We start from the raw sequence: 121,896 nt of genomic DNA, 5'->3' as shown, positions 1-121,896 counted from the left end.
ACAAGAATCCTGAGATATCAGAAGTCCAGTGAGTCATGAGCAAGAAGTCTATATGTAAAATGAGTCTACATATAGACATAGCCATACTTAGACAGAAAAGCAGATTCCCTATAAAGGGATTTCCCTTGAGAAATTGAAGGGGGGAAAAAAAAGGTTATGGACCAGTAACATCAAAATACTGAGAAAAAAAATAGCAAAAGTGAATTTATAACCTTATACACATGCGTATAGATAAATACACATAGTGTAATAGATAAAAATTACCTAAAAATTCATGACGTAACTTGCTCAATTTAGCAAATTAAAAAATAATAGTAAACTAATAAAAATCTAAAGAGATTTCACATCATCTTTGGCACTTCCCAGTGGACTTGTCTGGAACAGGAAAGCAGAACACCAGTTCACAGTCTGCTAATTTCATCTTGAGAAACAGCAAAAAATGCCCTCTATCAAGTGGACTGTTAGCCTTAAAGAAATACCAGAGCGACATTTGCACAGAACTGAGGAGTAGGGCAGTTAGGTTTAAGATGACGCTGGAGGAGAATATGCAAAGATCTCTCTAAGATTTGCTCTCCAAAATGTGGTCCCCAAACCAGCAACACCTACATTACCCGAAAGTAGGCTCTGTCCCAGACCTCCTGGATCAAAGTCTGCATTTTAATAAGATCCATAAGTGATCCATACATTACAGTTTGGATTAATATATATGTATATGTACTATGTAATATATGTCTGTAATATATGTTACATACCCACACATACACACATATACATATATATATATACACACACATAGATTACATGTATTTTATATGTGTACATAATAGTATATCTAATATATATTAAATATTCTCATATTCACATACATACAATTCACATACACACATACATATGCAGACATATGTAACTATACCCACATCCACATATTTCTGGAAAATAAAAAGATTGGAGGTTTGGTTTTAATGAAAGCTGCCTCCTTCAACATTTAGCTCTTTGGCATATTAGCTTCTATTTAAGACCCATAGTACATTCCAAATACCTACAATGAACTATAAAATCCTCAAGCTGAGTACCTTCAAACTGTAAAGGAGTCAATGGAGGTTGGAGTTCAGTGAAGTTGGTGCATAGTTTCCTGGAGGGACAGTAGCCTACAGCTCAAAGCCATGAGTTGTTTCTTGCAGGCCAAGAGACAAAAGAGCCCAACCTCTGTAAGTAATCCTCAGTTTCTCGACTGGCATGCTTAGGGAGACATGGAAAGTGAGGAGGAGGAGGGGGGACAGTAAGAAGAAGGAGGCTTCCAGGGATGGGAGGGAGAGGGAGAAAAGGCCCCTAATGCTAATTAGGTTTGAAAGAATACAGGATGAGTCTAGCCACTGCGTGCTGAGAAGAAAGCTACCTGAGCAGCTGATGGTAAGTTCAGACTAAACTAACTACAAGTCCCCTGGGGACGTCACAAGGTAAACCTGATCGTCTCTGTCATTTACAATCATTATCAGGCAGGCTGCTTCTGTAATTTTACTGGGGAGCCAATTAACAGATCCCTGCAGCTAGGGGGAAATGTCCCAGCCCTCCTCTTGTTTTTGAAAAGGAAAAAAAGCAGCTTTTGTGTGGCTGTCTCCTGACTGTTTCTTGTAAAGGCAGGAGAGAGGGTAACTTCAAAGCAGTGACTCCTCAGGTCAGGTGAATGGTTGAAGTCAGCCTGTTCTCTGCCTTAATTTACTCTTTTCTGTAGCAACCTAAATCAGCCTCCAGATAGCCCAGCGAGCCTTGTTTCTTTCTTTCCGAGGTATGGAAATGCTGTCCATCTTTCACTCTTTCTTGCCTTCAAGAAAATATCTTAGCAGCATTTCATCTTTCAGGAAAGCAGGGAAAGGCTGGCTAATGGTACTGAGAAGAAGGCAGTAAAGAAAGGCCATTCTTATCTTCAATTTATTATTCAGCCCCATCTTTCCCCTGATACATCCTTTTTCTTGTCCTCTTGTCACAGGCAGTCTTTTTTAACTAGCTGTCTACATTCGCTACTTTATTTCCACATCTCTGTTTCCCTACTTAAGCCACCCCAACCTAGCTGTCATCTCCATTATTTACTAAAAATACTCTTTCAAGATCACTAATTACACGTAAGTCACTCAATATAGAGAATTAGAACAGTTAATCACACTTTTCTCCCTCCGTCCTGAAACTGTCTTCCCTTGACTTTCGTGATAAGACAATCTTCTAATTTTCCTTTTGCTTTTTTGAATATGCATTCTCACGGTACCTCCAGCTTGCCTTTTATACAACACAATTAGGTATTAGCATTACTCAAAGCTTGATTATGGACCTCCTTCTTTTTTTACTCGGCGGGAATCACTAAGCAATCCAGATAATTAAAGAAAATTGGAGAGCATATACTGATCAGTATACTGATCTACTGAAAAAAAAAATTTCCAGATTATTTTTTCAGAGAAATTGAGAATTCTGCTGGGGAGGGGAAAATTGGCATTCAAGGCCTGGCAAGAGGATGGGCTAGAAAAACAACCTTTGCTTTCAGCTGACGTTCTTGAAAGGTCCTACTTTAGGATTACTTCAAACTAGAAATAGAATAGTTCTCATAAAGCCTGAAGTCAGCTTCAGTGCCTCTCCTTCCCTGATTACATCAAGGTGATCAATCCCTATTGTAACTACCTGTAAGTAAAAAATAAATAAACCCTCTCTGCTGGAAGTTAGTATTATTCAGAGTTTCTACACAGTATCTAGCACTCTATAAAAATGATTAGAGTCAGTCTTATCTCTGCCTTAATTTATGCTTTTTTTCTAGCAACCCAAATTAGCCTCCAGATAGGCTCCCGAGCCTTGCTTCCTTCTAGTGGCTGAGATATGGCAACACTGATAATCTCTTTTATTCCTTTTCTACCTTCAAGAAATAAATAATAATCTAAATTATTACCATGAATGACAATACAGAGATTCAAATGACCAAAAACCCAAAGAAAAGAAACAGGTAATGGAGACAAAATACAGATGATCTAGATAGAATAGAGAAGACATACTTTAAAGTAACTGTGATTAATATGTCCAAGAAATTGGGTGACACTTACACGGGGTCCAAGAAAATGGGTGATGCTTCTTCCTCGCTGGGGGCAGTGAGGATGGGTAACTCTAGTGTGACAGGTACAGGGATTTCACTTGGTTTATAACCACCAATGAGACAGATCAGGAAGCTATTGAAGCAGTCCAAAGGGATGCTGGGATGCTTCAGTGCCCAGAACCAGCTGGACAAAGTGGAGCACGATAGCAGAAAAGAGGCCCAGAAAAAGGCCTCCACAGAGGCCAGATGGAAGGACACTATCTATTTGTGGTTGGATGGGGTGCTGTACAGGCCTGAACCAGCTCCACAAGACATGGAACAATGTCAAACACATCCAGAAGTCCTTGCCAATGTCAGCAAAGACTGGAGACAGAGCCTCAGTGCCACTCAAGGACATGAAGTATTCAGAGACTCTCAAGAACATCTCAGGCCCCCAGATTGTGAGGGAGACCCATGATCTCATTGAACAAGGGGCTTTTCTTCAAGCCTCCCAGAAGCTGATCGACCTGGAGTGTTCACTCTCAAGAAGGGTTGACATTCAAGCAGTCCCACATGAACAGCGGGAACATGCACAACATGACCTTCACCCATGGCTACTTTGGGAGTATGCAGGGGCTCTCAGATGAGCTGGTCAGGCAGATGTTGATGGTGCCGCAGAATTTGCTGGTCATCATCTCCTGTGACCCCACTTGCTGGTCTCAGTCGTCAGGATTATCAAAAGGAAGAAAAATTGACCAATGTGTATCTGACCAAAAAAGGCAAACTAGCTTTATATCTCCCTAGAGGCCCAAGAATTGCAAGGAGAAATTGGAAACTTGGATGGAAACTTGACTGCTAGAATTGAGGACACACAGGAAGACCCGAGGGAGTCCAAAAAGACGTGGTTCATCTGCCATCTGGAAATCATAAGTATGTCCTGGATGACCCATCATTGCCACAAACCTAATGGTTGAGTGTTTCCCTCCCCAGTGTGAGATTTTCGGAAGCCATCTGAACATGTACAACCAGACCCTGAGAACATGGATGCAGGAGCTCAAGTCAGAAGACCTAGAAGCAAATGAGAGCAAGAGCCTTGTTGACATGGGTCTCAAATACCTACACAAGCACAGAGGTGATGGAGAATATGGAGCTGGCCCCGAAGTAGATGTCAATGCCCTGGAACCTTTACTTTCTCCAAACGTGGTCTCTGAGCTGCTCCACAGGTACATGTCAACTCTCACTTCAGACATTATTACCTGGCTGCAAAAAGCACTAGAAACAGACAAGAAGACTACATAAAAGGGACTGATCCTGAAGCTGACCAAAGTGGGTACCACCAGGTGCTTCCAGATGTTTGAACAGATTCTTGAAGTTGCCACTCAGATAAGTGAAGACTTGAAAATAAAAGTTTGTTACACAAACTAGTCTGTGCCTTTAGCAAATGGATTCATTTTTAAGTAAATCCAAAGATGAAGTTCAGTTGTATCGAGAACGGCTGAGAAGCCAGCAGTGCCTACACTATGTTCAGTTTATGAGAGCCATGAACGACTACTGTCAGAGCTTTAAAGAATTTATAGTTGGTTTTAAAAGGAAGTATTTCAAAGAATGAAGTGCAAGAGGGCAGATCTCTGAGCCAACCAAACATGGGTGGAATTCAGACACCATTGCAAAGGAGGGCTGCAGGAGCCTGCTTCGGGAGGTCTTCCTGGATTTAGAACAACATCTCAGTGAACTGATGGTAAAGAAGTGTCTGTTAGGTTCAAACACTGTGAATATCATCTGTCTCACTATGGAAGAATATCTCAATGATTTTTCCAAAAATTAAAAGCTATGTAAAAAGAGGAGGATGACAAGTGGGATCCCCGTGGGCCATCATGCCGGGGCATCTTGGAGGGTGCCAAGAGGGTGGTCAGGGAGGCTGGGCAGTTCCACTTCCTGTTTGGGAACGTGGCTTCTGGATTTGGTAAAGATACAGGTGAGTACGGTGACACCATCATAGCCACTGCAGAAGTTATTAAGCTCACTGACCCTTCTCTGCTTCATCTGGATGTCTCAACTGGTTAGCAACACCCAGATTTCACAGATGACCAGGTCAGCATGCTGCTGGTAGAGTGAGGGGACACTGGCCTGGAAGGACATGAAGCAGGCCATCTCAAGACCCTGGAACAGAATCCGATGCAGGTGAATCCAAACCACATGCCCATCTTCAAGGAAATAACAGTTGCTGGTAGAACATGGCAAAGCTTTTCAAGTAACCTTTGGTTTTTAGCTTTATGTACATTGTTTGCACTCATCATCCCCACCCTCAGAAATATATTAAAGCAAAAGTGACTCTCCAGGGGTCACATTAGATGTTTTAGTCCCTTGTACCTGTCTCTGGTAAGCATATTTGTGAAGTGCCCAGGGACATGGTTTCTTGGAGAACAAGTACTCTTCTGTTCTTCAAGCATTCTCATTTTTGTTGTAAACATCTTTATGAGGCAAGATTCTGATGTGAAATGCCTTGTGGTTGATTGTTTATCACAGTGGTGAAAATATATGTGGAGGGGAAAGAGGCGCTGCCTGCATTCACCTCTTGGCCTTTGCTCATTTTTTCATGTAAGACTTCTAAAAACTCTTCTGCTTAATAAAAGAGTCTGAAGTCATTCAGAGAAATGAAAAAGACAAGGAAAGAAAAGCCAGCCATGTATATGTGCTGATAAGAAACAATCCCCAAATAATGTCAAAATTGGTATTAAACTGTATCTATAATCTTTTATATTAACTTCTACCATTTACTATTATTATATTATGATATTTTTATGTCAATGAATATTATTGGAAAACAAAGAATATTTGAATTTCTATAAAAATGTTTACACACACAAACACACAAGAAAAATTGGGTGACAAGATGGAGAAAGTTACCAGAAAATGATGATCTGTCAAAAATTATTTAAGAAGTATACGAAGTAAAATTTTATGTAAAAGATGGGTTTAACAGATGTTTGGGTAAAAAAGAAGGTAAAATTAGTGACCTGGAAAATCAGTTAGTAGAGAGTTAGGAGGTACTGATGAAATTGGCTACAAAGTCCCCCATTGGGTTAAGTGGGAATATAACATATATCACCACCCCTACCTTGTTCCAGTCTTTTATTGTGGGATTAGTTTCTACAGTTCACTAAGGGATGAGGTATTATTCTTAGTTTACTATCTTGGTAATGAGGGGAATTTCCAGAGGTTTCCACTTAGTGCTTTCTGCCTTAATGACACTCACCTCCATGGGTCTAGAGTGCCAATGTGTGGATCTTGCCTATTCTCAGTTTGTCTGTTCCAACCATGTATAAAGGAACTGTGGGGAGAGAAAAGCACAGGTTGAATCAAGTTACTAACTAGGCCTGTTGAGAGTTGGGCTCAAGTTAAGAATCCATTACCTGATCATAGTAAGCCTCCACTATGGGCCACAATGGCATTTTTGGTAGGCCTGAGTATTTCCTTTTTCCCAGAATATAGTCACCCTAGTAAATAGCCTCTTCATGTCCAGAATTAAAGTTTAACTAAAAAAATAGTGAAATAAGCTTCCATATAAATGGAGATATTTAGAGATTTTAAGAATAACTTCTTTCCCAACTTTATTGAGATATATTTGATATATAAAATTGTATGAGTTTAAAGTATATGTGTGCATATATATACGTATATATATATATATATATATATACGTATATATATATATTGATGTACGTATGTATTGCAACATGATTACCATAATAAGGTTAATTAACACATGCATCACCTTACAGAGTTACCTTCTTTTTTGTGCGTGGGAATATTTAAGACTTACTCTCTCATGCTCTCTCAGCAACTTTCACCTGTATGTTACGCTATGTTTAACTAGAGTCACCATAGTGTACATTAGATCCCCAGAACTTACTTATTCTGGAAGTTTGTACCCTGTGACCACAATCACCCGTTTCCCCCATCCCACAGCCCCTGGCAGCCACCAATTCACTCCTTGTTTTTATGATTTTTTTAAGTTTCTGCATAATATGAGGTCGTCCAGTATTTGTCTTTGCTGAATTTTTTTCACTTAGCATAATGCCCTCATATATGTTGTTACAAATGGCAGGATTTCCTTCTTTCTTATGACCAAATAAGATTCCATTGTATATGTGTACCACATTTTACTTATCCACTCATCTGTCGATGGGCATTTAGGTTGTTTCCATGTCTTGGCTCTCATAAAATGATGCAACAAACAAGGGGAAGTGCAAATATCTCTCCACTAATCCCTAATCACTAATAAGGTAGTGATTTCATTTCCTTTGGCTATATATCCAGAATTGGGATTGCTGACTCATATGGTATTCTATGTTTAAATAGAATTTATCTATTTTGGGGAACCTCCAAACTGTTTTCCATAGTGGCTGCACTAATCTACATCCTTTTATGGTTCCATACAAATGTTAGGATTGTTTCTTCTACTTCTGTAAAAAATGCCACTGGAATTCTGATAAGGACCTTTAGATGGCATGGAAATTTTAACAGTATTAATTATTTCTGTTCATGAATATGGAATATCTTCTCATTTATTCATGTCTTCTGCAATTTCTTTCATCAATGTCTTATAGTTTTCAGTCCATTTTTTGAGGCTATTGTAAGTGGGATTGTTTTCTTCATTTCTCTTTCAGATGTTAAATGGTTGGTGTAAAGAAATGCAGCTGATTTTTTCCATGTTGATTTTATAACCTGCGATTTTACTGCATTTATTAGCTCTAATAGTTTTTTAGCAGAGTCTTTAGGGATTTTTATATATCAGGTCATGTTGTCTACATACAGGGTCAGTTTTATTTCTTCTTTTTCTTATTTGGATGCCTTTTATTTCTTTGGTTTGCCCATTTGATATAGCTAGGACTTCCAGTACTATGTTGAATAGGAGTGGTGAGAATAGGCTCTCTTGTCTTTTCCTGATCTCAAGAAAAGATTTCAACCTTTCACACTGTTTTGTAGCCTTCAGCCTACAGATCTTTCATCTCTTAGGTTAGACTTATTCCAAGGTATTTTACTGTTTCTGATGCTATCATTAATTAGTTTGTTTTCTTAACTTCCTGTTCAGGCTGTTCATTGTTAGTGTATAGAAATGCAACTGACTTTCACATGTTGATTTTGTATCCCACAACTTTACTGATTTTATTATTAGTTCCAACAGGCTTTTCTACATGTCAGATCATTTCATCTGCAAACAAAGGTAACTTTATTTCTAATTTGGATGTCTTTTCTTTCTTTTACCTGTCTAGTTGTTCTGGCTAGCACTTCCAGTACTATGTTGAATAGAAAGTGAGAATGAGCATCTTTGCCTTTTCCTGAGCTTTCCTGAAAACTCTCAGTTTTTCACCATAGAGTATGATGTATGCTATGGACCTTGCATATATAGCTTTCATTACAGTTAGGTAATTTTCTTCTATTCCTTGTTCGTTTTGACAGTTTTTATCATGAAAGGATGTTGAATTTTGTCAAATGCTTTTTCTGCATCTAATGAAAGGATCATGTGGTTTTAATCTTTTATTCTGTTAATGTGGTATATCACATTAATCGATTTGTGTATGCTAAACCATCCTTGCAGCCCAAGATAAATCCACTTAGTCATGCTGTATGATGCTTTTAATGTGCTGCTGAATTTTGTTCGCTAGTATTTCATTGAGGATTTTTTCATCCATGTTCACTGGAGATGTTGGTCTAAAGTTTTCTTTTCTTGCAGTGTCTTTAAGTCTGCCTTTGGTATCAAGGTAATACTGGCCCCAAAAAACAAGTTTGGAAGTGTTCTGTCCTCTTCAGTTCTTTGGAAGAGATTGAGAAGTATTGACACTAATTCTTTTTTCTTTCTTTTGCCTTTCATTTTTTTTGTTTGTTTTTGTTGTTGTTGTTGTTATTGTTTTGGAGTTGTTTTGTTTGTTTTGTTTTGTTTTTGTCATTTTGGTTTTTAGGGTTTTCTGGGCAGTTTTTGTAGTTGTTGTTGTTCGTTTTTTGTTTCTTCATTGTTGCTGGTAGAATTTATCAGTGAAGCCATCTGGCCCTGCACTTTTCTTTGTTGGAATTTTTTTGACTACTAATTAAATCTCCCCACCAGTTTTAGGTCTGTTCACATTTTCTATTTCTTTGACTTAGTCTTAGTTGTATGTTTCTAGGAATTTATCTATTTTATCTAGGTTATCCGTACCACATCATCTTACATTTCAAAATGTTCTTCCATAATCATTTTTCTTGTTCTAGATGTATACCTTAAGAAATTCTTTTAGCAAGTGTATGGTGATAAGCTCTCAAAGTTTTTATGTCTCTTTAAATATCTATATCTCATCTTCATTATGGAAAAAACTTTCTTAGGTATAAAATTCTTTGTTGAAAGTTATTTTCTCTAAATACTTTGAAGTTGTTATTCCACTGTCTTCTGGCTTACACTGTTATTATTAAGGAGTGTGATGTAATTCCAAATATCTGCTCTTGATGTCTTTCTTAAGACCTTTTATTTGTCTTTGTTTATCCTATTATAGCCCCAGATATGAATTGCTTTTTATTTATTTTGCCTAGAATGCATTGTTCTAGTGAGATTTTTGTTTATAATAGGAAATTTATAGCCATTGTTTCTTTAGATATTACCCTTCTTCCCTGTTATTATCTATTTCTGGCCCTTACACTAAGACATGACTTCTATATATTATAATGTGTCTTTCATTTTGTTCATTCTATGCAGTACCCTGAGTAGTTCTTTGACTGTATTTTTCACTTTACTAATTGTCTCTTCACCTATTAATAACCTCTATTTAATTCTTCTACTCAGACTTTTAAAAATCCAGCTATTAATGTTTGATTTCTACACATTATAGTTGTATTCTTTTTCAATTCTGTGCATTTAATTTTCATAGTATCCTTTTTAATGTGCATATTTGTGGTTGTATCCTTTAATTTTAGGTTAGCATTTTATACATACAATGCCTGACAATGTTTTGTCAATGTTTTAGTCCTTAGAAATCTAATTTTTGTTTTTTGTTTCTGCTGACTTTCATCATCACCTGAATTCTCTGGTCTTGCTGATATTTCATTCAAGCTTATTATTGATCTTAGTCTGTGGAATCATTTGGATCTAATTGTGAAACTTTATTTGAGAAAGAATTTGTTTCTAACGTTTCCAGTATTTAGAAAGCACCACTGACTGGAATCACTTCAATCCTACCAACCGCTCTTCTCTCCCAACACACACACACGTACACACACACACACACACACACCACAATTAGTGCATAATTCCAAGATCAGCTTTCTACCTCCTGATAGCACCTTTGTAACAGTCATATTTAGGTCAATTGCATCCATGCAGGATGTCCAGTATTTGGTCTCAACAACCTGCTGCATTCCTGAATGTAACATATAGATTTTCATTTGTATGTTTGTGTCTCTGTTTTAAGGTGTGGTCTGTGGAGAACTCCTCTATCTCTTATGCAGCCAGCAATGCCTCAATGCATAGTTCCTATGCAAGGTATATTGGTTTTTGCAGTGAAAGGGCCCTTCAGGAACACCTATCAACTGTAATGACAGAAGCAAGAGTTCTAGTTTATTTTGGCTAAAAAGCAAATGAGCTGTTTTCATGAGTAGCTCTGATAGACTCTGGCCAAAAGCAGTGCTATGGAGGGGTCAGGTGAAAGTATGACACAGGGATGGTGTAGGTGGAGGCCAGTGAATTCAGTTATCTGTGAATTTCAAAACTATCTGGCATTATGAGGAGTGACAGTTTGAGAGACTAGGAAAGAAAAAAACACTCTTGGCATCTACATGGACCTTCTTATAGAAGGCTTTTGTAGCACAGATAGTGGCTTAGTGACTTCGCAAGTCAGACTGAATACTGACTATGTAAAGGGAGCACATACAGCTTATGCCATAAAGTTGTTTATTTGCATCTATAGCTCTGTACATATATAATTCTCACATTGCTGTGTGTTCCATGTTATTGGTCTCTCCACCATGACTTGAGTGGAATTGATATTGGAGGAGCAAACTAGTGCCTTTGCAGCTAGGAAGAGGCTAAGTTCATGGCACCCTATATCTGGCTGTCTTCCACCACAGCAAGAACTGTTCTATTATTTTGACTTTTTGTTGTCCTGGCTTCTTGGCCTTGCCATAAGTTTCACTTCAATTGTAAAGCTAGAAAACACATGCCCAATAAGCCCTGGAGTTTCCTAAAGGGACCAGAGGCTTGATACGGGGCAGAAGAAGAAACTCTGACTCCTAACGGGGCCTGTGTAGTTAGAGATTTGATGTAAAAGTCTCCACTGAGAGACATTCAGAAAGTAACATACACTGAAACAGACTTTTCTCTACAAAGTTATCAATACTTAGTATTGCTACTGGCATTTGAAATCATGGATCTAAGCAGTAATGTTATCTAAAAAATGTAGATTACAGACACCAAAAATCATATAGGATGTTGTCTACATAGAGGGAGCAGGGCCCTTGATCACAGACATTGCCAGTGGTTACATCATTATTATATTTTGAATAGGTCTAGAAGGCTGGGTCACTTGGTATGGTGGAAGGGGAACGGGGTTACTTAAGGTAATGACTGTTTACCAACCACCATGGAAGTATTGTACCAAACAGTATCGCCAGACAAGTACATACTAGCGACATATCAGCTCTGGTTCTAAGAAATCTAAGGTACTTGCCATTCATTTAGAACAAAACTTTCCAGTCTGTTAAACACTAGACCAGTTTTTTGTTTGTTTGTTTGTTTTTTTTTTTTTTTTTTTTGAGAGGCTTCTCTAGAAGTCTCTATCACTTTCCAGATGACATATGGGATATTTATTTCATCATGTGGCTGAGATTTTTTTGAGAGTCCTCATAATTTTTTTCCGTCAAGGTAATTGGTAGTTGTTTGACTTATTTCCTTACTCCCAGTCATTTCTTCAACTCATCCCAGTTGGCCTTCCTGCCAGATGACACCCTAGAAACGATTCTTCTCAAGGTTCCAAGTGACCCACATGTTATTTGGTAGAGGGGCTAACTTCCTGTTTCATTTCATAAGATCTCTCAGCATCATTTTACATAGATTATCATTGTCTTCTGAAAACCCCTTCTTCACTTTTATGACACCTCATTCCCTGGGCTTTCTGCCTTTTCCACTGGTCACTCCTTCCAGGCATATTGAATAGGTCCCATTATCTACTCCTTCGTGTAGGAAAGTTCCAGCACTCAAACCTAAGCTGCTTCATCTTCCCTATGTTTATTACCTTCCTTAGTAACCTCATTCAAGTCTCTAACTTTAAAGATCTTGATAACTTTAAAATTTGTATCTTCAACCCGTCTGTATGTCTTGAGTCCCATGCATCTATTAATTTCAACACCAGGATGTCTGATAGTATGTGAACTTTAATATGGCCAAGAGAAAACTACTGATTCTACCATTCCCTTGGCCCCAGTCCTTTCTTCTTGCATGGGACTGCAACTCAGTTCACTCCACCCACATGTACCCAGTTGCTCAGGCCAAATGAGGAAGGCCTTATCCTCACCTCTCCTTTCCTCCAATCTATATTCAATCCATCAGCAAGTTCTGTCACTTCTACCTCTAAAACATGTCTTGGTTTCATCTACTCATTGCCCCCCTGTTGCCACCACCTAGGTCCTCACTTCACAATGTTTCCTGGCCTCCTAAGAGATCTTATTTTAAGTAAATTTGTTTTAAGTGAGATCTTTTTAAAAGACTCATTGCCCCATTCACTGCTTTGTTTTCAACACTTAGACTAGCGGTTCATACACATTAGGTGCTGAATGGATATTAGATGGAGAAACTAATAATAAACATGAGATTTCATACCAAAGGAATAGCTTTCCCTAGCTTTACAAAAATCTCACTTCATTCACAAATGAATTTATAATTTGTTGTCGGAACATATGTCCTGAAGTTTGATACCACTAAAGGCATGAGCAAAAGCAGTTCAGAAGAATAGAAACTCATTGTTTTGTTGCTGCCAAAGATGTTCTGGGTCTGGGTATCTGTACACATGGGCTTCTAACCTGAGGCTCAGAGGAAGTCTTCGTAACTCGCTGCTTGAAGTTCATACCCCAGGAAGTCTGGAAAGAATTGTTTTTTTAAAAATGTTCTTCTGGGGGCACCTGGGTGGCTCAGTCAGTTAAACGTCCCACTTCAGCTCAGGCCATGATCACACGGCTGGTGAGTTGGTGCCCCACGTCGGGCTCTGCGCTGACAGCTCACACCTGGAACCTGTGTCAGTTTCTGTGTCCCCCTCTCTCTCTGCCCCTCCCCCGCTCATGCTCTGTCTCTCTGTCTCTCTGTCTCTCTCTCTCTCTCTCTCTCTCTCAAAAATAAACATTATAAATAAATAAATAAATAAATAAATAAATAAATAATAAATGTCTTCAAGAAGTGTGTCCTTTTGTAATCCATGCATTTAGAGTAGATTACTAAAAGCTCCACAGTTAAGAGAACCTACCACTTTCTTAAGTCACTCCAGCATTTCCCAGATGCCCTTCTCACTGCATTCTCATCTTATTCTTGCCTCTTAATAACCCACCAAACAAAACAACCTCATAAACCCTCATTAGGCAAACGTTGTCTTCCTCCTGGGGTGAAAGAAAGTCTGAGCACCAGTTATGTGTGAAATGCAGGATGAAGAAAAGAATCTGAAGAAAAGGTAGAGAGGCCAGTCTCCAGGTCTGGCTCTGCTGATTTGTCTGGCATGAATTTGGAGAAGTGGCCTAACTTCTCAGAACATTTTTTGACCCAAGAGAGGTTGCTAATAATGACTCCCTGACAAGGTGCTTGTGAGGTATAGGCATATTCTCTCTGGGACGGTGTCCATAGGTAAAGTGCAGGCCCCGTGCCTGGAGCTGGTTGGTGTTTGGAGGCTGCTTTGTTCTGGATCTTCCCTCTAAGGGCTCTATTTTGTTGTCTATCAATCAACTGTTACTCGCGCCCAGTGGCAAAACATGCCCCTTCCCAGGATTCAGACAACGTGAGGACAGTAAGAACTGGAGGAATCCTGAGAAAGTTGTAAAAAGGCTCACTCGTTAAATGAAACGTGGCTGAGCGGAGTAAGTCACACCGGAGAAAATTAACATTTCAGAATGAATTAATAGACGGAGGTGGATGGTTTTTCTTCATCATTTACCTACTAGATAAATCTGGCCACGTCTTTCATTAGTTTGCTGTACTTTGCCAGGGAGACACTCTTGGATTTGCAAGATAGTGCACAGACGTGTGCTGCACAGACACGTGCTGCAATGCCAAAGGAGTAGAAAGCAAGCAAGGATGGGGGTCAAGGGGAGGAGTCGTGAGTTTGGGGAAAGCAGAGATTTGATTCTGAAGAGCAAACCGTTACTGGGTCAGGGCGGCTTTTGCATAATTCTATTATCGCCAGGAAGAGGAGAAATAATCATATTAGGTGTGTGCGATACTGTTCAGCGTGGCTTGTCTTACCTTACTTTTGAAGTCAGACAAGTTTAAATGCTTTTTGTGAGTTGTTCAGAAGGCACCCAATCTAAAAGGCAGGTGCTGCCAGAGCAGAGCAGGGAAGTTTTTGATGTTGACAACGACATACATTCTTGCGCAGAAAGGAGTAATCCATTCGGTCACAGTTACAAAAAAGTTCCATGTGTGCTGCTTTGGGGAACAGAGGCAGTGCCATCTGGGAGGGTGGCTTTCAGGCAGGCCAGCTGCAGGGCGTCAGCATGTGGTGAGCCAGTTCATGAGCAAGGGCATCCCTTTATCCAGTCCCCCCGTCCTCCATGTTGAGAAGTGGGCATTCCCATGAGCAGCTGCATGGCATTGCTGTGGGCATCAGCTCCACCTCACCTTCTGTTTACGGAGTCTGGGCATCTCGTCAGTTTGCATTTGGTTGCTGCATGCCATTGCTCCTCTCTGAGGTCCAACACAGTCTGTAGCAAGGCCCGGGCCCATCTGGGGCTCAGCTGATTCCAGGTGAGGCTTGTCAGAGGCCTCCCCCACAATGGGCCAGACATGGGCAGGGAAGCATTTTCACTTGGTCCCCACCATAGAGTGTGGGAAGGAAACAAGAGCTGTGGTCTTGTGAAATGTAGTGGTGAACATTTCTTCCCAGCTCCAGGGATGTTCATAGCTTGAAACCGGCCATAGTGGGAGTACTTGCACCACGGAAATCATCAAACTCTGCAAATAGGGGTTTTTGTTTTTACCGTTTGAGGGCTGGTTGTTAAACACTTGCCAGCACAATGCTGGATGAGGTGCAAGGAGCAGAACGTGGGAGCCTGGATTTCAAAGTCCTTAATTACCCCTCTATCCCCTATCATAGAGCCTTGCTCAAATGTCTCAGCCGAACCTCTCCTGTATAGTTTGACAACTGCTTCCGGCAGTGGCCAGCCACAGAAGGTTTTGTGTGTGTTTTTATTTTCAATCATATTTGTATCTTAGAAAGGTAACCCTGACCACAGTGTGTTGGGTAGACTGAAAGGGTATAAAATCAGAGATAACATCAGAGGCAAAAGAATCCGATGGTAATCTAATTGCCTTTGTCCATATAAAAGATGATGAGACCTGAACTAAGGCAGGAGCAGTGAATAGGAGAAGCGAGGACAGATATAATGAATAAATCGTAGAGAAACGGAGTCGGCAGGACTTATCAATCGATTGGGTGTCGGGATGAGAAAAAGAAGAGTAGACGACAACATCCAGGTTGCACACGATCTCACCATTCACTAAGACAGACTTTGGTGGAAAACCAATGACTTATGTTTAGAACCAGCAGAGATGCCTGGGAGGCAGGTAGAGGGGGCCGAAGCTCAGAGGAGCAGAGTTGACCAGAATGCATTTTGACAGTCAGCAGATGGTGTCAGGTGACAGGGGTGATCAGGGGCCATTTAGGGACAGTATCAAGTGAGAAGAGGCCCAAGGAATAAACACAAATGGAAAACACAACATTTAAGGTACACACAGTGAAGTAAGAGTCAACAGAGGACAGGAGTGATATTGGTCAGTGGAGTAGTGGAGAGAAGACAGAAGCAAAGAAGGAAGAGAGAACTGGATGGTCATTAATGTGAAATTTGGGATCAAGATAAAGAAATATGACATCAAATGAAGAATGCATCAGGTGTAGCTGGGAAGATTGTTAGAGCCTTTTGCCACAACAGCGTCTGGGCATGCAGGGGCAGAGGAAGCCAGACCACAGGTGTTTGAAGAACAAGGGAGAAGAGGATGGAAATAATAGAAAACAAGCGAAGAAGCAAGCATTCTGAGCTTGGGAGGTAAGAAAGGGCAAGGAGATGCAGGATCAAGGGAGGATTTTATTTTTAAGATAGACAACAGACTTGATCATAATTTTACACTATACAGAAGGGACCAATTGAGATGAAGTCACCGATCTGGGAAGGAGGAAGGGAGTCCCAGATGCAGGAAGGTCCCAGCTGAGACAGGAGGGTCGGGCAAGAGCACAGGTGGAGGGAAGGACCTTAATGAGAGAAATAACATCTCTTCCTGCAAGACCAGAAGGATGGGTTCAAGAATAAATGCAAACATAGCTTTCCGATTGCTGGAACTTGAGGGAGCTTGTACCTAATATTCTGTTTTCTCTTGTTGGGAATAAGCACTGTGGGGAATGGGGGATTTTAAGCATACATTACACTTTAATGCTTTAATACAGAGGTATAATTACATTCCAGAGTTTTTGTTTGTTTTTGGTGCAGTTTGTGCCTCCAGAGCATCTGTACTCTGGCAGACATAATAGCACATCTCACACCACGTCACTGTTGCTCATTTGATCACCTGCCTTTCCATGTTGCAATAAACCTAGATGGAGGAGGAACAGTACTTGTAGCCTAGCAGAGTGCCTGAAGTATAATGGGTGATTAACAAATATTTGTTCACAGGTGAATGAGTAAATGAGTACTTATCGGCATTAGCCCAATATTCCCAACTGAACTGTAAACTCCGCTGGGTCATAAATTTGGGCGGGCCTCAGCATTTTCAGTATACAGGAGCTGCACAATCAGGATGAATTGAAATGAACTGGGCTGCTTCAAGACCAAAGTGTCGATGTGAAAGTGAGTGAAGAAGGTCATTCCAAGGGAGAAGCTCGCAATGAAATGACGGAGGAGGAATGGAATGCAAACCTAACTAAACCTATAGAAGAAAGTATCACTTCCTCCTCCTAACAGCTTCCAGTTATTCGTTTTTTTCCAGTTCTAGGGGAAGTATCCTTTGAGCATCCCAGTGTGTAATGTCTTCTATTTCTTGAGGGGATCAGTGGGTCATACAGGATTACCATGATCTCTCACCCATCCTGTTCTCTGGCTTCTTGGACCTAAATCCCCATAGTCTAGAAACTGACGCCCAGAGAAGGTAACCAATTAGTGTCAGATATGTCCCTGAGTTGTGGTTTTTCTGGTTCTAAAGCTGTGCTCCCCTGCACTGATGGAGAGAAACCCTTCAGACAGGCAGTAAGAGGCAACTCCTCTCCGCGCTGCTCGGAGGTGTCCCGTAGCAAATGATAGTGGCAGGGAAATGTCTTAATATAGCGTGGTGTTTAGCATAATTGATGTTCAGATGCACTGTTGGTAGAAACAAGCCCAGTTAATTGGTCTCTCAACCTACATTAGCTCTTGCATTGCAGCCAATTAGGCGGGGGCCAGAGGGCCCTTTGCTCGGCCATTAGAGCCCTCCATGCCGAGGCTGGGAAGGTGCTGGCAGTTGGGCGGCAGAGACGGTATAAATGACCGTGATGAACTGCGTGTACATCTGCACCACAGCCGGAGCCATCTGTCCGCTTAGGAATGCAAGACCTTAATGACCAATCTTAAAGGTGAAAAAGAAGGAAGATAGCATTCAGGAGAGGAAAACCGGGGCTCTCCCAAGAGGTGCGTGCCAGAAGTCTCTCTGAAGTGCATAGACTGAAGGGTATAAACCTAATACTACTCCTACAGCAATATTCCTAATGAACTAAATGCCCGTCTCCGTTCTCAGAGCGTGTGTTGTTGGAAATAGCCTGGATGCATTTCAAGGAGACACTGGAGGACTGCCGCTCAAAGTGAGGTCTGCAGACCAGCGGCATCACTGCCATTTGGTCAGGTGTTAGGGACGCAGATCGCGGGCCCGCTCCCGACCGGCTGGACTGAAATCTGTATTGTAACAAGATGCCCAGGTGTTCTGTAGGCCCATTAAAGTCTGAGAAGCTGTAGGCCAGGGGTCAGCCAACACGTTTTATTGGAACACAGGGCATCCATTCATTTGCCCCTTGATTATTCTGCTTTCACCCGACGACAGGGTTGAGCGGTTGCAACAGAGACCTAATGTCCCGCAAGCCTAAAGCATTTACCCTCCGGCTCTTTACGGAAAGAGCCGGCAGACCCCTGCTCTATGCAGGAATCTCTGTAACCAGCCCATGTGGCTAACATGCCTGTCAGCCCTTGGAGGGCAAGTTAGTACCAGATATGAATTTGCTGTTTAAATACTGTGGTGGACATTATAGGCAGATGGAGCGATATATGTTAGATGACATTGATCTCAATTCTGGGAGCTTAGGAGTTTTCTAAGTTTACACAGACACTTCAGCAAAAGTTGGCAAAAGCTTTAAACTTTCTGCTACCTTGACGGAGTCGGATGGCTCTTTCATCTGGTACTTGTAATAAAACAGTCACCACATTTCTCTGTTGCATCCTTGATAGCATATTCATTGTGACTGGAAGTATTAACTTTTTTCCAAATACACCAAGATGTAGCTTTGACTTTATGCCAGTGTTTGGGGATCATTTTATACCCAACGAATTACCCAAAGAGACAGCATTCTCCCCGTCTTGGTTTTCACCAGGGCAAAATGTTAAAACAGGTGTGACTGCTCTGCTTTATATATAGCAAAAGGATTGCTGAAAATGTGCATTCCTTAGTGCATGCCATAAAAGAGCTTATGCAAAGACCCACAGAGGACTTCAGTGACTAATGGGGAGGAAGAGGCCTGCTAAGCCAACATTACTGGAATCGCCAAGGTATTTTGATAGGAGATCCTGGCCAGGAGCTTCTAGGCTTGCACTTGCAAGAGTATTAAAGAAGCACCTCATTGTGTGTTTTAAACCCTTGGAGTTTTCCCGAACTTGTGCTTTCCAAGTCTGTCCCCGTCTCTGTCCCTGTCTCTGTCTCTCTCCTACACACGCACGCGCGCACGCACGCACGCGTGCGCACACATCCCGATAAATGCTGGGCTGCAGCCCCAGACTCCAGACGCGTGCATCCATCATAATTGCAGCACTGCCAGCAGTCATGTAACTGCTTAAAGACCTCAACAGCCTTCTGGCACTTAAAGGGAAAAAGAAAAAAAAAAAAAAAAAAACCCATCTAATTAATCACAGGTGAAACAGCTTGGACTGTCTCCAAAAGCCCCAGAATTTACTGCCAAGCTTTGATGCTAATTTTCTTTCTAAGTAACCCCCTAAAGAAATTTACGATTAGGTAATTAAAGTAATGAATAAAGAGATACTTAGGTGGAGAGAAAGGAGGAGAGGGAAAAGTCTATTATTTCCATCCTGCAATAAACGCATCTGGGCATGCGTCATTTGTGAACCCCAGCGTAAAGGTCCCCGAGTGGCTTTCTCCTGAAGAATATTTTGAAAATCAATATTTGAAAGACCAAAATGAGGCGTATAAATGAAGTTGGGATCAGGTCACTCTTGCTAGGGCCCGTAAGACAGAGAAGGGAAGGAGGAAGGAGGAGGGCTGCCTTTCTGCCAGATACTCTTGACTATTTTTTAATGCCACAGCTTATACCCTACAGGGAGGTTGGTGATGCTTTCTCCCTGTGAGCCAATTGGCGATAGCATCACTGGGTTGGATTTAGGGATCTCACTGTCCTCATGTCCCCCATGCCTCCACTGGGACAGATCTGGATTTCTGGGTTTAATTGGTTGGAAAAAAAATTGCTCCAATCTTTTGTTCAGCAAGTATTCAGAGGAGGGCTTTGGATTTTATCACCCCAGCCCTGATCCTTTCGTCTGTCTCTGACACTCAATATTGGAACACCCCAGGAATGGGAGTTTTAGTTAATTGGCTACTTAGGTTTCGGAATTAAACAGAAATACTCCTTATTGAAACGATGAATTAAACAAGTTTCTGCTAAACTCCAAAGTGCCTAAGGCTTCAATCCTTGGTGTAAAACCTTGCTATCAACTATTTTTCTGTGTTAATAAATATAGTGTAATAAGCATAATGCTTTTTTAAATAATTCAGGATCTTGAATTTTTGATTGAAAAACTCTATGCTCTGATTTATGTCTACCTTCGAGACAGTTTATAAGCTTCTTGCAAGCAAAGATCTGAGGAGACCCCCATTTTGTCTCCTCCCCAAGTCTAGGAAAGAGTGAGTACTAATTGTACCATAGGTTTATATAAAGAAGGTATTGGGGCACCCGGGGTGGCTCAATCGGTTAAATGACTGACTCTAAGGTCATGATCTCCCAGTTCGTGGGTTTGAGCCCCGCATTGGAGCCTCCATGGGATTCTCTCTCATTCCCTTTCTCTCTGCCCTCCCCCCACTCACTCTTTCTCTCAAAATAAACTAAAAAAAAAACAAAAAAAAAAAAGAAAAGGTATAGGAGATTGTACTGAGTAAATACTGACTCAAAGATACACCCTGGAAATTTAGTTCTTGTTTTTTAAATGAAGTTACCATATGAATTTATTTGTTTACTTTTTCCCCTCCTGAAAGGGGAACGCTGAAAATAATGGAATCCGAATTTTGATTTGAAAGTGAGGTTAGAGATTTTATGGTCTTAAGCTTCACTCAGAGCTGAGAGGACTGAGGCTCAGAGAGGTGACTTGGTTTGGCAAAGATGCACAGCCACCTCGTGGGTGGGTGTTTATAATTACGGACTCGGACTCAGAAGCAGGATATATTTGCATTTGTAAACTGCTCTGCTATTTTCCAACCATGGACCGGGAGGAACGGCTTGCTTTCTGGGCTTCCTTTTCTGACCTACAAAATGAAAACAGTAACATTCTTGAGTTACAATAAGGAGTAAATGAGCTGTTAATATAAGTAAGATGCTTAACATCATGCAAACACTAGAAACGACTTAGCTCTTCTTCGATTTACTGATTGATTGATTGGTTGGTTGATTTTAATTGTTATATATTTAATTGCAATTTTATTTTTATCGAATGGATTCCTTTTCATTATTCACAACGCCTTGCTGCCTTCCAAGGGAGGTAGAATCATGGTCTAAGGTGGCTCTTTGTTGTCTCAAGGCTAGATGGGGGTGTATGTTTCTGTTTCGGGGGAACTGGACCACAGCTCAGTTGCTTTGTGTAAGAAAGAGCCACACATTTGAGAGCCCTCCAGTTCAGAGCGCCATCTTCTTCCCAGCCAATAAGTTCTGAGCTTCATTCCTAATGGAGGAGTGGGAGATATCTCCCCCCAGAGAAAGCACTTTTAGGACATGAGTGAACCAGAGAAGAGAGGTGGAGGGCAGGACTGGAGATCATCCCGGGATTTGGGTTTCTTCCTGGTCCTCCTGATTCAACCAAGGATCGAAGGTCACCATCTACTCACACACCCATCTCCCTGTTGTGTCCCCCAAGCCCTCAGAGGCCCAGGGCCCCGTTTTCCTCTGAGCATCTACCTACAAGGCCAGGGAAGTGGGGGAATCCCGCCAAATGGGAATTAAAAATGACAAAACAGCTGATTAGATCTGAGGTGACAAGAATGAGAAATAAAAGCCATTAGAGCCCATTTGCAACGTGCCCTCTGAGAGTCAAGTTTCAAGGTGTTCCTCGGAAGATTATTAATGGCATGACAGTGTTTTCCGTGCAGGGATCTGATACGTGAAATAACACCAATGTACGCACATCGCATTCTAGATGGTAAGAGGGGCCTGCCCTCATTTATTTAGTTGAACAGATTTGAAGAGACACCGTAATTTGGCTGTCAGGACCAGGGCTAGTGTAAGCCCCCAGTGCTTGGAGACACAGATTTCCACAGCAAATGGCTTTCTTCTATAGCAGGGCTGGGCAAACTATGGCCCATGGGCTAAACCTGGTCGGCTGCCTAATTTTTTTAAGGGCAATGAGCAAGGAATGGTTTTTACAGTTGAAAATGGTTTTAAAATATCTAAAGAAGAATACATTATGACCTATGGAAACTTTATGAAGTTCAACTGCGAGTGTCCATAAGTGAAGGGTATTTTGGAATATAGTCACACTCATTCATCTACGCGTAATCTATGGTTGCTTTTGGGCTGTAATGGCAGAGCTGAGTAGTTGTGACAGAGACTCTGTGGCCTGGAAGCCTAAATTAGTTACTATCTAGGCCTTTCTAGAAAAGTTTTCCAACCCCTATTGTATAGGATTTCTCTGCCAAACTCCTTTACTTTGGAAACACAAAAAGAGTCATCACTTAGCAAAATACTATAAACGTTTTCTTTAGAAGAATATAGCTTCACTTTCTGAATGTTTATTTATTTATTTTGAGAGAGAGAGAGAGAGAGAGACAGAGAGAGAGAGAGACAGAGAGAGAGAGTGCAAGGAAGGGGCAGAGAGAAGGGGGAGAGAGATAGATTCCCAAGCAGGCTCCACACTGTCAGGGTAGAGCCTGACTTGGGGCTCCATCTCACGAACCATGAGATCATGACCTGAGCTGAAACCAAGAATCAGACACTTAACCAACTGCGCCCCTACAAAACTAGGTGCCCCTATAAAGCTTCACTTTAGAGTCACAGCATGGAAATCTGTTTATCCACCCCTCCCAGAAACAACCACCCAACCCTGAGAGCAAGAAGTTTCAGGTTCCTTTAAAAGTTGCCGGGGTTGAGGCTCACCAGGCCTGTGGCCATTCAGACACACAGGAAGGCAGCAGTCCCAAAAGGCAATGGAGACATCCTTCAGAAGTCCTCTCCAAGCTGTTGATCAGGAATTTCCTGTAACTGGAGCCCTCCCTTGTTTTACTTTCATCTGTTGAAGGTGTGGGGGGGGGGGGCCAGAGAAGACGTAAATCCTAACAAGCTGTGCGTCCATCTTCGGGTCGTCATGCTTTCCTATCTCATTCCTATGCCTGGACTCTTTTGCAAGGGCATTTCTCTCCTCAAAAACAACGACGGCCCTCAAATGGCACCACCAAGGCACTTGTCATCCTATGGTCTCAGAGAGCTTACAAAATCTTTTCCCAGTCAGTTTTCATTAGTGAGAGCAAACGTGGTGATCCTGAGGTGGAGAAAGACGTTGCTGTTGTTTGGAGGACAGAACGGATGAAGGTCGACAGTGAAGAGCATGAGCAACACCAGCCCCTGCGCCTCCGACACCACATTTCCACAGGGTCAGTCCCGAAGCCCTTCCGTCAAAGACATGTTCGGCAGAGCTGGCAGCTGCCAGTGACCAGTGAGCTGATCGTCCGAGAAGACAGATGTGCTTAGTGTTCCTAAATACTACAGGGGAAAAGATAGGACATGTCAAAAAGGAGGGGCACAAAAAACAAAGGGGACTTGTGAGGGCACACCGCCTGGGCAACTTAATGGATTGGGATTGGAACTGAGTGAAAAATGGGGGTTAAATTGCACTAGTCAAAGAGGGGAATTGATGGAAATTTTGTGTTGAGAAAATCCTTAAAAACTGAGTTATTTAATACCTTCATGATCATGAATTGGTGGCAGACCCCATCCCCTGACTTCCTAAAGGAATGCTTCTTCAAGAAAATAAAGAATAGACAAAGGACCTTTAGCCAGTGCCTCAGTTGCTTGAGGTGAGAAGTTTTGTACTTTATGACTGTTGAAACATAAAGTGCTTCGGAGGTAGCCCTGTCTTTGGTGAACTGGAGGGAGGAAAAAGAGAGGGATTTTGAATGCTGCTCTTTTATCAGGAGAGACAAAATTTGGACAATCTCACCCTCAGACTAAGGGAACCACGACAGCTTTGGTTGTTAAGGCTCCTCTGCAGGATAAACAGTCTCTAGATTGAATTGTGGAAGGCAGGTCAAGTGCCCCCCAAGAGGACCCTGCACCTAATGCAGGAGTTGGATCATCAAAATTACTTTTCTTCCTCTTTAGTTTTTAGAAATGCTTGCCTATAGATCATCCCAGTAATTTTTCTTCTCCTTTCCATAGTGCAGCATCTCTTCCCGATGGATGCTGAAGTTTCTTTCCATCAAATTTAGAAGGACAAAAAAAAAACCCAACTTGTTTTGAACGGTGACCTCATAAAGGTAGATGGGAGAGAAAGTGGGGGATTAATTTAAATGACTTCAAAGCATCTTTTGTGTTTTCTCTCGATTTCCATCTTTTTAAAATGCATCCCTCAGTGATAAGCAGGTGCTGTCACATCCAACTGGATAGGAATTGTGAGACACTCAAATTAATGGTCTTGCAAAAAAAGTAGGTCATATAGGAAGCTGGCAGAAATGGCATCTGAAAGCAGGAACCGTGACATAATGTACCCAACTCACGAATAATATCACAGTTGCCTCAGAGCATCACAGGGAGACAGAGGCCCTCTGAGCAGGGACTTCACTGTAAATAGTGCTCCCCATGCCTCCCTCTGGGGGTTGCCAATAGATAACCTACTGGAGGCTGGAATGTCACCTGAGGAGGTCCCTGCCTCGGGTGCTCTGTACAGTTCTGCAGATGCCATCAAGTTCCTGTCCTCTGAAAAATGCTGTGGATCCTTCATGTCAGTGGGTTATGTCCAGAGCTTCAGGGCAAGTATCCTAATAATTGAGACCCCTGCCGTTTCTTCCACCTGGCCATCCGGCCAATAGAAGGGCAGCTGCACCAGAGGCTTGGTAGTAGGCATGCCGTTCTGCTTTTTGCCTTCCAAATGGCCAGAATGAATCTTCCAAGAGGCACAAGACCATCTCTAGCCCAGAAAATATCAACAGATGCATCAAGGTGAGAACAATTGCTCTACTTAGGTATTAATGTATACTTCTGTATATGGAAGGCAGCTACCCTTCCTCATGGAGCCATGAATGTGTACATGTTGTATAGGGTAGCTACCCTTCAGGAGAAAAAAAAAAAAAACAACAAACCAACCACTAATTGGCAGTGTGCAATTGTTATAATTAAAAGCCTCTTTGACTAGAACAAAGTTTATTCCTGTTGAAACTCAGAAGAGGAAAAGGTGGCTGCGAGTTTCACCCGAGAAATGTCAGCAGGTTCCAACTCGCCTTCCTTCTCTGTTCTATTCTGACAGTCTCGGGAAGCCTGAAACCCCTTTGACACTCACCACAATGATGACAGATCCTCCCTGAAGACTCTACAGCCGCAAACAAATGCATTGTTCTCCTTGTCAACCCACTATTGAAAGGTGATGCACAGCCGAGCTGCGATTGGCCTCATTTGTTAGTGTTAGCAAGCGTGAGGCTGAAGCTCATTACCCTGAGAAAAGCGAAAGCCAAGAACAAGTTCCTGAAATCAGGCTGCAGGATCAGGGACCTGTCAGCAAGCCTGGAGTATGAATGTGCCACCCTGGCTGGTGACTGAGGCCTGCTTGTCCCTCCCCACACTCCTTCCCACTCCCACCTTCAACAGCCTGTCTCCAGAAAGTGCCATGGCAGGGGTGTTTTTGATCCAGAACATGGATATTCAGCTTTTCAGCCCAGTTTTCTTTTTCATCGTATATACTGCCTCCCCACAGAGCAAGAAGACCCAGTGACTGTAACTTTCAGGAGCACTTTGGACCTGTGGCCTTCTCAGGAGTCGTCCTGGTCCCTTTGCAGCAAAGTCTTACCCATGTCAGCATCACACACACGATGGCATTCTATAGTGTGCACTGGAAGACTTTGACCCCCTTGAAGACCCCCTTTATTAGACTCTGACCCCCTTGAAGACCGGGGCTTTGAGGATGGGTGTGGGCCAGTGGGGAGCCTGGGTTTTGGCCTGGATTCTACCAAATGCTCAAGGTCAACTCCTGAGCCTTTCCAAGACTCAGTGTCCCCACCTACACAATGAGGGAAAGAACTGGGGAATTTTCTGAACTGAATTGTGTCCTCTCCTAAACTTCTATGTTGAATTTCTAACCCCAGTATTTCAGAATGTGATTGTATGTAGAGATAGGGTCTTCAAAAAGGAAGTAAGATTAAATGAGGTCATTAGTTTAGTGTCCTTATAAGAATAGGAGATTAGGACACAGACATTTACAGAGGGAAACAGGGGGAAGTTTATGTAAGATACAAGGAGGAGAAGAGGGCCATGTACAAGTCAAGGAGAGAGGCTTTAGAGTAAACCAAGCCTAAGTCCGTTTCTGCTGCTGTATATATAAAAAAAATGTCATGAACTGGGTGGATTTTAACAACAGAAATTTATTTCTTGTACTATTGGAGGCTGGAAATCCAAGATTAGGGTGGCAACATGGTGCCCTCTTCTGGGCAGCAGACTTCTCGTGTCCTCATGTGGTGGAAAGGATAGGGATTTCTCTGGGACCTTTTCTAAGAGCACTAATCCCGATCATGAGGGCTCCACCCTCCTGGCTTAACACTTCCCAAAGGCCCCACTTCTTAATACATCACCTTTGGGTTTAGGGTTTCAACATATGAGTCTTGGAGGGCAGAGGAGACACAAACATTCAGACTATACTACATCTTGATCTTGGAATTCTAGCCTCCAGAATTTTAATAAAATAACTTTCTACTGCTTAAGCAGACCCAAATTGTGGTACTTTATATAGCAGCTGAGATATTGTGATCTATAAGAAATATTTTTTCCGATGACTGAAATGTATTTCTCATATATATTTGTTGTTCATCCACAGTTCCTGCCTCACAGCTCCTGAACCCTTGGGATTTCCTAAGCAATAAAGACAATGGGAGCATCTTTTAATATATCTGGTGTCTTATTTTCAGATTTTGAAATTTTCAGAGCCATAAAGGCGAAATTGATGTCTTGTTATTCATAACAGACCCTTTCCACCACAACTGGGTTTATGTTAATGAGATGATTTGGGGAAAGTACCTAATGGGGGCTGGTTGCCAGGGGAAGCAACCATGAATAGAGAGGGTTGGAACTTTCAGTCCTACCTCCTGACTTCAGTGAATTGGAGAAGGGCTGGAGGTTAAGTTCAATCACCAATAGTCAACGATTTTTAATCAAGTATGTCTGTGTAACGAAGCTCCCAGAAGGAAGTGATTCAGAGAGTTTCCAGGTTGGGAAACCCGAATATTTCCATGTGCCACCATGCCAGACCCCAAGCTCCACAAGGACAGAAGCTCTTTGTCCAGGACCTTGCCCTATGTGTCTCTTCATCTGGCTATTGATTTGTATCCTTTAATATCCTTTGAAATAGACCAGTAATCTAGTGAGTGAGTGGGTTTTCTGAGTTTTGTGAGCTGCTCTAGCAAATTAACTGAACCCAAGGAGGGGGTCACAGGAACCTTTGATTTATAGCCAGTCGGTCAGAAGCACAGATAACAACCTGGGCTTGCAACTGCCATCTGACGTGGGGACAGTCTTGTGAGCATCTGATGCTGGCTCTAGGTAGATAGTGTCAGAATTGAGTTAAATGTAGGACACACAACTGGTGTCCTGAGTACAGCTTGGTTGTGTGTGTGGAGAACCCACCCTCCACAAACTGGAATTGAGTCCAGAACCCAAAATAGCAGCCCCTAGCAAACTAATACAAGGAGGTCTGAGCTAGAGTTCTTTTAGCCCCTTTGAGAAGGTGCTGAAAGCTAGAGACTCTCTGGGAAAATGTGAAATATACAGAAATTTATAAACCATTCAGGGCCTCAGTGACCTACCTATGGATTCTTACTGTCCTGAGGCCTTCTGGAAGCTTGGTTGATTACTTGATTTTTCATGAGGCAGAAACAGAAAGGCAATAAAATCTCAGATGATAGTGAGACATTTCTGTGGACATAGGCCTTTAGGAAAAGTTAAAATCTGAAAATAAAGGAAGCCACGTTCCCTGAAAGTAACTTCAGTCCCTTAACTTAGGAGAAAAAAAATTAATCTTTGTGTTTTTTTTATCTTTGCAGACATCAGAATACCCCCCCCCCACTTAGAGCATTCTCCTTACTTTTCCAGTTTTGCTTGAAAACACAAATAAATGAGGCAATCTTAATATGCTATGATATTCAGGAAAATTTCCCTTTTCTACCCAGATCTAAAGGATGAAAACATTCAACCATCTTACTTTAAAGGAAAATGGTGTGTGGTGGGCAAGTAAGGAAGTGATTCAGTTTCCAGCTCTAAAATGTTTACCCCTTTAGGGGTGCCTGGGTGGCTCAGTCGGTTAAGCATCTGACTTCAGCTCAGGTCATGATCTCCCGGTTTGTGAGTTCGAGCCCTGCATCGGGCTCTGTGCTGACAGCTCAGAGCCTGGAGCCTGCTTTGGATTCTGTGTCTCCCTCTCTCTCTGCCCCTCCCATGCTCATACTCTGTCTCTCTCTGTTCCTCAATAATAAATAAACGTTTAAAAAAATTAAAAAATAAAATAAAATAAAATGTTTACCCTCTCCATCACAGAACCTTCATGAACAACTAAGCGCTCAGACTTTAGCTAGAAAATTCCTATACTTGGCATGTTTATCCTTCTTCTTCCCAACCTGGTCTCCCACCCCATGGTCCACAACTTATCACCACTAGGACTGAATATTTCTGGTTCTAAGATTCCCTCCACACTCTCTTTTTTGTACCCACCTCCGTTTCCCCATTCTGTAAAATCAGCAGGTTGATAAGATCTCTATGGTCCCTTCCAACTGAAAAAAAAAAAAAAAAAGCTATGATTTTATGATTCTCTGAATCCCAGTGCTGTGGTAGCTCTAATTTCAATCTTGTCTTTAATTCTTTGCTTTGCTTCACAGAGCAGGAGAATAGCTTATGTTGCAAAAATGCATCCCAGAGAGGAGGGCCCCAGGGACCAGGAACAGGGTGAAGGCAGGCAGGGCTAACATGGAGCACAACAGCCTGACCCTGTGTAGGAGGAGGGAGGGGCCTTGAATGAGGGTTGTAGAAAACCTTGCTTGGCAATTTGGCTATGCTGATAATTACAGGCAGGGAAGTTGGGAGTGAAGGGACAGTGATGGACATTTGGATTAAGAGAGCTGTTCCAGGGGTAACTTGGCTCTGTTGGAGAATTGGGAGAGCTGGCAGAGAGCCAAGGATAAACCTTGAACAGAGTTTTAGGAGATAATCCACATGTCCTGTGCACATTGCTTTTTTTTTCTTTTCTTTTTTTTTTTTTTAATAGTGGAAGAGAGTTTTTCTTGACATAAAATGGAAGGTCACTGGCTTACTCTTGCACTTAATGTAACAGGTCTCAGATGCTCCTATCAGACAGAACCCAGGATAAGTAATGCATAACTAAAGAACTTCTGTAAGAATTAAATTAGATAAAATGGGCAAATGCAATTTGGAAGTTGTCATGTGTAAATCCAGTGAGGCAGGTGTGTCACAGAAAAGCACTGGTTCTGTAAACAAAACAAAACAAAAAGATCTAAGATTTAGCTTTGCACTTGGCATTTAGTGAGACCTTGTAACCCAACCTCACACTTTAAAGGTGAATGGAGGTTGTAATTGTAATAACAATTACAGGATGAATTGGTAATAATAAAAATAAATCTCCTTTCAAAAAGGAACTACATTCTCCAGCAACTTCGGCTTTCTTCTTGACTCTGAAGAATTTTCTCCCATAAGTTCCCTTTCCATGATGGACTTGGCTGGGTCAGTGTTCCGTTCACACTAGCTACAAATGGCACTTTCCGATGTCAAAGTTCTGAACCAAACTCTACTGCATCCTTTAAAATTGTCCAGTGAAGAGTCACTCACTCTGGTTCATTTACCATTTTTTTTTTTTAGGGTCTCCAAAGGGCGTCAGAAAAGTTTTGAAAGAAACTGGGCAGTCTTTTATGAGACTACCACAAAAATGATTTCCATTGTAGCATTGGTTTAAATATTATATTTGTAAGTGTTATGGCCATACAACATACAATACATGTTGTAGAGACACAATGGGTATCTCTGGCGATGGAATTATGGGTGATTTTTGGCACTATATATATATACACACACATATATATGTAAATAAATATGTATATGTAATTTTTTTGTAAGTGTTCTTCAATGAGCATGTATTTTTCTTTTGAATTATATTTAAAAAAAAAACATTACAATTGGGGACGCCTGGGTGGCTCAGTTGGTTAGGTGTCCGATATCAGCTCAGGTCTGATCTCACCATTAGTGAGTTCGAGCCCCGCGTCAGGCTCTGTGCTGACAGCTCAGAGCCTGGAGCCTGCTTCAGATTCTGTGTCTCCCCCTGTCTCTGACCCTCCCCCACTCACACTCTGTCTCTCTCTCTCTCTCTCTCTCTCTCAAAAATAAATAAACTTAAAAAAAATATTAAAAACAAAAAAAATTGTCCCTAGCCGTGGTTGAGTTAGGCCCATATCTTGTCCAAGGATAGGCTCTTCTCTCAATTACAATTATGTCTCTTTTTTAACTCAAAGGCTTCAGTGGCCCTTTAATCCAAAGGAGAGTCTTCTCCTGAGGTGTCCATTTCCTTAAAGATATCTGGGAAATGCCAGTTGAGAGAGCCACTCACTTCTTCCAGAACCCGTAACAGTTTTGTATTTCCCCTTCCTTTACAGATCTTTAGCCAAAGAGTAAGGGCCTGTTTTATATCAATGTAAAATCAAGCACAAAATCAGAAGTGCTTGGAGTACGGAGAAAGTAGAACTGCCTCAGGGTTGGGTGTTGCTGGGTTAATATTACGAAGAGAGAGAAGGCAAGGGCATTAAGGGTGCATACAAGAAAGTAATTGCAGTGATGGACCCTGGAATCTAAGCTGGTAACAGTAAAATGAGTTTACTGTGGGTGGTGGGCTATAAAGAATTAGTGAAGGGGCACTTGGTTGGCTCAGTCTGTTGAGCGTCCGACTTTGGCTCAGATCATGATCTCACAGTCCGTGAGTTCCAGTCCCCCGTCGGGCTCTGTGCTGACATCTTGGAGCCTGGAGCCTGCTTCAGATTCTGTGTCTGCCTCTCTCTCTGCCCCTCCCCCACTCATGCTTCTGTCTCTCTCTCTGTCAAAAATAAATAAATATTAAAAAAAAAATAGTGAAAAGAGCACTGGGCTCAGTAAATTGGCAATCCTCATTAACCCAAAGTCTTGTTCGAATTGAGTTGCTTAGAAGAAACAAGCAGAAGTGGAAGGAAGTGGTGATCAAAGGGTGGGAGGCTGGATGCCAAGATTGGGGGATAGTACTATCCTTGATCATGATAAAGACTAAGCCATGACCAAGGGAGTGTGTGGCTAAAAGGGAGTAGAGATGCATCCATACTGAGGAGGATGATAAGGAACCGAGAGGCCAGGGTTCTAGATGGATATTCATACCTTAAAGTTGAAGTGACCAAGAATGAAAACAAAAGCAGTGGGGGAGGGGAGCCCCCCTGGTGGGGGAGGGGCAGGGAGGAAGCAGTTCTAAATCTTCGGGAATGAAAATGGAAACCCCAGAGCACAGTCTGTAACTGAAGGGCAGATGGTGTGTGCTTCCAAGGGCAGGTAAAAACAAATGCCTGCAAGTTGCAAAGTGGGGAAGGTGGCTCGTAGTCAAGCCCAAGGCTCTGCTGGGAGGAAAAAAGCAGCCCCCACTTAAGAGCACCGTGCCCTGTGGGCAGCCAGTCTTCAGCTAGCACAGGAAATTGAAGAAATCAGAGAAGAATATGAACACATACCAGTTTCCTAATGGCAAGCACACTAGGAAAGGATTTTTTTTCCTTTTTTTTCCCCTTTCAGTTTCTTTTTTATTTATAAATAAATCTATTTATTTAAATTCAAGTGAGTAGGATTTGAAGGGATTGAGAAGGGTGAAAGCCTGAGGTGTGTTGGAGGGTAAACTGAGGCATATGAAACATTTTAAGAGTTTATTTGAACAAAAATCATTTTGAATCGGACAAGGCAAAGTGGAAATGGTGGGAAGTGCTCTAAAGACAGGAACTAGGGGAAAGATTTTATAATGAAGATGTGGAAGCAAAGCAAGGAAATGATCTGATTTGGTTACAGCTTAAGCATTTGCCTTATTTGGAAAAGTCTGGTTGGCTGTTTGTGACTGGCAGCCCTTAGGTTTTGATTTCTTAACCTTGAGGCCTTTCAGGCTTAGGTGTTGATTTACTCTTGTGGGCTCTTAAGGCACAAAAGCCATCTCAGTGTAATGGCTTCCTTGTTTAATTAAACAGGTGGGTTAGTTAATGTACAGAACCAGAGCCCTATGGGATGAGAGTATTGGCGTCAAGGGAGGCTTAGAACTTTTCTGGAGAATGAGCTACAGAGGAACGTTGAACAGAACCCCTGGTCCCTTGTAATCAGCTGAGTAAATCTCCCTTGGTGTTGATCTCTCCAGAAGCCTGAAGGGAAGAGATGGGACCACGTCAAGGGGTGACAGATGAGTAGGAGAATAATGCGTGTGGCACTCTCTCTCGATCACTTCTATGGATTGTTTCGAAGTCTGGGTGAAGGTCATGAGGAAGACTGGTGTTCTTTGGAAGGGACCTGCCATGATGTAAGGGCAAAGTGTTTTTGTCTTCCCCATTAAGAAAAAAAATTAAGCAGACTCAACCACAGGAAGCCCGCTCGCATGCTCACGTGCCCATGGAAACAAATCGAAAAACCTACAGCTGATTGAGGAAGCTTGCCTACTGCCTAATCTCTTAACCTTCCCACAGCAGGCAGGCCGGGGAGGTGGGGGGAGGAGGACTAAAAGCCCCACATCCCAGGCAGCTAATGGCTTTTCCTTTTATGCCATGCTTTTCTAGTGATTTTATTTATTCTTTGGGTTAAGAAAAGAGTGAGAACTGGAAAAAGGAAGAGGTCTGCAACAATGCCCAGGCCAGCTGCAAGGGGAAATGGGACCCCTGTAGCAGAAGAGGTACATCCATGTCCAATCTTCCTGTAAGCCAGCCCTGTTTTCTGTTGCCTTGTAGCAGACACATGAGTGATTTATTGCTTCTAACGTCTCTTAGTTTGTAATAAAGTTTTCAGCAGCTCTTTTTAGTTGCTGCAACCCCTGCCCCTGCACACACACACATACACACACACACACATACACACACAGACTTCACTTTGTTCTTTTTTCACAATGTCAACTCATAAAGCTTTCATCAAGTCAACCAGGTGGAAAACTCCCCTCGCTGAAAGAAGCATTCAGTCAGGGTGGTGGAGGCGAGCCATTGGGCAGAAGAGGGGAGTGGTTGACAAGGTGGGGGAAAGAAGAAAGTGTGCTTCTGGGAAGTTTTAGGTGAGGGGAAGTGAGTATAAGCTGCCCCAGGGTGTGCCCTCACAATGAAAGTTCTCCTCTCCTTTGCATGCCCCGCCCATAAACATTCACAGAAGCTGACACATCGGTCATGACAACAATGGGGGACAAAATTCATAATATGTATTTTCAAAGAAGTAGAACTTTGGACCTAATACCCAATGCTGATATGAAGACTTAAGCAAAGTCAATAATCTCCCCTGGGCTACAGGCCAGCATCTTGTGAGGAGGTTGGTTTCTGCTTCCTTCTGGCCCCACTCACCCCCTGGTTCCCATCTCCAGCTCTGCTACACTCTGCCATGGTCATGCCAGTCACTGGACCCTCTCCGGCCCCTCAGGGCCTTTTCAGCTCACTCAGTGTCAGCCATTAAGTACCATACAGCCATATGGGAAGGAAAAGTGTTGCTAGAATTATAAAGAATTTGGAGAATGAAAGGCCTGGAGTGATGAAGAAAACAAGGAAAGGCAGAGTAAGATTTATGATGTCATTGTGGCTTAGGAGTTGGGGAAAGGTTGAGTATGGCCAGACCCCATATTTCCTGGTTCTCCTCACAAGAGGTTAATTTAACGGACACTCCCTGAATTCCTAGGATCCAGATGAAAGCCCCATGATAAATTGAGGATTTCCAGGGATCCTGTGAAACACCTGGATGTTAACCTCGTTCTTGCAGAGATCAGACAGGGAAGACATCATGACGTCTCTGAATTCTGGTATTTTCCCCTCTTACTTATGATAATTGATGAGAACATAGACTACCTATTGGATGTAGCAAATTGACTTTGTCCCAGAGCCATGTTGTAAACCGGAGAACAAGAAGCGGTGAAGTAGGAATAGGAGAGAATACCAAGAGAGACACACAACTGCATCCATACTCTTAGCAGCTGGGTTCGCCCTTCACTCTCAACTCTGATACCCAAAATCTGAGTTTCCAAAAAGTAACATGCTGATACAGATGAATAATGGTACTACCTCAACGACATTTCCTCTTTTCCTTTGGTTTTTGGCATTTTGAATACAGCATATGGTTATTTTTACTTATTTTGATTCGGTATTTATCCTGCTTGGAGTTCATGGAGTTTCCTGATCTTTAAAGTTATGTCTTTCACCAAACTGGGCAAATTTTCGACCATTATTTCTTCACATATCTTTTTTTTCTGCTCCGTTATCTTTCTTCTCCTTCTCCTCTCTCTTCTCTTCTTCTTCTAAGAAGGTGAGACCTCTTAATGCTGTGTTGGTTTACAAATCACTAAGTTTCTGCTAGGGGAGGGTTGTTTTGTTTTGTTTTCACTCTCTTATTCAGATTGGATATTGTCTACAGCTCTTTTTGTTTGTTCATTTTTTATTTTGAGAGAGGGGGGATTGAGGGGAAAAGAGAGAGGGAGAGAGAGAATCTCTCTCACACTGTCAGCGTGGAGCCCAGGGCAGGGCTTGAACCCATGAACTGTGTGATCATGACTTGAACCGAAATCAAGTCAGATGCTTAACCAACTGAGCCACTCAGGCTCCCCTATTTCTCTATCTTTAATAGACACCATCTCCAATTTGTTAAGTCTCGCCAGTGGATTTTTTTCCTTCTAAAAAATAGGTATTATGTTGTGACTGACATATACAAATAATATATGCCATAAATAGCATTGAAGTACTAATGCACACAAACAAAATGGACATCCTGGACTGACCACCCATGTTAAGAATTAGAACATTATTAAGACTGTTGCTTCCATCTGTATCTTCCCTTCTTTCCCATACTCCCAGCATCCCTTACCCTAGAGGCAACCATTGTCCTCCATTATGTGTTGATGGCTATCTAACATTATTTTCACTACATCTTTATCACATATATATTCTCCAAACAGCATATTGTTTGCTCCTGCTTGTTTTTGAGCTTTATAAAAATGGTTGCAAATTGTAGGTCATCTCTGATTTTAATTTTTCCGCTCAATATTTTAAGATTTATCCATTGTCTTGTATGCAGCTCTCGTTTATTCATATCTGTGGATATAATACTCTATTGTAGGACAAGAAGTCAATTGATTGTGATGGATATTTGACCATCTCTAATTATGTAGTTTTTTCGGGGGAGCTATTATAATTTTTTGAAGTGTAATTGACAAACAATGTTACATTAGCTTCAGATGTACAGCATAGTGATTCAACAACTCTATATACTATATGCTGTGCTCACCGCAAGTGTAGCTACCATCTGTCACCATACAACACTCTAAGAATTTATTTTTAGGGGCCCCTGGGTGGCTCAGTCGGTTGAGTGTCCGACTTCGGCTCAGGTCATGATCTCACGGTTTGTGAGTTCAAGCCCCGCGTCGGGCTCTGTGCCGACAGCTCAGAGCCTGGAGCCTGTTTTGGATTCTGTGTCTCCCTCTCTCTCTGATCCTCCCCTGCTCATGCTCTCTCTCTCTCTCTCTCTCTCTCTCTCTCGCTCGCTCAAAAATAAAATAAAATATTTAAAAAAATTTTTTAAAGAATTTATTTTCAACATCAATAAATAAAATTTATTGAGAATGTATTGCTCTTTTGGCCCTATACTCGTCATCTGCTTTCAGGGAGGATATAGTCCATTTGGACAAATAAGTCTTAACCATGACAGATAAACCGCAGTATGCAACAATATAAATAAATATCGACCAAGTGATATGATCACAAATCCTGAGCAGGAAGTGGTCCTACCAGACTGACAGTTTAGAAAGTCTTCCTAGGAGTAAAAATTGAGCTGATCTTGAAGGAAGAAGAAAGAAAGAAGTAGATAAAAAACGAGAGAATTTGTGGGTAGGGAAATAAATATGTGAACAAAAGTAACAGTTTGATTAAGGGACAATACGTAGCCCAGTTAAGCTAACCCAGAGAATTCAAGTAGACCAGATGGTAGACCAGGACTCCAAAGCAAAGTTATTTGGATTCTAATTTCTTATGAGCAATGGAACTAAAATCCATTATTTGGGTTACATGGTGAGCTCAGGACGACATGTAATGGAAATAACCTGTGGTTCTACTTTTGGCTGTGTTCTGACATGACAATTGTGAAATATAGGGGGTAGCCTTTGGTTGAGGGTGGGTCTCTACCTGAGTCAAGTAGACCTTCTGAATGTCAAGTTATCAGTGTAAGAGGTAAATTTAGCAAGCAAACGGGGAGGCACCTGGGTGGTTCACTCTGTTGGGCGCCTGACCCTTGATTTTGGCTCAGGTCATGATTTCAGCTCAGGTTGTGATGTCACAGTTTGTGAGATCAAGACCCCCATCGGGCTGTGTGCTGTCAGCGTGGCAGCCTGCTTAGGATTCTCTCTCCCTCTCTCTGCCTCTTCCCTGATATCTCTCTCTCTTTCTCTCAAAATAAATAAATAAATAAATTTTTTTTTTTAATCTAAAAAAATCAAAAATAAAAAGAAACCCAACTGGAACCCATCTGAAACTACTGAGAAAGGAAATGTCCTTCCCCTGGCCTTCATTCTCTTCAGTCTTTACTTGTATTGTATTTCCAGAAGGTAGGAAAATGATGATCCCTCCCACAAAGGACAGGTTGAAAATGAGATAGGGAGACAATCAGAGCATAAGCTCCATAAGATCAAAGATTTGTGCGTCCATGAGCTTTAGCAGCCAAAGACTTCACACCGTGTCTGGCAACTGGTGGACACTAAACAAGTATGGGCATGTGTATGAAGACAAACGAGCTAGACCATACAAGGTAATTGCACATTATTTTTTATGCTACATTCCCCCCTCCTCTTTTATTTGGTTGTTTAAAAATATTTTAGCCTATGAGTTTAGGTTTAAGCATTAATTAAAAGTGAGTAGTGGTGGTGGCAGTAGAAATTGGTGATAAATCCTTAAGGAGAAAACACATCTCCAGAGTCACAAATGTTATCAACATGGAGTCTCTGGGTCTTGCTCACGTTAAGGAAGCTGAAAAAAATTCCTTAATCAGTAATTCAAAATATTTTTTAGTTTATATTTACACCAACCCTGTGAACGTGGTATAATTGTTTGCACATTAAAAATGAGGAGAATGAGATCCAAGGAGGTTAAATACCTCATCCAAAGACACAAAGCTAGGAGCTAAAAGCCAGCATTTAAAACTAGATACCTCTAGGGGCACCTGGGTGGCTCAGTTGGTTGACTGTCCAACTTTGGCTCAGGTCATCATCTTGCAGTTCCTGGGTTTGAACCCCACATTGGGCTCTGTGCTGACAACTCTGAGCCTGGAGCCTGCTTCAGATACTGTGTCTCCCTCTCTCTCTGCCCCGCCCCTGCTTGCACTCTGTCTCTCTGTCTCTCTCTGTCTCTGTCTCTCTCTCAAAAACAAACAGAAAAGAAAAGAAAAGAAAAGAAAAGAAAAGAAAAGAAAAGAAAAGAAAAACCAGATATCTCTCAACTAGCCTACCAGTTAGAACTAAAGATTTGGGCTCACAATCTTGGCACAGTGTCACATCAATGAAGGAATTTCCAAATGAAGGGAAATTCACCCTAAAGAGGGATGGAGAGAGAGGAATGGGTTAATGACAAAGTTCCACAATGGGGCTGGCTTAGGTGGGGTTAAGGATGAGACTAATAATATCAAAATGTCTTTTTCTTCTTGACACAATCCACAATAAAAAAAAAAAGTGAAAGAGTAGCGTCTGACTAAACAAGTAAAATTTAGACCGAATCTTCTGGAAACATCTCAATTACCAGAGCTTACTACAAGCAAAACTAAGACAAAAAAGAGATCCTCAACTGTTATGATAATAAAATTACCAGATCCATTCTCTTGGAAATTCTGCATTTCCTATTATTTCTTTCTCCTCTTCCCCAGTACTCCAAATTAAAATTAAGTTAAGACTAAAACTCAGTTTAGAAAGTCACCAGAATTCATTTCTACTTGATTTATGTGACTGAAATTGATTAACTGAATTTGGCCCTAGTTCTCTCTCTCTCTTTTTTTTTTAATGTTTATTTATTTTTGACAGAGAGAAAGCATGTGAGCGGGTAGAGGGGTAGAGAGAGGCAGAGAGAATCCCAAACAGGCTCCTTGCTGTCTGCCCAGAGCCCCCTGAGGGGCTCTAACCCATGAACCGTGAGATCATGACCTGAACCAAAACCAAGAGTTGGATGCTTAACTGACTGAGCCACTCAGGTGCCCTTGGTTCTAATTCTCTCTTATTTAATGAACTCATTTAACAAAATTTATTGAAGACATACTATCTCCCAAGCATTTTTTATAGGCATGCAAGACATAAGACACAATCCTCACCCCCAAGGAGCTTATAGTACAGTTACATCATCTCAAAAAAAGTTACCAAAATGTTCTCAGCCTTGATTTGTTCATCAGTTAGTCAAAACAACTGTCATCCTTTTTTGAGAAACTAAATATTCCCGTATGTGTCAAGGCAACCTGTGCTGCATTGCAGAATGAAAAGTAACCTATGAGGAAATTATTTTTACTTTTATCCACTGCTTCATTTAACAGTCAATAAGCTAAACCCAAACTGTATGGATGAATTAGACAATTTTCTGCCAAATGCTCTGCATTCCTGTGAGGCAACTAGCAAAGTAATATGAAATCACCTCCTCTTTTTTAAGGACTGGGGAAGCAGAAGTACAAGAAGGGGCATTGTTTTGCACTGGGTCTATAAGTAACAGGGACCCAGAAAAGAGTAATTCCAATAAGGTAGAGGTGTATTTCTCTGTCACGTATGAGAAGCTGGAGGTAGGTTAAGTCCAAGACCCATACCATAGTTCCAAAGTTGTTTGGATGGGACCAAGTTCCTTCCTACTTACAGTTCCTCCAAAACCCCGGATATAGTCTTTGTCCACTTGGTCCAAGAGAGTTGCCATATTTCTAGCCATCACATTCATTTCCAAGTAGTAGGATAGACAAAGGGAGTTGGGAAAGCACACTCTCTTCCACATGATCCATCTACTTGCTGACCTTTGGTCAAAACCGAGATGACCATTCTTAGCTGCAAAGGACATCAGGAAATGTCGTCTTTAGTCAGGGAACAGTGTCCCTAGCTAAAGGTCAAATTTACTGTGAGAAATTATGGAAGTTAGAGGGAAAGATTAAAACAAATATTTGGAAGGCAACTAGCAGTCTCCACCACAGGCAATATCAGAAAGTCCATTGATAAATATTCATTGACACCTTCAGGCAGGCTTCCTTTCCTGAGAGTTACGATCTTCTACTGCCTAGGATAACCCCAGTTCCCAGCCAGTGGTTTTCCAACTTTAGCAGGCATCTGAATCACCTGGAGGACTTATTAAGACACAGGCTGCTGAGACCCAGCCCCAGAGTTTCTTATTCAGTAAGTCTGATGTGGGGCCAGATAATTTGCATTGGTGATGCTGATGCTGCTGGTCTGGAAACCAAACTTGGGAATTACCACTCTAGGCAAATGTACAAGCAGAAACAAACAGGAAAAGGGGGAAAGCAAGAGATAATGAGTATTAATAAGGAGCAAGCAATTGAAAGGAGAACTGATAAATAATAATAACAGCAAGCCATGAAGATGGGAATATGTCAGCACCTCTAACTCATCTACTGAGCCTCAGAAGGGTTCCAGTGTTCCAGGACATTTGAGCACATAACATATCCTGGATGTTGTTGTTCAAGAGATCTTCGGTGTGACTGCCCTGAAGATTCAACCTGCCTATTTTAGCAGAGGCCACACTTTATTGCTCCAAATTGTTGAAATCCGATTTCTTCCTTACTTCTGACACATCATCTTCAGCTCCATTGGAATTGCTTCCCTATGACCTTCCTGGGATATTTAAGTCAAGTCTTGCCTGGAAGGGTAGAAGGCGAACACCAAAATAACCATAATCGAATTCCCCCTCCCGCAATCTCAGGAATCAGTCACTGGGGAGCTCCTACTTTCCTTATCATCTCTCCAGAGCCCCCTGATAATGACCTTGTCCATTTGAGGGGGTCCCAGAAATACTGAGCCAGAAACTTCTAGTCACTGATCAGGAAGGACAATGACATTCTCTGGTTGGGTGGGGAACCCTACTTCATCACCCGAGACTTGTTTTTCTATTTGTTTTGCATATTTTCTTCCGCAGAACGTAATTTCACTCATGGCTACATACACATACATCTGATGAGACTTTACCTCGTACATGCTATTTATAGGCTGTAGTTCCTTGTATGTCCTCTCTCCTCTAGCCAATGCGAGCACCTGAAGCCTCAGCATAGTGGCTGTTGATAGGCAATCTGTAAGTGGTGAATGGTGGACCGTGAGCCTGGGGTTTGTCCCACGCAGTTTGTCCATGGGGCTTTGAGATTCTCTGCTGGCTGCGCCATCAGAAGCTCCAGGCCTTATCTCCACGTGTGAGCATCACCAGTTTGTGGTCTCATTCACCCCCTCCCTCATCTGAGAAAAGATCGTGCTCAACACCCTGGGCACACAACTTCTGAAGAGTGCCAGATGCTAATGCAGGCCTTTGGCTGGGACAGATAACGAAAGGCTGAATGTATATTCCCAAATATTTTCTGTGCAAGAGTAGCAGATGCCTGCGAACTACCAAAGGGATCCCAAAGCCAGTAGCAGTAATCTCAGGATTGGTCCTGACTCATCAGGTCACTGAGAAGTTGGTTTACACTGTTGCTCTCGTGCGTGTGTGTGCGTGTGTGTGTTGCAAATAGAGTATAGAGTTATGTTCACCATCTCTATTCCCTCTCTGACTGATCTTGCTATGAATCATCAGCTCCCTCGGGGCCATCACATTGAAAAATCCCTAGAAATGATTTATTGAGAGATCTTTGAGTGAGGTATAGGAAATCAGAAAAGTATTAATACTTGAAAAAATGTTGCTTCTTCCTTATTCTTTGCCGTTACTCAATTTGGCATTAGAAACCTGAAGCTGAGCCAGGAAGCAAAAACATATGAGGTTTTAAAGTCACCCATACCTCAGGTGCCGGGCTGTCTATGGAAAATAAAATTGATCTGTTGTAAAGACTTGATGGGGCCTAGGAAGATAGTTCCCTGGGCTCTGTTCATCTGCCCTAATCAGCTGCATTTTTTTTTTCAGTCTCATTTAACTTTTCTTGCCACAGGGATAAAATGAGTGAGAACAATAAAAAGCAAAGGCGTGATGAAGGGGTAGAAGAAATTAAGGGGCTCCTGAGTGAATAGGTAATTTGATTCACTGTTTACATTGCTGGTGGAGATATTTAAACAGTTGACCTGTGGATGACCCTTTAAATTGAGATTTCAGAGAAAATTTTAAAACCAAATAAACTTTGGAGTAATGAAGACTATTTTCTAGACACTAAACTCATCCAGGTGGTCAGATTAAGAAGAGTTGAGCAAGGGTCATTACTGGGGAGGGATCTGAAAAGACAGTTTTTCTTTTACCTGCTCAAAAGCTGTTTCTTAGGAAGCATCAAAAATTTATCTCAACCTATTATGTGCAAAGCATTATGGTGGGCAATTAAAATATAGCTGGGAAACAGTAGAGAGCACACAGAAAGGTATTATACCTTTGTATGTTCCAGGCACACACAATTATAATGTAAGATGTTGGAGGGGGAGAAATGAACACAAGATGTGGGGTTCAAGAAAGATTTCACCTAGTAAACGAGACTCTGTTAGGGTCTTGTGTGACATGTGAAATGTGGAGACATAGAAGGGAGGCAGTTGTTAGTCAAGGGAAAGGAAAAGGCATTGAGTTTCAGTTAAGAGAAGAGAGAAGGCGCTAGAGATTATTGTGTTAATAGCTGATTAGCAAAGCAATGAGCAGGGACTCCTGGGTGGCTCAGTCTGTTAAGTGTCAAACTCTTGATTTCAGCTCAGGTCATGACCTCAAGGTTTGTGAGTTTGAGCCCTGTGTCGGGCTCTGGGCTGACAGCATGGATCCTGCTTGGGATTCTCTCTGTCCCTCTCTCTGCCCCTCCACTGCTCTCTCTCTCTCTCTTTCTCAAAGATAAATAAATAAATAAATAAATAAATAAACAAACAAACAAACATTAGAAAAAATAGGGGCACCTGGGTGGCTCAGCCAGTTAAGCATTGGGTTCTTGATTTTGGCTCAGGTCATAACCTCAAGGTTCGTGAGTCTTGCATTGGGCTCCATGCTGACTGTGCGGAGCCTGCCTGAGATTCTCTCTCTCTCTCTCCCTCTCTCTCTCTTTCCCTCCACCACGCGTGCTATCTTTCTCTCTTAAAATAAATAAATAAACTTTAAAAAAAGTAACGAGGAAAATCCCATGGAGAATTTTTGGCAAAGATGGTAACGTAAATGAAGGTTCACAAAACCTCCTCCTGTACACTTCCCCCCAAAAACAAAAAGAAGCAATGTAGAGAAAAATACTTTATTACTGCTACACCAAAGAAATGATCCCTACTTTATATTATGAAGCCCTGAGAAATATGTGTTAGATACAATCTGGTCCAAATTGAAATGAATCATCAGAGGCTGACAACCCACCCCCTTGGGTGTTGACAAGATCTCTCTTGCCAAGAGATCTATGAAGTGTTGTGGGAAGATGAGGAGATTCTATATAATAATTTTTTATTTTTTATTTTATTTTTTAAATGTTTATTTAATTTGGGAGAGAAAGAGAGCATGAGCAGGGGAGGGAAAGAGAGTGGGGAGAGAGAGAATCCCAAGCAAGCTCCATGTTGCTAGCACAGAGCCTGAAACGGGGCTTCAACTCACAACCCAGAAGATCATGACCTGAGCCAAAATCAAGAGTTGGATGTTTAACCAACTGAGACAACCAGGCGCCCCTATAATAATTTTGTAAGTCTCGAACCCCCAATTTATTAAAACGAAGATTGAACTGGCCATAGGCAAAAAACTAAACACACAGATTTTCTTTTCTGACTGAGGTCAAATATACCCTATAAACCCAACAGTTACGTTAGAAGATTGCACAATCATACCAGATGTTTTTCTCTCTAACATGACTTTGTAGACTGACTCTGCAACACAGACAAGCCTTCTAATATGGATAGATACAGTTTGAAGCAAAAACAACCCTGGGACAGTTATTCAGATACTATAGACTGAATTTACACACCAAGCTCTTTAGCTGCCCATGGTTTGATTTCCTCACCCGTGGACTCCTGAACGGCTAAACCTATCATTTCAAGCCAACACACAGGACCCCAGATTAAATATAAAGGGAAGGTTAAAATGGTGTGCTAGTACACTGAAAATGGAAACAGGAGAAACTCACTTTAGTTGGGCAAATAGCAAGGCCAGAAATTTTCTCACATTAAAAAATGTTGACCAGTAAAACGAATCAAACTAGCAAACACAAGACCCATGTAAAAATCCCACAGTGGTAAATGCACACCCCAGAAATGAAAATGAAATTAATAAGAAACTGTAAGAAAAAGACAGACTGCATCACACTTTCAAGGAAAAGGAAAATAAACTATGTAACAAATTAAAAGGGAGATGATTAGTAGATTCAGTTTTTTAAAGAGAGAGTTATTAGAAATAATAAAAGGTAATACGATAATGCCATTGCATTTAAATAGCATAAGATCCAGGAAAGGTAGGAATTAATAATACAGCAATGGAATCAAGGATATGGAGGGTAGGCCTGCAAAACAAAACAAAACAAAACAAAACAAAAACAAAAATACCTAAACTATAGAGGAAAATCACAAAACACTATAAAACAGAAATATATGTGGAGAATAGACAGAAAATAATCATGCAAGTGACAAGTGGACTTGAAGAGGTCAACAGAAGAAATGGGACAATCAAAGACATAGCAGAAGAAAACATCCCTGGAGTTTATGAAGATTTCGATCTACAGACTGAAAGAATTTACCGTAATTTATTGAAATTTTCACTAAGCTTCAAGACATGTCCTAAAGAATCTTTCGCATTTCAAAAATAAAGGAAAAAAAAGCTACAAGGGATGAGGCAAAAATAACTTACAAAGGAAAACAATCAGACTGACCTCAAAGCCAAACCTCAAAAACAAAATATTCCAGAAGGAAACGGTACAATATCTGTAGAGTTTTAAAGCGGTGGGAGAATGGAAACCAAGAATTTTTATATGTAGCCAAATTTCTATTCATGGGTGTTGACAACAGAAAGAAAAACCCAAAGACTGAAGCATAGCACTTCCTGAGAAACCTTCCTGAGGAAAGAGTCTAACCAATTAAGAGACTAATCAAAATAAAGAGGTCATGAATAAAGAATATTTGGGAAAAGCTAATGCTGGACATCTAATGTATGGAAACACCAGTTGGGCTCAAGTAATTTTGCCAGATATATTGAAGGAGAAGATTGGGTATCTAATTCTTCAAAGACATGATATGTAAGAGAATATAATAACTGAAATATAATTTAACAATTTAATGTAGCAATAATAATTTTGCTAAGAGAACCACACAGGAATATGACAAAACCCAGACAGCAAAGTCTAAAAGGTTGAATTTCTGCACCTTTAATAGGGAAAATATCAATGTTATTCACTGTCTCAATTCCATTAGAAGTTTGGGCACATTAGTTAAACACATCAAATATTCACAACCAGAAGAAAGAGCATACAGTCCTTAAAAAAAAAAGACCCAACAAGGATCATGAATATATAGCAAAAGATACACACACAAATGCAAATCATGGGGAACAGTAAATATATTTTTTAATAGGCAGGAAGGAAGGAATAGCACAACATAGAAAAGAGAAGAGAAGAGAGCAGAAACATAAGATAACAGAATAATATCAAACATATATTTTATAAGCCTAAATGTAAACTGATAATTTACCTATTCAAAGAAAAATTCCCAGATTGGGGTTAAAAAAAGACATAACTTCAGTCTACAAAACACATGCCGAGAAAACAGGTATTTATTAAGGCTGAAACCAAAATGATGTGCAAATACATCACAGATAAGTGAAAAGTGAAACAAAACCATATACAACTAAAACAGGAGGAACCAGAGGTTCAAGAGTTACATCTTGCAAAGCAGAATTCAAAATTCAAGGATTAGGGGCACCTCGGTGGCTTCAGCGGTTAAGCGTCTGACTCTTGACTTTGGCTCAGGCCATGATCTCATGGTTCGGTTTGCAAGACTGAGCCCCATATTGGGCTCTGTGCTGAGGGTGGAGCCTGCTTGGAATTCTCTCTCTCCCCCTCTGTCTGACCCTCCTCTGCTCACATGCATCCATGTGCTCTCTCTCTCAAAATAAATAGACATTTTTAAAAAACCCCTCAAAATCCAAGGATTAAATAGGACAGAGAGATTCCTATTTTAACGATGAAGACATGACACACTGCGTGTGTATCAATCTTCTACTATATGCATAAAATAAACTATATAAAGTAAAAATCTGTTTAAAAGGCAAGGAAAATTTTACTGAACCTCAATGGGAATGAGAACTTTAAATACTGTTTCAAGTCAAATATGAAAAACTAATGTTCTCCGGAGAATATACCTATTCTGAATGATATAATCAATAGAGTTATGATGTGTATCATTCCAAGTTCTATATATCAAACTCCATATCTGATAAAAATATATACACTTGTTATATGTAAACACTCTGTTTTTTAAAAAGCTGATTATATAAAATGTGAAGAAAATTCTAATTAAATGCCAAAGAACTCCACACCCTCTTTGACCACAAGGCTCCAAGAAGAGAAATAACACAGGTACAAATAATTCACAAATTGAAATATTTTAACTCTAATAAAAACGTCAGGTCAAATAGAATGTCAATATCTTAATTAAAACATTAAATAACAATAAAGGAAACTTTCGCATTTAAACTTACCAAACAGCCACAAAATTGTACTCAGAGAAAGATTTATATATATAGCCTTAAACAATACCATTACTTAACAAAACCTGGTATAAATAATTAGTATTTAATTCAAAAAGTTGTAAGAATAAGTAGGAAAATCTCAAGAAAATATATAAATTAAAAGCTCAATGAATTAGGGTTTTATAAGATCTATACAGCAAAGCAGATGAATCTACTAACTTGTCTATCAAGAAATTAAAAAAGAAAAGACAAATATACCATACTGGACAAGATAAAGGAGGTATATTCACGGGTTTAATGGAAATTGGAAGACGTTTTGAAAAATGACACGACACTAGTAAAATTGAAAAATGGATGAAAATAAGGATTTTATTGAGAAACGTAAATTACACAAATTAGTTCAAGAAAGTAAGAACATTTAAATTGATTAATAACCCCTGGGGGAAAAAAATCAAGAGTATTGCAAAAATGAAAATAATACACACACGCCCTCAAAAAAAAAAGACAGAGCTCAGACAGTTCCAAATGTGATTCATAGGAGCTCGGTAGTTTTTGAATGAAAATAACTAATTCTGAACAAAAAAAAAAAAAAAAAATGAGGATTCTTTCTAATGTTTTCCTGAGGCTGTAGCACTGGGAATAGCCTGGACTCATGGCCAGCTAAATCAGAAATAAATTTTAAAACCTTTATTTTTCTAGGCAGTATCAGGAGCCAAGAGAAGGTGGACAGTTAAATAAAACATCAGTTCACACCTATTAAAAGCAGTAGAGGCAGGTTCCGTGCCAAATTGGCTTGGAGAAATAGTGTGGCAGGTATGCTTTTAATGAAGATCATTTCTCCACCTTCCTGTTTTAATTTGATTTCCCTGGCAGAGTTGTGCTTCTCTGGCTTGGAGGAAATCTGCTTAACTACCACCATCTCACTCGGGAGCCAGACAGAACTGGATTCCTTCAACACTAGTGCAGTTTGGCTTTTTTCTTCCACAGGGATAACAGCGTTGCCTCTACCAAAGCCCTGGAGAGCATCCAGCAGGAAAGGAGAGGCTGCCTCATTTGGCTAAGACAGGCCACACGATGTCAGTGGCAGAGGCTTTGCCCACTTTGAGCTAAATTATGAACTATGTCCTCTTCCCAGATTTGCAGCGGCTACATAAGACTCTCTTTGTAAAGTGCTCGGAAACTGCCAAGTGCCCCTTGCGCCAGGGCCACAGCTAAGGTCTGTAGCCTCTTTAGAGAAAGCTGGGCTGCCTGCATCCTTAGCCTCTGTGGCTCTCCGTATGCAACCACCCTTTCCTTATAGATTACATGAAAATTTCACATCCATTTCATTGCTTTCCAAATAGATTTAAACTGCATATCAGCCTGCAGACTGTCCCACAAGGCTTTAATCCAGGCAGACAAGTGTTTGCTAAGCATGTCTGTATTTGTTTTCCTATTGCTGCTGTAGCAAATTGCCACACACTTAATGACTTAAAACAACACACATTTTTTATCTTATACTTCAGGAAGTCAGAAGTCCAAAATGGACCTTATGGGCTGAAATTAAGGTGTCAACAGAGCTGCATTCCTTCTGGAGGTCTAGAAAATCTGTTTCCTTGCCTTTCCCAGTTTCTTGAGGCACCTATATCCCTGGCTCCTGGCCTTTTCTTCCATCTTTAAAGCTCGTTACTTCCATTGCCCCATCTTGTCTCCTGACTTCATCCCTTTGCCTCCCTCTAGAATGACCCTTGCGATTACTTGGAACCAACACAGATAAGCCAGGATAATCTCACCATCTCTAGATCTTTACCATAATCATAATCCACAAAGACCATCTGTCATGTAAGGCTCTAGGGAAGAGGACCGGGACACCAGTGGCGGCCACCCTTCTGTCTGCTTCAGTGTCCTGAGTGGGTAGCCCCCTTGGCCAGTATAATTCAGCCAGGCAAACGCTGCCACGAGGTTGTCTGTGATTAAGATCTAGTGAAAGACCAAGAGGTGTAGCAAATGCTAAGATGTCAGGGGAGGGAGAGAACACCTTGTGTGGAAGCGCTGAGATGAGCAATCACAAAAGAAGAGCCAGCAAACTGAACTGGATCTGGAAGGATGGGGGAGAAGTTGGCTTCCTTGGGTCCCAGATGGAGCTTGATGAGAAGTCATCAGTTAAAAACATGAAATACCAGCACTTCCATTGCACTCCTTGAAGAGGCATCCCCAGAAATACAAACACCAAGTAAATGGCTCTTGAGGGAGAAGGGAGTCAGAGTTCGTCTTTGGAGCCACCCCCTTCACTCCCATCTACACCCCTCATTAACACCTCCGAGAAATAGGTCTTTATCCCTCAGAATTCACTGGAGGAAGCTGGGTCAGGGCATGCCCAAACAGAGCCTCTACTCCTCCTGGAAGAAGCCTCATCAATGCCTCTATTCCACAGGAAGGGGATGTGCTCTAGTTTCCTCAGCTGGGACTCAGAATCCCTTTCTCGCTGAAACAGTGTTTATAATGAATGTAAGATACGACTGGAAAGGACTTGAGTGGAAAGGACTTCAGAAAGCATCCAGTCAGTCCCACCTCCCTCAAAAAGCCAGCCGGTGGTGCAAGACTGGATGTTCCCATCTATGCCAAAGTGTGTGAAACCTCTGTTCTGCCCTTATTTTCGCGGACTTTTTAAAGTGTACATAATTTTTAGTTTAGTTCAAGGCCATTTGAACTCTACCATTCATTCAACAAATATTTATCAGGCCAAGCACACTCCCAGTCATAGGTTTAAGAGGACGCGGCCAGGAGGAATGTGTTTCTCCCACTAGTAAATGCAAGCAAGCCAAGCTTGTCCCTTAGCAAGCTGCCCCCCACACGGTCTCACTGATGTGCAGTGACGCTGCTCCTCCTAAGCTCTAACTGAGATCGTCAACTCCCTGCAAGGTCATCATCTGACACATTAATTCTATATCCCATGAAATCTTCCTCCAGATTTGCCTATCAACACCTACATCGATTCACTCTTGGATCCCGGATCACCCCTTCTAAGATTTTTTATATCAAAGCTCAGAGTTCAGACTGCGAGTGGACAAAAAAGACCAATGGACACCTGGACCATGGCTGCCTTGCTGTCAAGGACCGGCATGCCTTGAGACCAGAACAATGCTGCTGCGTATACAGAAGAGAAAAAGCCAAGCATGATCTCATGCTTAGAGCATGTTTCCATGGTCTCCTGGAGCTCATAGTACAGTTTAAGAGCTACAAATCAAATAATAATGCAAAGGACACATATAGTAATTCCACATTTTCATCAGTGTTATGAAGAAAGCGTGTGGTATGAGGTAGAATAGGCAGGCGGCATGGTTTTTATTGGAGTATCTGAATTGGCGGCATTGTTAGCTGAGGAATGAGTGTCGGTTAGGGGCTGGCCAAAAGCCTACTGGGGTGGGATGGGGGGAAGAGGAACTCGCCTGGCAGAAGGAGTTGGTGCATATGTGAGGATCGTGTGGTAGGAAAGGGCTTGGGTGTTTAAAGACTTGAACAAGGACCAGCGTGACCCCTAGTAATGCATCTGCCAACCCTCTCATACTTCCTTCCAAAGGGGAATTCATTTATGTTTCTCAGCCCCACATGAAAGGTCTGTTCTCTGCAGAGTTCCAAATAAACAGACGGCTTGCATAAACCATAAGGGTTCCTTTCTCATAATCTGCTTTCCTGGTTCACAAGCTCTACGGTCTCATGTGAACTTGCCGTCAGAGGTAAAAGGCTCTTATCCTTTACATGAAAGACGGAAAACCAGCCGGAGTCTTAGCCCAGATCAGAGCTTCCCCCTACTGTGCTAGGCAATGAAACACCAGCCCTCACTTAGATGGGGTTTTGCATCACTCTATCCCTTCGTTGTCTGAAAGGTAGGGACCGGGGAACAGAGCACATGGGGAGAGCTGGTTCAAAGGCAGAGTTAGCCACGGCCAGGATAGGAGAGCCTCTAGGAGAGGAAGCAGAGAAGAAGGGGACAAGAAAGCTATACCAGCTATGTGTAAGCCCCTTTATACCTGTTTACCTCATTAAATCCCAGACAGTTCGCATTTCCACATTGATCCTTGTTTTACAGATCCAAGGGCCTAATGGTAAGAGTGAATGGGTAACTTACTTAAGCTCTCGGTTCATAAATTGTTGTGATTTTGAACCCAGGCCTGTTTCCAAAATTCTCACTCTTTCCATTACATTAGATACAGTGGATCCCGTCCACACCAAGTCACCATGCCCAAATCGGATTCGTTTCTGCTCCCTGGTAGTTCCTGACATGGTTGCTCTCTTCAGGTGGGGATAGCATATCAGGATAGACGCTTCTAGGCTTTGGTAGGTTTGTGTATCAGGAAGGTATCAGGACTACATGTCCAGGGAAAATTGTCCAAGTTAATGTGGGGTTTGGCTGCTGAATAGCCAGGGTCTTTAACCCTTAAAAGTAAGGGATGGACGTTGTCAGGCAGAGATCAAACTCACTGGCTGAGCAGGGAAGTTTCATTTCCCACAGGAACCAGGATTGGGTCATTCTGTTGACACACAGTGACGGTTAGGGGGTTATAGCCCCATGCTCGGCAAGCTTCTGGGGTAAGGTTCAACTGCGGACACTGTTTAGCCCTTCACTCTGGTGGACAAGATGCTCCCAGGGAAACACCAGGTCTGGCTTTCACTGCTTCAGAGGAAGGGATTTGTTCTATCCAGCCACTGGGCAGGGCCACACAGATAGTGACTCCAACTGTGACCAACATCTGTATTTAGAATCAGTCATGTCTTTCTGTTTCCTCCTGCATAGGGCTCTATTTTCTAATCCAGGTACCGCTGCTCAGATATTGTGAGAAATACCTCCCCCAGCAAAGAGCTGAAGAGATTCACACAACAGAAGTACCTGTCCAGGTATGTGGGACCAGGGTAAACTGAGAGCTGGGTTGAGCCGCATTCATGGGCGGCATTCTGAAATGTCTGAGAAGTCCTCAAGTCTCCCTAGAAGGTGAAGGCCATTTCACGTGAGTTCTCTTCGTCTTCATCCTCCCAGTTTGAAGAAAATACCCATTCTATCAAGGCACTTTGATCATACTTCAGAACTTTCCGTGATGGTGGAAATACCTGTGCTGTCAAATATGGCAGCCGCTTAGCTACATATGGTGGTTGAACACTGGAAATGTAACTAGTGTGACTGAGGAAATGCCTTTTAAATTTTACTTTACTTTAATTAATTGAAATGCAAATGCAAATAACCATATATGGTGAATGGCCACTGTACTGCACAGCACAGTTCTAGATATTCAAGCGGAATAAGAACAGCAGCCATGGTTATTCATTATCTATTCTCAGTGCTATCACAGTGTCTGGTGCATATTTTGCACTAAATAAATATTTCCCGTTTGGCTGAATAAAGAGAGGAAAAAAGGAATATTAATTAAATGATCCTACTGTGCTAACATGGAAAGAGGGCAACAATTCCTTGTTTGGATTGTCTTTACCTCTCACTGGTTGTGTGAATTTTGGCAAGCTATCATTTAAAATGGCGTCATCCAGGTACCTGGGTGGCCCAGTCGGTTAAGCATCCGAGTCTTGATTTTGGCTCAGGTCATGATTTCGTGGTTCGTGAGATTGAGCCCCACACTGGGCTCTGTGCTGGGATTCTCTCTTTCTCCCTCTCTCTCTGCCCCTCCCCCACTCACTCCCTCTCTCTCTCAAAAGAAATAAACTTTAAAAAGTAAATACGTAAAAATGGCATCCTTGTAATAATTGCTGACAAGTATTAAATGCTCACTTTGTGTCATCCTTTCTGAGCATTAGTTCGTTTGGCAAAATAAGCCTATTTTTCCTTGAGGAAACTGAAACGAATGAGATCCAGTCAATTGTTTCAGATGAAGGTCATGACCAATCACTAGGCATAAAGTCAATTATGTCGACTCCACCAGGTCTATATGCATTACAGCATATATATACATTTACACACATGTATTTATGTATACTCGTATATACATACACATGTATATGTATTAAGTATATGTACGGTATATATATATATATGTATGTGTGTATGCATATCCAATAGTGTTTGAAAGCCACTAGATTAAGTAACTTTATCAAGGCTATTCAGCTGGTTAATGGTGATTTGGGATTTGCACGAGGCTATCTGACTCCAAGTCTCCTACGTTAACTGATACACTCTACAACTTACTCTGGTTTTATAAGAAATGTGTTTACATTTTAAACTGACTTATATACGCATAAATCCTAAGAACCTCACCCATCCATTAGGTATGGAATATGCATGTGCGTGTGTCCACACACATACACTTGCTTTGAGTAATGCCTAATACCTTTTAGATTTAGTCTATTGTCTCTGGCTGTGCACCAGGGAAAAGTGATCCTAATTTAAATATCTTTAAATCATCCTAAAGGATTCCATTCTGGCCGAGACTGCTAGGGCTCACCAATATACGTATTTCTCTTTTTCCCGCTGGATACATCACTGGGCTATGTTTCCCATTTGCTTTAAAGTGAGATGAGGCCATGTACTTGAGTTCTGGCCTGTGGGGTGCAGGTAGAAGTGATGTCCCTCATCCCTAGGATGGACCTCTAAATCCTCCCATATAGTCTTCTCGACTCTCTCCTTCGCTCATCAGCAGACTGGATGCATAGAATAAACTGGAGGATTCTGAGGTCTGAGGGTGTGGCAGAGCCACGGGATGGAAGCAGTCATAGCCCCCTGCCTTCTTTCCCCACCCTGTTTCAGACTGTGACATGAGAAAGAAATGGTCCTTTGTTCTGTATGCCTGACTGACATACCACTTTAGTTGGTGAGATGCACAAAAGAAAACAAACCTTGGGTGTGCCCTTTTGCCATGTCCACTGTCATGCTGAGTAAAGGAGGGGTATGGCACCAACCATGAGCTCCTGGGGCCAGCATGGGTAAGAGGTCTACATCCCTTGGCTTGTCTCAATTCTTTAGGCATCAGAAGAGAAGGAGGATGGGCATTCAGTCATCTTAATAACGTGAACTTCAACCTGCATAGTGCTTTGTAATTTCAAAAAGGGCCTTTTCCACACATGATTTTATGTGGTTAAATTGGAGAAGGATGAGAATCCCTATTCTACTGAAGAAAAAGCTGAAGTTCAAATGTAGTCATATTCACCTGCAGTTTCACGCACACATTAAGAGCAAGGATTCATATCCTTGTCTGCAGACTCCAAATCTAATGACTGACTGAGGAAAAAGTGGATAGGAGGCATCAGGCATCCCAAGGCCAAAGTGGAGGTTGGTCTATATAAAGCAAGCCCAAGCTCCTGTCTGCTTGCTAGAAGGAAGACACACACCATATGTAGTGTTTTCAAAGCGTTCTTACACTTGTCATTTGAGTCTCACAATAACCCTGTGGGGCAAGCAAGGCTGACACCAGTAACCCCATTTTCCAGATGGGTCACCTAAGGTCCAGAAAGAGACAGCAATTTTACCAGGTATATAACTCACTGGTGAGAGAATTAAGATTAGAACCCAGGTCTCTTGATGCTGGGTGTAAATTGTTGTTGCTGGATTGTGCTTCTCCTCAATCCCTGATCTTAGAGAACTTCTTGCCTACCATGAGAATTCTTCACCGGCCAGGGTTTTGTTTTCTAAGACCTGATAGCTCTGCATGAACTAGACATTTGTTACACGTTGTGTCTAATGCATTTTAGTTCAGGGGAAATCATTGGCTTTAAGGAAGATAAAAATGGTCTTTAATATATTTGTTGCTTCTTTTCCTAATCTTTCTTGATGTTCCTCCTCTGGGACCAAGGATATTTTGGGTTAGTACTGCAGTATTTCGTATTGTCTGGATGGTGTTGCCATGGAAAATGGCCATTTCTCTTGCAGGGCAAAGGATGGGATGGATCAGTGAAGGGGAGGTACAGTATATCACAGCCCTATGGATGTGGGACCATAGGCTCTGATTTTGCATTTTGGAATGCAACATCTGATTGACAAGAAAGAAAAACAAACAGATGAAGAGACTGAGGGTGGCCACCACTGTCAGGCACACATGCGCTCCATTGCCCCCTGGAGCAGTAGATCGTAAATCACTCAACAATGGGGCTCAAGAAGGAGCAGACATGCCACACTGCAAGGATTGATGGCGGGAGGTGGGGATAATGCAAGAAGCAGAGATGGTCTAGTAGGCTGAATGGTGGCCCCCAGAGCCCAAGAATATTACCTAATATGGCAAAAGATGTGATTACACTTAGGATCTTTAGAGGAGAAGCATTTCCTGGGTTGTTTTTGGCGGGGGGGGGGGGGGGAGCGAGGAGGGGAGTGGACCCTAAATGTAATCACGGGTATCCTCCTAGGTGAGAGGCAGAGGAGGTTTTGAGACAGATGCACAGAGGAGAGGTGAACGAAGATGGAACAAAGAGAGATTCAGCACAAGCCAAGAACTGCCACCAGCCACCGGAAGCTGGAAGAGGCAAGGAAGGGCTCCCCCCTAGAGACTCTGGAGGAAGTATGACCGTGCTGACACCTTGGTTTCAGACTCTTGGCCTCCAGAACTGTGAGAGGATAGATTTCTCTGGCTTTAAGATGCCAAGCTTGTAGTGTATTTTATAGCAGCTCTAGGAAAGTCACACAGATGGGTGAGATTAGCATGTGAGTCAAGTACCAAAAGTCCGCAGAGAGGGAGACTCTGGAGGATCTAACCCTTGCCCAAATCCAGAATGTGTAGATCATGAGAACATCCGATATGCAACACCAAATACCTTCAGATTTACACTAGTTGACTCAGAAAGTAATTCCAAATTGAGTTCTCCTGGGACGCTAGAATAAAAGCAGAGCATGGGAACTAAAATTCTGGGGTACTTTGGAAGCAGAGGATTATAACCATGATGGGACTATAATCTCTACACCTCCCTCGAAGGCACACCCCCTTTGATATCTTCTCCTGCAGCCAGGGGAGAAATCTAGGGATTTGGGAGAACTCAGACTAATGAGAAATGATTGTGAAATGTCATTCAGAGTTGTGTGTGTCTGTGTGCCTGTGCATGCATGCATGCATGTGTGCATTCCCTTTGCAGAAGTGGGTGGCCGAGGCAGTATCTGGAACAGGGACAGGGTGAACCCCTCCAGAGTCTATGGCAGGAGGGGTGTCTACCCACAAAGGTCAATCCAGTGGAACAATCCATAGCGTTGGTCCTTCCACTTTCTCTCCCCAGAAAACAACATAAAAAGGGCGGTTACACAGACCACCTAAAAAGCAAAGTATTTATTAAAACCCGTCACATCACCCCTTGCCCTTTGGAAAGTGTAGTGAAAAAGGACTAAGTTTTGTAATCAGACAAATTAAGTCCCAGCTCCAGTACTTTTCTGTGTTACTTAATCTCTCTGAGCCCAACCTTTCTCTTCTATAAGAATGGCCTCTGTCTACTTACACAGTTTCAGAACTAAGTAAATGATGTATATATTTCATTTCATATACACACTCAATCAACGTTAGAGCTCCTGGAAAGCAATATTAGCTTCAGCATCACGTGGAACCCAAGTAATATCTGAGATGGCCTTCTGTAAATGGGGAACTCAGAATTGACCTTGCTCTCCTTAATCAACAGCGATTACCTCCTTCAAACCTCTTGCTCCTTGTTCCAAATCTAAACTGATCCTTTTACCTCCTAAACCAGACCTCATAGAACAGATTTTCTTACTGCCAAGAAAACTCAGATTTAAAACTGGACTTTCTATTTTTCTCATTTGATGTCTTCATTAAATTTTACATTTGCAGGGACCCCACTAATCATTTATATCCATTTTCCTTTATTACCTGGGGCTGCCACAGGGCAGTGGAAACCTCCTGTTCAGGGACTAGCAGCCAATGAGGGGAAGAAAAAGCAAGAGAACTCAGAGCCCAGAATTTCACCCCGTGACTGCTCCCAGCGGCCCCCTCCCAGTCCTCTCACTGCCAAGGGAACAGGCAAAGGCCTCAGACCTCAGCTCTCTGCCACAGAGACAAAAACACAAACAAAATCGCCAGCATTTGCCTACTGTCCCTTTCCATTTTGTCAGGTCAGTGAAAAGCAAAGCCAGCGAAAACAATTTTTTCTTTTAATTTTAATATTGTCAATTGCAATAAACTCAACAAAGTTTTACTAGCAAACTGTTTTCTGTTTGTTCAGGGGAATTAAGCTGTAGTCTTTGAATCCTGCTGTAACTAGATATTTGGTTCTGGAAAAAGACTGCAGCCTCTCCCTGAGCTAATGAATTCTTCTGGCTGCTATAGATCTGGAGCCCAGGCTGAGCTTGTGGGGCTATTTGATTCATTTACAGCTAGTGACTCAATGCGATATGTACACAAAAGGGGAAATACTTTCTGTGGCATTGGAAGCCTTAATGGCAGCAGATAAAATGGTCACAGCCAGTTTGTTGACTGTCTCCCTTCCTTAAACAGTGGCCCAGTTATATCTTTGCATAAACATGCAGCAGAGACTTGAAAACAAAAAAGAAAGAAAGAAAGAAAAAAGAAAGTGGGGTGCCTGGGCGACTCAGTTGGTTAAGTGTCTGACTCTCGATTTCAGCTCAAGTCATGATCTCAAGGTTCATGGGATAGAGCCCCACGTCAGGCCCTGTGCTGAAACTGCGGATCCTGCTTGGAATTCTCTCTCTCTACCTCTCTCTGATGCTCCCCACCTCTCCCTCTTTCTCTCAAAATAAGTAAAGTTAAAAAAAAAAAAAAAAAGCCATTCAGCAGAGACTTAAGTGTTACGTAAACAGTTGAGATGAATAAAACTTGATTAAGTTGGGGCTGAGCTCTGGGTGACTCTGGACAGCTGAGTATCAGGTGGAAAGTAGCCAAACCCCAAGGAAGGGACTTCTTTTCTCCAAGGGAGCCCCTGACCTGAGAGTGCTTTCTGGGCTGGCAGCCATCTTGGTCTGGCAGCCATTGGTGAGTGTCCTGTTCACGCCTGGGTCAGAATGACAGCAAAACCACAACCACTGCTCTCAACATTTGTCATTTTTCAGGTTGGGACAAAGAAGGAAGTATAGCAGAATCTGAACTCAAACCACAAAGCCACAAGCTTAGTAAATATCTGAAACATGAGAAAGAATAGTAGGAACGTCTGGGCTGGCTAAGACTTCATAGATCGTCTCTGAAATGAATTTCTGACCTTGCTTCCAGGTTAGAGAGTCTCAAAGCTGTCATCTGAGATGAATATGTTGATAAACTGTCCTATACAACTGGCAGGTTATGATTAGATTTTTGCTGGTTTCTTCCACTCTGCTCTCACTATTGCCAGTTCTGGTTCAGAACCTACTGGAGGGCTCTCTGTCCCCACATCCCCCAGGCACCCTTTTCTGAAGGGTCTTCAATAGCCGTTCTCTCTGCCAGGACATCATTCTGTTGAATAATTCCTATTCATTCCAGCCTCAGGGGTTTCCTTCTCTCAGTCCTTGTCCTGCCCAAGTCTGAGCGACATTCTCTTCCATCACCAGGACCTCGATATGCTCAGTTTTCTGCTTACTTGTCAGTACACCCCTGACTCTAGTCTGAGTTCCATCAAGGGCACCACGTCTACCTCATCTGTCTCTATAGCTCTGGTACCTCCCAAGACTTACGGCACATGCCTGGTAAATACTTGCAGTCTGAGTGGAAATGGGCAAACTGTGTCTATAAGTAGATACGTGTTTGAGCCCAGTGGTAGGGAGAGGGCATAGGGAGGAAGAGAAAGACTCCAAATCCAAACTGCTGACAGTGTTCTTTCCTGAGCACAGGCCATTTCTCCCCTTATCAGTAGGCATTTGAACCCTTGATATATAAAAACCAAAGCAACTCTCTGGTTGTTGTAACTATCCTCAAAAAAATGAGACTTGGTCAGTATGCCTTCAATCCCTCTAACTTCTAAAACACTTAGGTGTCCCGAACACATCTGTCTGGGCTCAGGGTATCCCTTGCAATATACCACTGTACCTCCCTCTATGCTGGGTCATTTCGTCTGTCCAGTTAGCTTGATTCGCTCATTAGGCTCAGCTCCTGAGTTTTGGACCTGGGCTCTATTCTTTGGCTCAGGCTGAACATGCAAGATTTTCCCTTCATCAGGCTAATGAAGTAAGAGTCTTATGTCATCATTAGTGCTGGTGTTAATCCAAGCAGAACTAATATTGGTGTTGTTCCAAGTAGAATTAACCAAGCCCAGCCCCCAACAAGCCAGATGTTAGTCAAGCATTTCTTACTGACATTAATGAATAACTCCCTTGGGCTTCACAAACAGCTGAGTCCACCAAATGAACTTCAGGGACCCAGAAGCAAGCTGCCTGCCTAATGGAGACTTGTCCCAGGAGGATACTAAGGACTTAGAAGTTCTGGGCTGAAAGCAAGAGAGAGTTCTCTTTTCTTGGTAGCAAATGACCATACCACTCCTAGCTGTCCAAAGATCAAAGAGAGGGCCATATGAGACAGCCCCAGAGGCTTTGTAGGCAGTGTTTCTTTGCAGATTGCTCTCTTCTTCTGTGCCTGTCCCCAGGAGGGATGCACGTTTGTGTTGATTTCTCCCCTGGACTGTGAAAGCAAGGTCTGTATCTTTTCACCTCCACATCCCTGGCACCAGGTAGAGAGATCAGCTAACTGCTGTGTGGAAATAAATTATGGTAGCATGTCTTCCTGAGATGGTTTGCCTCAATGCCCAAGTCCGCTTGGCTTTTCTCTTACTCACCCTCAAGTAAAACATATCAGCTCTAGACTTGCCATTTGTACTTGATGACTGCTGTCACAGGAATGTGATAATAAGAATAGAAACCATTTCTAGGAAGAGCCAGACACTGCTAAGAAATTTGTATGCATTTTTCAACAACCCGTGAAAGCAGTGTATCAGGATTTTAAAATACGTGACCGAAGCGTGGTATCTGGGGAGGGTGCAGGGAGAGGGGTGATTGGCTTAAGGTCATAGGCTTAGTCCAGAGAAGGTTAAAGATGGCTGGTGACATATCTACCTTTCCACTAGCTGTTGGGTGACCTGTTCAGCAGCATGTGACCCGTCTATGCCACCAAGAAAATAACAGGGCAGACGTCTGTAGTTTTTCCTCCCCAAGCCATAAAATCTCTATAGTAAGAGAATTTGTAAATGAGAGGCTTAAAATATTATGAGAAAAATAGAAGGGACAAGGAAGATAATGCAAGCCTTTTTTACGACTATTTTTAGATTTGCTAAATTAACAAAGACAATAGACTAAAGAAACTATCAAAAAAATTTGCAGATGTTTAATTATTATGATTGGCTACTTTACAGTTGATTTCCATTTACTCTACCACTCTCCCCACCCCCAACTACCCCAAGCTGGAATATTTTCAGGTTCTCTGTTTCAGTGGGATGCATATAAATGTCTTCTAATTAGTCACAGATAATACAGATATCAACAGGATTTTTCTCTGTGGCTCCTCCTCTATCCAGATGGTCAAGGTCTCATCTATAATGACTCAGGCATTGACTTCCTCGCCATTGACCTAGAGATGCAGAGGAACTTGGACTCTTGCACTGGAAAAAGTCAGGCTTTATCAGTCCACCCCTTTGCTCCCCAATGGGGCTTTGTTCCATCCTTGCTAACTTCACACAAGAGCACGAGAGGGACACCCTGACCTACTCCCGCCTATCCTATCCTCTCTCCCGAGTCTCAGACCCCGCCTTCCTAGGAGGACAAGAATGTGCTCCAAAGGCCAGGTTTAGTTCAGCTACACTTTCTTTCCCTCTCTTAAAGCAGCAGTTTAGAAATCCCTATGCCTGTTCTTTTGCTGATTATTCTGCTTTATGCCCTTTGTGCCCAGTTCAGTTCCCTCTCTTTCTAATTATCCTTGTCAAGAGTGCCTAAAACCTTCTGGATACTTAAATATTCAGCTGGAGGAAGTATATAGAGAACAAATCTATTGAAGTAGGCTTTCCCTAAGGGACATTTGAGGTTGGGGACACAACCTATGCTACATACAGATTCTTTCCTTGGGTCAATGCCCAGTCCAACTGTGCAAACCCATTTCTGAGAGCCAGACTATGGCCATAGTAATAGATCCTTTTTTTGAACACCCTGTGTTCCAAGCACTGTACTAGACCGGGCACTTTCCATGGAATATATCTAATTTAATGACTCTCCAAAGAAAATATGATCACTTCTATGTTACCAGTGAAGAAACTCAGGCCCTTCAGTGTTAACTGATTGGCTTTAGAGTTAAGTCGTTGGAGATGAGTTCACTGTTCTTCCCTTTAAGGAATGTTAGGGATGTTCCTTGAGCATCTACTATGCACCAGCATTTTAATGATGTGATTTACATATATTTTCACATTTAATCTTTGCAACTCAAAGAACTAATTATCATTATCCTTACTTTACTGATAAGCACATTGAACATTGGATGGCTAAAAAGTGGCGGGGCTGACATTAGAACCCAGGACTGTCAGACAACAAAGCCAACAAATGGGGTGGTGTAGATGTTCTAAATCCTCATGACAAAAACATAAACTCTTCATCCCAAAAGAATTCTTTGTCACCGTTATTGCACTCAGCTTGGTAGTTGACATCAACTTCTTGACTGGCCAACTGTTGGTCTAATGCCTGTTAATGCAGGCACCAGATGTCTCCAACCAGCCTGCTCATTGGAGTCAGGAGTACATGACCCCTCCTTAGAGTGGAAGGCTGCTGTTATAATACAATTATTCATGTTAGACTTTTATCCTCACCTAAGCCCTCTCTTTAAGACTAAATCGAACCACAACATGTCTACCTTGTAGCATCTTTGTCCTCTGTTTCCATGCCATCTGTATATTCTTAGGGGGTATAAATGACCCTCTCACCTCTCCATGATCCTCCAGGGTCAAGGCCTAGAGCTGACAACTCCTTGGAGATTCTGGCTAATGCACAGCAAATGAGCAGAAACCCATACACCTCCTTCCAGGAAAGGAGGAAGGCTCCGGAAGAGGAAGAGAAGCTGATGGTTGGGCTGGAGGTTGACGCTGGGCCCATTTGAGCTTCAGACTGTGTCCCGTCCATGGTTCCTGAACTGGGGGGCAGGGCTTTGCTGTCCTGCCAAGGAGTGTGGCCGGGGCTGTGGCCACCCCATGTGTGGGACCGTCCGGGAAAAGGTATGACGTGCCAGCATGGCAGGCATAGATAAAGAGAACAACACAAGGACTGGAAGTTTTTTGAGTTATTAATCTAAAGCAAATGATGCATTTTAGCTGTTGGATTCAAAAGCAGATGTCTTTGGAAGTAGCCAAGTATGAGGCATTCAAGAGCGTAGCATTGGGAATGAGGGTTATAAATATGCATTGCAGTGATTGCATTTAACAATACTATATCATATACATGCGACTTGCTAAGACAGGAAATCTTAAATGTTCTCACTACAAAAACGAAATGGTAATTTTGTCACGTGATGGAGGTATAGATCTAGCACAATGGAGGTAATCATTTGGCAATACATGAGCACCTCAAGTCAACACATTGTACACTTTATTTTTTACCGTACGTATTCTTTTCGGTAGGCTTCATGCCCAGCACAGAGCCCATGGCGGGGCTTGAACTCACAACCCTGAGATCAAGACTTGAGCTCAGATCGAGAGTCAAATACTCAACCGACTGAGCCACCCAGGCGCCCCCATACACTTTAAACTTACACAGTGTTCTATGTCAGTTACAGCCCAATAAAGCTGGGAAAATTAATTAGTTTTTAATGAATTAGTTAATTACTATGCATTGCTGTAACCTCTTAGTTATATCTTTTATTCCCCTCCCTCCTGTGTCCTACTCGAGGTCACAGGAATGACACCTGGAGTGTGAGAAACGTGTGCGGTGGAATTGGTGATTCCCCACCCATCTCCACACTCATGCACATCCTCATGCGTGTGAAAGTGTAATCCACAGGTCCACCCAGTGGTTTAATCAAGGCAATCAGGGAAATTACTCGCACTCGTTATCCAGCACTACCTGTGTGCTGGACGGCAGCGCCACCAATATTTTGCTGAAGTCCCAATTCGGGGCACTTCCCTAGTTTTGGAAATAAATGAAACTTTCTCCACACATACGGGTAAAATCCCATTCCAAGCACGCCAGTGTATTTTCCATTTCCATCTTTTCTCGGCAGGAACGCAAACATTCATCTCGATAAAATGATGAACACCTGCTGAATGCAACTGCAAAGCCCCAGAGATCCAGGGTCCGCCCAGACCACAGGGACGCCCACCACAAGCGCACCCACGTGCACCGCCCACACGGCAGCGGCCACCGTCCCCTCGTCCGGCGATCCCTGGACTCACATGCCCTCGGCTCCCGCCCTTGTCTTTACAGACTGTCAAACCGCCAGCCTCCTCTGATCCCTGCCCTCCTTTTCCTCCAAATTAAATTTCAACTTTTTGTAAACCTCTGTGAAAATGACAAGCCGGTGCCAGGGCTGTCTTTTAATACACAAAAGCATAAATAATGCCATCCATCAGGTCTGTCACTCAGAAAGATAGATTGCTAGTTGTCCAGACCCCCGAATGACACCAAAGCCAAAGTTAGAAAGTGTCTCTTTTCTTTTCTGTAGTCAGTCTCTCTCACTCACATGCTCTCTTGCTCACTCTCTTTTTTATTTGCTGGACTGCTTGATTCTGATTAATGGTCCTGTCAGGGTGGGATTCCACTTGCTCGGATAATGAGTCAAGAATGTATTCCCTGTCACAGGCGCAGCAGATGTCAGGGGCAGAAGGGCTCAGGGATGCCAGAAACAATATACAGTTTCTTCCTAGTCCCCTGACAGGCCAATATGCTGCACAAGGTCTAATTTATGTAGACAAAATGCAGGCGGGGCTGCAGCCACCAGAAAACTGCCCCCGAAAGCCCGGGCTTCAGTGCAGTTCACAAGCCGGCCCTGCTAGACGGCCCGGCGGGCAGCAGCGGGCTGCAAATGAACACCGCACATCCAACAGCGCTGCCTCCCAAGGCCTGACCACGCCGAGAGGCCCAGGACCCCCTCTGACTTCATTAAACCGCACTTTATATCATTATGGGAAGAAATCAAACAGGGCAGAGGGCTTCTGTTCCCTGTAACGGCTTGATTAGGTTATTCGCTGCTGGGCTCGGGTATTACCAGACCGGAGCTGCCGAAGGGTGCTGAGCCGAGTCAGCTCGCAGAGCCGCTCCATCCAGACACCCTCTTGGCTTCCGTGGGGCTAATTTGATCTCAGAAGTCTCTGTCCCAACAGAGACGGCCAGGCTGCCGTCATTCCGCAGGCACTCTGGGAAAGGAGAGCTGTTCCTTGGCCAGAGGGAGACGGAGACGCTTGGTCTCAGCCCAAAGGTGGACACCCTTGCTACAATCAACCTGTCCAGATAGATTTCGCACATATTTTCTTCTTGAGAAAAGTCTCTAGGGCTCTTTCTGGAGGTGTAACATTAAATCAATGTATATTGCCCTTGGAAATTAAAAAATGACCACACTCCTCTGACAAACAACTCAAGCAGTTAAACGTTAAGGACACGACTGGAATTCAATAGATCAAAATCAGGCAGGGGGACTGTCACATTACCAAGCCTGAGAAGATAAAACTCATGTCCACCAACCTCCATTTTCATCTTAACAGGGTCGCAAACATACTCCAGTAAATCAAACCAACAATTCCAAAGAGTTGCTAAGACTCCATGAAGTAAATAAGTGAGCTTTGCATGGCTTCTACACTTGATTTCTGTGGGGCTAATGGACTCTTCTGATTGGGTCTCTGGTTTCAGGTGCTAGGTTGTGGGCCTTGCTGGTTAAACGGAAACAGGCAACAAGACTGAATTTAACCCAAATGTTATATGTTCACTTGATGTTCTTTTTTCTAATGGTGTTTTTCTTCCTATTTTACTAACATGCCTTGGTCCTTCTCAAAGATTTTTTTTTTTAATTCAAAAAGGATATCACCATTATGGTAGTCAATGTGATGGGACAGAAAGAGTGTGGATTCCAGGGATGGACAAGTCGGTGTCTCAGCAAGGTTCTACCTTACCCCATGGAAAGAACTTCCAGGCTGTGAGCAAATTGTACAAGCTCTCTGCATCTCGTTCCTTTTAACTCTAAAATGTGGCTGATGTCATCTACCTGGTGGCATTTGAGGTCATGAGCACACAGAGCAGAATATAGAGTAGGCCTTGTATAAGCATTTTCTGAAAACCAGGTGGCCAGTAAATGGGAGCAATTATTATTATATATTTTGTCCCACTGCCTCACATGGTACCATGCAGAAGCTATTACTATGCAGATATGATACCTTTCTCACTATTTAGTGGGGGGAAAAAGGAAAATAGAATGGGGCCCCTGTGGTCATTGCCCACTTCAGCGAAGTTCAGATACACCAATCTTGAGTGGATCAGTACCAGTCTCACCCCCGTTCATACCCTCCAGAGCCCATCCTGGTTCCAAACACATTTCCCGACGTCTGCCTCTTGGCCTGTAAATGTAACCCTGTTCCTTCCAAAGCCTGAGTGCTGATCGGGTCTCTCTTAATTCCATCCACCCGAGTTCTACCCCTAAAGACCACTTGGGATTTTCACACGAGATAGCAATGGGAAAAGAAGGCAAGAGAAAAATTCCAAAGTATTTTGCTTCCACTAAAATGAAGACATGTACTGTTGAAAGGGAAGAAAAGCCAAGCTGCAAAAGAGTATGTAGAATAAAACCCAATGTATGTTAAATACGTCTGCATTTATTTAGATTTATTTAATTTCTGGAAGGATGCATAAGAGACTTAACCATAGTTACCTCTGGGTAGTAGGTGGGCGGTCAAACTTTTGATCACGACTGTGTGTTGCTTTTATATTAAGAACCAAATTCAAAACAAAGCAAAAGAAGTGGGAAGGCCAAATTAAGAAAACCTACTTTCTGGGGGCGCCTGGGTGGCTCAGTCGGTTGAGCGTCCGACTTCAGCTCAGGTCATGATCTCGCAGTCTGTGAGTTCGAGCCCCCCGTCAGGCTCTGTGCTGACAGCTCAGAGCCTGGAGCCTGCTTCTGATTCTGTGTCTCCCTCTCTCTTCGCCCCTCCCTGACTCATGCTCTCTCTCTGTCTCAGAAATAAACATTAAAAAAAAATTAAAAAAAAAAAGAAAACCTACTTTCTGAACTCCCTCAACTTAACACACTGACCTCTCTCTAATGGTCCAGAGTTTACTAGAGAACCATCAGGCCAAAGCAAATATCGCAATATAAGTGAGTCCCACATTGTGAAAATCCAGTGTTAAAAAATCCAAACATCAGGCAGTGCTCCAGCAGGAAGACACAGCAGCAAAGAACCGGGCTTTGAAGTGGCCATGAGGGCAGGTCACGTGGCGGGAAACGAAGCTGACAGCGGACATGGGAAGCCTTGACTAACAGATCTACGAGCCGAGGACCCGCCAAGGAGAGGTCGCAAAAGAGTGGTGCGCACGGAATGTTTTATAATCATTAGAGAATTTTCATGTTGCAGGTGACTCTTTCAATGGTAAGCTCCTGCAATCTGTTTGCAGGTTTGGAACCGTCGCTAAGGAGCTGGAGCAGAGCTTGGAAACTAACATTCACGGGGATTAGAGGCCACTTTACCAAATGGTGAACAAGCAGATGGGTAGGATGGTGAAAGTGGCTGCCTCCTCCAAAAAAACAAGCCAAAAGAAGTCATTTCCAGGCGATGTGTAAGAAACCCGATGTGTAAGATTAGCTACATTTGCACCAGCTCGACCTTCAAAACATGCTGGTTTTGATTTATCCGAGTGCAGGTCATTCATTACGGACGAAAAAAATCCCAGAGCTGAGGCATGAAGGAAGGTCACCAGAAAGAGGCCAGGGTGAACACACTGGAAACCAAACTGAGAAGAATAGTGGAAGGGAAAAATTAATTTTAGATCCCAGTTACTGAACTGTTTCCAAAGGCCTGCCTGTTCCGGGGTACCCAGAAGTGTGGTGTGGAACCAGCCCTAGCTGGTTCTGTGCGCCTTTCTAGGGCCTTGCTCACGGGACCGGGAAACAGAGGGCCAGTCAGACCAGCGTTGGAAACAGTAACGTCATTGGCTGCGAAGGGTTAGGAGTTGCAGAGATGAAGGGCATTTCTGCTATTAAGCCATTGGCCTCCAGGAATTTCCTCAAATGTCCCCATACAGCCCTGATGAGGGGGAAGAGCTGGAGTTGATAACTGGTTTGTCTCTGGCCCCACGCGCATGGCATGCCCTGCCTTGGTGTCAACACTCCAGTGTTCCCACTTACCTGAGGCTCTCAGTTTTCCCTTCTACCTCAGTAAGTCACCCAGGCTGCCTTCTAGGACATCTCAGATCCAACCTTCTCTGCCTTTCGTATTGTTTAGATGCCCCAAACCCTTTCTTTGGAAGCACACTGAGATGTCAAATATAAAGCCATGCCAGGAGCCTTCCTTGGCTGTCCTTGGGGACATTCTTTCTGGCGACACTCTGTGGAAGGGATGGTTCTGGACGTCTCTCCGGTCAGCAAAGCACCATCATCTTTGACAGGTGTCATAGCACCCAATGGGACTGCTGTCCACTGGATGATACTGGTATTTGGTGACGGTAGTGGTTGGAGGGTAGTAATTAACCCAAATCTACACATTACTGTCACAGTTATCTCCCCAAACCCAAAACACATGGGTCCCTGATGACTGTTTAAGCAGGTCTCCTTCATGGAAGAGGCTGGTGATGAACCCAATTTGCTTATCATCTCTTCAGGGAAGCTTCTCTAGTTAGAGTTGTTCCCTCCCAACTCCCTGTCACTACCTATATTTAATTTCCTTCATCATGTGCATCTGAAAGTCTGAGATTTTTCAAAAGTAGAATCTGAGGCAAGGACTTGGGTTGGTGGGTCATTTATCTGGTAGCTTATCCCAGGAGGCAGGGATAGGGAAGGGAGCAAAGAAGAAAGCCAATATGAACATATATTATCATAGTCTGTGGTGTAGGCAAAGGAAGCCTGATTCCAATCATACTCCCAAGAAGACGAGGCTTCAGAACACAGCCCGACACCGTCCACCTTAAAGGTTGGGAGCCTGCAGTATTTACCCACCAATTCCTAGTACTCCCTGTTAGTCGAGTGTTGTCCCTGGAAGCATGAATTGTCCCTCACTGCTGCCTGATGCTGGCCAAGGATATTTGGAGAGGCATCTGAGAAAACCCTGAGGCAGAATGCAGGAGACATGGGAGGCAGGCTGGAAGTGGGACACTGGAAGCTCCTGGAAAATCTGAGCTCACATAGGAGTGTCCACCAAGGGTACAGGCTGCAACCAGAGGCGGGCCAGAGGGATTGGGCATGGACACTCGAGGCATCTCTTATGACACTTGCTATAAAATTCTCTTATGTATGAGATGTTTACTCGTTCAGGGTCTCTCTCACGGAAGGAGCAGATATCTCTCCACGAGAGCAGAGACCTCCAAGTGTCCATAACAAAGCTTTGGGGGAACTAGAAACTGGCACTGCCCCACCCCCACACAGGTTACAACTTCTCAGGCATAAGAGTCAGCCACAGGAGCTCATCTGAAATGTAGGTGGCGTTTAAATCATCCCGCTCTGAGTTGTTTTGTAATGATAACTCGTATTAAATGAGAGTGAATGGTCCACCCTCAACTTATAACACTGTTGCCTAAAAAAAAAAAAAAAAAAAAAAAAAAAAAATTGAACTCTTTTCCCGACCACAGAGTAGAGACCATGGGATGGTTTTGTGGTCGGTAAAAGTTGGATTTCATCTCCCACAAAAGCAAAGCCCGCATATTCTCTACTTTTGTTTATGGCTTTTCCTTGAAATTTTTTAAACCTAAAAAGTGGGCAAGGGCTGCAGATAGTGTCCTGGTATCTGAAAGACACAGGAAATAGTTGCTAAGCATAGAGCATCACTACGGCTGCCCTTGAGGCACCCAGGTTTCTTAACCTCACAGACCTATGTGTATACACATAACCTCACAAAGAAATCACCAGGGGTCAGCGTGTTTGCTTATATACCGTGAGTTGAAATTCAAGTCACACATTCAGGTAGAAATCTGGGTCCATACTCTGACCCAAAATGATCATACGATGTCTAGAACCAAACCTTTTAGATACATTTATTTGAAAACACATGAAAGGCTATTTTTAGTTTTGTGAAAGACTTCTGGGTTATCAATACCCACCTCAGCCTGATTTTAAAAGATACTCACTAATAAAAAAAAAAAGGGCAGCTCAGTGTATAGTTGTGTAATGAATTCTGATCTTCCCAGAAAAAGCAAAAAGGGTATTAGGGACTGTTACGGGTTGAATTGTGTCCCTCAGAAAGATATTATGAATCCCTTTCATATTATATTCAGAATGTGACCTTATTTGGAACTAGGGTCATTGAAGATATAATTAGTGAAGATGATGTCATACTAGAATGGGGGGGGGCCTTAATTCAATATGACTGGGACACCTAGAAGACAGGAGAACACCACATGAAAATATAGAGACATACAGGAAGAAGGTGGTCACATGACAACTGAGGCAAAGGTTGGAATGATACATTTACAAGTCAAGGATTGCAACGGATTGCCAAGAACTGCCAGAACCTAAGAATATGGAAGGAAAGATGCTCCCATTAAAGCCACCAGAGAGAGCATAGCCCTACCAACACCTTGATTTCAGACTTCCAGCCTCTAGAACTACTGCTGTTGTTTTCAGTCATGTGGTTTGTGATACTTCGTTAGAGTGCTAGGATATGAATACAGGAAGCAAACTAGACTGACAGCTTAGGAAGTAGATCCCATTAGAGCTCCAGAAGTGTAAACATCACCACCACCCCCAACCCCCACCTATCCATGGCATGTACTGAGCCCTGCTACAGTGAGCAAAGAGGATCTTCCGGGAAATTCTGTTCAGTGGCCATTTTGGCTACATCAATAGTCGGCTTGTAGCTGAAGAGTGTGGTTCTTTGGATACGAAGTAGGATTCCTAAGGAACTGGGAAATGCAGCCCTCCATTATCCTGAGGTTGTGTAAATCACTGGGGAAAATGAAATGTGTATTAGATGTCATTGGAACTTGGAGTAAGGAGGAAGAGGAGGGGGCGTAGGAGGTGGAAGGCCAGAGCAAGGGAGAAGAGAGGAGAGAGAGAAGGGGAGGAAGAAGAAGAACAGTACAAGGCAAGATTTCCAAAAAGACAAAAACAAGACTTTCAGCTTTCTGCTTCGTCTTCAACCTCCAATTTGCCCCCAGATATGCATTTTGGAAATTATTAACTTTCTCCCTTCCCTCGACCCAGCTGTCATTCAGAACCTCGCACTCTCTCATCTCGATTACTGCTTTAACTTTTTACCAGCCCCTTAACTCACCTCTACATGGTTACCAGAGCAGGCATGGGACTCTCTGCTCACAGCCCTTCCCCAGCTTCCTATTACTTACCTATAGAATCAAGATGGAACTCCTTAACGTAGTACCCCAGGACCTCCAAAAGCATACCTTCAATCCACACTCCCTGTACAATCTTGTACCCACATGGAGAGTATCTTTGACTCCAGGCCAATTAAATTATACACGTTGATTTTTCAGAAGTGTCTGCTTTTTCTCCTGCTTGAAATGTCCTTCCTCCTTTTTACCCTATGAGCTTCTACTCATTCTTTTAGATCCAGCACAGATATCACCTCCTTTATAAAGATTTCCATTGTCCCCTCCCCCAGCGGTGGCAGAATGAATTTTGCCTTCTCCTGTATTCCCACAGAACTTAAGAAATGACATCTGCCACAATAAATTGTAGTTATCTGGCTATGGAATGGTTTGCCTCATCTATCTGTATGTTCCAAGAGCACCTTATTCAACTACAGTATCCCAAGGCCTGGCATCATGTCTGAAATGTGGAAAGTTCTCAGTAAAAATGAAGGATGCGTGAATGAGAATGGCATACTTCAAACACCATGCCTCACCCCCATAGTCCCCCAAAACTGGTCAAATGTCCTCCATCTGGCATCATTTCCCAACCCATAAGAGAGATTCACCAGATTCTCAGATATCACTACCTTCCCCTCCCCTGCATCTCTGCACAGGGCTCTCATCAACTTCAAGGTTGGCTTCAGTCTAGGAAAATAAATAGGCCTCCCCTTAGATACAATAGAGCCAGCTAATTTATATGAGAAGTCGACTCCAGGCCCCCTGCCTCCTGGACTGAGCAGAAAGAACAAAATGAAGAGTTCCACCATGAGTTACTGCGCTCAGTCCGGCCTCTCTCTAACATCAGGGCCTTCTGCTCCTGTGACAGAGGTTTATGTTCTAAGTCATTAAGTTTTTCTGCCAAAACACCACGTGTTTCTTTTTGAAGGCCCTTGTTCCCGCTCAGAACTTTCTTAATCAGAAACAGTGACTAGCCGTTAAACTCCAAATAAAGGAAATAAAATTAAATGTCCCAATTGCTTTGTGCTGATTTGGCCTTTGGTTTCATTTTATTAGTTTCTTTATAAGCCTTAGGCTTATGGGGGAACTCCCCAATGCCCAAATCCCAATTCTGTTGTGGAGGGATAGAGGTGTAATGCCAATGTGACATTTGAGTTACAGCTTCTCTAAACCACACGCAAACCTTGATGAATAGAAATGTAAAGTGCCAATGCTGAAAACTAGCCTCGCTGGCCTGTGGTTGGAAGGCTGCTGTGGACCCTTGCCTGTGTAAGCATTGAGACATTTCCAGAGCCAGAGACACAATGGTTCAGGAGGAAAGAAGAGGGTTCTGCAAACTGATGCCTCTTAGGTTGGATTCCTGCTTCCTTTCCTATTTATGAAAGGCCACTGCAGTTGGCACCCTTGGTTCAATCATGGAAACACCTGGAATGTAGCCATCCGGGGACATTCTGGAGAAAAGTCCAGAAAAGAGGGAGCAAGGTCAAGAGAAGAAAAAAAAAAACTATAAGAATTAAGGGAACTGTGTAGAGACATTGGGAATCATTGTTAGAACCAGAGGACGCCTATTTCATTGCCGGTATTGGACAAATAAATAAAGAGTGAGGCCTCAAGAAACCCGGACTCCCAAAAGGGGATAAAAGTTGTTCCATGTCATGTTCACTCTACTGGATGAAAGAAAGCGTAGAGGAACAAGGCGTGTCACAGTCCAAAACTTAGCACAGTTCCTGGCACAAAGTAGGCAATAAATACTTGATAAAATTGTATGAAATAATAGTTCACGCAGAGGATGAAATAACCTAATATTTGCATTGTCCCTCAGGCAACTTCCCACAACGAAAGTCTGGATTTACTAAACTCATTTTGAAATTGCTCCAAACTTACAGAAGTTGCAAGACTATACAAAGGATCTCCATATACCCCTCATCCAGTGTCATCAGTTTTTTAATGTTTGCCACATTGCGTTCTCTATCTATCCACCTATGTACACACACAGATTATTTGTTCTGAAACATTTGGAGGAGATTTCTTTGGGCCTGTTTCCCCTGATTACTTCAATGTGTGTTTCCTAAGAACAAGGACATTCTCTTAGAGTTATCAAATCCAGGAAACCTCACATTCACACTATACTTTAATCCATACTTCATTTTCAAATGTCAACATTGTCTTATTAATGTCCTTTATGTCATTTTTCCCATGCAAGACCCAATCCAGGACCACGGCTTGCATTTAATTGTCATGCCTCTTTAGTCCACGCTAATCTGCATAGCACCTCAACCTTTCTTTGTCCTTCATGAAATTGACATGGTTGAAAAGTACCACCATTTGGATGGAGCACCGCATGGGAAATGTGTTCTCCTCAGGGTATCACATCTAGAGGCACACGAAGACTGTCCCTTATTGATAATGTTAATTTTGTGGTGCCTGGGTGGCTCAGTCGGTTAAGCATCAAATTTGGCTCAGGTCATGAACTCACGGTTTGTGAGGTCAAGCCCCGCATTGGGCTCTCTGCTATCAGCTCAGAGCCCACTTTAGATCCTTTGTCCCCCTCTCTCTGCCCCTCCCCCAAGGGCGCTCATGCTCTCTCTCTCTCAAACAAATAAACATTTAAAAAAGAAAAAAAGATAATGTTAATTTTGATAAGTGGCTTCTCTGTTGTAGAGTTACTAGTTTTCCTTTTGTAATTAATCAGTAATTTGCAAGAAGTACTTTCAGAACATGTAAATATTCTATTCTCCATCAATTCCTGTGATGAGTTTAGCAACAAGTAATTGTTTGCCTTTTACTCATTGGGTTATAATCCATTGCTGACATTATTTGGTTTGGTGCTCAGGTTATCCCAGATTTGGCCAAAAGAACCTGTTCAATCTCTCTTTTATCCTTTTGGCATGTGCCCCCCCCCCCCACAGTCTTTTTTTAACTTGAGCTCTTTTTAAATTTTTGGCAATACAGGATGTTCTAAGATCCTTTGTGTATTTTCTGCCTTGTCCCCAAAATCAGACTTTATCCGGGCATCCCTGGTCCCTTTGAATGAGGAGTGGTATTTAAAAATCAAGACCTAGACGTCAGGTATGGTCGATGCTATTGCGATGTCATTGGTTTAAGGTCCTACCAACAGAGAGAGCAGATAACACATATTTTTGAAATTATCTGCTTATGTTCCAATCCAAACCAATTATTTGTGAATATTTCTTGACTTTTCCTATTTTTTTCTTAAGTTTATTTATTTATTTTGAGAGAGAGAGAGAGAGAAAGCACACACCACGGGAGGGCAGAGAGAGCGGGGAGAGAGAATCCCAAGCAGGCTTTGCACTGTCAGCACAGGGCGCGAGGCAGGGCTTGATCCTGTGAACCATGAGATCATGACATGAACCAAAACCAGAGAGTCAGACACCTAAGTTATTGAGCCACCAGGCACCCCCACATGTTTTTCTTTAGATGAAGATATATATAGTCAGACTACATATAGTTGGAACTGTGTTCGAAAGTTACTTACATGAGCTTTTGTCCTTACCTTTGGTGTGGTTATATTATTCCAGTGAAATAAAGGAGGGTTTATTTATTTATTTTTCCAAACAGTTTTAGGGCTTTCTCCCCATCCTCATTGGCTTACTTTTTTTTTTCATTTATACAAAAATAATATTATCCCCCAAATCAAAACTATATGAAAAGGTATACCCCCAAAAGTGTTTACCCCTCCCCTACCTTGTTTTCCCCCACTTCTACCTCAGGTAGGGAAGCAACTTCATTCGTCTCTGGCTTATACTTTCTGAATATTCTTTTTCCAAACTGAACTGGCAAAATGTAAACTATTTCAAAATAAAAATTAAAAAGCAGATACGTATATATTTTCTTATGTCTCCTTCCTTAACACAAAGCAATATATAATATACACATTCTTTTTTACTTTCTTTTTCCACTTAATATATTTAAGTTGATTTCATATTAAATCATAGAAATCTTTCCAATTCTTTTTACAGCTCCTTAGTCCTCCCATGAGTGCATACAGCACTTTGTTCAACCAATTTTCTATATTTGGGCACTTGGGTTATTTCTGACATTTTGCAGTTGCAAACAATGCTGCCGTGATTAACCTCATGCATATGTTTTTGTATCATTGGAAATATATCTTCAGGATAAATCGTTAGGTCAAAGGGTAAGTATATATGTAGTTTTCTTGATAACCTTAGAGAGGTTACACTATCTCAGTACTCACCAGCAATATGTGTGAGTTTGGTTTTTCCCACAGCCCTACCAACAAAGTGTGCCTGATGGCTGAGAAAACGTCCATATTTCACTACAGTCCTAGGAGTGAGGTTGAACATCTTTTCCTATGTTTGGTCTGTGCATGTGTACACATGTTTGCATTAATTGTCTTTTCAATCTTTTTTTGAATTTTTTTAATGTTTATTTTTGAAAGAGACAGAGAGACAGAGTACAAGAGGGGAAGGAGCAGAGAGAGGGAGACACAGAATCCGAAGCAGGCTCCAGGTTCTGAGCTGTCAGCAGAGAGCCCAACGCAGGGCTTGAACTCACAAGCCATGAGATCATGACCTGAGCTGAAGTCAGTGGCTTAACCAACTGAGCCACCCAGGCACCCCATGAATTGTCTTTTCAAGTCTTCATCTCTTTTATAGGATTTAAAATTTTTTTTAAGTTTATTTATTTTGAGAGGTAGAGGGAGAGAGAGAGAGAGAGAGAGAGAGAGAGTTAGGGAGGGGCAGAGAGAGAGAGGGACAGAAAGAATCCTAAGCAGGCTCTGTGCTATCTGCACAGACCCCGATGTGGGACTCGTTCCTACGAGTCATGAGGTCATGACCTGAGGTGAAATCAAGAGTCAGACATTCAACTGACTGAATCACTCAGGCACCTCTTTCATAGGATTTTTGATCTTTTTCCCCTCAGTTTTAAGAGTTGTTGGTATATTAATCCATTATTTGTTATACATTTCCAGCACTTTCTGCCAGTTTGCATTTGTCTTTTGACTTTGTTCATGGTGTTTTTTTGTCATGCATTTTTTTTAAATTTTTTTTTCAACGTTTATTTATTTTTTTGGGACAGAGAGAGACAGAGCATGAACGGGGGAGGGGCAGAGAGAGAGGGAGACACAGAATCGGAAACAGGCTCCAGGCTCTGAGCCATCAGCCCAGAGCCCGACGCAGGGCTCGAACTCACGGACCGCGAGATCGTGACCTGGCTGAAGTCGGACGCTTAACCGACTGCGCCACCCAGGCGCCCCCTGCATTTTTTAAAATATAGGCAAACATATAAAATTTTTTGTGCATCTTGATTTTTAATTATAGTTACAAAGCAGTTTCCTATACCCAAATGGAAGTAGAATCCATCCGTTAAGAAATCCTTATATAATTTCATTTTTATGTTTACGTCTCTAATCCATTTGAAGTTTTTGTAATGTATGGCATGAGAAATGAAATAATTTTATCTTTGTCTAAATGACTATCCAGTTATCCCTAATATTTGTTAAAAAGTCCGTATTAGCTTCAATGATTTGATAAGCCACCTGATCATATACTAAATTTCCAGATGTCCTTGGGGTTTATTTTTTTACTTTGAATTCCATTCCATTTCTCTTTATATCACTTGCTAGTACTGCACCAAGTTAACTACAGAGACTTTGTAGTCTCTCTTCATATCTGGAGGGCTAGTTCTCCTCATGGATCTCCCATCTGTTGTTTTTTAGATATTCTTGCATGCTTATTTTCTGTAAGAATGTTAGGAACAACTTGCATGACGCCAGAGAAACAGGGTATTGATATTTTTATTGGGAGAACTATTATCTTGGTGTTGAGATAGTCTATCCAAAATCAAGGGATCCTTTCCATTTGCTTAAGTTGAGAAGTCTGTGTGTGTGTATGTGTGTGTGTGTGTGTGTGTGTCAAAATTTTTTCCTCTCGTGTTTCATACCTTTAACTTTAAAATAAAACCACACAAAACAAACGTAAAGCTCAGGGAATTACAAAGCAATCAGCCTTGTCAGCAGGTCAAGAAATAGAACTCTGCCACCCTAAAAGCCCCTCCACTTTCTCCACCAGTCACAGTTCCAACCCTCTCTCCAAACGTAGAAATATCCAGAATTTTATAGGAATCGTGCCCTTGCTTTTCTTTATATTTCAACCTTAGACACTAAGGTTTAATCTTGATGAAAAAAATTTTGATGTGGCTTCAGATTCATTTAATCTGCAGATTTCTCCTCTATTCCTTTCTTTTCTGTGCACTTCATCTGGCTGAAGGTCCCGGACTATCAGGCCTATAAAGTTGTCACAGTCTGGCGTGTTCCCAACTGCAAACTCAAGATACAGGATTATGTTCCTCCTGGAAATTTGCATTTCCTAAAAATTCTAAGCTGAACCCAGAGGATGGATTAGACTCAGGTTTGATCCCCTTGGCAAGAGTATAGGTGGTATTGCATTATTTTATCAGAGAACAGAGAATGCAGAGCATTTAATCTTTTTGATATTAGCATCCCCTGACGCTCAACGCCTCCAGTCTTTTTGTAAGTCCTTTTGATTGTGTGAAACTCATTCTTTAATATATTCTTTAGAATATATAGATGTGGATTTTATACCTTTTATAAGAATCAGAAGTCAGCTCTGCTCCCTTCTCTTTCCCTTTACCTTCTCCTCCTGTAATACCAAGGAGGTGGCTTTAACAAACTTGATGGCAGGGAATGAGCACTACCTATAACACCTCTTAGCAGAGGAAAGAGTTCCATAGCCAATGTCCCCAGAGAGCAGGTATCCTCACTTAATGAGTTCTAGATATAAAGGAAGCCTAGGGACTTGGAGTAGGTAAATAGTTCTGTTTGCTTATTTGTTTTAATTTATTAACATTTATTGAAATACAGAAGAATGCTTGACTCTGAGCAGAGAATCAGCCCTAGGTTTATTGCTCCAAAGTGTATTACAGAGCTGAAAGTTTCCCCAGGTGCCCCAAAGGAGGTGCTCCATACACCTCCTTGACCCAGAAAAGATCTTATCTAATGGTGACTTCTCTAAGGTCATAGTCAAAACTAGAACCCAGTCCCCTATTGCCTAGCTCATCCTAATGTATAGGAGTTCTATCTCTGTTGTCATATCTTCCTCGCTTCCCTCCTTCCTCACCAAGCGTATAAAACCAGATTACACAAGGTCTTGTTGGAAGTGGTCTCAGGGCAGCCTTTTATTTTATTTTTTTATTTTTTTTAATCTTTTATTTATTTTTGAGAGAGAGAGAGAGAGACAGAGACAGAGCATGAGCAGGGGAGGGGCAGAGAGAGGGAGACACAGAATCCGAAGCAGGCTCCAGGCTCTGAGCTGTTAGCACAGAGCCCGATGCGGGGTTCCAACTCATGAACTGTGAGATCATGACCTAAGCTGAACTCAGACATTTATCCGACCGACCCACCCACGTGCCCCAAAGGGCAGCCTTTTAAATAGGAGTTTTCGTTACTCATTAATTTTTTTTTAATTAAATACCTACTATGTACGAGGCACCTTGCCTAGCTATGGTTATAGATTAATAAACACACAGAGTCCAGCCTTCATGGGTTTACTATAATCCACTGAGGGAGAAGAACAATATGTAAGTGGTTACCTAAATAAACATGGACCGTGAAATAAAGTATCTCTGATGGGTGGGTCATTTATACTCTTCATGGAAGATGCAATGGCTCATGGGAAAAAGCAGGCACCTTCCTCTACCTGAATGCCATTCCTTGATTTCTTTAACGAACTCTTATTAAGCATGTTCTTATGCACAAATCATACTGTGCTAGGTTCTAAGGATATACGAAGTTGAAATAGTATGGTCCTTGTCCTAATAAGACTTGCAGACTGGTAGAAGAAATACATAAATATAGAGATAACAAGATAGAGTAACTACAAAGCAAAGAAGAAGGACTGAAGCCTGGCTGAGGTTGGGAATGACCAGCTTCAGGATTCCAGATTAATGTTGCAGAGACAAGGAGATCTTTTAAATTCAATTCCAGTAGCATCATTGGTAAACAATTAATAAAACAAAACAAAAACCCATTAAGCTGTAGGGGCAACAAATGGTCCAGTGGGAAATCTCATCTCAGCAGATGATAACAGAGGATTCAGGTACTACATGTTAGTTCAGTTTTGTTAGATAGAATAAGGATCTTTTACCCCATCGTCCAAGAAAAAGCTGACTGAATAGAGATGAGGCAAAGCACTATGTTCTGATCCAACAAGCCGTTTCTCATACAGGGATGGATACAAACTGGCCGGTGCTAGTCTACAAGCTCTCTTTCCTTCTCCATTTTTGGGTTCAGACTGGTATTTGAAAAATATCGTACTGAATATTGAAAAGGACTGCAGTTACCTAAAAACAGCAAGAATGGATGCAGATAACTTGAGAGACAAAGTTTCCACCTCCGCAAGCTCGCCTCTTCCCCAAGTCATTCATCTTTCCAACACTACCAGTAATCCCTTTGCCCCCTCCCTGTTCTTCCTGGAGGGCCTCCCCAAGGAGGTCTGCTCCTGGGTCATGGTGAGTATGAGCCCTCTCTTTCCTTCCACCACATGGGTTGCTGAACCAACACCTCCGGGAAGTATTAGACTGAACTTGCCAACACCAACACACCAGCCATCACAACAGCAATCAGAGTCTCTATGAGCCCCACTGACCAGGGTATTGGTGGTAGAACTGAGGAAGCACCATGAATTAAAAGGAAGCTGTTCTCCTTTCATCCTTCGCCACCTACATCTACCACCCCGGCACTCCCTATCCTTACTTGGAAGGCATGGTAGCTAAGGAAGAATAAAAAAGTGAAATTAACAACTTAAAGAGGAAGTTCTATTCACTAAGTGGTGTGTTAGATGTTTCCTATGTGTAGTTTCATGTAATTTTCAAATAAATAAGGTCAACCTTTTACTTCTATTTTATAGATGAAGGAATGGAGGCTTGAAGAGTTCAAGTGAGGGTCTGATTTGGATGAGTACAAATCTGGCAATTAGGCAGTACGTGCTCTTTCAATGGCCCCGGGCTGCCCATAGAAAACATACTCGGGGTTGTTTCCTATGGTCGTTATTCTTTTGAAAACCTAACACAAACCAGCAGGGCTCACTGAAAGCTCATTGTCTAGCCCGGGTACCATTAGATCCAGGTGAAGCTTCCTGAAGCTTGAAAGCCAGAACTCCTCTTCACTGCCAAAAGATGTATCTGAGAACGACAGAGAAACCAGCTTTGGCTGAGCCCAGCCCAGGCTCCCAGGGCTCCCTGCCTGCATGTCCGAGTGTGAGTGAGCGCCTAGGCGGAGCATATGACTAATGTAAGCCAGAATAGCATAAAGAGCAGCCCCATCTCTGCTTGTGTGCAAATCAGAAATGCCAGAGAATTTTTCCATAGTCTTCTATAATGTTCATTACAAAAGAGTCCCCAGATGGCAGATGGCTATTAGCTCACCGTGACCTATATAAATGTCAAACATAAAACTATTGCCCCAGCAAAAATCTCAAAATAAATAACAACAGGAGGGATGAGATTCTGTTGTCATCAGTATTTACAGTTTTGTGCATTTGGGCTCTTCTGTTCTCAAGCCAGCACAAAAATGCTTTCATCCCGCTGGGGAATTCAATTAGCCAGAGCAATACAGGGAGTAGAGTCCCGGAAGAATAACCGGCACGCACGTGGAATGGGCTACCCTAAAAAGGCAAGCCAGTGGCTGGGAAAAGTGCAATGGCTTTGGGGCATTGCTTAGCACACATTTTAAAGGCTTGGTCTCTGGATCTTTATCTTCACGACCAGGCTTACAAAGACAAAAGGAAGGTTGTCTTCCCCAGCTTCACACTCGGATAGCCTGGAGAAGGGGCATGCTTTACCATCAAAGAGAAGATTCCAGATCTTCAGAAATATAGAATAAGTTATTTTTATATGGGACTTACAGGATCAACTTCTTCCTTATTTGAAATTCACAGGTTCTCTGCCTGCCAACTGCCAAACCTACAGAGAACTGCTCTCCACCACTATGTGTGGATGTGTGTGTGTGTGTGTGTGTGTATACACACAACTTATATATATATATATATATATATATATATATATGTATATATCTTTATATATATGTGTGTGTATATATATATATTCATTTTTTTACATATCAGTGTTTCTAACACAACACAATTTAAATCTGGTTCTCCAGATGAACAACTGGAAAAATTCTCAGTCAATCTGTTCAGTGAACTAAAATCAGCCTGCATTGCCTTGTTGGCTTCGTGGTATAACGATTATGTTTGGATTTTTTTCCTCCTGCATTTCTGATGATCTAGATGGTTCTAGAAGCTAAGCAATTAATCTGAAAAACAAAATCAAGCCAACAAACAAACAAACAAAGTAATCCTTTGTGCTTGGGCAAAAGGTTCACCAGGAAGAGACTGGATAAGCAGTGTGATCTACCAGTTCAAAGAGAGGGTGACCATATAATTTACTTTCCAGACTGAAACAATTCTGAGAGTGAAAGGCAGTGTTATTAATAATTTTACCAAGGCAATAGCCATAAAGCAGGGGTGTTCAGGGCAAACCAAGACGTAAGGTCACCTTATTCCAAGATGATTTATAAACACCACAAAAAAAGCTTATTTAAACAAGTGCATGTATCTGCAGAATAAAAAGTGTTCATTATAAGAAATAACCAAGACAAAAAGGCAGCAGTGTGTAGTAGAAAGAACTTTGTAATTTGACAGCACTTTGTTTTAGAACTGGCTTTTTTTTTTCTTAACTAGCTATGTGACCTTAAGCTGCTAATTTCTCATTTGGAAAGTGAGAATAAAATACCTTGAAAAGCTGTTGTCAGAATTAAACGAGATAAAAAATGTGAAGCGTCTGGATAGAAATAGTGCATAATAATTTTTATTCCTCACTCTTAGGAACATGCAGATCCTGCTTCAAATCTGTTTCATCCCATTATTCCTTGGTTTTAAATCAGCAACTATTAAAAATGCACTTGAAAACTCATGTCCAGCAAAGCTTGTTCTAACAACTGACAGCTGGCAGATTGCAGCCTGGCTACACGTATATTTCTGTGAGTCCTATTGTGAAATAGAAATCTTTGATCCAAATGCCTTTGTTTTTACTTTTAAAAACATGTGTGATTATACAAAGAACACCCCAAGCCTTGGTGTCAAGCCAAGGGTTAGACTGGAAGGCGAGATCTCCATTCCTAAAGAAACCTCCCTCTTGGGGAGCCTGGGTGGCTCAGTCGGTTGAGCATCCAACTTCGGCTCACGTCATGATCTCATGGTTTGTGGGTTTGAGCCCCCTGTTGGGCTCTGTGCTGACAGCTCAGAGCTTGGAGCCTGTTTCAGATTCTGTGTCTCCCTCTCTCTCTGCCCCTCTCCCGCTCACACTCTGTCTCTCTCTCCCAAAAATAAATAAACATTAAAAAAAATTAAAGAAACCTCCCTCCCAGTTCAGGGAAAATTATCCAGTGTGCAGATTATGACCCATGAATGTCATGATTCAGCTCTTAACATGGGATAATTTCTGGCAGCCTGGGACTGAGCAGTATCCCACATACATATTGTATATGAGGTAGAAAGTATGTTTTTATAGCAAAAAGTCAATTTATATTAGTTTATTTAAGTTCAAAAGAACTCCACAAATGGCCAACGAATCTTAAACAGTGAATGGCCCATCTTCCATGTCAACACAGTGCCTCCTTCTAGCTCCCATTTTCCCAGCTCAAAGAACTTGCTGATGGAATATTTATGTGCAAACCTCTCATAAAAGCAAACCTTGCAATTGATCCATGGGGGTCACATTCCACACTCACCCTCGGTGGAACATCTAGGGGAAATTTTGGCCCTGAGCATTTTGTTGCTCAAGTTGGGCTCACACTCTGAACACTACTCACATTCTGAAGTGAGTTTTGAAATTAAAACTCACTTATTTATTATTCAGTAAGTGCTTATAAAACACTCGTTGCATGCCAGCATCAAAGTAGGTCCTGAGGAGACCAGATAAAACCGGCTCAGTCTAGACATTCAAGTTGCTTAACAACTTAGGGGACAAAGCAACAATCGATTGCAATGCATCAAGCAGTCGCTTTGATGGGGTTATGAACAAACTAAACTTAAGCATAGAAGAAGAAGCATCCAAATAGACCAAGGAAATATTTCAAAGGAAGAGTTTGAAAAGACCTAGGGACCAAGGAAATGTTTCAAAGGAAGAGTTTGAAATCCCAACACTTGAGCTGGGATTTAAAGGATGACTTTGCAAAGGTCTACAAAGAGTAAAGAAAGATCTAGAAAGTGGAAACAGCTCATGCAAGGGCTCCAGCCTAGAGAGAAGGTGGTGGGCCCTGGGCACAGCAGGCGTCACCACAGCTCGTGCAGCATGGCGCATTTCACAACAAGGCTGGGCATGCGGTGGGGACCCGGTCAGGAGGAACTCTCTAGGGTTTGTAGAGGCATGTACGAGTTTATCTTCCAGACCCCCAGTTTTTAAATAGTGCTCTGGATCTGCATAACACAGTCTGTAGTAGAGAACTTGTCTTACATCTAACCATGTCTCCCCCTTCTTCTCCTAGTTAAGCCACCACCATCCCTCACCTGCTGTTTGGGAATACCTTTCTCTATGATCTCTCCGATTCTGCCTTGACCTCCCCAGAGCCTACCATCAATATACCTCTTTGACTTTCAAAACCTTAATCACATTATGTGGATCTTCTGCTCAAAATTCTCAGGAGGCTCCCCACGTCACTCAGAGGACAGGTTGATCCAAATCAACAGGTATGGCCTACCACACCTGATGTGACCTCGCCTGCTACCCACTATACCTCTCTGATCTCATGCCAAACCCCGTCCCCTCACCCACTCATCTGCAGCCACACTGGTCTCGGGGGCTCTGGACTTTAGCACCCCAGGCATGGAGGGCTTTTTACTAACACATTTAGGACCCTCTGTGTCACCTCCTTCAGATCTCTGACCAAATATCAAGCTATTAGAGAAGCCATCCTTGGCTACCCTGTTTGATGAGACAAACTGACTTTCACTTCAGCTTTTCCTAATCTGTTACCATGCGTAAGTTTTCCCTATTACCCTCTGACATATCACATACATGTTTTTGTCATTTGTTTCTCGCCTATCTCCTCATTTGCTACCGTAGCTAGAATGTGAGCCGGGGACTTAGGTTTCCCTTTGCTCACTGGTTTATGCCCGGTGCCTGGAAGGGAGCTGGCACATAGTTAGCATTCAGTAAATAAGCACTGACCAATCAGGGAACAAAGCCCATTAAGGGAAGAAGGAGAAGGTCAAACATAAATGTTAGTGCTTTCTCTTGCTTTTACCAGTCATACTTACTAGGGCTTAGCATTAGTTTTAAATGCATATAGGACGCCTCTGCTTAAAAAACATTTTAAGGTGGGGCACTTGGGAGTCTCAGGAGGTTGAACATCTGACGTTGGCCCAGGTCATGATCTCGCAGTTTGTGAGTTCAAGCCCCGCGTTGGGCTCTGTGCTGATGGCTCGGAGCTTGGAGTCTGCTTCGAATTCTGTGTCTCCCTGTCTCTCTGCTCCTCCCCTGTCCTCTCTCTCTCTCTCTCTCTCTCTCAAAATAAACATTATTTTTGTTTAATTTAAGGAAACCCCTGTGACAGCCCTGATGCATTCAGTGTGGTCTGATCAGTCTTGATGTTGAAAATATCACAATGTGCAGATTCGATGGAAGTCCTCTAGCTCAGTGGTAGGAGGGGCTGAGAGAAGCAGTGAGGAGGAGGGAAGGGACATGACAGGGAGAGATTTGGGAGGAAGGACCCTGGGGCTTGGATGTGAGCAGGTAGAGGGAGGGCTCTAAGAACTCCCAGTTACTGCTCCAACAGTCATATGAAAGGTGACAGCAACAAAAGCGACAGGGTGAGGAGGGTCGATGGGGACAGCCTGGAGCGTGTTTAGGGTGAAGGCCCCAGAGGACATCTAGGGGACAATGAGCATCTAGATACTTGGACATAGATTCTAATTCTCAAGAAGCCATCTACATTTAGGATGTGGATGAAAGCATAATCTTGAGCACAGCTACTCAAGGAAAGTGTGTATTTAGAGGAGAGAACAAAAGACATGAGTAGACACAGGAATCCCAGCCAGCATGGAACCAGAGCCTGGCAGACCTCAGGGGTTTTTTAAGTTTATTTCTTATTTTGAGAGAGAGAGAGAGAATGCAAGTGGGGAAGGGTCAGATAGAGAGGGAGAGAGAGAGAAACCTGAGCAGACTGTGCACTGTCAATGCGGAGCCCAATGTGGGGCTAAAACTCATGAATCCTGAAATCATGACCTGAGCTGAAGTCACAGGTTTAGCCAGCTGAGCCACCCAGGCACCCCAGACCTCAATGTTTGTCCTGACTCTGCAATTCAGGGACTGTGCCACTTTATCCAACTTACAAAACCATTCACAGCCCCACTTTCTGCTCTGCTCAACAGTGCTGATAATAATAATAATAATACCTACCTCATAGAGCAGCTGTGAAATTTCAATGGGAGACAAGGTACGATGCGTAGAACATAGGGAGCATTTAATAGACACTGCTACAAATATTATTATCTGTTATAATTATATCAGATAAAGTGAAGTCAAAGAGGTCGATACTTAATAGGAAGAACACACTTCTTATCGTTTGAAGTGTTTGTTTGAAGAACAAACTTCAGGAAGAAAGGAGTTTCAGGAAAGGAGTGAGGGAGGGGTCAACAGCGTGCAATACGACTGACAAAACAAGCAAAATGTTCAGTAATGCTCACCAGTTTGGGCAACTGAGATTTTCGGTGGCTCCATCCAAAGCAGTACGTAGAGAGAGGTGAGCATCAAAGCCAGAAGGGTTGAGTGGAACAAGGACAGAGGATGAAAGACAGTGAAAATAGACCTGGTTTTAAATTTGGTTTCCACCTTTCTGTAGCTGTGCAATCTTGGAGAAGTTACTTAACCTCCCTGTGCCTCATGCCCTTACCTATAAAGTGAAAGTAATTAATGATTAAGAATCAGGCGCTTTTGACACTCTGGCCAATGATAGGTGAGTAAACTGAGTGTTCCCTCTCTTCCGTTGTCTCTTCTCTCTTCCCAGATAGTAACAACGCACATAGGACCAGACATTGTGTTCGCTGCTGCCTCACACGCTTCGGCACAGAGATGTACCCGTCGTGTAAAAGGCAGGTGCACTTGAAGGGAACGTCAGGTAACTTAATTGTGATTGGCATGTGATATCCAGGTAATTACGGAAATCATCATATCCCATCAATGTTTTATTTTTCCCTGTCCTTAGAGCAGGGTTCCTCACCCACAACTGCTCTGGCTTTGACCGCATGTAATCGTGCAGGGACTGGATAATGCCACTCATCAGTGGGGTTACCTGTAGGCTCACAGCCTTTACTGAAATTTAACTCCTGTTGACTTCAAAGGACCCTGTTACAAGTTTGGCCATAAACTGCTGGGTTGCCCTAATGAGGAAGTATTTACAAGGTTTCTGGGTCCTGCTATTAAATGACCAGTCTGCTGGTTTTCTTGCTTGAATGACCTCATTTTCTTAGAGCCAGAAAAAGGCTCAGTATCCTTCTTCAGTATCCTGCTCCAGGGAACTGAAAGCAGGAGAGCGCGAGGCTGTATTTCCTCAACTCCAGAACAGAATCTCAGAGTATTCGTCTCCTCCCCGGTCTCCTTGTTCTTCTGCTGGTCAGGACAGAGTTAACATGGCCCTGAAGAGACAGAATCGAGGCTTTCCCCTCTCGTTATTCTGGCGTGCCTACTCTTTGCTTGGATGTCTATTTGTGCGCTCATAAATTCTGAACTCAGGAGGACAAGCCCAGCCAAAGTCTACATGTGCCGGATACCGTAATGTAAACTGCATATGTTGCGAGAGGCTGTTAAATGGAACCAGCGAATGAAAACATGGCCAGCTTGATTTGGGCCCCTGGATTTCCTCTCCTCTGTAAACCAGGGCCTCACCCCTCAATTCTAACTTTCTGACATGCCCATAAATAAAAGCACTTTGGGCTACCAATCCCCTTGAGATGCCTAGACACAGCCTCAATCCCAGAGTTAAAGCTCAGTGCTGCTCAAGAGCACAAATGGCCAAGCCTGCAGCCCCTCTCCACCCGGTCCGTGAGCAGACGGTCCACACCACAAACAGCACTGCAAAAATGGCTGTAGTTCTGGGCTTCGCACAGCCCTCCCCACCACCTTCTTTCTTCCAGCTCTGCCCTCATTTGAATGGGAAAGTGGTCCAGCCGATGGGTAGACTGGTTCAGCACACGTGAATCCAGTCCACGGGATCAGCATAATAACAATTTGAGCCCCCGTTCAGCTAGAGAAATTCAACTAAGTCGCTCCAGTCCTCCTGTCTCCCACCTCCCTGGGGTTGTGGGCAAGTTGGAGGCTGGTAAGCCATGCCAATGCATCCGGGGCAGACTTGTGGACCTTGATGTCCTCTGAGCATCCACTGAAGTGTGAATCTCCCCTTCCTGGTCCTCGGCTACTGGTCTACGCAAGGTGATACATCTCTATCTCCATATGGCCCCTTCCGCTTCCGCCCCATTCTCTTAGCTGCATTTCTGCTATGATATCCGTGATCTCTTCTATTTCCAGGCCCTGCCGGGTTCTCAGACTTTCTGTAGAAATTACCTTTATAGACCTGTGCTGCCTCTTCATACCTCTGCCCAGGAAGCAGGGTTCAGGTGCTCTGCGACCCGCTTGTTTCTACACTCTCGTTCCTTCCCCTTGGAGCCCAGTGTTCAGTTCTGCTGTTACTGCAAAACGCTGCTCTATAGATCAGTACAAGTTTTGCTTAAGACAGAAGGAAAAATCACACTCCTGGAGGCCAAATGTAGATGTCTCTTAGAGCAGGTAGTCTGTGTCTGTGACACGCTATCCCCAGGAACCATCATTTCTTGTGGCATGCTGTCTTTTGCAACACAGGGTCTGAAACTGACTCTGTTTTATGTACCTGAGGCAGAGAAGACTGAGATCTGCCTTATGCTCTGAGCACTGGGTTTTCCATGGTTAGTTTTCACTGTTTAGGGACAGGCAAACTTGAAAGGTTGCATTTACTGGGCATGCCACAAAATACAAAAAAGAAACAAAGAGAAATATAATGATAATGATAATTTTAAATACTTTACTCAATATGCATATAGATCTTAACTTATTAACATTTTGTTAGAGAAATGAGTCGCTGCAGGTCAGACAGCCAGTGCACGTGAACGTATACACAAAGAGAGGAGAATAGGAACAAATCTGGGTTCAGAATGCTGGTGGTCCATTGGGACGAATTCTAGAATTATGTTCCGCAGCGCTAGGAAGCCAGCATGGTTCCTCCAGGGCTTCACGAAGCACAGCTCCGGAGAGGCAGTATCTGCCACGAACCCGAAGTCCAAGCACAGGTGATGCCTGGCTGTCCCACGATCAATTTAGCATAAAAAACTAAGTCACTCTCTGTTCTCTCCTCTATGAAGACTGCCTAACTCAGCTCATCCCTAAATGTTAAGTCATTCAGTGATCAGGACCTCGGTATAACGGGGATCGTAGCATTAAAAGGAAGTACAACTTGTTCCTTGCAAAAAGATATGGGGAAATGTTTCAATACGAAAAGGAAAATAAAAATCACTCAACCTCAGGGATATCCACTCCTAATGTTCCGGGGTGTGCACTTCCAATTTCACGTGGGGATATATGTATTTATTGGTTTCCAGGTGTATTTAACAAGACTGGAACCATATGGTTTGGTTCCCTGCTTGGCATGCTAGCGTGCTGCATATTCCTCAATAAATGATTTTTCATGTATGCTCAGCATACCGCACCTTTATAAAAAAAAAATTCCAAACATTCAGGTTGCTTACACTGTTTAGCTCTTATAAACTGTACTATCACAACATTATGATAATCACCTTTGTGCACAGCTTTCATTATCTCCATTTGAAAAATATCAAAAAATGGAAAAGCTTGAACGCTCTTAAGTAGCTCGATGTATATTGCCAAACTGGGCCTCTCAAACAACTTACCAATATTCTATCATCCAGCCCTTTTACAAACACTGGTTTTGTGATCTTTCGCCCCTACATAAATGAACATAATGCATAACAGTTTTAAAATTATTTGATTACTAGTTAGATGTAGTAGGCTGTGTGATGAGCCCCCAATATACCAGGCTTTGATCCCTGGGGCATGTAAATGTACCTTATCTGGAAAATGGATCATCACAGGTGGGACTTAAGAAGAGGACCTTGAGATGGAGAAAGTATACTGGATTATTGCGTGGCCCTTAAGTGCCATCACAAGCGTTCTCATAAAAGAGGCAGAGGAAGTTCAGACACACGGAAGAGGGGCATTGTGACCACAGAACCAGACCCTTTAGTGATGCAACCCCACACTGAAACTGCTGGCAGCCTTAGAAGCTGGAAGAAGGAGGGAATGGGCTGTCCCCTAGAGCCTCCAGAGGGAGCGCAGCCTCGATGTTGGCCCAATGAAACCAATTTCAACTTTCTAGACTCTAAAACTGTGAGAAATAATTCTTTGTTGTTTGAAGCAATCAAGTGTGTGGTGATTTGTTACAACACCTACAGCAAACGAATATACCAGGTCCTTACTATCATCCATATTTATTGACCACTGTATTTCCTCCTGTATTGCAAATGCCTATATATTGCTTCTTGCCCATTTTCTACGATGGAATTTAATTTCTTTTCTTCTGGATTTTCCAAGTACGTTCATAGCTTTGTTTTCATATGTTTGTATTTCTACATTTATACCTTTGTCTTTATACGTGGTGCAAGTTCCCTAATTTATCATAAAGTTTTTAACTTGGTTAATAGGGTTTTTTTTTTTTTGGTAAATATGGGTTTTAATTATTTGATGTTTTAAAATCTATCAGTAAGTTTCTTTATGCTTTCTTCTTTTGCTGTTATGTGATATCAGATAGGTGCCTATCAACACTCTCGTCTAGGTCATCAGTGGTTGCGTCTTTTACATGTAGCTTTTTAATCCCTCTAAAACTTTCTTTGACAAGTGATACGAGGCAGGTATCTAGCTGTTTTCTCCCATAGTTAGCCAATTGCCCCAGTGCCATTTATTCGATAATTATCTTTAGTCACTGATTTAAAGTACTAACTTTATCATTTGATTCGTTGCACACCATGGTCCGCTCCAGGGTCTTTTATTCTTATTCCATTATCATCTCCGCTTCATGACAGAAGCTGCATAAAATCTTCCAAAATCTAGAAAGGCAAGTCTCCATGTGCATTATCCTTCTTCAAACATTTCAAAACCTTCCAGATGAACTTTCTGATTACTGTCAAGTTAAAAAAAAAATCCATTTAGAATTTTGATTAGAATTACATGCAACATATCGACTGATCTCAAAACCCAAGCAATTGAGTTCCCCGTGCACATTTTAAATGTTGCTATTTTTAAATAGGGACACGGGGCATCCAGATCCTGGTAGGGTGATATACCTATATCTAAATAGAGGAAACTATTCTTAGACACTGGACCCCATAAAAATGTTTAGGCAATATTTTCATGCATTGCTTTTAGTACCTGGTGAACGCTCTCAAGAAACTTTGCTTCTGTTGTTTTTTCTGTCTTGTGCGCTCCCTGCTACGAATATGCTGTTTCCCAGATCATGTCTTTTCACACTTCTCTCGCCGCTTTCAATTATTGTTTTTCCCTTTGGGTGCTGGGAAAGTTTCTAGGATTTGCCTTCATTTTTCAGAGACTCGGTTTGTTGGCCGTATCCATTCAGCTGTTCTAAGCTTGCCTTTTAATGTTGTCACTTGATTGTTCGTGATTCCGTAGTGTTACCTATGATATTTCTCAAACTGCAGAAGTGTAATATCTACTTGAGTATTATAAAGAGCATACATTGGAAATGCCCAACAGCTTCTCCTTTTATTGCAGCCATTTGAGCTTTATAGGAGGAATTTGGCTCTGATTCCACCGAATAGTTTCTTTTTAAACTGCAGAATATTTCTGTGTTAGTGGTTTTTCTCCATCTGGACATTTTTAAATGGGATGTATATGCTTGTTGAGCATTGAAGAGATTGAGGTGTTGACCAACACCATTGACATGGTTTCCATCATAGAGTTCCTGGTTCCTTGACAACAAACAGAACTTTTGGACCTTGAAAAGAAAAGAGATAGGCATAGATTTACATTGGTTTGACTTTACCAGTGCAGGGACTTGCCAGCATTAGAGAAATATGGAGGTGTTGGGCTGGAGGTAACTTCCATGTGACCTGGCCTTCCTGTTGGTGTATTTGTCTAGGTGTAGTGACACAGTCAGAAATGGTTGGACGCAATTCTCCATTCCCTTTGTTTACGCCAGGATTAACAACTGCCACCAGTCACCTGCTCGGTGCAGCCTCTGGAACCCAACAGGTGCCAAGGACAAACTGATGGGATGCAGATGGCCTACATGGCCCCCCATACCGCATGTCCATTCTCAAACCACTGCTCCGAACTATGGTGGGTGGAAGGTTGAAGGGATTTGTTTGGATCTCTTTGGTTAATTCCCCAACTGTTCTTTATTATATGCAGGAAAATGCAGATCTTGTCCGACAGATATGATAGATTTCTATCTCCATTGTATCCAGGAAAATGTCCTCCATGTTTCTGAAGTTTGTCTTGCATTCTTCCCTGGCTTCTAGTCAGAATAACCCCATTAATATCTGTAGGTAATTTTTGAGGACTCTGGAGGCAAGAGGTTACATGCATGTGTTTAAATTGTTATCTTCCTTAAAAGTTTGGAAACACATTTTAGAAGTTGGAAAGCACAGGAGCACCTCTGGGTGTTCAGTCGGTTAAACATCCAACTTCGACTCAGTTTATGACCTCGTGATCTATGAGTTCAAGTCTCAGGTCAGGCTCTGTGCTGACAGCTCAGAGCCTGGAGCCTGCCTTGGATTCTATGTCTCCCTCTCTCTGCCCCTCCCACACTCGTGTTCTGTCTCTGTCTCTCTTTCAAAAATAAATAAACTTTAAAAAATTAAAAAAAAAAAGAAATCAGAAAGCACTGATATCCTATTTCTGCCAGTGTTGACACCCTTCTAACAGTCACTCAGGGTTGAAATTACTGTAGTCACGATGACTCCTTCCTATTCCTCCATATCTCGAAGCAGCCTTCAAGTGTTTGAAATACTGCTTGCAGATCAACCTTTCTTTTCCGGTTCCACTGTGACTGATGCTAGCCCTTTTCTCGCATGAAACCTCATGGTCCAGTTCACCCCCATCCCAATCTATCCCACATGTCCCTAAGGTTAAATCTCCTAAAACATCTGAAAACACCAGTGACTCCCACTTTGAATTGAATAAAATTAAAATGCTTTTAGGTTTCTGATGATCAGATTTCTTCATATATATAAACAACCTGATTTCACTTGCTCCCGACACGAATCATTCTCACCTCCTGGCATATCAGGGACACACGATGCTCGATTGTAATTCCAAGCTGCCACCCATGCTCTGTGGCCACTCACTTACAGTGGCCACTCGCTTACAGTGAGACTGTAAGGACCTGGAAGTAGGTAGGGGTCATGGGACCCCCAGCATCTAACATAATACCTGGGTCATCGTATTAAACAAGTACTTATCGAAGCATACTGATTTCTATCCTTTAAATTTTTTCTAGTCCAGCAAAACACCATCATCTGTGACATCTGCTACAAATACTCAAGGTTTATCCATTGATCCAAGTTCCTGCTCTTTGTAATTATTTTTTAAGTTTTTCTTTGGGACATAATGTAGATCAATATTTCATAAATGTTTTATTGATGATGAAAATAAAGAATATTCTCTGCAGGATATGAAGATCAATATATACACATTTACACATATAGCCTTATTAATGATATTATTCAGGACTTACATAACTTTATTTTTTTTCTATTTCATCTACAAAAGATGTCAAGATACATGTTATAGCCTTCTACCACCATTGCAAATCTGTTAATTTCTCCCTTACTTTCTAAAACCCTTTTCTTTGTCTATCTCAACGGTATCTATGCCAATCAGCTTTCAGTCAGATAAGCAGAAAACCCGTGAGTTATAGGATAACAGATTTATTACAGCAGTTAGACATCGCACAATTATAGGAGGGGCTGGGGAGTGCATGTCTAACAGGGGATTTGGAGGATCAAAGAAGTCAATAACAAGCTACTTTGAGAAGCTTCATACGCTCAGCCATAAAAGCAAGGCCATGGAGGGAAGAAATCTGGAGAAAACATCTGTAGGTCACAGTCCAGTGTCTGCCTATGGACCAGTCAGAAAGAAGTTAGACAGGGAAGAACTGGAACTCTCTGGCCCCTCTGAGTCTGTCAGCACAATTAAGCCACCAGAGCCTTCTACTCCCAAATCTCTTGGGAGTACCTCCTTTGGCCACATCTAATTGGGAAGGAGATTCTAGGAAATCTCAACAACGTTGATGTTAAAACAATATAGTACAGTTCAAGCCTCTTCAATGTGGCATCTGTACGCAAGTCTTTCAATGACACTTACCTTCTAAGTAAAGACAATATGGAAGTCATACTTCACCTAATATGATGCAAATATATCTCCCATAGAATCTTCCCAGAAGACACCAAAGTTCTTACTTTGTGACTTTCCATCCATTTTAGGGTGATGGGTGTGTGTGTGCGTGTGTGTGTGTGTGTGTGTGTGTGTTTATGTCTATATAAAATGATCCAAGAAAGAAGTAAGGAAAAAATGATTCTATTTTATACAACTGGTTATGTCATCATTGCTAGTCTTTTTAACTCCTTTTTTCTCTATTCACTTCACATTCTCTTTCCCTCAGCTAATTACGCATCCTTGCCCAGCCTCAAGTCTTGACTTCTGACCCATCTGATCATTAACAGCCCTGTATATTAAGCAATTGCTATTGGTTATCTGTCACTACCAAATTTTGGTGGTGGTATGAGTTTCTAAAAAATATTATTCTATACCTTAATCAATATTTTAGTAAGGGGTATTTTAGTAAAGAGGCTCCACGCAGAGCCTTAAGCCAAATGCTACTTTGAATCAGAACTGATATTTACTTATGCAGACAAATATAACCAAAACCAAACCAGACTGAAAAATATTTATTTAAATCTGTCTCCCAACAACTTTGCTTGGCTTGGGAAACACTGAAATGTTCCCCCAAAGAGCTTAGGTTCAGTAGAAGGCATGTGCAGAATAAAGCAGTGATTTCAGGGGAGTGGAATCTACTGTAATCCGTGGAAGTGCAAAGCTGAAATAGTGGGGTCTGTGGGAAAACATTGCAGAAGGACAGGCATTGTAGCTGCATCTTTGAAAGTGAGGAGATTCCCAGACAGACATGTTGGAGAAAAGCAATCAAGCACAAAGCAGCAAATGCACAGGTAAGAAAAAGTAAAATATCAGGTTGAAGCATCAACCTTGACGATGTGAAATTAAAGGTATACCAGATGCCAGTTAAGGGGTAGAAGAGGGTATAGAAATGGAGAGAATGGGGAGAGTAAATATCACAAACGTAGGGAGTCAAGAGAATTGTCCTTACAAACACGGTATGAAGGTTTGAGCCTGATGTTTAAAGTCACAGATGAGACAGAAGAAGAAACTTGAAATTCTTACTTAACCGTATTGGGAGAGGGCAGGGGAGGTATGAGCTGTGCCAATCTCTAGAAAGATAGGGAGTCAGTGGACTATATGTCACAATGATAAAGAAAATAGAGATATGATCATATTATTTATATAGTTGGCAGTAACACGAGAGATGAAAGGCGTGACTGAAATTAGGTTGGCCAAAACATGCATGATCTAAACCAAGACACTTGTGAGAGTAGAAGCTGATGCTATTAAGAACTGTGCTAGGAAGTGAGACATAAGCCCCGACAGAATGGGCAGACTGGGAAGGGTCACCAGATAAGGAAGGGAGCGGTTGCTTGACCTTTCTGTACCATATGAGTTTTTTCTAACTATGTGCATACCTTTGCTTGAAAAAAAAAAACTGCCTCATTACTTTGCCTTTGGACTTTTTCATATGCCCAAATGATACACCTCTCTTGCTATCTGCCCAGTGTGGTTCTGCACTCCCAGAGAAGCAGATTCACGCCTGACTCACAAGAGCAGGGCTCATGATCGAAGTTGGCTCACTTGTTGAATTAGCAGATAGACCTCTTCCTTCTGAGTTCCTTATTTGGTTTTCACATTTTACTGAATATTTTTCTTCAGTCACAACTGTCTAATAGGGATTGACCCTAAGGATGGGAAACAAGAGATCCCCCAAACAATTCTGACCATCACACGAAAGGAAGTTCGCTTTCCAGTTGTCCAAAGCACGAGGACATAGGCTGTCACCTTTCCTCTGCCCGAGAACTTCACTCAGGGAGTTGTCCTATATTTGTCTTACAGATGAGGAAGATGAAGTTCAGAGACAGGTCTAGCACTTCTCAGGAGTCACACAGATTTTGCATGGGCGAGTTAAGCCAGGATCTCAGGAATTTTAATTACCACCCCTGATCTCAGCCCGTTGCCAACACTGCCTTGCTAACGAATCATTTGTCTGTCTCCCACTGAAGAGCTCTGGCAAGAGTAGAATTTCTGCCTGCCGACAACAAACTCTGCCTGTTCCCCTTTTCTTTTCTCCTCTAGCGCTGGCTCCTTCTCATTCTCCACTGCCAGTTTCCTATGATTGAAATTTGAAAGCATGTAACTGTTAATCTAGGAGTGATTAAAGAGTTTCATTTCTCGGAAGAGTCGGTACTCATCATCAGCTGTGATGAATGAGCCCCTAACATCCCCTGATCCCATTATATTGTGATTAATTGTGCCAGTTTAAGTCAATAATTCATTTGTTAAAAATAGGCCTGCAAAGTATCATTTGTCTCAGGGGAGATATCAGAATAAAAAAAATTCATTTGATACTTCTCATTAAATTAGTGTTGGAAGTTACATTGAAGAGCCCTGTTCATCAAATACTTATTGCAGGCTTATTTGATAAGAAGTTGTATTTGTCTAAAATTATGTCTGCTGTCATAATGGTCTCCATTTTCCCTGTGTTAATGAAGGAATAAAAAGTCTAAATACGTGCATGACTGGAGAAAAGGACGGGGCTTGGACCTGTGAGATTAGAGTAATTCCTAAATGGTCTGGTTTTCACCGCATTAAAATTAAAACAAAGAAAGAGAGAAATTGAGTAGCGTCCCTTTTCCTGGGCTTAGAGACTGTCCCTGGAGGTGCCAAACTGGCTCCCTCAGAGATGGATCTTCCCCATTGTCCTTTATCTGGAAATTATTATAAATGTTACACTCAGACTCGTTGGGCCATCAAGACATTTTCAGCTGTAAGCGATTCTAAAAGAAGACAGAAGCGAAGAACAGCTTCACTGCAAATGATAATGGCCACCATCCAGTGAGATACAGGAGTAATACCTCAGTATTTCCAAAGCAACATCTTAGTAACTGTGGAAAGACTCCCCACATGCTCCTGAAACATTTGGGTAAAAGAAGGGAGACAAGGGCTTGCGAGGAGCTTAGATAGATGCTTAGATAGATGCCTTAGAAGACCAGGCTGTTTCTTGGCAACTTGGGGAGTTGGGGCTGGGCAGAGGCAAAGGAGGACCGCAGCGGGGTATCTGACCCAATGCTGCAAAGCACTGAGACTATGAGACCAAGTACCCGGTACATATGGGAGACTTACTATTTGATGGAGGCAAAGGAAAAGATAGTAAAACACAGAAGGGAGACAGGAGGCAACATATAGATTGGGAAAGGGAGGGAACAAAGGGACAGAGAAAACAGAACTGCCGGTAGGGGGGACTGTGCCTTATGGCAGCAGCTCCCTATGGCCAGCCCTAAGACCACTTGCCTAAGCATAGCATGTGAGGAATTCTTGAATGTCGCCATCTTGGGCTCTGAACCGAATCTACCTCTCTTCCTCAAAATCTTCTTCTTGAATTTGAGATAGGTGCCCAAAAGAATGCATTTTTTAAATGCCCCTCAGGTGACCCCGCAGTGCAATCACGTTTGTGGTGGCAAGGGGAATGTTTGCATGACTGAAAACATATCTAGAGCTGTGTGCATGGGCGGTGCAGGCCAGCTGGTGCTGAAATGTGACCCAAGCCACTTTGGAGGACCGATAAACGAGTCCTTGTGAAGACAGCAAAATGCTCTACAAACACAAGGGGTTATCTAGCCATTGTGTCAAGTTAGAGGAAGATGCAATTTTAGAGAAGAAATTATGGAAACCCTTTCTTCTATAGACGAGGTGCTGGTTACTCTTGGCCTCTCTGGACAGTTCTGATTACGCAAAAGTAGTACTAGTCTAATCAGTAAGCCAAGTCAAAACCAGAAAAGTTTTGGTGGTATTCTCTTTGCTGCTACCGAAGACAATGGGGATCCTGAAATGGAGAACAAGGGAAAAAAGGAAACGGGAAAAAATTCTAGAGCCATGATGCAAAGTGGCCCCAATCGCTGGCAGTGGTAGATGGCCGAAGGACCAAGGTATTTTCTGAAAACATTTGTATGGCAAGAAGGCTGGCAAACATGGTTTCAGATTGTATGTTATTTTGTGCTACACTGTAGTGCCCTCCATTTCACCCCAAACATTACTAAGTCTATTACACACAATCTCATCGGGCTAATGTTGTTTGATGAATAAAGAAGGAAAGGTATGTCCGCAGATGGGGAAAGGTGCTGTGAAGAAGGGACAACAGCTGGGGGAGGTTAAAGAGAAAGTAGAAACTGGGACAAAGATGATAGAACAAATAAGCCTTACCTTGTATTTCCCTTTAATCCTGGAACCTTCTGGATTCTTTAAAAATATTTGAGAGAGGGTGGCAGCCAATCCATAAGGAGGTTTCTGTTATGATTCAAGAAAAGCATTTTACTTCTTTTACTCAAAGATTTTTTTTTTTCAATTAGAGGCGGCAGTGGGATCAGGATATTATCTGAGACCTAGAATCTCTCTTGCTATGTCTCACCTCTTTCCAAGGCCTTTTGGTAGCCACCTCGTCTTCCCTTTATAATTTGCTCAAAAGCTCTTCTTTTCTTGATCCTAAGAAGGCAAGTTAAAAAAAAAAAAAAAAGCAATACACCAATCCAATATTCCCTTTTAAAGGTTACCATTTATACTTAACCACATTTCATCCGTTTTTAATACTTGATGGAGGTAAGGAGCATTGCCAGTGTTTATACCTCCCTTTCCTCAATTTAAGCCCCAGGCACGGAATTATTAATGCATGAATTAACAATGCAATTTGCACCACCCAGAATGGAGAAAAGGTGCTCTAATTCCCAATGAGCTTCAGAAATGCTGTGGACCTAACTTATTCTAAATATTCCTTGAGACAAGCCTGTAATTCCAGAAGTTCCCTTGTGTGTTCATCAAATTTGGGCAAAACCTAATCCTAACCCCAGGCATCTTGAAATGAGAAAAAGTGCTCCCAAATGTTTGCACGAAGAGGAACTTCAAAAATCATCTGGTGAAAGCCCTTTTATTTTTGAGACATGGAATTCGAAGCTCATCAATGTGAATTTGACTGAGGTTATATGTTTCTTTGGTGTCACATCTGAAATCAGAATACATCAATCTCATTCATTCATTGATAAATGTTTGTTAAGGAAATTTCACGTGCCAGACTCTGAACTCCGATTTAAAAAAAAAAAAGAAAGAAAGAAACGATACAATCCTTTGGCTCAAGATGCTTATAGATGCTCAGTTGCTTACAGAGAAGAGAAAAATATGCAAATAATTACATTTTCAGAAGCATAATTTTCAACAATATGAGTTTCAAGAATTTAATATGCCAAGGGAGGATGAGGAAGGGGGAAAGGTGAGAACATTGTGACTTTTGGATCACCATGGTCAGGACTCCTGACCCTTAAATCACAATAAAAATGGCATGTTTTGGAAACCAACAGTCGTGGTGGTGGCTTACTCATATTCCAAACCTCTTTTGGGTGTCTGTGTTAGCAATTTGGAAATGTACAGTAATGTGGAAACATATACTTCTCACCACATCCAGAAAACCATCCCGGTGGCACGTCAATGGCATCATGACTCCCCTCGACATGATAAAGAGCATTGGCAATAGTTTCATTCCCAAGGCCACGAAGGTTTTGACCTCAGTCTCAGAGCAATGAGTTCAAAGAAAACAATGGGTCAGCGGGGTCCTAAGCTCAGAACTTCTGTCAGTGGGTAAAGGTGTAATGAGAGAATAGGAACTCAAAAAGCAACTGCGAAAAAGCCATGCAGGTTACGATTACCCTGAAAACACCACTAAGATGGAGAAGAATATATATCCTAAAACAGGGAGGGAAATTAGAAACCCAGCCATGCTCCTACAGAGCAAGTCCTCAAATCCAGGTACTTGCACCTCTCTCTGAATCCTGGAGTCTGCTGGCACATAATTGCCATCACAATGGTTCTGTGGTACCTGGAAGATATTGCACACCTCCTAAATCAAACTACCTGGGACGTGCCCAGGCAGGCACTCTTCTGCACAGTAGCCTCATTGTCTGGAGAGAATCTACCTGCATATTGACAGAAGCCTCTTCTCCTTCCCCGGCGTCCCCTCAAAAAACTCATAATGCAGCAAATCTCAGGCCAGAAATCTATTAGTGCCCAAGAGGGTTTACAGGAAAGAGCTTTTTTTTGTTAATGTAAAGGCAACTTCCATCTGTCAGTAGTGGGGCAGTAGAAATACATTGCTGTAAAGTCATGGGAAGGCATGAGTGGTCACTTACCCAATGTGAGAAGGCAAAAAAAAAAAAAAAAAAAAAAAAAAACAACCTTGATTGCGGCTATCTGGTCAACCATCTGAAGGCATTCAGCCAAATGACCCTAGTTTCTTGCTCCTGTGCCAGAGCAGAGATGGTCCGAGGTTTCTAGATGTTTCTTGAGGTTATAGATTGCATTAGCCGGTAGGTCATGTTCAACAAACTTCATGTCCAAAGGAATGTTGGGATAATAATCGTCATGTTTGAAACAAGAAGTAGGTGTGGGGATGAAGTGAGCCAGTTGTTTTCTCTCCTAAAAACAATCTTTCCCCGAATGGTAAAGATTTGGAGAAACAGTAGAAAATGTGTGCTACAGAATGTATATTTTGTTACGTTTGCAGCCAGTTGTGCATTGCTCCTTTAAAATCTATGATAGAAGAATTTACAATGATAAATTCAAAAGAATTACAGGTGAACTCTGCACATTTCACATGGGTATCTTCTAGGAGATCTGAGAGGCTTGACTGCTGCTCCAGAGACAGTCTATCTCTTGGACAGAAGACAGAGGAATGTTCTCTTGAGTGGATATCAAGTCTGTTTTCATTAGGGAAAAGTACACACGTGTTAAAGTGCCTGAAGGGTTTCTTTTTGTTCATGGCCTTGGATCAGGATGCAGGGTGTCCTGCTTTCCTTAAATATCTATCCTTTCTCTGTCATTTTACCAAGGAAATGGAAGCCGAGAGGACAGATCTGACCTCAAAGGTGGCATAGGCAGAGCTAGAACAACAATCCAGGCCCCTAGCACCTAGTCCAAAGGTTTCATTTCACACAGTGATGCATTTAGGGGCATGACTGGGTGGGTAGTCAGCTCCACGTTCAACTACATTGCTGAAAAGCTTCACAAAGAGGGAGATAAACAATATAGAAAAATGTTGATAGTAGTATTCCATGCATGGTTTAATTTAGGGCAAATGTTTTGTAGTCTTATAGAACCTTTACAGAATCAACCGTTACATGCGAAGGACAGGGCGTCAGGAGGTAGGGTTATAAGTGCATATGTGTGTGCACATGCCAGGGTGGCTGGGAAACAATGGACAGAATTGGAGGCAGACCAAGGTCACAAAAGAGGTCTTTCTCCCCAGATTCTGATTTCCTCAGCTTCCCAAAGACCCTTGGAGCCAGAAAGAAGGTCTGCACCTTTGCTGTGTGTTTAGTTTCCACTGAGCTATTTTACTGCTTCCTGTTTTCTCACCCTCTATTTATTCAGGTTGGGTCCATGTTTGGGAGACGAGGGTGGGAGGAAATTCAGAGCCACATTCTGGGGTCTCAGTGCCTCCCCTGAGACTTCCAGGCTGGGCTGGACATCTTCCTGTTTGCCTGGCTTTCCAACAATGCTGTTGAGGAGGGAGATAGCTACAGATCCAAACGTGTCCCTGCACACACGCTCATCAAGCTCTCATGCTTCTTTGTGTTGAGATGAGGAGTACACAGTGCCTTTAACAAAGGTGGCACAAGGCCGGGGGGGAGGGGAGGATTTTAAAACCTAGCATAGAAAGAATGCTCCACTGATACGTCTTGACCACAGACAAAGCAGGATGATCTGTACATGAGCCTGCCCTCACGTTTTCCACTTGTACACAGGATGCTTCTAGCTCTCCGTGACCATTGAGTATACCGTCTTTTCTGCCTCCAGGAAAATAACCAGTGTACCTTCTTGTAGCCAAGGCATTTGGAAAGAAACATGTCAGTAGTGAGTACTTTTCATGTGCTGAGGTTTGTCCTTAACACTTTATGTATATTACTTCATTTTGTTCTCATAGAAATTCTATGAGATATTAACTCCATTGAGGCTCAGAGTCCATGCTTGAATCCATATGTGTTTGTGCATTCTGTACCCATAAAACGTCATCCATTCAGTATGAGTGACACAACAAGACAGTGTGATTGAGTGAGAGAGTCCAGCATCCCCACATACCAGAGAGGTGACCTAAAGCAAGTCACTTGCTCTCTATGTCAATTTCCTCCTCAAATAATAAGGAAGAATAACAATGGCCAGTACCTACTTATGGGGTAGCTTTAAGAACCAAATGGAATATTTTTTTTTATTTTTTAATTTTTTTAACATTTCTCTATTTGAGAGAGAGACACGCACACACAGAGCATGAGGGGGGAGGGGTAGAGAGAGAGGGAGACACAGAATCCGAAGCAGGCTCCAGGCTCCAAGTCATCAACACAGAGTCTGAAGCAGGGCTTGAACCCAGGAACCATGAGATCATGACCTGAGCCAAAGTCAGATGCTCAACTGACTGAGCCACCCAGGTGTCCCCAAATGGAATATTTATTTATTTATTTATTTATTTATTTATTTATTTTTAATGTTTATTTTTGAGAGAGAGACAGAGACAGAGCACGAGTGCAGGAGGGGCAGAGAGAGAGAGGGAGACACAGAATCCCAGGCAGGCTTCAAGCTCTGAGCTGTCAGCACAGAGCCCGATGCGGGGCTCGAACTCCTGAACTGTGATATCATGACCTGAGCCAAAGTCAGACGTTTAACCGACTGAGCCACTCAGGAGCCCTCCAAATCGAATATTTTTTTTTAATTTTTTTTTAATGTTTATTTATTTTTGAGACAGAGAGAGACAGAGCATGAACAGGGGAGGGGCAGAGAGAGAGGGAGACACAGAATCTGAAACATTCTCCAGGCTCTGAGCTGTCATCACAGAGCCCGACACGGGGCTCGAACTCACAGACTGTGAGATCATGACCTGAGCCAAAGTCAGACGCTCAACCGACCAAGCCACCCAGGTGCCCCTAGATGGAATATTTTAAATGCAAACGTTCAGTGACCCAAAAAACATTAAGCAAATATTAATTATTAGGAGAAAGGCTTTTGGCTTTCTTTAATAGATGTGAGGATATTAGAAACATGTGAGCTACATATAGTTATATTTTTTCAAATCCATATGACAGAATAAAAGACTAACATTGTCCCAATATGAATTCAAATAGATTTGAGGTGATCTTTTACAGCTAGCCTCGCATGGACTCCTGGTTTCTTCGCATCAGAATTCTTAGCCCAGTAATATCTAATGTCCCTTTTATAGCCAGTATTCAGATGACTCCATTTATTATTCTGAAGTGAAATTCACAAATAATTTAACCTACATGTACATATGTTTTAAAATATATATATAATTTAAAAAATTATATAATGCCCTACTTGTAATATATAAATACTTAACATACAAATATTCAATATGTAAACACTCAAACATAACTACCTTAGAAGACATGTAGTATTTAGAAGCCAGCTCTTTATTTACTTATTATGAGAGAGAGGGAGAAAGAATCCTAGGCAGTCTCCATGCTCAGTGAGGAGTCCAACACAGGGCTCGATCTCAGGACCGTGAGATCATGATCTGAGCTGAAATCAAGAGACAGAAGCTTAACCGACACCCAGGGGCCCCTGGAATCCTGCTCTTGTACTTGAAATCAACAGCCATATACCAGCCACAAATGATACTGATACATTTTGTTGTGATTCAAACAATGTAACGGCATTGCTTTCGTGATGTACTTTCTAAAAACATGAACAGTTTTTTTTTTTTTTTTTAATTTTTTTTTCAATGTTTATTTATTTTTGGGACAGAGAGAGACAGAGCATGAACGAGGGAGGGGCAGAGAGAGAGGGAGACACAGAATTGGAAACAGGCTCCAGGCTCTGAGCCGTCAGCCCAGAGCCTGACGTGGGGCTCGAACTCATGGACCGCGAGATCGTGACCTGGCTGAAGTCGGACGCTCAACCGACTGCGCCACCCATGCGCCCCTAAACATGAACAGTTTTTGATGAAGTTCCAGATAAAATAAAGTATTTTTTTCTGTCTATTTACATAATGGATGCTCTGTATGTACTGGAAATTTTAGTGAGTTTTAAAAGAGTGCAAAAACTGTTCTGGTGTTTGTACATAATATAGATTTAGGCTGAGATGATTCTAAACAGGTCTTTCGCCCAACCATATGTCCAGTGGGACGTTTGAAAATTACACATGAAACAAGTTAATTCTTTGATGTGTGGGGTTGTCCTGTGCTTTGCAGGATGTTGGCTGCCTTGGCCCCATCCATTAAATCCTCATTATTAGGATGATCAAATACACTCTTGCGAGTTCCCAGCTCCCTCAGGACTGGCAACCCCCGCCCCCTATCTTCCCCAGTCATGTTGAAACCACTGTTTCATGAGCTTCTTTGAGCTGCGGCTGTTCACCATTCGGCCTGTGCACAGCTTCTCTCCCCAGACTATCCAGCATCTCTCTCCTTTGTTCTTTCCACCTCTGCCTCTTATAATCTGATGCTGCAACTTGACTAAATGCATTTTTCTCTTTACCTAACTTCTTTACTCTAGCCTGGCAAACTGGGCTCTCTGAACTACTTTGCTCTCAACCCAGAGCCCTGGGAGTGTTCCTGGAGGAATCCGCAAGGCATAGAACTAACTCGTCAAACTAGAAAGTGACAGACAAGTCATTTCATTCAACCTTTATTTTATAGGTGATCAAACTGCAGCTTATATGTGTGCCCTGACTTGCCTGAGGTCCCACAACTAGTGCATGGCAGATTTAGGATGAGAGCCCGAGTCCCTCTCACTGTCCCTATACCATGCTCAGTCTTTATCGATTAACAAAGAAACCAAGAAACAGATGCGTGCTAAGCTCATAAGGGACATAGGGTACTCTATTAGAAATGTCTCAGACTTCCGAGTTGAAGGTATGATGGGAGACATAAGAAATGACATGGAAAACAAGGATTCAGCTTCACAAAGCATATGTTTTGCATTCCAGTTTTGTCCAAGACATGTTTCAGGAGATACAAAAAGCAGCAGCAGCTTCAGCCTACCACTTCCTGTCGAGCACATGGTCTGGTAAAGAGATAAGACCCCGTTGTAATACAAGGCAGAATGAAAAATGGACCACACAGAGAGGTACAAAGGCTTTAAGAAAGGAGAAGACTTCATGACTGCGTTTGAGACAGGTCTGTAAGGAATGCTGGGACTTGGCCACGTGGCAGAGAAGTGAGCTCATGGAGAAATTCACAAAGACCCAGTGGGGGGAAAAAGCCCAAGGAATGCTTTGGAACAAGCAGTTGCATTTGGAACACAGGGGATTTCTAGAGGAGTTAAACCGAGCAAGGTCTCTTGGGGCCGACATTGGGACTTTCTTGAAAATCAAGCTCAAATCCTGCTCTTATATCTGTGGGCAACGGGTGCATTATATTTTAATCGTCAGTTTATTCGACTGCCCTGCCAAACCCTCCTTGCTCTCCAAAATGGGCTGCTGGGGCTCATCTATAGCCCTGCTTCTCCTTTTCTTTTGTCCTAAATCCCTAGACCACATTTTCCAGTCCTACACAGTCCTGTCATTGAAATGTGGTAGCTGTAACGCGCACCACCTCCTGGCCTCCAAGTCTTCTTGTGCGTTCCATATATACTCCTTTTCATATTGACCAAATGAAAAGGAATCAGGGAAGGTCTCCAGAGCTGTAGAAGATGATGAAGCCACCAGATGGAAGGGCTGGGCATCAAAATTCTGTGTGAAACAGAGCACACCCTCCCTGCTGCCCCAAATCTGCACTGAGCTGTGATTCTATTGTGTTGGGCCACTGAGATTTTTGAGTTGTACATTATAACAGGTAGCTATTAACTCTATGTAAACAACACTGTCTGATTTTATCTCCCTATCTGTAGGGCCTTGTGCAAAGTAGGACCTCAATAGGTTTTGATTTTTTATAAATCTTTTTATGTTTATTATTTATTTTGAGAGACAGTGTGTGTGAACTTGAGCAGGGAAGGGGCAGAGGGAGGGGGAGAGAAAGAGAATCCCCAGCAGATTCTGCATTGTCAGCACGGAGCCCGATGTGGAGCTCGAAGTCATGGACCATAAGATCATGACCTGAGCCGAAATCAAGAGTCACACACAGATGCCTGAATCACCCAGGCACCGCTCAAGAAATTTTAGAAATGAATAAATGGCTGGATAATTTATTGAATGAAGGAATGAGCCATGAACATAGTTGACTTTAGAAAACAACACAGGAACAACAGTATAAAGGTAGAATGTATCAGAATAAAGAGAATCTGGAAGTGAAGAGATTACTTAGTTCAAGAAGATGGACTGAATCAAGTGAGAGGCAGTGGAAGTGTGAAGACATAAAAGCCATCCTGAAGACACACTCTAAGGACAATGGCAGCTTATTAGATGTGATGGTTACGGTGAACTCTCAGCATTGACTCCAAAGTTTCAAGTCTGTGGGAAAAGGAGAAGAGTGGTCCTATGGACAGAAATAGAGAAGTTAGAAAGATAGCTGTTGGTGGAGTGGGAGATCTATAGGATGGGATATGATAACACGAAGGATAGCTCAACTCAGAGGAGAATTGAATACATGAATGTTGTGCCCAGCAGGGAGCTGGAGACGTGCACTGGAATCCTCAGCACACAGTCACTTTCACAGAGGGAAAGTGCAGACCCTCTTGCCTGTGAGAAGAATCAGGAGAAAGATGGTGGATAAAACAACAAAGAAAAAGCAGAGGTGGTTGGTGGAGAGGCAAGGCTTGGAAGGATCTCAGGTAGGAGAACTTAGTTTTCTCAGGTGATTGAGGAAAGGAGAACCCACTGAGGGTGAAGGAGGCTGAGAGGGGGAGGCCTGAGAGGAGGGAGGCCATGAGATGTAGAATGCAGAATGAAATAGGAAGCCAACGAGAAATGAATGGTGGGCAAGATCTGGAGGAGATTTCAATGTGGCTCTAGTAAAATGAGGGGTTAAGACAGGTAAAGCAGGGAGGAAGGTATGGTCTCAGAAAATTTAAGAGATGAAGATCTAAGTAGTGGAGGAACTCTCAGTTATGAAGAAGAAGAAGAACAAGAAGAAGAGGGAAAAGGAGGAGGAGGAGGGGGGAGGAGGGGGAAGAGGGGGAATAGTGGGAGGAGGGGGAAGAGGGGGAATAGAGGAAGGAGGGGGAGAAGGGGGAGTAGGGGGAGGAGGAGAATGGCTAAGATTATGACATTAAAGTACCAGATAGCATGCTAAATAGTGTCTGTGTGTTGTCACATAAAATATTTGCAACATCCCAGGAACACCTGGGTGGCTCAGTTGGTTGTTCATCCTACTCTTGACTTTGGCTCAGGTTGTGATCTCGCAGTTGTGTGATCAAGCCCTGCATCAGGATCTGTGCAGGGTGTGGAGCCTACTTGAGATTCTTTCTCTACATCTCCCTCTGCCCCTCCCCCACTCCTTCCTTTTCTCTCTGTTTCTCTCTCTCAAAAAAAAAAAAAAAAGAATTTTACAACATCCCAGTGAGTAGGGTATTTATTATTAGCCCATTTTACATGTGAATAAGTTAAGGAACATGACGACGACGGATAAACCATTTGCTCAGAGGCATGCAGTGACTGGCCTAGAATTCAAACTTCGTTTCATTAGCTCCAGAGAAGTTAATGCCGATCTGCCCAAGGTGATCATTCGCATCACCCAAGTGAGCCACTCTGTGGAAGCAAGACAGAACTCCCTGAGGATACGGAACTTGATCTGTGCCTGAGTGCGGAGTCGGGAGAATGATCAGTTTTTATGCCGGAGTTCCTCGAACTTTAACAAGGAAAGGAAGTCTGTGAGCCAAGTGCTGGGGTCACTAAGGCAAGCAAGAAAGTGTTATAAACACTGGTATGTGAATTTCAGCTTGGCAAGCTTATTGATAAATGTGACAAAACGATGGTGGGGAGAAGTCTCGGGGAGATGGTGCGTGCCATCCCCACCGTTTGTTCAGTGAAGGCAAAGGACTAAGAGAAAGATACGTTGGAGAGGATTAGAAGAGAAATGGTATCTTCAGAGAAGAGGCTGCCAAATCCAGAGATGGAAGGATGTACAAAGAATTATATGGAGAGACCTGTGAGGTCTTTTGTTCTGTTTTGTTTTGTTTTTGCTTTTGCTTTTAGATTATTTGTTTTTTAATATAAAGCTCCCCAAGGGATAGGGTGAACTGCTTGAAATCAGATAAATACAAGAGTTTGGGGCCTCTCTGGATAGAGATGAAAATAAGGGCTAAGGTGGAGAGATGATGAAATTTGGGACTGAAGACTCTAAGGGCCAGACTTTGGGAAGAAGAGATTGGGTAGGGACTGGATGCAACAATGGAAGAGGGGAGGCAATTAGGCGGAAATCAATCACTGTAGGAACGGTTGATTTCACAGGATGACCACTAGGGGGAGCTCCAGCCTCTTCCTCACCTAACAGTAAAGAAGTTAGGAGCACAGGTTCAAATTCTGAATCCATATGGCAGATGTGTGACTTATAAGCCACTATTCTTTCTCTTAAATGTAGGTAATGAGATGGAGATAATGATAGTCGTTCATAGGATAGTTGTGCGAATTAAATGAGATAGTACATATAATGCATTTTTACACAGTAGGCCCTGAGGATGTGTGATCAGTGCAGTCCGAGTGGAGGGAATTTTCTGGGCGTCAGAAACAAGACTATAGGCACTATGGGGCAATGGCGCCAAGGGCTCTGGTGTTCAATATGGCAAGAGAAACTGTTAGCCGTTGTCGACTCTTCCCTTTAGGGCATGCTCTTTAAGGACTGCCATTCTCTCCAGCATGGCCATGTGGCTCATGTGGTGAAACAAGTGAAGCTCTATTAAGCTTTGAGATGAAGCCATTGACAGGAAGTCTTTTCAGGTCTTCAGATGAAACCTCCTCTGTCTTTGGAGGCATGTTCGGCCTTCCCCGCCTCTTCTACACGGCTGAGAGATGAGATGTCAGGGGTGGGGTGAAAATCTGGGGGCAGGGCCAGCGAGGCTTAACAGCCTTCTTATGCCAAAAAGATGGCCCGTGGCTCAGGCATGGTCCGGCTCAGCAGTCCCAGAGCACAGCAGGCATGCACACCTGGAAGCAGGCTGTGAAGACACTCCGGTTACACCAAAGAGAGGAGGAGAAAAGCCACTTCCGCTGTTTCCATTTCTAAGCCTACCTCTCAGCACACTTTTCTCTCAGGCTCTGAGGGGGCTGCATCCACACGCTTTGGTTTGGCATCAACAAATCCAACAAGGACTGGAGAAGCAGCAGGAAACTTCCTTGAAGTAACTACTTATAGCAACAGTCCCTTTGTGAGGGTCCTGGGCTCCCTCATTATCATTTTATTACAGTTCTCTCCTCTGCTCCCTGAGGACTTTCTCTGTAATAAACATAAGACCCGTTACTTTAGAAATAAAATGTGTTTTTCATTAAACCCTATTCTGGCCCCTCCAGTCCCAACAAAGCATTTCCTTCCTGGTCTAATTGGTTTCAAGTTATCAATGATACGGTTTCTCCACAAGGAGGTAAGACACCCCTGTGTCCTTCTAAAAGCCCCCCTACCACCAGTAGTGAATGAAACTTCCCTTTGGGGAGGTATAAGGAAAATGCAAGAGGAAGGCTTGTTCAGAATGTGGAGAGGAAGCTTCCATTACGTTGTAGGACTCTTGGTCCAAATTCCTTCCTCTTGACCCCATTCCCTTCCCCAGCCAGGTACTCCACCAATCCTATCAGCCAAGGGATATGGGGGCTATGAAAAGCCCCCATACATCCAAGGCTATGAAAAACATGGCCTATTAGTCTGCCCAAACCAGAGGCATCTAGAATTTGTTTCAAGAGCAAACTTACTGGGGTTCTCAACAGAGAAAATCCAAATGGATGCACGACAAAGCAGGCCAGCCTCCATCGCACTCCTGTCCAGCAAGAAGAGAGCCATGATTGACATAGTTCTCATGCAGCCAAAGCCCTGCCTGCCCTTGAGCAGCGGTCTTCAACCCTGCTGCACATTACAACCACCTAAGGAACTCTTCCAACTTCTGATGCCAGGGTCCCACACCAGAAACTGGGATTGGTATGCAATGGGGTCCAGTCACTGACATCTTTTAAAGCCCCCCCGGGGATTCCAATGTGCAGCCTGAGTTGAGACCCACTTCTCTAGAGCTGGGCTGTTCAATACGGTAGCTGTTAGCCACATACCCACCTGTGACTCCTTCAAGTTCAATTCATTAAAATCAAATAAAATTAAAAATCAGTTCCCAGGTCACCCTAGCCACATTCAAGTGCTAATGGCTAGTGGCTTCTCTGGAGAATGCAGACACAGAGCATTTCCATCACCATAGAAAGCTCTATTGAACAAAGCTTTCCTAAAGTGTCAAAACGTCACAGGTCAAAACCTTCTGGTTCTTCTACTGACCCATGAAGATTGCTTGTGCCTACTGTCTCACCCTCCCCCTGAGCTACAAACCTCATGGCAAAGTTCAGCTGTCTGGGCCTCCTTTGCCACGAGCCCTTCTTTGCTCCTTATAGTGATAAGAATTCCGACCTATGGGACAGGAGCTTTCCACCTATCACCATCCAGGAAACAGGATACACAGAGACTCCCTGACCTGCCCCAAGCCACACCATTAGCAAATGGCAGAGTCAGGATTTTCAACCAATTGGTTTTTATCAAAACTCAAGCTCGCTTACTCAGCTCAACCGCTCCACCCCCTGGGACAACTAACCACATCAGAGCTTTCTCCTCCAAAAGGAAAGTCCCTAAAGTGTTCTCTGCTGACCACAGAGTTTCCTCATTGTCAAGTCTCCCCGACCTCAGCTCATTCTGACCCCTTATCTACTGCCGCCTTTCAGATCAGTATCTCAAAAAGTTTACATGGACTCACTGCGGTAAGCTTGCTTCACAATGGCCAAGGGACAAAGGGAAGGGTCATCCTCTGCTTTGTTAAGAGGTGTTTTTGAGTGGCAGGCAAGACTTGTGGGCGGGCGCCTTTGGATCAACAACACCGTAAGAACCTTACAAGCAATATTCCTTACAGGAATACAAAAAAAGGAACCAGCTTATGCCGTGGGAGGAGAGCTCGGGCAGCTTTGAGATAGGAGCTTCCAGGAGAAAGGACACAGGTTTGGGGTGCCAGGGCTGTCCAACCGACTGCCTGAAGCATATTAGTTTACTTTGCATCTTTAGTATCTGGCGGAAAGACAACTGAGCTCTGTTTGTTTGCTATCCACTTAATTTAAACTTAAAAATGTGTGCAAGCAAGAGTAAGTTATCTCTCATTCAGGCAAGTGAGTTCTCTCTCACATAGACATACATGAATGAGTGTGCATGTGTGTGTGTGCGTGTGTATGAAGGGTTGAGAAAGGAGGAAACAGGAGTTAAGAACATTTCTAAACACAACGAACATCTACATTTTCATTATTGCCAATTACACCCTTGCACACCATCAAAGAAAAGTTACAAGAAGATATTTAAGGGGTAAATCTGGTATAAACTGATCATAGTCTAGAACAAAATTAACTCACATCATAATGGGCTCAGACGACTGAGGAATACGTATAGATTTTGTCCAATATTCTCCATGTTGTCATATTTACTTTCTTAACTTAAATGTATTTATTTCCACCTGAAGTAACTACTCTCTTCTTTTATTTGGTTCCCCTTCCTGGCTTGGTGTTGCTCAGACTATGAGTCCTGGGCCAGTATATCTTCCCGTGGCCATAAGATAGGGTGGTTAGCTTTTGTGCATCACGGATTCGGGCCTCAGGCTGGCGAGAACTTCTGCCTCTGGACACAAAACTCTACTCCTCACACAGAAGCCCATCAATTATGCATGATATTTTCCTGTTTTAATGTCAAAATTATAATCTATATTACTATTTTATAATTTGAGGCCTTTTATCTTACTAATGCTGTTACCCAGTCCATGTTTTGGTGGTGGTTATTTACCCTAATGGACCCATCTAGCCACAATCATGATATAAATAGATAAATGCACTTTGTGAATTTCCTCAGTCCTGCAAAAGACAGGACACCAAACAGGAACAAATATTTGATAGAGAGACACTGTATTTACTTAGGCCCCACGCCAGGGTCTTTTTAAAAGCATAAATCAGAGTGTAAATACCAAGTTTAAGGCTCATTTTGCTATTGGTATGATTACCCACAACCCCACCTTTGTCGAGGAAAGGCTTCAATCACGAGGGCCAGCATGTGGTGAAGCTACACACAGCTTTTCTTTTGACTGAGATCTCTCTTTCCGAGATCATCTAGAAAGAAATGATGGGGCCCACTCTCCAACCGGGGTCCACTCATAAATCCAGCACCCTATTTCAGGGGTGAGCTGGTAGGTAAGTACCAGCTACGTTCCCCTTCCGGCAGCTTCCTGCCTCCTTTTCCTTCATCGCTGCTGCCTCAGACTTCTCCATAATCCTGTGAAAGCAGAAGACTCTGCCACCTGCTGTGAGTCGCGAAAATGTCCAGAGCCCATTGCCACTTCCAACCCAATGGAGTGCGCAGGATAAGGGTGCCTTTTAGACCACATGTGCGACTGGCCAAACCCGGAGACGTTTCTTGGTGCCTTATCTGCAGGGACGGGGCTATCGTGGGTCAGAACGACAAGAGGGCTGTGGCTGCGCTTATTTGGGGTTGATTCCTGATTATAATGCCAGCTGCCCAGGGGGCAAACGATTCACATACAGATGATCTGATCTGATTTTTAAGAAGTGGTCTGATTAGTTCGCTTGTTTCAACAACCCAACCAGATTGAGTAAGTGGCAATGCATCGATTTTGTGGCGCCGCTCGAATCAATCTGAATAAAACTATTTAGTGCCACATATAAACACAGCTGAATTCAGACAAGTGGGATGAGATCTTTCCTTTAAGCTCTTGAGTCATAGAAAATAAAACTCCCTCAATGGGGTCTTCACTGAGGACATTATGTATATCAGCCTAAATGGACTCTGGTTTTAGTTCTATCCCCATGATGCCCTAACTTCCGGAACAGAGTTCTACCTCTTTCCTCATTTCATTCAACAGGATCCCCCCCCCCTTTTTTTTTTGCATACAAGGAGCTCCCAAACATGGTATTTGTGATTGTAATAAAGACGGTGGGCCAAAGGCACATGCATATACTATCAAAAAGTTTCTTTCCATCTGATTATGAAATCCCTGACCTCTGACCCGGGGGTCAAAGTAGATTGATTATTAGCCAAAATAAAATTGATCCAACAGGATTTATGCTGAATGGGGATTCCAAGGGATTCTTGGCTAGCACTGTTTGACGAACAACTACTTCCTAGCCTCATTCATAGTCATTCTGCTTTCTAGCTGACAAAAGAGAGAGCCAGGGGAGGCTTAGGATGATTTGGGGCTTTTCCCTTGACGATCCCCTATGGAAATGTCCAGTTCTATGCTTCACTACTCCTCAGCACTCCTTAGACTTCGCCCAAACCAAGAGTTGATTATAACGCTCACCGTTAGGGTTTACCAGGGTATTTCTAATGACTTTTCTTTTTCCTTGCATCTCCGCCTCTCTCTTTCCTCATCTGTAAAAGTGAGAACAGTTGAACTGGGGCATCTTTTGTCTCTCTTCCAGCACAGCATTGTGTGATTTTAATAATATCTTCTGCTGGTATTTCCACAGCCCATTAACATCTTGTAAAGCAATTTTGTATCTATAATCTCTGTTGCTCCTTCTCTGTTGTGCCAGAAAAACATAGCCATCAAGTTCCTTCAGAAGTGTCACCCTGTCCAGGGCTCCTGGGCGGCTCAGTTGGTTAGGTGTCCGACTTCTGCCTAGGTCATGATCTCAACGTTCCTGAGTTCGAGCCCCTTGTCAGGCTCTGTGCTGCCAGCTCAGAGCCTGGAGCCTGTTTCGGATTCTGCATCTCCCTCTCTCTCTGCTCTTCCCCCACTCACGTTCTGTCTCTCTCTCTCTCTCAAAAATAAGTAAATAAATGAATAAATAAAAAAGAAAAAAAGAAGTGCTGCCCTCTTAGATCAGATACCCTGAGTCCATCAGCCTTAATATGCTCATGAATTAAGTGAATATGGTTGCTGCCATGCTGACCATTGGATATTCATTCAGCCAATTGTAGATTCCCTGTGCATGATAATGCCCTGTTTGTGTAAGAGTTAACACCACCTGTCAGCATTCAATGTGGAAAAGATTGTGGCATGAGACAATGGGCTTTAACCTTCTTGTGTTGAAAGAGAGAACTTTCCTTCTTCACAGTTCAGCACAGTTCAGCTTTTATCAAGGCCTTAAAATGCAGCCAGAGCATTAAAGGGAAAGGGAAAAAAAAAAAAAAAAAAAAAAAAAAAAAAAACCTTGGAAGGTTTTTTGTACTTTTTGTAAAAAAAAAAAAAATTCTCTCTCTCTCTTTTTTTTTTTTTTTTTTACCATTACCAAAATCTCCTCCAAACACACAGACCCTACAGTATCCCTATTAAATTATATAGAGCGAGTCCAGCCCTTGACTGTCAGCGGGGCCCATCAGTCCTAATTTATCGCCCCAGGAAACACAGTACAATTATGGTAATAAATAATAATAGGATTCAGTACATGACAACATGAATGATGGAGCCTCTCAGAATTCATTTACATTGCTTTGTGTTGCAATCATCATGCCTCTAATGTAATGCCAAGCAAATGAGCCCCTTTGAATATTGTGCAATCTATTGCAAGTCAACTGGCACAAAACTCACTCAATAAATCATGTTCAAACACATGCCTGTAATGACAGGTAAATCAACAATGAAGTAATTGCATTTAATGTATTGAAATACTGGACAAAAAACAGTGACCTCAAAGTGACTTTTTGTAAAAGGTATGATATAGTTGCAACAGAGAGTGAGGTCCTTCTTAAGAGGCACTTCGTGCTTAGAGGCACACGCCAGCAGTGACGATGCCGGTCCCTGCGCAGACCTCGGTTTACCACCATCTCCCTGCAGGAATCACGGGACCGGGCTGCTAGAGGCTTCAAGAGGATGTTCATGAGGCTGAACGTCAGAGTCGCAGGAGAGGGTGGAAATCAGCCTCTGGCCTACCAACCGCTCCTCTGCCTGAGATGTCAGCAGACTCGGATTTCTGCAGCTGACCCGAAAGGCAGGCCGCTGTGGAGGAAAGAGCCCTGGGCCAGGAGGCAGAAGGGCCATGGCCCTAACCTCAGCTCCGGGATCAACTAAATCGCTGTATGACTCTAGCCAAGTCACTTGGCCTCTCAGCCCTTTTTCTGTAAAACAAAGTAGTAGTGGGCCTGTCGTTTCCAAAATTCACTGCGATTCTAATATTCGAGGAAGGGCTGATTCTAATTAGAGCTCTTCGCTTTTAAGCAGGCAGAAAAGGTCTCCCCCCACGCACCCCCGCTCCAGAGTGTCGAAGGCACTGGTTTGAACCAGTATGCATCTCTTCATCATTTCTGTTGGTTGGGCCAAGTGTGTGTGCTTCTAATTTCTGTGAAGCTCAGGCCTGCCCCTTTCTGGGCAGGCAGACAAGTCTGAAAATAGGGCCCCAGGGGCCATGTGGATGGATAACAGACAACATCAAAATGACAACCTTCCCCACATTCCTCATTGCCTCCACCCCAGCTCCCCTCTTCCCAGGGACAACGTCAAGAAGGCATGGAAGCAGAGCCCCTGCGAAGCCAAAGGCCACTTAAGGAACTTTCCTGCTCTCATGAAAAATTCGCTCTTGGCTCCGTGGCCTTCCCCAGCAGACATACACTCTTTATTCTTAGCCCTCAGTCTCTGTTGTCAAAGTAGATCTCACGGACCCCATAATCTTCGGATGTAGGGAAGCGGCGAGGTATGGAGGAAATCACACTAGATTCGGAGTAAGAAGATCTGGCTCTAAGTTCTGGCTCGAGAGTTTATCGGACACGTGACTTTGTGCAAATCCCTAGCTCTCCGAGCTCCGATTGCTTCATCTGTAGCAAAGGGATAATAATATTTGTGTGCCCGCGGTGAGGTTGTGGTGAGGACGTCACAACACAGATGCGAAAAGCCTTTGCTAGTCACAAAGCGTGATGCAAAAATGTCATTTCTGTGACGAGCCGGGATAAAAGAGAAGTCTGAGTCTGCCGTGCCGAGTTCTGCACTCAGTGCTCCTCATCACAAAATCACCTTGTTTATCTGTGTGTTATTGTTGTCTGACTCTCCTCCTGACGGAGTGAGGCTCAAGGGAAGAGGGCCTTTGAGGGTCTCGTCCTTATTTTGTGCAGATTCCCAGTGCCGAGAACAATGCTAACAACTATGTATTAAATGAATGAATGAGTGAAAGCTGCTTTTTCTCTCCTATGCGGGGGATCACAATATAACACTGATGGTGAAGGTATCTTGCGAACAAACTTTTCTGATATTGCCCTTCCCCACACCTATCAGCACAGCCTCTTGCTTTGTCCTCTTTTCCTGCTAAGCAGTTGCAGTTTGAGTGGAAGCTGGTTTCTTTAGCGATGGCTCTACTGGAAGGACGGTAATGGGAGAGGCTGTTAAGCCCACTGAGATGCCTTTTAAGGCCAAAGCTGCCACAGTTTCCCAGGCAACAGCAATCCAGGAAAAGACAGCCCATGTCAAAGCAGGAAGGGATCTGGGAAGCTGGAAAAAGCCACAAACATGTCCACGTTAGAGGGACATGGGGCGTCACGGTTAAGACAAGCATCATAAGCCTTTGAGTGAAAGCTAACAGGTTTCTCTTCTAAGCATCCCTTGTCCATAGGCCCTATCCACCCTCTCCTGGATGCCAGTCTGTCACAGAACCGCAAAAGCTTGCTCAGATTTTGCCTGCTTTCTCCTTCCTAAACCAGGCCCTGACTGTCTTGATAGCTCCCATATGATATACCCTGATTAGCAAGGCAGCAAGCAGCAGGCAGAACAAAAAAGCCATTAACCAGGGCGCCTGGGCGGGAAGGCAAAACTAGGGGCTGTGCAGGGGGAGAGAAAGAAACAGAAAAACTCTAATTTTAGAAGATTGTTACCAGTTGTAGGATGTTAAAAGTGTTCCCCAAAGATGGGAACATAAGGGATGGAGGGACGCAGCTTTTCCACCTGACCTGATGATTAACGGGCCAGAGGTTTGGATCCCTGATGGCAAATACTTACTGCGTTGCTCTTGGGGTTTCTCAACACTGGGCTGGATTCAAATTGTTCACTGTTCCTGGAAGCAGGGCAAGTATTTGGCAGCAATGGGGAGCAACAGCTCAAAGACCATGCCCCCCACCCCTGGGACGCAAAGGTCCCTTCAGGAAAAAAGGCCAGCAGCCAAGGGAGTCCAGGGTTAAGGAGGAGGGAGATGACAAGGTTAAGGAGGAGGGACACGGCAGCCTGTGTCACAAGATCACCTCAGGCTGAGAAAACAGCGGAGTCCTTTTCACCGAAGACATTGTGAACTTTCTTCATGACTCGGACTCATCAGTATGAATCATTCATAAATACCCTGAAACGGCCGCCATTAAAAGATGGCCCCATATCCCCATTCAGCTTCCCCAAAGTCTGTGTTCTTTTTCCTTTTTTCCACTCCCAGCTCCTGCCCCAGCCCTCCTTCACCCCATCATCCCATTCCTCTCCAGAACTCAGGGACAGGAAAGAAACTCCTGCCACTTGACATTTTATTAGGCAGTTCCCAAGAGCCAGTGAGCTGCAGCCGTGGCCATGAAATGGCTCAGCCAGCTTGATTAACGACTGGGGGTCAACAACCATCACCTCTCCCACTGACTCCCCAAAGTGCACACGCAGCCCAGCTGGAAATGAAGAAGAGAGAAAGGGACACCAGAGAGCCCTGGAGGAACACAAGTCCCAGGGACAAAGCCAGACAAGCAAAACCAGCCTTCCCTGAGAAACCACATCTACCTCTGACAGGAAGGGCCTCAACCAGCTTTCCTCATTTTTCTTTCAGAGAGTGAGCAGGCAGATGAACAAGGAAGAAGGGAAACGTTTTAATCCAGAACTTTCCACACGTTGCTAGAAAAAGTGATAGGATCACAAGAGAACTCCTCTTCTTGAGACATACCTATATCAAATATGCAGACTGGGACAGGAACTGCCCTGAATTCTCTCTTACTTCACCACCATTGGTGCTTGGTAAGGGGGAATCAGGACCCATGTTAGCCTAGAAGCCATAAGGCCGTGGGTGAGTACCATAAAACATTTGCCCTGGAAATTGACAAGTGAAAATCTGTAAACCAAGAGGAGTGAAAGCAAGCAACTTGCTAACTTAACTGACCATAAAAAGGCTGAGCTGACTCCTGACAAATATTTCCCAAAGTGTGTTTTAGAGAAATTGTAAATTTTGAAATGCTGTGCCAAAAAAGTTAGCATATTAAAGAGAGACATTTTGCTTTAAAGAAACAAACCCTGTTTCAGGGCGCCTTGGTGGCTCAGTAGGTTAAGCATCCAACTTCGACTCAGGTCACGATCTCACGGTTCGTGGGTTCAAATCCCGCATCAAGCCCTGTGCTGACAGCTCAGAGCCTAGAACCTGCTTCTGTTTCTGTGTCTCCCTCTCTCTCTGCCCCTCCCCTGCTTGTGCTCTTTCTCTCTCTGAAAAATAAAATAAACATTAAAAAATAAAGAAAAAAAAAAAGAAACCTGTTTCCTTGAGCCTAATCCAACATTTTCTAAACTTTTTTAATCAAGGGTATCTCCTTCCCCCCATGTCTTCCCCTCCCACACCTTTTGCATAAAATATCATTAACATACTGTAGAACTTATATTATCCCACAGAAGAACAAACTTGGAGATGTGCTGGTGAAGGGGATTACATTTGGGTCCCAGAATTTAATTATGCTACCAGTCAGTTCCAAAACTGAACCACTCTTGTAAGTCTTCTGGGTCTGCTTCCTAATCTCTGAAATGGTGGTGGTAAGGAGGGTGATATCGGGCAAGATAAGCCCTACACGTCCTTCTAATTCAAAATTTGGGGGATTACCTGAGGCCAGGAGACTTGTACCTGATGCTTTCCTGCCCCAGCTAGAGGTAAAGAAAGGAAGACCAAAGAACAGAGGATTCACTAAGTAAATGAACTTACCCAGGGCCTCAGGAGGCACTATTTTGAGCCTGGCCATTGCCAAGGTAATGTCATCCTGTTGCGGAACTAAACTGACCGAGTAAGTCTCTTATTTTTTAAAATCAACTTAAAAAGAAATGCATCACTCCCCATGATGAGGTCAACAAAACATCTAACTCCCTTATTGAATACCCTCCCTCCTCCCCTATTTCCCAATACTGAAATAACCCACAGATGCACCCGACAGGGGAGATGTTACCTGGCTTTACACGGAGCTCAGAAAGAGCCTCTCCTTTCAAATCACATGAGACTCTGAAGCTTTTCCTTTTGTTTTGTCCATACTGATTAACCTTTCCTTCCCTTCTCTTCCCTTCCCTTCCCTTCTTGCTTCCTACCACCAGCCCCCTGCCACCCACAGGCCTCTGCCCCCCACAGGCCGTCTCTGCTGCAGGCCAGCAGCCTGGCTAAGTGTCTGGGTCATCACCAGCAAGTACTCTGTGCTCTTTTTAAAAACATGCACACATGTTCTGCCTCTTATTTCCTGAGTGGTCCCCCCACACCTGGAGTGATCAGAGTCCAGAAGAGTCAGGCCAGGAAATTGAGTTCTTCTCAACTCCTGGCTGGGTCGGTGAGACACTGGGGGATGCGTGTCCTCTGCAGGAGAGACCAGGGCCTGCCAAGGATTCACGAGACCCTAGAGCAGGCAAAGAAGGGGGAGGGGAGAAGCCCCACAGAATGATCGGATGGGAAGCTAGGCAACTTGTGACTTCACCTCGAATTTTTCCTTGTCTTCTACCAAGCAAAAGAAAACCAAAACTCACTCTCCCTCCTGCATACACATACACAAAGGGAAAAATTTTTTAAAAAGAGAGGGGAAGAAAAAAAAAGCCTGGAAGCATTTTTGAAGGCAAAAGGGCTGTTTATTGCTGCCAAAGTGCTGATTTTTTTTTTTCTGCCTCTGGCAACTATATGAGAATTGGAGACTTGAGTGGAGAAGAAATCCATTCACTTGTCATCACATAAAACCTCTGTGTTCCACAGAGGAAATGGCAAAATCTCACCCTTAACTGGATCTGTGAATTCTTACTGGGGGGGGGGGGGGGGGGGGGGCGGTGTGCAAATAGTAGAGAAGGTCAAGCTGCCCTATGTCCTGGGACACTTGGTGACCTCACTCTGCCACGTGACCCAACGACGGATCCTCCGAGGCCTCATGTCAGCAGGAGACAAAGGCGGAGAGAAAGAGGAAAGAGTCAGGACGGGACAACCACGAGGCCCCACCCAGCCAAGATGGCGCCATTCCATCCTGCATCACCCAGAGGGTTCCACTGAAACTCGTTCTAAACAACTAGACCCTTCCCCCTGGAGCATATCCCATAGCCTTTTTAATAATGACTGGAACAATTTTGCTTGTTATTAAGCTTAGCACATTCTGTATTCAGACACTGTGCTAAGCACAGGGTTCATTTCTTCCTGCTCGCCTTTCCTGCACACGAGTTTTACACTGCCCCTCTACCCCCTGCCCTACCAGACTCATCCCCTTCAACAGAGACCAGGAAAAGGGCAGAGGGAGACTACACGTCATCCAGTCCAACCCCTCCTGCTTATCAGATCAGATATCCATACTGACCCTTGACGAGAGACTCTTCCAGTTCTTTCTGCAAGTTCTCTTTCGTCCACTCTATCTTCCAGTTTGATAGTAAAGTCCAAGTGCCACAGCTACCCCGTGCCTAAGAATCCCTGTATCAAGTTCCCTCGAATGTCAAAGTGCTGAGGTCAAGATCCAGAAAACCGGAAACCAGAGGAAACTAGGTTGCTAGGATGCTGGGATTGTTTATTATGCTCTCAGCCTTAATTAGGTGTAAGTAACATCTTGTCAGTGTTGTGCCACATATGCTAAAGCTGTCGGGGCAATTTTACCGAGTCTGACAGTTTAAATCAGAAACAAGAGAGTCGACATGTCAATGATGGGGCTGGACATGATGGATATATTAAGAGGAGTCTGGAAAATTCTGGACTTCATTATATCGACTCCACTTCTCAAAAGTTCCTGTCAAAAGAATCACAGCCTCATTGGAAAACCTCCTCTGGGATCCGATTACACCCAATTATAGGGCCTCCCACAGCCACCTGGATACAGGAGGATTTCTACAAGCGGATTCATTGGCGGGGTGATGAGGGAAGATGAGAGCAGGGAAATTGCTGATTTTGGTATAATTTCTACAAATAGATCTATTGAGATTTAAGAGGTGCAATAACTTGACATTTTTGGTAAGCTAAAAACTGCTTAAAAATTGGTTTGCAGGTTGTTTCTTTTTCCATCTTGGCCCCAGGCTGTTTTTGAAATGAAAAGAATGGGATCAAGTGTTAAAAACCGAGGCGGAATTGAAGGCAATAATAAAACTTTAAAGATGACAAAGAGGAAAGTGATAATCTTTGGAAAGTGTTGGAGGCGCACTTGACTTAGGATGGCAAGTTTCTCAGGGGGAGGAAATGAGGCCATGGAGGAGGAACATTTTGCTAAGGAGACTGGCCCATTAGCAGGTTGGTCCGAACGCAGGGCTCTCCTGCCCAGTCCCCAAGGGGCCGCTCCCTGGAGGTAAGTGCAGCCGACACCCCACGTACAGACACATCATGAACTGCCACGGGCCTGTCATTTTAAGTGGAGGAGAATGTTTGCTCCCTCGGCCAAAAAGAAAGGAGGTGCAGCAACCAGGGGCGTACCTGGCCCTGCTGACCCGGCACCACGTTCCTGGCAAATCATGTATCTAAAACAACAAGGCTGGGCTCAGGCTCATGGCCTATCTGCAGGGTGTAGGGCTCAGATCCCAAACTACAGCCTCGAGAGTGCCTTTACGAAAGTCGACCTCCCCACCATGGCCCCTTTTAAGGGGATGATGAGCTGTCAATCAACAGCATGTGCTTACCTTGCTGAACTACAGGATTTTAAACCGAAGACCTGCTATAAAGACTCTCGTCTACGCAGTACAGTGAGTGGAAGACTCACAAGAAGGAAAATCTCCATGGATTTCAACAGATTGAGAACTTCCAGCTTCTCAATGGGCCTTCTACCTAGCCATCTGGGCTGAGGGTCCACGTGCACTTTTTGTGACCTCGGGCAGAATCCACGTGTCCTCACAATGTGGACGTTGCTCTGGAAGTTTACCGCTGTTGCCTGAGTTTTGAAGCAACAAATAAACTTCAGTGAAATGGCTTAGAGACAGACAGTGGGGAGGGAAAAGTACTCGTAGATTACTTAGTAAGGAAATAATCATGTGTTTAGGTTTGTTTTGTTTTGTTTTATGAAAAAAAAACAAAGCACCCTCCATTCAGCTGAAAGGCTACGGGTCATTTTTCTTGTTTGTTTTTTTTTTTCTTTCTCAGTGTGTTAATGCTAATTGTTTTTCCCTCTGTCTCATACTGAATTGGATTGAAAACCTCTTTCCCAAATCAATTTGGAGGCAATGAATCATCAGCCCTGGTGACTAAACTGCTCTTTTATCAACCCAGCAGGTGTATAACAATCTTTCTCCAAATGGCCTTCCCTCCTGTGCCTCTTACAATCCCAGTGAAAGAAATCAGAAATATATGAGAGCTCAGAGTGTCTCATTCTGGATTCCCTGTCCCAATTTCCCTTTTAGAGAAAACGTGAGGTTCCCATGGCCATGGAAACTCACATTTCAGGTTCTCTAGGAGCTCTATAAACCAAGATTATGTCCTATTAAAATTCCCCAGTACTTTTCTGGTCTCCATCACTTGGGCAAAGCATAATGATTTCACCCAGAACAACATTATTTTTCTTTTGTCTAACTCAAGAAATATCCACTGAGCTCAAAATCCATGTCATGGCCCATGCTAGATTCTGGGGAAAATGTAAACTGATATAATAGCTAACATTGATGGAGGGTTTTCTTTGTCCTCAGCGCTGTTCTAAGTGCCTTACAACCCACTTGATCCTTGTATCAAGAGGTAAGTACTATTATGATCGTGTCCACTTAATAGATGAGAAAACTAAGGCATAGAGATATTGAGTAACTTGCTCGAAGTTGTACAGCTTTAGGTAGAGGAGAGGGTTCGTACCCAGGCAGGGTGGCTCCAGAGTCTATACTCTTGGCCACAAAGCTGTCCCACTCTGCCCTGCCTCCAACAGAGGCACACAGTCCCTGCTCTCAAAGCAATCACAGTGTCTAGATGTTATCTAATCATGTAATAGAGCAGGTATCTAAATATAAATGAATCCTGCTGTAAAATATCCAGGCATAAAAAAGCTCATCAGACATTTGTTGAAGCCACATCTCAGCCAGGTGAGGTCTGCGCTGGTTAATAGATGAAACATTAAGCTCCCGGAACCCCCATCACCTTCTTCTCAGGAAAGTTGCCATTAGCGAACTGTCACCTGCTCAGGAGCTGCCATGCTTTGGATTATGTGGATTTCTGTTCTGGCTCCAAACAACAAGACCAGAAAGCACATCTGTATTTGTTTCCTAGGGCTCCCGTAATAAAGTACCACACACTGCATGGCTTACAACAAGAGAAATCAACTGTCTCATAGTTACGAAGGCCAGAAATCTAAAGTCAAGGTGTCTATCTATCTATGTATCTTACACACACATATGCATACGTGTATATCTTCTACCTCATTCCAATTAGGATCTGTGGTGATTGCATTTATGAACATAGGTCCTTGCAAGTAAATTACAAATCTGTGGTATGTCCCTTTGGTATCATAAATAATAACAATAATACCCTTTATTCAGCGTTTAACATGTGCAAGACACTTTGTTAAGGACACGTATTATCTACTTTAGTCTTTGCAACAATCTGGACAGGAAGGAATTATTATGTCCCTTTTACAGATGAATAAACTAAGGCTCGGAGAGTTCAAGTAACTTGCCCTGCATGACATAGCTGTATGTGGAAGGTCTGAAGAGATTGAAACCCATGGGGCTGCTGTAGAACTAATCACCTTATACTCCCTGTGCCTTAACCAATGTGGTCTCGTGGAAACCTAGAGCTAAAGGGGACGCTTCGGATTATTTGATCCGGCAGCTTCATTTTGTTTACGGGAACACTGAGTCACTGAGGGGTGAATT

General features: G+C 42.8%; 1 pseudogene; it reads left to right on the top strand.

The window, feature by feature from the left end:
• The first annotated feature begins 2,930 nt into the window (after positions 1-2,930).
• LOC122468708 lies at positions 2,931-60,958 on the top strand (annotated as a pseudogene).
• The last annotated feature ends 60,938 nt before the right edge of the window (positions 60,959-121,896 follow it).

Source organism: Prionailurus bengalensis, chromosome B1 (assembly GCF_016509475.1).
Source record: "Prionailurus bengalensis isolate Pbe53 chromosome B1, Fcat_Pben_1.1_paternal_pri, whole genome shotgun sequence".
Lineage (NCBI taxonomy): Eukaryota > Metazoa > Chordata > Mammalia > Carnivora > Felidae > Prionailurus > Prionailurus bengalensis.
This window is presented reverse-complemented; position numbering and strand designations above follow the sequence as displayed.